Raw genomic sequence first — 144,179 nt, forward strand, 5'->3', positions numbered from 1 at the left:
TCAGATGATTTAAAATCGTTTGATTCGGCTAATTCGACCTAGTAACCGGATCATGGGTTGCACATTTAATACATATAAAACTTTCAGAAGTTATAATTTTGCACTCCAATGTTTAATCAGGAATTTTTTTTATTATTTTGGGTAATCTTTCAAAATCTATGCATCATGCCTCACTATTTTTGGAAAAACCCCATTTAGTCTCAATTTGTAATTTTTAATATTTTTATAAATAAAAAATTTAAAAGCTGAATTAAAAAATATAAATTAGATATAAATAATATATATATGCACTGACATGGCACAGTCTAAACCATTCAACCTGGTTGGTCAAACCGGTGACCCACGACCCAGAGGCAAAACAGTTCTCTTGGTCTGTTTTTAAAACATTGGGTAACACAACCAGCAGTTGAATGTAACAACCAATAGTGTTGGATCATAGAAGACTCTTTTTTCTCTTTTTACAAAATCTCAATCTCTCTTTGAGAAGAATGCAAAAATAAATATATTTACTGTACGTATTTTTTAAATATTGTATTTACACTATGCATATTTGCACTTTATTTGTATTATTCCATTCAAATCCAAAATAAATCAAAATACAAGAGGCTTTATAATCAACAATCATACATAACACGCCCAAGTGTGTTAGGATGGTTTGCATAGAATTTCTGACTAAAGTTGAAAGAATTTCCTTTCGGTAATACATTAGTTCCACCACACTGGATTTCGAGATGCAGATATTCACTAAATACAAGTGCTTTAGGAACTTGGTCGAAGCCAAAGTTTTGTTGGCAACATGAATTTTTAATTTATATTGGCAAATAACAAATCCGAGTTGGACCTAGAGATAGGTAGAGGTGGATTCAAGCCAAGCTGAGCTATTTGGGTTCGGCTCGCCAAGGTAATACAAGGCTCGAGCTCAGTTCGAGCTAGAACCTTAAGTTCGAGTTCACTTGAGAAAAATGTTTTATAAAAATAAAATATATATATTATATTTTTTATTTGATATTTAAAAAAAAAGAATTATAATAATTAGTTATTATTATATATAATAATAATATTATTATTATTATGTGTGTATTTGTTCGAACTGGCTCATGAGCCGAACTTTATTAGGTCGGGCTAAGCTTTTCACAAGCCGAGGTTGAGTAGCTCGTGAAGAGCTCGGCTTGTGGCCACCCCTAGAGATAGGCCATGAAGGTTAATAATAATGACAATAAATAAAAATAAAAACTATCGCCTATTTTAACAACTATGGTTGCGTATGATTTGTTTTTTTCAAAACATTGCATGTGTTTCTGTTTTAGAACACAAAACGATTTAGCTGAGCAAGGTTTAGTTGAGCTAGATGGGTATTTAGCAGGCTATGAAATCAATTATTAGGTTCTACGCTAGTAATAAAATAGATGGTATCTGCATTGGGTCCCATGAATTTATTAATGGCATGGAACTTGGTCATTGGTTCCACAGTTCACTGAACAACCACCTCGTTCAAGTGTTCAACTAGTCCGAATTCGTTTCAGCTACATAAATTATATCCTATCATTTAAATTTTCTTTTAAGGCCCAGTTCGCTTTCCGGTAAGTTACTTACCTGGGTAAATGCAGTTAGTTACCTGGATAAGTTTTTCCTATGAAACACTTACCCGAGTAAGTGCATTTACCCATGTTCTTTTATTTCTCATGTAAATAAGGCAATGACCATTTTTGCAATAAAAAATCCATTAATAAAATGGACATTTTTGTCCCATTCAAGTGTTGGCAACTTTCCCTCTAGGTGGGAAAGTTATTTACCCACCTTGGAGATGGGTATCATTTACCCAGGTAAGTGGTACCTAGGGAAATAAACTTTCCCTAGTCCCTACATAAATTTGAAAAAAGAACATGGGATTCTTGGTCAATGGGAACCAAAATCCCATTGACCAACCAACTTCCCCCTATCAAAATCCTAAAAAAAAAGAATGCCTCTTAAGTGCTATATCATTTGTTAAATCATTTTTAACTACTGCAAGTCATTGTCATTTCTAATTTGAATAGGTTTTCACACCTCTCCCTATTTCTTTCTTTTTTATTTCATACCAAATATAGCATTAAATCACTTATTACCCACAGTTAATAGGACCATTCTATGAGGCTATGTCTGCTTTTTGGTAAGTTACTTATCTAAGTTACCCATGTTCTTTTATTTCCCATGAAAATAATGCGATGACCATTTTAGCCATAAAAATCTATTATTAAAAGGGTATTTTTGTCCTAGAGGCAAAATTCCCCTTAGGCCTCATTCGTTTGTAACAGTGCAGTTTACCTAGGTAAGTGCACTTACCTAGTAAATGTTACCAAAGAAACATTTACATGGGCAAGTGCACTTATCCATGCTCTTTTGATTTTTAGGATTCTCGGGTAAAATGGTCCCATCAGGTTTTGTAAAAATTTCTCCCAGGTGAAATACCTAGGAAAGTAAGTGTACTTAGAAAAGTAAGTTTTATTCAGAAAAGTAATGATCATTTTATTGTAGGGCCCATTGATTCATACAAAAAGAACATAGGAAAATTGGTCAATAGGAAAAAATTACCCACTGACCAACTTTCGCATGCATATTTACCTGCAAACAAATGATGTCTAAATGGGAAAGTTATTTACCCATCTAAGTGATACCTAGAAAAATAAGCTTTCCCTGGTCTTCACTTAAATCTAAAAAAAGATCATGGGTTTCTTGGTCAATAGGAATCAAAATCCCATCGACCAATTTCCTCTCTCAAAATCTTTAAAAAAAAAGAACATCCCTTAAATGGCATGGATGAAAATCAAATAGGCTGTATTTGAATTGAAAGAAAATACAGAGAAAGCAAAAAAAGAGGTAAGGAAACCAAAACACGGCCCTTCTTTAGCCATTAGAATAGCAAATCAGATGGGTCATATTCAGTGTTGGCTGATTTCCTTTCCTTATATGAGTCAATGAGTCTATTGGGCCTTATGCCAATGGCCCATTTAAGAGTCCGATACCATTCTCTAGCCGGCGGGGAATCGCGACTGACCGACCACTACGTGGATATTGTCTCGGCTAGGGATTGTCTTGTTCCTACAACGCCAGCACAAATAGTATTGTTTAGAGCTAGAAATTCTATCGGGCATGAGTTGCCCATCCGGCAGAATTGATTTTTATATTTTGGTATTCATCCGGCAGAATTGATTAGAGTTCACGTCAGTAGTAGGATCTTCTTATAAGCGCTCTTCACATAAAAATATAGAAAATATGGAAGATGTTTCCGATGTATGACTAGACCATATTGTAAGGTCGGTGTGAGAAGACTCTTTACATCGACACTTTATTTGTTTATTGAATTGATTAATCAGGTAATTTGTTTTTATATATTTTTTACATTTTTATTATGTTACAACTTACAATGGATAATAAGGTAAATGAATTTTTCAGAGAAATTTCAATTACCCAAAAAACTGATAATACCAAAATCACTAATCCAATGTCGCCCACCTATTTACCTAAACTGGTAGGGCCCCGTGTCACCGTGTGATGCACGGGAAAATACAGAACACTTGCATCAATACTACCTAGGATTTTTTTTGGCGTTGTAAATATGGATCGATACTTCAAGCTATTTATTTGTGTTTGGATGAAGAACAAATTTACATTGAAAATGGATATAAAATTCCACTCAATAATTGATGTAAATATAATATCGATAAAATCGATGTAAATAGTTACATCAATAATCATACTTTTCACTTTATAATGATTCACAACTTTTAAATCAATCAGTGATGTTGAACTTTATCAATGCATTTTTACATCCATAAATATTTCACGATTAACTTTAGAAATTTTTTCTTATTATTAAGTGTATGATTTATTTTGTGGGCGTTTTATAATAGGTGTTTATCAAAATCGCCAGAATGTCATTACTAAATCAGCAATTTTCCATCATATTTATTCATATGCATTGATATTCTTAAAAGTGGGTTTTGATTTATGTATGCACCAACGGTTTGATAAAAATTCATTTTAACATTTCTCCTAATGATTAAGCATTTATTCACTATTCTGCTGATGTAACTCCTAATGATTAAGCATTTATTCACTATTCTGCTTATGATTATGGGTGAGCAAACGGATTATTCGGTTAGAAACTGAACCGAACAAACCAATATTTTAAATGAAAAAATGAATCGAATCAAAAATATTGAAAAACTAAACCAAACAAACCAATAACTGAAACAAAAAATTTTGGTTATTTTGGTTAAAACCAATTTCCAACACTATATATATATATATATATATATATATATATATATATATATATATATATTAATATATATTGTAGTGTATATTTTAATTTATAATATATATTATATATTATACAATGTATATAATAAATTATATATATTCTAATACATAATAGAATACAATATAATATATTTTATATGTATTATTTGTTAATATATATATATATATATATTATAGATAATAAAGTTCGACTAATTCAGTTTTTTCGATTAACCGGATTTCTAAAACTAAAAACTAAAAAAAAACTGAAATTTTATAAAACAAAAAAAACCAAGCCGATATAACAAAAAATAAAAAAATCCGAAATTGAAATTTTTGGTTTTAACCGAATAATGCTCACCCATACTCGTGACCAAGGATTTAAATATTGATACGATACGCCCGAATAATCGACTTGTATTGCATTGTATGGGCCGATAAGCACTGCATCATTTAGAAGTCACTATAAAAAATTGAAAATGAGGTGACTCAAACTTGGGTCGCCTCATGCACAATAGAATTCGTGGTATTTCCAAACTAGTAAGCCGATTTATGTTTTGTAATATAAAGTAAACTAAAATAAATTTTATTAACTTTTTCTATTCACATGCAATTTAAAAAAACACATGTACTTATATTTAATGGTAACTAAAATAAAAAAAATAATATTTAGAAATAGTATTTTATAAACTATAGAATAAATAATGTATCAAATCCACATTTATATAAAAAGATGAATTTTTATATTAAGAAATTTATACAAATATAATATTAATAATAGAATAATTATTTTAATACTTAAAATGTATAAATTTGCACATGACATTAATCTTACAATTTTTATATACTTTTATTAGTTATTAAATAATATTTTAATTTATATTAACAATATATTTATTATTTACAAAAAATAAAAATATTATATACAAAACATTGAAGAATATAATATTAATTGAACCTATCAAATCCATTAATCTACATTTATTTCAAAAAAAATAAATTTTTATTTCATAAAAATTATATAGATAAAAATATTAATAATCGAATAAATATTTTTGTAATTAAAAATTATGAATTTGTATATGATATGCATCTTATAAATTTTAACAAGTTTGATTTACTTTATGTTAAGATTATATTTTTATAAATTATTAATTGATATTTTAATTTGCACTTAAAAATTTAATATTTAGTTGAATTTTTGTTCTTAATGTTAAAAAATTAAAATAGTAAAATAAAAAATAATTGATATAATAATTAAAATATAATAGATGCATATGTTTAGTGTCTTGGACTCTTAGCTGATGCGTTATAAATAAAATTATGCATTCCGGTTCATTAATCATAATTTATTTCATCATATATATCCTTAATATTTATATATTTATATAGTTATATACTATTTTGTGATATTTTGATTTTTAATTTAGTATAATTAATATATTTATGAAATTTATATATATTTACCTCGCATATCCATGTATTTCGATACCGATACCGACACCGTGACGCCTTAAATTTTAAATGAGAAATGACAGCCAAAGAATGAAGGAATCCCAATCCAATGGTAATGTCGTAAAATCAACAGAATTTACATATATTTTGGTAATTTGCAACCGACCCAAAAAAAATCCATGAAGGCGACTCGTGCAAGGGATTGTGGGAGACTTGGAGCAGCTTCAGCCTTAATAGGGAAGCATACATCCTATTTTTCCAGCTCACCATGACGTGTCAAATTGCAATTGGCCCAAAGTACTTTCTCCTCCGGGGGCATGCATGACCACGATCACCATATTAGAGAGGAATCCACCGAAAGAAAAGGGCTTCATTTTCTGTGTAGAGCCCTTCCTTCTCTATATCTTCTCCCCTCCCTCTGCCCTAGGTTTTCTCCATCCCTCTCGTCTCATCCTCCTCGTCGATCTCCGATCATATCCCCCGAAAATGGTGAGTCAAGTTTTCTATTTTACATTTATCTTATTATCTGTTTCCTCCATTTTTTTTCTCCAGCTCTAGGGTTTATTGTTCTTCTGTACTGATTTGCAAATTTCATTCTTCTTTAGAATATTATCGATTCCACAATATGGTCCATAATCAGTTTGTTTATTGGAACTGATTTCTCCGAAACCAGAGAGATATTGATGGATTTTAATGAGATTCATAATTCGAGTTTATGTTTTCTTCAGCTCACAGAATCGATTATTCCTTTGGGTTGTTCTTAGATCTCTGGATCTCTTTTCGATTCATCTGATAGACTTTATTTTTTTTCCTATGCTGGATTTGATGAATTGAGTTTCATCCGATTCGTGATACGGGCGGGAGATTATCGGGGCCATACATGTTATTAGATCTCGTGGCAGGACAGATGGATTATGCTTATTTTGTCGATCAGGATAGATCTCTATTTATTTAGTTGTAATTCGTAATCGCTGGTTGCTTTTGTGGCCTTAGGATTTTGCACACGCTTATAATCTAGTTAAATGACTTCGGTCTACGGATTTTCTGTTGGATTTCACTTGGTTTGCATTTTTAGTTTGTTTTTGCATTGATCTGGTTTGTTTTAACTCCAGAACAATAAAAGAACTAAAAGATACGGTTTTTTTTATATGGTTGTATGCATTAGAAAACTTTTACGGACCTTTTTAAATTACTTCTGTCTTCAATGAATTTTATTTCCTATAGATCTTGGAATCTTGACTGTTACGAGAGCTGCTTGGTCTTACTAAATTCCATTCAATTGCACAGGCTAACGCAGCTTCGGGAATGGCTGTGCATGATGACTGCAAACTAAAGTTTTTGGAATTGAAGGCCAAAAGAACCTATCGGTTCATAGTTTTCAAGATAGAGGAAAAGCAAAAGCAGGTCGTTGTAGAAAAGCTCGGCGAACCCACTCAAAGCTACGAGGACTTCACTGCAAGTCTTCCTGCTGACGAGTGCCGATATGCAGTTTATGACTTCGACTTTGTGACCGAGGAGAATTGCCAGAAAAGCAGGATTTTCTTTATTGCGTGGTAATCTTCAATGTTACCAACATTTGTTCTTTTTTTTTTATTTGTCTATTTTATTCATTTTAAGTATTTTATTTGATGAAGGTCCCCTGATACGTCAAGGGTGAGAAGTAAGATGATATATGCAAGCTCCAAAGACAGATTCAAGAGGGAGCTGGATGGCATTCAGGTAGAGTTGCAAGCGACTGATCCTACTGAGGTGGGCCTTGATGTCATTAGAAGCCGTGCCAGTTGAACATGCATTGTGTCTCTTGCAGTGGAGGTTTCCTCCATTCATTCTGCTTTACTTTTGTTTATAGTTTGTGAGACGGTGAATTTGGCTAGACATGATATTGTTTTGTTGTCCAAGTTCCACCGTACAATTCATGGCTTCTAGAACAACACCAGTGATTTTGGGTATATCTTGTTACTTGTTATTTGTGGAACCTATGTGGCGTGTCTCCTTGTAGTCTAATATCTACCGACTAATGATATGTAACTGTTTATTGGGGTAGACAAAACCTGTAGTTTGTTTTTACAACTTTGAAATGGATGTTTGGCCTTTACTATCTTTAGTTGGATTGTGGAAAAGGCAAACTTTTATTTGTTTCTGAGTTCTGTTTTCGTTGGCCCCATTTAATGGATAAATTGATTATTGTATTTATCCATTCCTACCGTTGCTTAATTCAAAGTGGATTCTTCTAGAGTTCTCCCTATTTTTTGATTGTAGCGTGAAAGACGATCATTTTAATTTCTAGATTCTGCAAAGAACATTATACTGTGGGTGAAGGGTTAGGCATAACAGTTACGTTATATCTGTTAATGTTCTCTTTAATTTATGCTACAAATTGAACCTGTCATGGTTGTCTTAGGATCATAGACTTGAATCTCAAGCATTGCTTCAAAAGCATTTCTTGATGCTTTGCTTTCATTTCAACTGATCGTCCCTAGATTGAGTAATTTGGGTGATAAAATCGGTTTTTATCATTCTTGGTTAGTGTGGCTAAAGATATAGTTGTTAAATGTATAATGGTAATTGGAACATTAACCTAATATAAATATTGTGTCTCTGGAATTTGCTTGTTAGACCCATTTTACTTTGTCTACCTCTCTGAATTGGCAACGGTAAACATGAATTTGTTCCAACTAGGTTAACTCTGCAAGTTTGTACATGGAAATGGATTGAAGGTTTAATACTTTTTGAGCTTCTTAGTTGATCCGGTGAAAAGCAATTTCAGATTGTCAATAGCTCAATGTTATTTGCCAAATGGATTTTTTGGGACTAGATAATGGGGATTTGTAGATGTCAATCTTTAGTTGTGTAGAGATTTTTGGGAAGTAGGTGCATACATTAAAGAGGTAATAAGGAGACTGGAGAAGAAATTTGTCCAAGTGCTATAATAGTAATTTGTTTAAGGTTAATGCATGATCTTTTGGTGTTGTGTGTTACTGTGTTTACAAGAGACCTTCTAGAGGGTGAAGTCATATTTCGTTGGATCTTCTCAATAGGCTAAGGAGGGTATTCATTCTTTATAGGGGTGCCAATTGGACCGGATTTAGTCCAATCCAATCTGGTCCAGTATGAGTCCATTACATATGGACCACGTTCAATCCAATCTGATGAATACTTTGTACCATTTTGGACTGGTCCAATTCAATGTCTGGACTGTTCTATCTGCTCAAATTGATTTTAATTTACATTGGCTCTAACCCAATCTTGATCCATTGACATCTGTATGCTTATCTTCTATCAACAGTTTAATTTGACCCAATGCAATATAAATCCATTTTGGCTGGACCAGGTCCAATCCAATAAATACTTTGGACCACTAAGTAGTCCAATCCAATGTCTTATTGGTCTGTCCAATCTGTCCAAATTGATTTTGATTTGGATGGGATCCTAATTGTGTGTATTGAGATGGTAGGACTGTGGTGTTTTGATAGTGATACTATTGATTGTGGTATTTGGATCTTATGGATCAAATTTTGTGGTACAATATTTTGTCTAGGTCATTCTTAGGCTTTGTCCATTTTCTGTTAAAAATGGAGGGGGGATAAGTGGGTGGATCCCACGAAATTGCAATAATCCTATGTTTGACAACCACTACAATGGGGCCCATGGACTTTTTGGAGGGTATACTGCCGAAAAATCAAATCACATGGATTCTCGCACCTAACCTGGGTAACGTTTCACCCTACTGAATGCTGTGTTTGTGAGTGTACGTAGGCAACGCTTCCCCAGGAATTACTGCCTTAGGAAAACCGTTGCATGTGCAAAACTAACGAGGCCTTAGTTTTGAGTGATTGACCACATCCTATTTTGATTTCTTCTTGATGGTCTCAGAAATTCTATATTCATTCTATGTAATAGTATTTGGATCTTGTTGTTCACATCTTAATATTGGCCGGTGATTGGCCACATCAAACTAGAATATGAATATCTTGGTTGTGTGAAAACAGTTGGCCCAGAGGTCTCCACAATATGAGTCACAATGGACCAACTGATATTTCTCAGGAATGACATATAGTGGTAGTTCTAAGCAATGTTTTAAAACACGGAGGTTAGATTTGAGGCATTCCACTACTTGGAGGCATAAGGTGTTGTTTAGAACACGAGGCGGAAGCCTCCTGAATATACTTGTTCACGGTCTGGGATTGAGTCACGATTTGCTTCTTTACTAATAGAAAATGTTCAGTCTTGAGCCCTTGGAGGCATAAGGTGTAGTTCAAAACGCAAGAGACAAAAGAGCAGGCTGTGTAGAACCCACTCACAGATCAGGCTGGGCCGGGTTCGGATTGTGTTTTGCCTATTTATTAACAAAAAATGTGTAGGCCCAAGCCTGGCCCTTATATAAAGTCTGAAGCCCGAGTGAGCACAAGGAGGTCTATGTCTCCTTGAGAGGAAGAGGAAGGAGGAGTTCTTGTTTTTCTTACTTCTTTTTGATGTAAAAAAAAAAAGATGTCTTGTATTTAGAAGAATGAGGATGCATAATGCTAGCTGAAGGGGGGTCCTTTTCTTTTATTTTCTTTCCTTTTGTATGAGGCACATGAGGTGTACCAGAGGCACCTCACCTCCCATCCCTTTGAAAACATTGATGCTAAGAAAAAGCCCATCAATATCCTATAATGCAGTAATTTAAAAGGTGTGCCTTGTCCCATGGACACTTTAAGCTTTTGGCTAGATTTGTTTGTTTGATGGATCAATCTACATTCAGCCAAATCCCATCAACTTTAAAATAAGATAGGTGGAGAGGTTTGGGGTATATAAATAGGAGAAAGAGAATCGAATGTCAATCTCTCACTCCTATGACAGTCTGCTCTCCTATTTACTGTTTGGTTGTTTTGGTCTCCTTGAAACCTTTGATCCTTATCTTTATTAGCAATTCAAAATAAGATGCGTTCACAGGGATTGCATGCATATAATTTATACTGAGTTAGCAGCAAAGAACTCTGAAATAGGTTGCAAAAACCACACCAAAAAGGATCTGATTGAGGAGAAACTGGAGAAATAGCAAATGAAGGATTACAACTTCACAGAAAGAATTTGCTGTAAACTTGATTGAACCTAAGGAGTAAGGCCCATAGACTGATAAAAGCATAGGGCACTGCCTTAGGCAAAATCTGAAAACAAAGAAGTGAACCCAATGCTTACCTATCATAGAGATGTTAAGGTTTAACTGCACTTCAATGTTCTTTAAGAGTAAAAAACTTCATAAAGTATCTTCGTAAGTCAAAATAGTCTATAGTTAAAGAGAAGTAGACAGGGTACTAAGAAGCAAGTTAGGTATAGAAACGGGACAGGTCACATGGTTTTATGTTGATTGGTTTCGACTGTTTTGAAGTTCCGGGAAGGAGAACACTGATCAATAAGAAGATGGTGATGTGGGGTAGGAAGTAGATAATCCTAGTGGGATGGGCATGATGGAGAAAGAAGGAAAATTGAGGATCTATATTATGAGAGAAAGAAATTCAAATTTGAATAGATGAGAGAAGGAATGTTGTACTTGGGAAGAGAGAAAGAAGGCTACTCTTACCCACAGGTAACTTTAGAACAAACTTTTCATTCCTCTAATTCAACTCTGAAGTTCTTTTTTTTTATTTATTTATTTGGGTTTCCCTCCACAGATTCAAAAGCAACATTTTAAAGTTAAGATGGCATGGGACTCTTCCTCCTAAAGTAACTATATTAACATTTTAGTAATTCTAGTACAGCTAAACAAATAAAAACATTTCCAAGATTAATCCACAGAAATAGATGACCCAAATCGTGTGGTAGAGTGACACCTTATGACTAAAATGACCACAACTCCCTTGAACACGCCAGTTTACAGTTTACATGATTTTTGTCTTGTTGGATAGATAACTCTATTACTTGTCTGATAACACCATTCAGAAAGACAAATAATGTGATTGTAACTCCCAACTTTTTAAAATAACCATTTAAAATGGCTAACCCGATAACTGAGACACCAAGAAACTAAAAAATAAATTTGAAGACTAGAAAAATAACAATCCCAAATACTAAAATGATATTGCTATTGGATAAGAAATTGGGAGAGGGAGAAAGCTGATATATTTCTCCATGAATTATTTCCTTGCTTCCATGCCTGACTGCCTGTATCAAATGGGATTCCTAGTATGTATGACCTTGAAGCTGAAAGGAATGCCTCTTTTCCTACTCTCCATTTTTGGTGAAAAAACTCGATTAGGTAGAAATAGGTTAACCTGTTTTTTGGTAAAATAGGTGAACCTGTTGTGCAAACTGGATTGCTGATCGAAAACTGCTTTGGTGCGTGCATGCTTTCTGAGGCAAATTGGTGTTTTTTCTTCATGATATGGTCATTGATATCCCTTCTTGAAGCACACTGGCATATCGCTGCCCCTGACCAAGGGTGTTGACTCTTGAACTCCGAAACCCATGTGTCCATCATGTATAGCACCCAACAAAAAAATCCTCTAACATGATGCGAAGGCTTCAAGCGAGAAAATTTTTATTAGTTCTTGATTGGATCTTCACTACCAACAATTTTGGGTTTCAATGTCTTTTTATCCTAAATAAGCTTTATTCTCCAACTTGGTATGTTAGGGTGCTATGTTGGCTTATTTTCCTGTTCAAGCAGTTTCAGTTTCAAGGTGTTGGATTTGGTATTTCTTTTTCCCAACAGGTGCTTCAGGAGAGATTTTCCATTTTCACGTCATAGAAACAGTACCATTAGCCTGGGCCTCGTAAAAAAGGCAAATTCAGTATATTCTTTTCTTGAATCAGTGTGTTGGAGAAAGCTGCAATCTTGACTTTATTCTGTGTTGGGATTTTCACATATTTTTAGCACAGTAATGACAATCTCTTGGTCGGACATGTGATCTTCACACACTTCTCCGTTGGTTTTGTTTCTGCCACATGACATCATGGTTGTTTAGTTTGGATTATTGATTGTGTAGTATTAGGGGTTTTGAACTGTGAATATTGAAGCTGTCCAGTCAAAGATACGGAATTAGAACCATTTTGTTTTTCTTTTTTTTTTGGTAAAAACCATTTTGGTTTAAGCTTCGCGTGGAAGTATCATTAATTTGAAAGTTATTGGAATCGAAACTACAGTAAAATGAAGTTTTCAATAAGAAACTAATTAATGAAGAGCTGCTGTTTGATTTGTACGCATCGGGAGAAAAAAATAATCCATGTTCTTGTCTGGTTTTATGTTGCAAGCTCATTGCAAATGTTCATGTTCAATTGGTATCTACTATGTAGTTGTATTAACCTCAAGTGCGAAATTCTTGTTTGCTAATTCCAAGCAAAACCTTTAGGCCCGTTCTTTGGTAAGATATTTATCCGGGTAAATATAATTAACTGGGTAAGTTTTTTTTGAAAAACACTTATATGGGTAATTGCATACCCATGTTTTTTTATTTCCTAGGTGAATAAGGCAATGACCATTTTAACTATAAAAATTTATTATTAAAAGGGCCATTCTTGCCTCATTCAAGTGTTGGCAACTTTCCCGGTTCACATCTGCACCCTACAACGTCCCACAACGCATCCCTGTATTGGGAACATTTTCTGATGATAGTACCAAAATCGATGATGTCATTATTGAGAGATGTTTCCAATACACAGCGGGGATGTATTGTGGGACGTTGTGGGGCGCAGATTTGAACACCAACTTTCCCTTTATATGGGAAAATTATTTATCCACCTAGGAATCACTTATCTTGGTAAGTTATATTCGGGGAAATAAACTTTCCAAGTCTCCACATAAATATGTGGGGGTGTGGGAATAATTTGTGGGTAGGAGATACGGAGTGATTTTCCCATGGGTTGGCGGTTCAACTACTCGAGTCAATGGGTCATTGGTTGATCTAACAGTTTTTGTCTAATGACCAAATTTGGGGTAAAACAGAACCGAGTGACTCGATGGTGCCCAAGCCAAACGGTCCAAGTTTGAAAACAATATTATTCATGGGATACAATATTATAAAATGGGGTGTCCCCCAACCTTGGTAAAAGTGAGGCTTCATCTCAAATCCCCGAGAGTGCATCTGTGGCAACCTATGTCACCGCGTTATACAGTAATTTAGTTTTTATTACAGTTAATAAAAAATATCATCTTAATCAGATATCAGAGTGTAAAGTTTTACATACATAAATGTGTAATTTGTGATCCGATTGAATTGGACCTGGAATCCTGGTCGGTGATGATTTGAATAATTGACCGCCCGGGTCAATAGCGGATTGAAAACATTGTTTCATGGTGTCTAACCACATACCTTAACAAAAAGGTTAATTTTGTTTCATATTTTTTTGGATTTACCAATACAAATAGTATTTTCGATTTTGCTCTTGCGCTCGTAGAACAGAAACATAGACAGTCACTAATGCGATCAAGGAGTGTAAGGTTTAGAAATGAAATCTCCTACTATAAATCTTTACCTAAAATTTTGGATTTCACACAGGAAAAAAAAATTCGAAAAACAAAAGATGATGCCAAAAATCCATCTTCTTGACATCGTTTCTCCTAATTTGTAGAATACTATTATATTAAAAAAAGTTTGTATAATACTATTATACTAATTCGACCTACTAAATACTGACACGAGAAAAAAAGGGTATTCTCATCTTTCTTTACTGCCGAAGATGACAGATTTTGATTTGTTAAGGCTTTATTACAGTCATTTTTCATTCCTTCTTGGTAGCAACTTTTCTTCTGAGCTTGGAGGCATTCGTGCAGCAACGGCTTAGGATTCGTGGGTTTCTTCTCGTTGTAGCCAAACAGGGGAGGGGAGAGGAGATGAGAAGAAGATGGAGGAGAGAGAGAATGACGGATGACTGGTTCAGTTCTCTTCATTGTCTCTATTTTCGACCGGAGGAAGATAAACAATAACTTGGGGATTCAATTGAAGGTTGTGTGCTGCAGAAACTAAGGAAAGAAGAAGAAGGTGAAGAAGATGACTGAGAGAAGGAAAAGTAGATGGGGCAGAGCTACCACTGTTACTTTGGTTAGGTGGTGCTGCTTCACTCGTTGCCGCTAGAGGGAAAAAGATGTGCAGTGTTTATCATATCGTCAGTTCTATTAGTCGCTGGAAGGCCCAGAATGACTTTTCTAAGTAGTTTTGGGCCTTTTGGCAAAGAAGGGGATGGTAAGATGATGACTATTTTGAATAAATTAACTTCAGAAGTCTGCCTGTTAAATGCATCGTTAACTTTAAATTTTAAACAACTTTTTTGAAGTGACGTGTTCAATTTTCATTGGAAGTCGCTGGTTTATGCAGCTACCACAGCATTTGTGCTCCCCATTACAACAATCAATAAAATTTATAAGGTCGAGTGGGGAATTCTTGATTAAATCTGCATGTAATGAGGCATTTTTAACGCATGGTCATGACTTGAGATCTATGGATGAAACAAATAAAATATGGGGCATGAAAATCCCTCCAAAATACAAGTATTTCTTTTACCTACTTCTCAATAACAAACTTCCCAATAAGAATTTGCTAATTACAAGAGAGATGAATATTAATGGATCTTGTGAGATTTGTGGGGATGAAGAAGACACAGGCCATATCTTTATAAACTGCTTGGTTGCCAAACAAGTTTGGTTGGGTATTAGAAACTCAGTTAAGTTTCCTAGCGACCTGAATGGTTCTGCCCGTGATTAGTGGAACCTTGTTTCTAGCAATGAAGATGGGGGTTCAATTAGTTGCCCTTATAGAAAAGAAAATTCTATGTTGCTTCTCTAAAAACTTTGGAAAATAAAAGAAATGTGGCTCCTCCCATTATTATTAAGAGAATGCAAAATTCCTGAGTTGAGATCCAAGTTAGTGAGGAAAGGGATGTGATTGATTAGAGGAGAAGAAAAATTATTCCTATTAGATGGTCAAGTCTTAGACTAGAGGTCATTAAAGTCAACTTTGATGCCTCTGGTATTAATGGTAGTTGTTCGATAGCTTGTATAGCTAGAGACCATATGGGCTGAATATTGGACTTCAAGGCTTATAAACTAGGCATTCCTACTATCGATCTGGCAGAGGCATGGGCTGCGTGAGAAGCCCACAATATTGCTATTAATTTTCCTAATAGGTTCATTATCATTGAGGGTGCTTCTAAGCTGGTGATCGACTATCTGAAGGGTGCCCGTTCATAATAGTATACAACCACAAGAGATATTTTCTATGTGGGGATGTGATGTCATGTTATAGTGTGGGTAGGAACTCTTGTGGGTGGAAAATCCAAGGTCTTTGTAGTTTGTAATAGGGCCAAGTGGAAAGCTTCCCTAATTAGGCGATATACTCTAGTTTAGCCAATTCAGATTGTTCATCACATTAGAGACCCGATAACTTCCCAAGCCACCCTTATTCCAACATTGCACTGCATTGAATTGGAGTTTTGTTCAATTGATTACTAAACTTTTAACTTTTCTGATTAGGTATGACCCCGTACTAAGTACGGGTCTATGATCTAAATTATTTTAATTTTTTTAAATATTCTATTTTCCCTTTCTTCAAGCCTCAATCCTCTCTCTACCTCAGTAGCATCGAGTTCTTGAGTCCTTTTAATAATAGCCTCCTTTCTGTCTTCAATTCTACCAAACTCTTCTTTGTTTCAAGCTTTGATTCTGGCTTTTAGCTTTTGTAGCTTCTTATAAAATCTATACCCCTTCCATCTAAACACCACCTAATCCTCTTCCCACCATTCTCTCACTTTCTTTTGAACATTTGGATGTAATAGCCACATGTTTTCAAATCTGAAAGGGCAAGGTCCTCCTCCTAGTCTTTCTTGAGATAGTCTATCTAGACATTGATCTGACGTAGGTCTAGGTAGGGCCCTCATCACCAAACCACCCCATACTTCCTCCCAATTTGAAGAGAATAAAATCTATCTAGTTTACAACAAAGTGGTTCTTCTTGAAAATTAGACCAAGTAAAATCAGCTTGCACCAACGACAACTCCCTCAATTCAAAAAAATCCACAAAATAGTTTTCTTCCTCATACTTGAGGTGATCCTATGGTTGGAGTTATTTGTTTCAGTGGCAAACCTGATGACATTAAAATCCCCTCCCAAGCACCACGGACCCTCCCACAATCCCCTTATAGCTGCTAATTTCTCCCAAAGCTCCTCCCTTTCTCTATACGAATTTGGCACATAAACATTTGTTAAAGCCCATTCCAGTCCATCAACTCTTCTTAATTTCACTGTAACCGTATAGTTACCAATTAATTATTCTATACAGTCCAAATCCTCGGTTTTTCAAATTGTCAAAATACCCCCTGAGGCCCCCCAAGACTGTGCAAAAGCCCAACTCAGTCATCTAGCCGACCAAATACTTCTCACCCATATCCTATCCACCTCTGATAGTTTTGACTCTTGAATCAACACAACATCTGGCTTTTCTTTTCTTAGCATTTCCCTTATCACTCTTCTCTTCCTGGAACTCCCCAATCCCCTTACATTTCAACTAATAATCTCATTGAGAAACAAACTTATGAGTAACCATAGACGCCACCTTTTGCTAACCTGACTACCTTCGTTTTCTCTCAGAATACCCCTTATCATAGTCCATTTCACATCTCAATCTCTCCACTTCACTCAATTTCTTCTTCGTCCTGTGTGACTGTAGTGTAAATTGTGGATAGAGAAAATAAATAAAAAATTGGGATTCATAACAGCATGATCTTTCGCTAGATGGTAGTAGGGTACATAGTGTAGCCCATTTAGGAGTCTGGCCAATTCTCAATTTCCTCAATGGGTCCTTCCTCAAACCTTATGAGCTGACCGACTGTCATCAAACATATCGACCTTACATCACCTATGTTACCCACCTTAATTAGCATTATTCTTCATCATCATCATCATCATCATATATATATATATATATATATATATATATATATATATATGGATTTTATCTGATCTTATGTATAACCTAATCATCAAACAGTCAAAAATCACCCCGAGCCCATCTAGAATTTTATTTAGGCTCTTAGAACTTGGGTTCCATGAACAACGAATAAGCTAGATTCCGGAAGGCCGCAATGATAGTTCCTATGGCTCAAGATCCAAGAAAAGTCCTTTTCTTCTAGCTTTAACACAAGTGCCTTAACAATATCATTCTGCACCGTCCTATCCAAATGAACCACACCGGTTTTAAGGAAAAAACAAAGAGAAAGGTTGAAAGAGAAATAAATAAAGAAAAGAGAGTGCATTATAATGATCAGAATCTCAAATATTTGTCATTTTCTGGTTTGGATCAATTGAAAGTTCAGTTCCATCATAGGCTTGTAGCACGTTGCAGATGTAGCGGATTGCCATTGTTGGCAAAATGATGGAGATATCAACTCAAATAATGCATTTTTTTCTAGGTTAACAAACAAACTAACATCAGTGCAGATTCCAATCCCATGGAATTGAGCCAATAGACCTGCTTGCAGATTCTAATCGAACAACCAATAGTGCCTTCATTAATCATTATGCAATTTTTAAGTCGGGGCCACCTGCCTGCATGGTGGTGACACAAATGGGCCAATTGGCTTCCTTCCTTGCCATGACCATGAGGATATGGTAAATTACATGAATATCCCTCCACATTGTCATCTGCGTCTCAAATCTTAACGTTGATTACCAAGAACATGGAGACAAAACTTTGCGAGATATCAAAAAAATCTAGAGCATATCGTAATACTTTTTTACTGCACACATTCGCGACAATTACACAAAAGAAGGTCCCAGTAACAAGGACAAAGCGTGCCAGATTTATTCATTAGAGTTGGTGGTGGTTATCAATGGACTAAAGCAACCACCTGGCACCAACACAGGCGGAGGAAGAAAGTACCATAATGGAGATAAACTGAACATCATCAGTGCTATTCAGATTCAACATCAAATTTGTGCTTTTGCTGGAGCGGTTCAAAAAAATTTATACAGCCACTTTGGGTGGTAGAAATTAAGCTACATGATGACGCTGATTTGTGGCGAGACTCGCTCTTATCATTGGGTCTGATGATGAGCAAAAGTGGCATACCACTCATCTCTTTTTACGTAAATGTCCAGAGTCACTTTGGAACTTGATGACGACGAAGTTGGCCCTCCACTTACATCATGATACGCGGTATCTTAGAACAGTTGGATGATACCCCATCACCACATAGGCGATGATTTGCCTTAGCCAAAATGATAGAATCTCAGTTAGCAACCTACCTCCGCTGACTTGATGACCAACTTCCGCCAACCTAGCGACCTACTTTTGCCAACCTGGCGACCTACCTCTGGTGACCTCATACACAACTCGGGCAACACAACAAAGTGACTAGCAGCACCTTGTCCAAGGCTGGCTTGTAGTACCTCATTGTTACGGGTCCAAGGGATTTCAGCGTGATGAGAGACCTCCTCAAGGACTTACCGACCTGACTTAGGTCCAGGTGGCGACTTGCAAAGCATGCTCGTTGACCTCTTCCTTAAGCAAGTTATTGTTTCCAACTTCTTCGAGATCACGACGCTCGACGTTACACTCGTTTTGTCGCACCGTCCGCATCGAAATTGATTGAACATACTCTATCTCTCTCCTCCAAACATGGTGGACGTGGTTTCCCAGGAATCTCAGACATATTACAAAAAGCTATTGGTTCCTTACGCCTATATAAATGTCTCATTTCCAACCTTAGAAGGTATGCGCAATTTAGTTCTCACAGGTCCCTAGCTCTTTCACTTTTAGCTCAATCAAAAATCTCCAATTCGCTAACTTAAGCATCGGAGTGCCCACCCCGAGTAAAGCAGCCCAGACACTCTTAACACTATCTTTTTGCAGATCGCCCCAATAGATTATATAGCTCGTCATTATTCAACTTAGCATTCGAGTCACCTTCCAACAAGGAATTATCTAGCTTAGCTTTCAAGTCACCTGCTAGCAGGGAGCTGCCAGATCATGCATCATCAGAACCTAGCATGACATCGCATTGGGAAGTGTTCATCAATAGGATGGTTCATGCCACATCAAAGTACTTAAGCTAAGTTTAAGACAGTTCGGGGAGGACCAACCTGCGATGTCAGCCATCATCTCGAAGTATTTATGTAGCCCAAGCATCTGACGAGTCATCCAACCTCATGGAAACCGACTTGCATCGATCACTCGAATTGTACCTTTCAGGCCATTTAATGCCTCCGAGATATTCGAGGGGCACGCTGCCCATGTAGCGGCGATTACATGAATTTCCCCCCCTTCTTGGGGAAATGACGAGTGGTCAACTTAGTGATCGTTCTCGAGTGTTCCCTAGGATCCTGGTGGTTGAGGCTGCTACCTTTGAATATGTTGGGGACGTTTTGGCCACCCCCCGAAGCCCATATAAGGGCAGCTTCTCATCCTCAAATGGGACTCTCTCTAATAGCTCTTTAGCTCTCATTTTGCTCTCCCAGCTCTCCTAGCTCTGCACTGACTTGACAATTGGAGCCTCCTTGCCTGGGTCCACAACCTCAAGCTCTTTGACGTCGTCTCCCTCGTAAGTACATCTCGCGCAACTACGTCTGACTCACTAGTCCAGCATGGGTCCGATCAGATTGAGCAACATTAGGGTTCACCAATCCAACACCAGGTTCTCGACTTCTCATCTTCTGGTTTTGCACAACATGTAGCAAGTTATTAAGGCTCTGTTTGAAAATGGATATAAATACAAATATGTACTATGAAAATATATACAAAATATAAGGTTGTGCACTCTTCATATTTGTATTTGTACTCCTTCCAAACGGAACTTATAGGTTATGCTTTATATCGATTAGAGGGAAATTTCAGTGAAATTAGAAGTTCTAGTGGACTAGAGACCGATTCGAATAGAGTTTATGTGAATAGTAAAGCTTTTAAAGGTAAAGCCCGGATTCGAAGATGGGGATGTAAATTGGCATATTTTTCCCTTCGAGTTTCAAGAGCAATGTTGATTAGGGAAGTCTTGGGTTTACTATAGTAGTGCTTTGGGCTTATGCTTCAACTTTTAGGCCCATTTATTTGTTTTTTTATATGTAGGTTCAAAATAAACAGCACAATCAAAACAAAGTGAGCTTCAACTGATTTTTCTTTATATATAGGATTTGGGTGTTCTATTCGTACGAGTAGATTCCCGAGAGTAACCCATTTTCTATTAATTGCATAAATATATAATAGTTATTATAAATATTGTTAATAACTAGATATTGAACCATTTGAATAGTTTTGACCATTTTTTATTTTTTAATTTTTTTTTGTCAAAATGGTCCGATCGTTTGGTCTTCGAGTCAGTTTTAAAAACCATGATGTTAGGTCATTCGAGTGTGTGACTCATATGACCCGAAAATGGAACCGTTCTGGCCACCGATTTTCGTATCGATGGTCCGACCTCTCAATTTGAACGGATGGCCCATTATGACAACAAAAAATAAAATAAAATGGCCAAAAACCATTGAATGGGTTAATGGGTTGGTGGTTCGACCACTCGGGTCAATGGATCGATGGTTGAATCAACAGTTTTTGGCCAGTGACTGGGATTGGGGTAAAACGGAGCTAGTTGCCTTGACGATTTCCAATTAAAAAATAAAAAAAAAAGGATGGCCCATTCTGACAACAAAAATTATAGGCAAAAAATTGAGTGTGTGAGGTCCATTAAGCAGTGCCATACGTGTTACGTCATTTAAGCGTGTGACTCATACGACCTAAAAATGGAATCTTTCTGGCCACCAGTTTTCAAGTCGACAGTTTGATTGTTCGGTTCGAACGGATGGCCCATTCTAACAACAAAAATAAAAAAAATAAAAAAATGACAAAAAAAAAATTGAACAGGTCAATGGTTCGACCGCTCGGGTAAATGGAATCTACTCATGCAAGTAGATTCCCACGTGAGAGTAGCCCATTTCCAATTAATTATATAGATATTGTTAGATAATTAGATATATATAATTATCTAATTATATAAATATCTAATAGTTAATATATGTTGTTAATCACTAGATATCGGACTGTTCGAACAGTTTTTATTGTTTTTTTTTTATCAGAACAGGCTGACCGTTCGACCTAGTAACCAGACCCTTGACCGGTTTGGTCTCCAGGTCGATTTTAAAAACCATGATGTTATGTCATTCGAGTGTGTGACTCATATGACCCAAAAAATTGAACCGTTATGGCCACTGGTTTTTGGGTCTACGGTTCGACCGTCTGGTTCAAATGGATGGCACGTTCTGACAACAAAAGTTAAAAAAAAACAACCAAAAACCATTGAACAGGCCAATGGATCGATGGTTCGACCACTCGGGTCAATGGGTTGTTGACCGATTGAACGGTTTTTTGCCAAGGACCGGGAATGGGGTAAAACGGAACTGGTTACCTGGACGGTTCCCAATTAAAAAAATAAAAAAAATGAATGTCCCATTCTGACAAAAAAATTACAAGCAAAAAATTGAGTGTGTGAGGTCCATTAAGCAGTACCATGCATGTTATGTCATTCGAGCATGTGACTCATACAACTTGAAAACAAAATCGTTATGGCCATCGGTTTTTGGGTCGGCGGTTCGAAATGGCCCGTTTTGACAACAAAAATAAAAAATATAAAAAATACCAAAAACCATTGAACGGGTCAATGGTTCGTTGACCGATTCAACGATTTCTTTGCTAGGGACAGAGATTACGGAACCGGTTGCCTGGATGTTTCCCAATTAAAAAAAATAAAAAATAGCTAAAAACCATTTTATGGGTCAATGGATCGATGATCCGACTGCTCGGGTCAATGGGTCATTGACTAATTCGACAGTTTTTGGCCAGGAAATGGATCCTCCCAATGATAAATACGAGTGGGAAGGTAATAAGGAGAGCGCATCAAGGAGTGGTAGTGCGACCTTGTACAATAAGCTTGGGGACATGAAGGGGAGCTTGGTTGATATTGTTTATGGTACTAATTGTGGGTTCCAAGCGTTTGGAGAAGTTAGAGCGGAGGTTTTGGAATTGGTTAATCAGTTGGAATCCTTGATTTCGACCCCCTGCTCCCTTGGAGTCTACATCCCTTCTTGGTGGAAACTGGATAACTGTAAGTGAGTTTTATTGGTTTTAATTTATTTTTTTAATTTTCTTGGTGGGAGGCTAAGAAGCTACCTATAGCTGCAGGGTTGTTAACCGAAGTGGCCGGATTGAAGCTTCTTTGATGAGGAACGACTAAGGGTCTTGCGAAAGAATTTCCACCAAAAATTCTCTTGACTCCACAGTTTCTTTCCTGGGTCCTTCAGTTAGGGTTAGTTCTATTTGAAATGGGAGAAGGAGACCTGTTTGAAGATATCACCATGGGAGATGCATCCTGTTCTCTTCAAGTTCTCAAACGAAGGGAGAAGCAACGACCGATGGAGGAAGAAAGTAGCAGCCAATGCTTTCTCACTATTTTAGGGTTTTGGATTGAAAAATGGCGAGGTAATTTTGATATATTGCAAAATGGACCGAATATAATGAAGGGTAAAATAATAAATTAACCATGCCTATTAGTCAACTTACTGTTATCTCATTGACATCGTGAGTTTTGGAGTTTTTGAAAAGCTATGGTGAGTTTAAGAGAATTCATAAAAAGTGATGGTGGATTTTGAATAATTACCCTTAAAAATTATATTTATTTATTGAATAAATCTCTTAAATTACTTTTAAATTTAACAAAATTGACAAACTGTATTGTTTTAAACTACCATTAAGTTTTTTGAAAATTGTCATCATTGTTAAATCCAAACGGAAATATTGATTTTACGTTTTAAACGGAAATATTGATTTTACGTTTTTACCCTTCCGTTAAGTCTCACACAGCGAAGAGAAGAAGGGGGCGGAGGAAGAAATCACCGCCGGTCCACTTCAACGGTAATCGACTGTCGTTGTTTACTTTTTCCTCATAACTTCATGGATTGGGAAATTGGAACTGACGAGGATATACATTTGTTAAACATTGTAGGTGCAGCTTACTTTTGAAGAGCTTAGAACCGGTGTTACCATTGTTAAGCTAACCCAGATGGACTTGCCAGAGGAGGATAGGTTGGGTTGCTGCAGTTTTTTCTCTGTTATTTATATTCTTCAAGTTTTGGGGCATTTTTTAATTGTTTTTCTTTATTGATTATTATTGTTTGCAAGTTACGATGCGGATATGGCAATGCTACAGTTGTTGAAAACTTTATCACATAAATAGGTTGTTTCAGTAGAAAATTTCACAACCATTTATCTTGTTTGAAGCCTTTTTATGATTTTAACATAAAGGCTGTATGGATAGCGGAGCCATTGATTTGGTGGTTCATGTTCGTTGAAATCTTCAATGCCCCTTTAATTCGAACAAAAAAAAAAAAGAATAGTAGAGAGATAAATGGGAGAATAGAACATGGCCAATCGAACATTTTGAAGAAATGTAATCTCCTTCCCTGTCAAGTAGATCTGCCAAGATCCCGGGCTAGTCATCACCACCACTTGGTTCGCCGTCATATCTCTCTGCCAAGACAAATACGACACCACTCCGCCGACTTGGTTTCTCCTGCAACTCCCCTGCCTGCTCCGCCGTCCACTCTTCTCTCCCGTCTTCCGACATCTATGCCTGTGTATGCAGCAACTCCGCTGCCCACTCTTTTCTCCTGTCTTCCAACATTTGCACACCGTGTCTCCTGCAACTCCCCTGTCCGTCCACTCCTCTGCCCACTCCCCTTGCCCTCTTTTTTTTTTTTTGTTGGGTTTGGGTGGAAGCCATGCTGATGGAGCATGAGTTCTTCGAGTTAGGATCAATTCGATGACGACATCTATGCTTATCGAAGATTGCGTAAAGACAATCTGATCTTTCCTGTAAGGTACAAGGTAACCCGGCTCGTCGCCTGCACCGAGCAAAACAACAGCCTATGGGCAAAACAGCAGTGGACGCCGTCATTTTCGGTTACGATGGCGCCGGTGGTAATTCTTTGCTCACTGTCAATAAGATGATGAACAGAGATGAAGATGGAGGAAGGAGAAGCAGAGTAAGAAGTAGAAAGAGAAGAAGAAGAGGGGGAAAGAGAGAGGGAAGAGGAGGGAAAGGGACGTGGAAGAAGATGGAGGGGGTCGATGCCGGTTTTCCGCCGCTATGTCGAGAGTTGGAAGAGGCGATGAACAATGTTTTTCTCTCTCCCTCTTGCCCCTATTTCATCACCGCCACTTCGACTGGCCCTGTTATTCAATAGATCTGGGACTTGTTCTTTGTCGCTGAATGCATTAGAAGCAACCGACCGCGGTAGAAGTAGGTGGCCATTGTGAAGAGATAAGGGTAATTTTGGGATTAAAAAATTTTAAACTTCACATAGTTCCATATGTGTACCGATTTTAATAGAAAAATTTATGAGTAATATAAGACAATGGTTAAACGATAAGGTTACATTTTAAGAGATTTATCTTTATTTTTTTTTCTCTTTCCATCAATGACAAATACAAACTTTATATAATAAATAAACAGAATTTATTGGGGAGAATGATGGTTGAGTCCAAGATTAGAATTTTTAGGCCCAAAGTACAGTTGAGGAAAGTGTCGGGTCAGAATTGATGCCAATTCAGGAGGGGGCATTGATGTATAGAATTAGGGGGGGTTAACATTTTGAATATTTATAGTTCTGCAACAGAATTCAAAAATATGCACTGGGCCTGTCCTTACTTTTGTGAATTTATTAATGAACTACTGAAACACGACAAGAGCTTGTGGTTATACAATTTATAAGAAAATGAGAGTATAGCCTTGATTTTCACTCCCCTTATACAAATCACATTAGGCCTAAAATAATTGTTGCTTGTTCATCACTTGTTTGGACAAAGCATCGACCAAATTGTTAGGTAACTTTGGACCCATTGAATTTCCGACTACATGTCATTTGAAAACCATTTAAAGGCTTAAAGTGTTTGATTTTGTTTCTATAACTCTACAAAGCTGCTTTACTTCCTTTCGCAACATCCGTAGCCCCTTTAATTACCAATTATTCAACACCCATCTGCTTAGCTTATCATACTCTAGTAAGTACGTGAGTCTCCTTCGCTTATTGGACTTTAAAACATTGCACGTATGAGTCCACTCTCATATCTTATCACTCCCCTTACCCTAGAAGGCCTTGGATTACCATTACCACTACCGTAAAAATTCAATTCCAATAATCCATTCTCTAGTGATTTCCACTCCCTCCTTCTATTTTCCTTTTTTGTTGTCGATGCTGTAATTGTTGTCTATTTTTTAAGAATATCATTCATTATAAAATCAAAGAATAAATTTGTTGTTTTCATCTTATGTGCTTATGTTTGAACCTCCAATTCACCCCAAACATCCGATTAGACCCTTATGATCATTCCGAAACACCCAAAAACCTAAAAATCACAACTTTCAGCCCTATAGCCTTCAGATTCATCGTTAAATATACTCGATACCAATATGATGAGTCCAATCGACCCCCGCTTACATATCGACCATTAAATCAGACACCACCATCAGACCTAAGACCTCCCAAAATGCCAATTAGACATGTTCATGGGTCAGGTAGTCCGATGGCCCGGCCCGCACCCCGATCGGGCTTGGTCATGTAATTCGACCCGCGGCCTTGACCTCGAGCCTAACATAGTAAGCTCAACTGTGTTTCAAGCCAGACTTGGGATTTGTCAAAAAAGCCTGGCCCGGTCCAACTCAGCATTATATATTTTATAAAATATATAATATGTATTTTATATATTATATAAAATATATAAATAATATAATATTTATTGAAATATATATTTATAATTTAATATATACATTTTTTATTATTTTCTTTATAATTTCTCTCTCTCTCTCTCTCTCTCTCTCTCTATATATTTATATATATATATATATATTCAGCCACTTTAACGGTATGCGCTAAATTTCGGGCTTGGGCACAAATTATAGGCCCGATGGTCGGGCTGGGCTCGGGTCTTATAAAAATCTATTAATACAGAGTGAAAGATCGGCCTGTCCCGACCCATGAATAGGTCTAATGCCAATCCATAAAATTTCAGATCAAGAATCCTCAATTTACCCCTTCATCAAACAAAGATTCCGTTCCAACCCCTCTCGTTAGCCAAAACACCCAGAACCCAGATTCCTTGATCTTGACACATCCGAACCGATCAAACCACACCATTAAACTTTGGACACATTAGAACACTTGCCCATAAAGTTTCAACCCCAGATTCCCCACATTGCCCTTCCATTAAACCAAGATTCCATTCCAAAACATCTCGTTGACCTATGTTGGCCCTCATCAACCAATCATACATTACCACCAAATCCCAGATACCCCAAAACTACCCACTTGTAAAATTTAAGTCCAAAATACCATCATTTTCCTTTATATCGCTCCAAGATTCCATTTAAAGTTCCCAGATTGATCAGATCCCAAATCTGCCCAATCTGGACTCATTTGGCTCAATCTAACCTCGCCAATCACCTAAGACTACCCAAAAATCCTACATTGTGAATTTTCATCCAAAACAGACATTGTTTTCCCTTCCATCACATAAAGATTTCATTTTGGGGCCCCATATTAACCGAATCAAACCCTTTCCAGATATGCCCGATCTGGGCCCACTTGGGCCAATCCAACCTGACCAATCAAATGGAAATGTCCAAAAAGACTATTCAATCAAATTACAGTAAAAAATTCCCTTATTTATCCTTTTATCTAAAAAGATTCCGTTTCGACTAATTTCCATGCCCTACATAATACATTCGCAAAACCGTTATACCCATTTCAACTTTCCATTTTTTTTACTCGAAACCACTCACCATTCGACCAGAACCCCGGTTCACCCCTGACCCAGTTTAACCCAAATATCCAGTTCAACCTCCATTCGCCCTAATCTACTACAGTTCTCTTCTCTCCCCTATTCGAACACCGAACCACAGCGGCGGTAATCCCCAACCTCCGGCCGTTTTCTCTCCATCTCTCTTCCTTCTTCTTTCCTCTTTCCTTTTCTTTCTTCATTCTTCTTCCTCCTCTTCTCTCTGTTTCGATCACCTCCATAGAGCTCTCTCTCCCTCTCTCCTCCTCTCTCTCTTTCTTCCTTTCCCGAACCAGTTGCAGCGGTAAGCCTTCCCTCCATGGAGCCCTCTCTCAGATTCTACTTATCAATCCATCAGATCTCTCTCTCAGCGGAAAACCTCCCTTTTCTCGGTCATCCTCGCTTGGGCGGAACCACCGCTGCAACTCCTAGCAGCGGCGGTGCCCTCATTTTGAACTCTCTTTCTTTCCCTCTCTCCCTCTTTCCATAACTGTCAAGACTGAAAAATGATCAGATCCACTCTCCATCATTTTTCTCTCTCTCATCTAGATCAAACTAGCATTTGCTCATCTTTCTTGTTGAGACGGCGGCTGCGATCAGAGGTTCCAAAATCGAGTAACAGCGGCGACCTCCGGCCAGATCTCTCTATAACTCTCTCCTCCTTCTCACCGGTTCCCTGTCTTTCGGCTGAAACTGTTGATCACTTTCTACTTTTGGACATCCAGCAGAGGCGGCGGCAACCATCCCATCTACCTTCCGTTTTTACCTCTTCGAGATTCCTGATTGCAAGCACCGAACACCATGTCAGTTTGAAGCAAGAAGGTAAGAAACGACACCCCTGTTCCGGCGATCGAATTCAGGTCAAAATCCAACCAGGTAAACCTGTCATTGCTTCTCCCCTATGCGCGATCTTTCTTCTTATTTTCTGGAATTTATGCTATTGCTGCTATATGGGCCTGAGGAGAGGGAAAGGGGACAGAGCCGCTAATGAGGTGCTACCGAACCGGCTCTTGTAAGCTTCGGACTCTTACTCAAACTCGCCATTGTTTTTCTTCCTGTTGCCATTATTCTGTGGTTTTCTAAATTGTTAGTTGTTTAAATGCTGTTTTTCCTTGGATTTTTGTTCTTTTTCTCTGTCATTTGCTAACACTTGATAAGTTAGATTCTCATGAAACCTTGATTAGGTTAAAACTAATGAAACCTTTCTTCTAATTGTCTGTTATCTCCTATTTTCTCCAGTTTAATTTATTTCAGATTTGTTTTCTGTTTTCTCTAAATGCTTAGTCTGATCCCTTCAGTCCTGTTTTATTGGTTATTTAAATTTAGGCTGAGTGGTTTGTGGTTATCTAATTTAGCCCCCATTAGTGAAGTCATGCTAGAAATAAATATAATTATATAAAAATAATAATAAAATTTCAAGAAAAAATGGAAAGCTAAAAAAATCTATGATAATGAGATTTGGGATCGTTGCATTAGAATACATGAAAAGGGGAAAAAGCTACTAAAAGGGGGAATAGTAATTAAAAAAAAAACTAAAAAATAGGAAGGGGAGAAAAATAAAAAAATACAAAATACAAAAGATTCAAAAAATCAGAAAATGAAAAAGAAGAATAAAAAATAATCCCATAAGATAAACATACAAATAGGATTTTATGCGACAATAACTAAAAAATAAATAATTGGTGAAGACAATAAATGTAATAATAAGTAAAAAACAATATAAAAATAAATAAAATAAGAAAAATAAAAAATATAACGTAAAAAGGGGCAAATTAAAATAAAAAGTAATAATAATAATTATTCAAAATAAAATAAAAGTAAAATAAAAAAATATGGATAAATAAAAATTGGGAAGAGTTTTCTGGCCTTTTCTTGTGATTTGCTTTCCTTAGCCATGTCAATTGTTTTCTTTTTATGATTATGTTTGTTTAAGACCCCATGTCGGCCCCACCTATCCGACCCGGGAGAGGGGTGCCAAATCCCTTCCCACTCTCATCCAAGCCTTACCCAGATTGGTTAGCTGGTGCCACGGGCATTGGAGTCAAAATTAAAATGAAAACATTTCTGAAAATTATTCCTGGGGTCCCATCTCCTCCATTTCTTAAATTGATGGGTGGCGACTCCAAATCCAACACAAGTGGCAAATGAGCGGTTTTTCGACGTTCACAATGCCAACCTAACTATAATATTCGACGCTCACAATGCCAACCTAACTATAATATTTTCCATTAAAACCTCTTTATTTCCTTCTTTTTATTTAAAAATTAGTGCATCTTTTCATTCAATATAGTCCAAGTCGTAGTATCCTTTGCACATCTCCATAGCAATCTTCCACTTTTCATTGATGACTTAAGCATGGAAAAATCAAACAACTTGTCCAAATTAATACGTTGAGACCACTTGCATCCAAAAAGAGCAAGGAACTTTTCCTAAATACACTATACAAATGGATAGGAGATCCTGAAGTTGTAAGCCGTCTCCCCATTTGTTTTTGCACATTAGATGTGAATCAGGAGATTTGTTCCACTTGGGTCTCTTCCTTTGTATTAAATCACAAGTATTAATGTCCCGATGGAAGAGTTCCCAAAGCAAGACAACTAATTTTTGGAGGGATAGGATCACATTGAACTTCCTTCACGAGAAAGGGCATGTGTGAGGGAGTAGAGGGAATTCAAGATTTTAATGGAGGCACAAGAAAACCACTCATAGGACTAGTTGCCTATAAATGACCATCCAATATAATAGGATCAAGAGCAACCCCATCGAACATATGGAACAGGGTAGAAACAATTAGAGTTTCAGAGTTCCTATGATTTTCTTCTTAACCCAAAATTTCAGCCAAAGACCAAAGGAGAAAGGGCATGTGTGAGGGAGTAGAGGGAATTAAAGATTTTAATGGAGGCACAAGAAAACCACTCATAGGACTAGTTGCCTAGAAATGACCATCCAATATAATAGGATCAAGAGCAACCCCATTGAACATATGGAGCAGGGTAGAAACAAGTGGAATTTCAGAGTTCCTATGATTTTCTTCTTAGCTCAAATTTTCATCCAAAGACCAAAGGAGACTATGGGTTAGCATGCTCGGAAGTAATTTTCCTTTAAGAGAGGAAACGATGAAGATGGAATGAAACATATCTTTCAATGGGGACTTCTCAACCCAAGGGTCTTCCCAAAATTTGATTTTGTTAGCCAAGACAAGGTCATACTTGATGTGGTTAATAAACATTGGGAGGATACCATGGATGTCTCTCAAAAGAGAGTGAAGAGTAGTTCTATATGATAGTCCATCATCTCAACCTTCATTTGTGATCTCATTAATACTTATCACAACCCGATGGCATACAGTTATGGAGGCTTCGTGGGATATCGGAAATTGTTGACACATGGTTGTGGTGAGCATTCATTGGCTCTCAAAGAATGGTTTGGATGCTGGAGTTTTGCGTAGAGCTCCCCTTGCTTACTTCTCTTTGAAAGGCAATTCATAGTACTGCTTTGCTATTTCTTAATCGCATCATGTATGATCTCACCTTTGGCAACAGGGTAAAATTTGGAAAGATTTCTAGCTTGGGAATGCCTGTTTAGAGTTGTGTTTCTTTGTATCTATGCCATATCTGATTTTAAAGGGGAAACAATTTCTTAGTTTGTTCTACCGTCTTCCTCCCTTGGGTTTAAATGGAAGTTGGATTTTAGTAGAAATCTAGGAGTCTGAATTTCTTCCTATTTGTAGTCTTTTGAATTTGTTGTTTGGTGTGGTTCTTGATAGCTCAGTTGGGGATAAATGAATTTGGGTTGCTAACTTTTCAGGTTGGTTTTTTCTTGTGGTTCTTCTTTTAATATGTTGGATAGGGTTACTCCCCCATCCAACTCCATTCTTGTGACATGTTGAGAGTTCTGATGTGCACCTATTCCCTTAGATGTTGGTGCTTTTTGTTGGGAACTTTTCAATGGAAGTATCAACCCTTGTGACCATTTGTAAAGATAGGAGACGTATTTGGCCTTAATCTCCAAAGTGGTGCATCATATGCTAATGCAGTGGTGAAAAGCAAATCTATTGCTTTCACACTATGTGCCAAACTAACTATAATGTTTTCCATTAAAAGCTCTTTATTCCTTTCTTTTTATTTAAAAGTTTGTGCATTCATTTCTTCCAATGTAGTCTAAGTCATAGTATCCCTTGCACATCTCCATATCAATCTTCCACTTTTCTTTGATGACTTGAGCATTCAGCCACCAACTTTGTTGTCCAAACTAATAGGTTGAGACCACTTGCATCCAAATAGAGCAAGGAACTTTTTGTGAATACACTAGACAAATGGATGGGAGATCAGGAAGTGGTAAGCCGTCTCCCCATTTATTTTGCACATTAGATGAGAATCAGGAGATTTGTTCCACTTGGGTCTCTTTCTTTGTATTAGATCACAAGTATTAATGTCCCCATGGAAGACTTCCCAAGGGAAGACAACTTATTTTTGGAGGAATAGGATCACATTGAACTTCCTTTGCTAGAAAGGGCATGTGCGAGGGAGTAGAGGGAATTAAAGATTTTAAAGGAGGTGCAAGAAAACCACCCATAGGACTAGTTGCTTAGAAATGACCATCCAATGTAATAGGATCAAGAGCAACCCCATCAAACATATGGAAAAGGCTAGAAACAAGTTGAATTTCAGAGTTCCTAAGATTTTTTTCTTAGCCCAAATTTTCATCCAAAGACCAAAGGAGACTACGGGTTGGCATGCTCAGAAATAATTTTCCTTTAAGAGAGGAAACCGTGAAGATGGAATGAAACATATCTTTCAATGGGGACTTCTCAACCCAAGGGTCTTCCCAAAATTTGATTTTGTTAGCCAAGACAAGGTCATACTTGACATGATTAATAAACATTGGTAGGATACCATGGATGTCTCTCAAAAGAGAGTCAAGAGTAGTTCTATGTGATATTTCATCATCCCAACCTTTATTTGTGAGCACATTAATACTTACCACAACCCGATGGCATACAACTATGGTGGCTTCGTGGGATATCGGAAATCGTTGACACATGGTTGTGGTGAGCATTCATTGGCTCTCAAAGAATGTCTGGGATGCTGGAGTTCTGCGCAGATCTTCCCTTGCTTACTTCTCTTTTGAAGGCAATTCATAGTACTCTTCCCCTATTTGTTGATTGCATCATGTATGATCTCACCTTTGGCAACAAGGTTAAAATTTGGAAAGATTTGTAGCTTGGGAATGCCTGTTGAGAGGTGTGTTTTCTTGTATCTATGCCATATCTAATTTTAAAGGGAAAACAATCTCTTAGTTTGTTCTACCTTTTTCATCCCTTAGCTTTAATTGGAAGTTGGATTTTAGTAGAAATCTAGGAGTCTGAATTTCTTCCTATTTGTAGTCTTTTGAATTTTTTGTTTGGGGTGGTTTTTGATAGCTCAGTTGGGGATGAGGTAGGTTTTTTCTTGTGGTTCCTCTTTTAATATGTTGGATAGGGTTACTCCCGCGTCTAGCTCCATTCTTGTAACATGTTGAGAGCTCTAATGTGTACCTGTTCGAACATATGGAAAATGCTAGAAACAAGTGGAATTTCAGAGTTCCTAAGGTTTTTTTCATAGGCCAAATTTTCAGCCAAAGACCGAAGGAGACATCGGGTTTGAATGCTCAGAAATAAATTTCCTTTAAGAGAGAAAATGGTGAAGATGGAATGAAACATATATTTCAATGGGGACTTCTCAACCCAAGGGCCTTCCCAAAATTTGATTTTGTTGGCCAAGACAAGGTCATACTTGACGTGATTAATAAACATTGGTAGGATAGCATGGATGTTTCTCAAAAGAGAGTCAAGAGTAGTTATATGTGATAGTGCATCATCCCAACTTTTATTTGTGAGCACATTAATATTTACCACAACCCGATGGCATATAGTTTTGGAGGCTTCGTGGGATATCGAAAATCGTTGACACATGGTTGTGGTGAGCATTCATTGGATCTCAAAGAATGGTTGGGATGCTGGAGTTCTGTGCAGATCTACCCTTGCTTATTTCTCTTTGAAAGGCAATTCATAGTACTCTTCCCCTATTTTTTGATCACATCATGAATGATCTCACCTTCGGCAACAAGGTTAAAATTTGGAAAGATTTGTAGCTTGGGAATGCCTGTTCAGAGGTGTGTTTCCTTGTATCTATGCCATAACTAATTTTAAAGGGAAAATAATCTCTGAGTTGGTTCTACCATCTTCATCCCTTGGCTTTAATTGGAAGTTGTATTATAGTAGAAATTTAGGAGTCTGAATTTCTTCCTATTTGTAGTCTTTTGAATTTGTTATTTGGGGTGGTTCTTGATTGCACAATTGGGGATAAATGAATTTTGGTTGCTAACTCTTCAGGTAGGTTCTTTCTTTTGGTTCCTCTTTTAATATGTTGGATAGGGTTAGTCCGCCGTCTAACTCCATTCTTGTGACATGTTGAGAGCTCTAATGTGTATTTGTTCCCTTTGATGTTGGTGCTTTTTGTTGGGAAGTTTTCAATGGAAGTCTTAATATCCTAAGTGGAGCATCATATGCTATTGGAGTGGTGAAGAACAAATCTATTGTTTTCACCCTATGTGCCAAACTAACTATAATGTTTTCCATTAAAACCTCTTTATTTCTTTCTTTTTTTTTTAAGTTTGTGCATTCATTTCTTCCAATGTAGTCTAAGTCATAGTATCCCTTGCATATCTCCATATCAAATTTCCACTTTTCTTTGATGACTTGAGCATGGAACCACCAAACAACTTGTCTAAACTAATAGGTTGAGACCACTTGCATCCAAATAGAGCAAGGAACTTTTCCTAAATACACTAGACAAATTGATAGGTGATCAGGACGTGGTAAGCCGTCTCCCCATTTATTTGGGACATTAGATGCGAATTAGGAGATTTGTTCCACTTGGGTCTCTTCCTTTGTATTAAATCACAAGTGTTAATATCCCTATGGAAGACTTCCCAAGGGAAGACAACTTATTTTTGGAGGAATAGGATCACATTGAACTTCCTTTGCTAGAAAGGGCATGTGCAAGGGAGTAGAGGGAATTAAAGATTTTAAAGGTGCAAGAAAACCACCCATAGGACTAGTGGCTTAGAAATGAGCATCCAATGTAATAGGATCAAGAGCAACTCCATCAAACATATGGAAAAGGCTAGAAACAAGTGGAATTTCAGAGTTCCTAAGGTTTTCTTCATAGCCCAAATTTTCAGCCAAAAACCAAAGGAGACTTCGGGTTGGCATTCTCAAAAAAGATTTTCCTTTAAGAGAGGAAACGGTGAAGATGGAATGAAATCTATCTTTCAATGGGGACTTCTCAACCCAAGGGTCTTCCCAAAATTTGATTTTGTTAGCCAAGACAAGGTCATATTTGACGTGATTAATAAACATTGGTTGGATACCATGTATGTCTCTCAAAAGAGAGTCAAGAGTAGTTCTATGTGATAGTCCATCATCCCAACTTTTATTTGTGAGCACATTAATATTTACCACAACCCGATGGCATACAACTATGGAGGCTTCGTGGGATATTGGAAATCGTTGACACATGGTTGTGGTGAGCGTTCATTGACTCTCAAGGAATGGTTGGGATGCTGGAGTTCTGCACTGATCTACCCTTGCTTACTTCTTTTGAAAGGCAATTCATAGTACTTTTCCCCTATTTCTTGATCGCATCATGTATGATCTCACCTTTGGCAAAAATGTTAAAATTTGGAAAGATTTCTAGCTTGGGAGTGCCTGTTGAGAGGTGTGTTTCCTTGTATCTATGCCAAATCTAATTTTAAAGGGAAAAGAATCTCTGAGTTTGTTCTACCTTCTTCATCCCTTGGCTTTAATTGGAAGTTGTATTATAGTAGAAATCTAGGAGTCTGAACTTTCTCCTATTTGTAGTCTTTTGAATTTGTTGTTTGGGGAGGTTCTTGATGGATTAGTTGGGGATAAATGATTTTGGGTGCCTAACTCTTCCGGTAGGTTTTTTCTTGTGGTTCCTCTTCTAATATGTTGGATAGGGATACTCCCCCGTCTAACTCCATTCTTGGGAAACTCTAATGTGTACTTGTTTCCTTTGATGTTGGTGCTTTTTGTTCGGAAGTTTTCAATGGAAGCCTTAATATCCTTAGTGGAGCATCATATTCTAATGGAGTGGTGAAGAACAAATCTATTATTTTCACCCTATGTGCCAAACTAACTATAATGTTTTCCATTAAAACCTCTTTATTTCTTTCATTTTATTTAAAAGTTCGTGCATTCCTTTCTTCCAATAGTGTCCAACTCGTTGTATCCCTTGAACATCTCCATATCAATCTTCCACATTTCTTTGATGACTTGAGCATGAACCCATCAAACAAGTTGTCCAAACTAATAGGTTGAGACCATTTGCATCTAAATAGAGCGAGGAAATTTTCCTAAATACACTTGACAAATTTAAAGGAGATCCTGAAGTTGTAAGCCGTCTCCCCATTTGTTTTTGTACATTAGATGTGAATCTGGAGATTTGTTCCACTTGGGTCTCTTCATTTGTATTAAATCACAAGTATTAATGTCCCGATGGAAGAGTTCCCAAGGCAGGACAACTATTTTTTGGAGGGATAGGATCACATTGAACTTCCTTCACGAGAAAGGGCATGCGTGAGGGAGTAGAGGGAATTAAAGATTTTAATGGAGGCACAAGAAACCACTCATAGGATTAGTTGCCTAGAAATGACCATCCAATATAATAGGATCAAGAGCAACCCCATCGAACATATGGAACATGGTAGAAACAAGTGGAATTTCAAAGTTCCTATGGTTTTCTTCTTAGCCCAAAATTTCAGCCAAAGACCAAAGGAGACTACGGGTTAGCATGCTTAGAAGTAATTTTCCTTTAAGATAGGAAACGGTGAAGATGGAATGAAACATATCTTTCAATGGGGACTTTCAACCCAAGGGTCTTCCCAAAATTTGATTTTGTTAGCCAAGACAAGGTCATACTTGGTGTGATTAATGAACATTGGGAGGATACCATGGATACCTCTCAAAAGAGAGTCAAGAGTAGTTCTATATGATAGTCCATCATCCCAACCTTTATTTGTGATCCCATTAATTTTTACCACAACCCGATGGCATACAGTTTTGGAGGCTTCGTGGGATATCGGAAATTGTTGACACATGGTTGTGGTGAGCATTCATTGGCTCTCAAAGAATGGTTTGGATGCTAGAGTTTTGCGTAGAGCTCCCCTTGCTTACTTCTCTTTGAAAGGCAATTCATAGCCCCTATTTCTTCATCGCATCATGTATGATCTCACCTTTGGCAAAAAGGTTAAAATTTGGAAAGATTTCTAGCTTGGGAGTGCCTGTTGAGAGGTGTGTTTCCTTGTATCTATGCCATATCTAATTTTAAAGGGAAAACAATCTCTGAGTTTGTTCTACCTTCTTCATCCCTTGGCTTTAATTGGAAGTTGTATTATAGTAGAAATCTAGGAGTTTGAATTTCTTCCTATTTGTAGTCTTTTGAATTTGTTGTTTGGGGAGGTTCTTGATGGATTAGTTGGGGATAAATGATTTTGGGTTGCTAACACTTCCGGTAGGTTTTTTCTTGTGGTTCCTCTTTTATTATGTTGGATATGGTTACTGCCCGTCTAGCTCCATTATTGTGACATGTTGAGAGCTCTAATGTGAACCTGTTTGAACATATGGAAAAGGCTAAAAACAAGTGGAATTTCAGAGTTCTTAAGGTTTTCTTCATAGCCCAAATTTTCAGCCATAGGCCAAAGGAGACTTCGGGTTCGCATGCTCAGAAATAATTTTTCTTTAAGAGAGGAAACGATGAAGATGGAATGAAACATATCTTTCAATGGGGACTTATCAACCCATGGGTCTTCCCAAAATTTGATTTTGTTAGCCAATACAAGGTCATACTTGACATGATTAATAAACTCAAAAGTGAGTCAAGAGTAGTTGTATGTGATAGTCCATCATCCCAACTTTTATTTGTGAGCCCATTAATACTTACCACAACATGATGGCATACTGTTTTGGAGGATTTGTGGGATATCGGAAATCGTTGACACATGGTTGTGCTTAGCATTCATTGGCTCTCAAAGAATGGTTGGGATGCTGGACTTCTCCGCAGATCTACCCTTGCTTAATTTTTTTGGAAGGCAATTCATCGTACTCTTCCCCTATTTCTTGATCGCATCATGAATGATCTCACCAGTGGCAAGAAGGTTAAGATTTGGAAAGATTTCTAGCTTGGGAGTGCCTGTTGAGAGGTTGTTTCCTTGTATCTATGCCATATCTAATTTTAAAGGGAAAACAATCTCTGATTTTGTTCTTCCTTCTTCATCCCTTGGATTTAATTGGAAGTTGGATTTTAGTAGAAATCTTGGAGTCTGAATTTCTTTGTATTTGTAGTCTTTTGAATTTGTTGGTTGTTGTGGGTCTTGATAGCTCAGTTGGGGATACATGAATTTTGGTTGCTAACTCTTCAGGTAGGTTTTTTCTTCTGGTTCCACTTTTAATATGTTGGATAGGGTTACTCCCCCGTCTAACTCCATTCTTGTCACATGTTAAGAGTTCTGATGTGCACCTATTCCCTTAGATGTTGGTGCTTTTTGTTGGGAACTTTTCAATGGAAGTATCAACCCTTGTGCCCATTTTTAAAGATAGGAGACGTAGTTGGCCTTAATCTCCAAAGTGGTGCATCATATGCTAATGGAGTGGTGAAGAGCAAATCTATTGTTTTCACCCTATGTGCCAAACTAACTATATTGTTTTCCGTTAAAACATCTTTGTTTCTTTCTTTGATGACTTGAGCATGGAACCGACAAACAACTTGTCCAAACTAATAGGTTGAGACCACTTGCATCCAAATAGAGCAAGGAACTTTTCCTAAATACACTAGACAAATGGATAGGAGATCAGGAAGTGGTAAGCAGTCTCCCTATTTATTTTGCACATTAGATGCGAATAAGGAGATTTGTTCCACTTGGGTCTCTTCCTTTGTTTTAAATCACACATATTAATGTCCCCATGGAAAACTTCCCAAGGGAAGACAACTTATTTTTGGAGGGATAGGATCACATTGAACTTCCTTTGCTAGAAAGGGCATGTGTGAGGGAGTAGAGGGAATTAAAGATGTTAATGGAGGCGCAAGAAATCCACCCATAGGACTAGTGGCTTAGAAATGAGCATCCAATGTAATAGGATCAAGAGCAACCTCCTCAAACATATGGAAAAGGCAAGAAACAATTGGAATTTCAGAGTTCCCAAGGTTTTCTTCATAGCCAAAATTTTCAGCCAAAGGCCAAAGGATGCTTCGGGTTGGCATGCTCAGAAATAATTTTCCTTTAAGAGAGGAAACGGTGAAGATGGAATGAAATATATCTTTTTATGGGGAATTCTCAACCCAAGGGTCTTCCCAAAATTTGATTTTGTTAGCTAAGACAAGGTCATACTTAACGTGATTAATAAACATTGGTAGGATACCATGGATGTCTCTCAAAAGAGACTCAAGAGTAGTTCTTTGTGATAGTCCATCATCCCAACTTATATTTGTGAGGAAATAATACTTACCACAACCCGATGGCATACAGTTTTGGAGGTTTTGTGGGATATCGGAAATCGTTGACACATGGTTGTGGTGAGCATTCAATGGCTCTCAAATAATGGTTGGGATGCTAGAGTTTTGCGCAGTGCTACCTTTGCTTACTTTTCCTTGGAAGGCAATTCATTGTACTCTTCCCCTGTTTCTTGATCGCATTATGTATGATCTCACCTTTGGCAGCAAGGTTAAAATTTGGAAAGATTTGTAGCTTGGGAATGCCTGTTGAGAGGTGTGTTTTCTTGTATGCATGCCATATCTAATTTTAAAGCGAAAACAATCTCTGAGTTTGTTCTATCATATTCATCGCTTGGCTTTAATTGGAATTTGGATTTTAGTAGAAATCTAGGAGTCTGAATTTCTTCCTATTTGTAGTCTTTTGAATATGTTGTTTGGGGTGGTTCTTGATAGTTCTGTGGGGGATAAATGAATTTGGGTTGCTAACTCTTCAGGTTGGTTTTTTCTTGTGGTTCTTCTTTTAATATGTTGGATAGGGTTACTCCCCCCTCTAACTCCATTCTTGTGACATGTTGAGAGTTCTGATGTGCATCTATTCCCTTAGATGTTGGTGCTTTTTGTTGGGAACTTTGCAATGGAAGTATCAACCCTTGTGACCATTTTTAAAGATAGGAGACGTAGTTGGCCTTAATCTCCAAAGTGGTGCATAATATGCTAATGCAGTGGTGAAGAGGAAATCTATTGTTTTCACCCTATGCGCCAAACTAACTATAATGTTTTCTGTTAAAACATCTTTATTTCTTTCTTTTTATTTAAAAGTTTGTGCATTCATTTCTTCCAATGTAGTCTAAGTCATAGTATCTCTTGCACATCTCCATTATCAATCATCCACTTTTCTTTGATGACTGAGCATTCAACCACCAAACAATTTGTCCAAACTAATAGGTTGAGACCACTTGCATCCAAATAGAGCAAGGAACTTTTCGTAAATACACTAGACAAATGGATAGGAGATCAGGAAGTGGTAAGCCGTCTCCCCATTTATTTTGCATATTAAATGCGAATAAGGAGATTTGTTCCACTTGGGTCTCTTCCTTTGTATTAAATCACAAGTATTATTTCCCCATTGAAGACTTCCCAAGGGAAGACAACTTATTTTTGGAGGGATAGGATCACATTGAACTTCCTATGCTAGAAAGGGCATGTGTGAGGGAGTAGAGGGAATTAAAGATTTTAAAGGAGGCGCAAGAAAACCACCCATAGGTTTAGTGGCTTCGAAATGACCATCCAATCTAATAGGATCGAGAGCAACCCCATCAAACATATGGAAATGGCTAGAAACAAGTGGAATTTCAGAGTTCCTAAGGTTTTATTCATTGCCCAAATTTTCAGCCAAAGACCAAAGGAGACTTCGGGTTGGCATGCTTAGAAATAATTTTCCTTTAATTGAGGAAACAATGAAAGATGGAATGAAATATATCTTTCAATGGGGACTTCTTAACCCAAGGGTCTTCCCAAAATTTGATTTTGTTAGCCAAGACAAGGTCGTAATTGACGTGATTAATAAACATTGGTAGGATACCATGGATGTCTCTCTAAAGAGAGTCAAGAGTAGTTCTATGTGATAGTCCATCATCCCAACTTTTATTTGTGAGCACATTAATACTTACCACAACCTGATGGCGTACAGTTTTGGAGGCTTCGTGTGATATCGGAAATCGTTGACACATGGTTGTGGTGAGCATTCATTGGCTCTCAAAGAATGGTTGGGATGCTGGAGTTCTGCACAGATCTACCCTTGCTTACTTCTGTTTGGAAGGCAATTCATAGTACTCTTCCCCTATTTGTTGGTCGCATCATGTATGATCTCACCTTTGGCAACAAGGTTAAAATTTGGAAAGGTTTCTAGCTTGGGAGTGCTTGTTGAGAGGTGTGTTTCCTTGTATCTATGCCATATCTAATGTTAAAGGGAAAACAATCTCTTAGTTTGTTCTACCTCTTCATCCCGTGGCTTTAATTGGAAGTTGGATTTTAGAAGAAATCTAGGAGTTTGAATTTCTTCCTATTTGTAGTCTTTTGAATTTGTTGTTTGGGGTGGTTCTTGATAGCTCAGTTGGTGATAAATGACTATGTGTTGCTAACTCTTTTAGTAGTTTTTTTCTTGTGGTTCCTCTTTTAATATGTTGGATAGGGTTACTCCCCCGTCTAACTCCATTCTTGTGATATGTTGAGAGTTCTAATGTGCACCCATTCCCTTAGATGTTGGTGCTTTTTGATGGGAATTTTTTAGTGGAAGTATCAACCCTTGTGACCATTTTTAAAGATAGGAGACGTAGTTGGCCTTAATCTCCAAAGTGGTGCATAATATGCTAATGCAGTGGTGAAGAGGAAATCTATTGTTTTCACCCTATGTGCCAAACTAACTATAATGTTTTCCGTTAAAACATCTTTATTTCTTTCTTTTTATTTAAAAGTTTGTGCATTCATTTCTTCCAATGTAGTCTAAGTCATAGTATCCTTTGCACATCTCCAATGTAGTCTAAGTCAAAGTGGTGCATCATATGCTAATGGAGTGGTGAAGAGCAAATCTATTGTTTTCACCCTATGTGCCAAACTAACTAGAATGTTTTCCTTTAAAACCTCTTCATTTCTTTCTTCTTCTTTAATAATTTGTGTTTTCCTTTCTTCCCATATTGTCCAAGTCGTAGTACCCCTTGCACTTTTCTGTATCAATCTTCCTCTTTTCTTTGACGACTTGAGCAGGGAACCATCAAACAACTTTTCCAATTCTAATAAGTAGAGGCCATTGCATCCAAATAGAGCAAGGAACTTTTCCTAAATACACTAGACAATTGGATAGGAGATTTGGTACATTTCTTATATATATTAACCAAGTAGGAAAGAGATTAGGAAGGTGGAATGGAAGATATCTTTCAATGGAGACTTTCATCCCAGGGGTCTTCCGAAAATTTGATTTTATTAGCCCAGACAAGGTCATACTTGATGTGATTAATGAACATTGGGAGGATACTATGGATGTTTCTCAAAAGAGAGTCAAGAGTAGTTTTTTGTGATAGTCAATCGTCCCAACCTTTATTTGTGAGCCCATGAAACCTTACCACAACCCGATGGCATAAGGTTCTGGAGGCCTCGTGGGGTATTGGAAATCTTTGACCCAAAGCTGTGGTGTGCATTCATGGGCTTTCAAGGAATGGTTGGTGATGAAGGAAGATTTGGCCCGACCTCATAGTTACGCAACACGTGGCAAAGGTAACGGTTCGGCACAAAAGCATGCCTAAGGGGAGGAACCAGCGGACCAAACTCCCCTACCAGCATTCTGAACTCCCTACTAGGAGCCCGAACTCTCCCTTAGGCCCCAAGCCACTCAAAGGACAGTAACTTGAACTGGCCTACCTTATAGCAGTTCGGGACACACCTCGCCGAACTTGCCCGCCTTAAAGCAGTTCGGGACACACCTTGCCGAATTGGCCTGCCTTATAGCAGTTCGAGACTCACTTCACCGAACTAGTCTGCACTATAGCAATACAGGACATACCTCCGAACTCAAGACTTCACCTCGCTCACCACTCCAGCACTTCGCCTCCAGGGCGCCAAAATGAACAAACCGTACCATGCCTGACACCGAGGAAGTTCGTACCTAGGGGCGGCGCACTTGACTGACTTGGGATCTGACGCTTGACGGTCGCACTTCAAACGACCACCTTCCACCGCCACCTGACACCGCCATCACCAGCTACAGAGATGACTCTGACAAGGAGCAATGGCGGTTCTGTCCCAGCAGAAAGGACGACACCCGAATTGGCAGACACAGAGGTAATCATACCCGACCTGACAGAGGCCTCGGAGTGAGTACGCGAAGTGGTTATAAAAGGCCCCCTACCCCCAACAACAAGGTATGTGAACTTTGCGCCATCTGGTCTTTACTTTGCCTTTGAGAGAATACTAACTTAAGCTTCGGAGTTATCTCACCGGGTTCCCCCCGGAGTTCCCTCATCTTCTCCATTTCAGGCTCCTCGTCGCTCCAGTCAGAGGCGAAATCGTTGACAGCTAAAACAGGCCGGATTGCGCTCCATCAATTGTGGTGTCGTCTGTGGGAACGCTTCTAAAAGCCTCCCTCTAAATTTCTCTTACCTCTCTTACCTACCTTTCTTTCAAAAACTCCAACACCCATGGCCGCCTCCAACAATGCCGGACGTGGAACAGAAACGGCCACCACCGGAGAGCATCTCCAAGTTCCCGTGGTGTGCATTGGGCAGTCCACCATCCCCCTTTCGGTGGATGGGATCCCCAGTTTGAATGTGTCACAAGCAGTGGCGCCCCTGAACCCTCATTCGTTGAACACCCCTCTTCCACTCCCTATTGAAACAAACTTCGCTGAACCAACTGCTGTCCCACTGGCAACCCGCCAGAACCAGCTGGACGACCTAATGCAATGCATGCGGGCAATGCAAGCCCAAATGCAACAATTCCAGTAGCACCAACTCCAGTAACACCAGGTACTGCACCACCTCTCCCAACACCATTATCAGCAGCAGTTCCCTCAGCTACCCCTAAACTAGCCACTGTTTCCCCCCCGGCACCCTGTTTCGATGCCGGTTAAGGCCACCCCTCAAGGTGGACGACCTCACCGAGGAGAAGCTTCCCAACCCCAGAACCCCCCTAATAGCCAGGCCTCATGCCCAGACCGAAAGCAAAGAAAAATTACCCCCGCCTCGCAGCTCGCTGGTGGGTCAGGAACCTCGCTTTCAAAGTCACCTCGGCGCTCCAAGCCCGAGTTCCCACTCACGGAGAACTGGTTCAACGCCCTAGCAGCAGACCAACATTCCGGGCTCATCGAGCTCGGCAACACGGAGGCCAGTAGCGCCAACACCAGGCCCGCTCAAAGAAGGCGCCAACGAAGTCGCCGAACTGCTACCCGTGTCCTACCCGAGCTCAGAGGCAAGGAAGAGACGAGCTCGAACGAGGTAAAAACTGTCCCAATTCTCTCAGTTCCTTCCCCCCTTTCATCAAAACTTCTAGCAGTCCCCTTGCCCAAATACTTCAAACTTCCATATCTGGACAAGTATGATGGGTCCTTTGACCCCAACGACCACGTCGACGCATTCCAGTCACAAATGCACCTCGCTAGGGCCAGTGAGTTATGCATGTGTGTGGCCTTCACCACCACCTTCAAGGGGTGGCCCGCACCTGGTACCGGAACCTAGCTCCCGGGTCAATAAGAAGCTGGGTCCAGTTCGTGCAGATCTTCACCGCACACTTTGTTACCAGCAAGCGGTGCCCCAGAACCGAGGAAAGTATCTTCGGGGTAATCCAGAGGGAAGGAGAATCCATCCGGAGCTACATCAAGCGGTTCAATGAAGCATGCTTGCAGATACCACGGTTAGACCCCGCCGTACAGCTCGCAACGGCCAAAAGAGGGGTAACGCACAAAGAATTCAAATGGCACATGGTGGCCAGTCAGCTAGCAACCGTGGCCGATTTCCTCAAGATCGCGGATAAGTAAATGAGAACAGAGGAAGAAATCAACCAAAGAACCGAAGGCGGGGTCGAAAAAAGAAAAAGAGAAGGCGAGCTCTCCAACCCAGGCGACAGAAGAAGCCAGGCCTGAGAGGCAAAGCCAAGCCAGCCGTCTCGAGCTCCCTTAGCCGTTCGGACGGATTACACGCCGTTGATCACAAGGCAGACCGAGATCTTGATGACGATCAAGGACGCCCCCTACATAAAGTGGCCACCTCGCCTAAAGAATTATCCAAACGAGAGAAATAAAAATCTATACTGTAGTTTTCATAAAGATCACGGTCATAGTACCGAACAATGTAATAATCTCCGGGACGAGATAGAGAGACTCATCCGTCGCGGATACTTGAGAAATTTTATACATAATGACAATAACAATAAAGCAGGTCGGCAAGGGGAACACGAAAAGGATGCCCCCAAGTCCAGCAGCAGACCGACCGAAGCCTTGCTGCGACCTCCCTTAGAAGAGAGGCCGGTTCGGGGAACCATCCACGTGATAGAGGGCGGTTCGGTGGTAGTAGGTTGCACTTCGGCAGCAGCACGGACGTCAGTTTGCAAGGTGGCCCGGGAGGAGCAAAACCCTCAAAAGAGGCCGAAGACGGAAGAACCAATCTTTTTCACAGAAGACGACGCGCGAGGTGTTCACTATCCCCACGATGACGCACTCGTCATAAAACTAAGGATCAGCGACTACAAAGTCCGGCGCGTACTTGTGGACTCAGGCAGTTTGGCAGACATCCTCTTCAAATCGGCATTCGACCAATTACAGTTGCAGAGAAGCGAGTTGAAGCCCGCGCACACTCCTCTGGTGGGCTTCAGCGGAGAGGAAGTCAGGCCCCTGGGGAAGTCAGCACATGGCCGTGCGTGGTAAGACTCAACCACGATTTCCTGGTGGTCGCGACCCCCTCCCCATACAACGCCATAATAGGGCGGCCAATTACGCATATTCTGTGGGCAGTGGTCTCCACCTACTATCTGGCAATGAAGTTCCCCACGGACTTCAGTGTGGGGGTAGTGCGGGGCGACCAACTTGAGTCCCGCAAATGCTATGTTGCCGCCCTAAAGGGAAAATCCAAGGCAGCCGACGACCTTGAACTGGAGCGGCCTACAGAGTAGGGCGAGGAACGAGCTTTGCCCACTAAGGAAATAGTTGCGGTCCCGACCTCGGCTACAGATCCAGCGCGAGAGCTACAGTTCGGTGCTTCCGTCAAGGAGCCTCTACGAATTGAACTGGTGAGTTTCTTACTTCAAAATTTAGATATTTTTGCATGGTTTGCGACGGATATGCCCGGTATTGACCCTGGCCTTATAACTCACAAACTTAACACTGACCCTGTAGTCAAACCCATTAGACAGAAGAAACGCAACTTAGCCCCAAGGCGCTGTAGGGCGGTCGATGAAGAAGTCGAAAAGCTCCTCGTAGCGGACTTCATAAGGGATGTTAATTACCGAGCTGGGTAGCCAACCCAGTGTTGGTGAAAAAAGCAAACGACAAGTGGTTCATGTGCGTTGACTACACCGACTTGAACCGAGCTTGCCCAAAAGACTGCTTCCCCCTGCCCCAAATTGACCGCCTATTGGACGCGACCTCGGGACATGAGCTGCTAAGCTTCCTGGACGCCTACTCAGGCTACAACCAAATCAAGATGGACTAGTCCGACGAGGAAAAAACCAGCTTCATAACCGAGTTCGGCCTGTACTGTTACAAGGTCATGCCCTTCGGACTAAAGAATGCTGGGGTGACATTCCAAAGACTTGTAAATAAGCTTTTTCGACCCTTAATTGGCACGAAAATAGAATGTTTCGTAGACGACATGGGCGTCAAAACACAATTCTCACAGGAATTAATAAAAGACTTAAATTATGTCTTCCAAATTCTGCGTCAATATAGAATGAGACTGAACCCAAACAAGTGTGTTTTCAGTGTCACCTCGGGTAAGTTCCTAGGGTACATTGTCAATCGGTGCGGTATTGAGGCCAACCCGGACAAAATAAAGGCCATCCTAGATATGAGACTACCCCGAAAAGTAAAAGTGGTTCAGAGGCTAAACGGTCGCATAGCCGCTTTGAGCTGCTTCATGTCCAAATCGGCAGACCGCTGCCCGTCTTTCTTTAAGGCAATCAAAGGCAAAGGGTTCGAATGGACCCGAGATTTCCAGCTTGCGTTCGACGAGCTAAAAACCTACCTTGCCACTGTGCCAACCTTAGCCAGACCCGAGGAGGGCGAGGTCTTAGAACTATACCTCTCGGCGAGCGACGAGGTGGTCAGTTTGGTACTAATAAAGGAAGTAGATCGGGTCCAGCGGCCCGTCTATTATGTTAGTAAAATTCTGCAGGGAGTAGAGACGAGATACACGCAGATAGAAAAAATAGCGTACGCACTGGTGATTTCAGCTCGAAAACTCCCCCCGTACTTCCAAGCTCACACCGTCGTCGTCTTGACTGACAAACCTCTGAGACAAGTCACAGACCGCCATTAAGGCCCAAGCCTTAGCAGATTTTATCACCGAGTGCACATTCAGCCTCGAAGCCCCTAAGCAGGTTGAGCCCGAGATCCCCAGTTCGGGTTAACCCGGAGCTCCCAAGCCAATAGAGTCTGAACCCCGTGAATTAGCAGCCAGTGTGGCATCTCTCCTGGTCAGGCCAAGCGCGAACTGGGATGAGGAGCCCTGGATCCTTCACGTAGATGGCTCCTCAAACTATTTGGGCTGGAATAGTCTTATGCGGCCCGGGTGGCACAAAATTGGAATACACACTACGCTTTGAGTTTGCGGCATTCAAGAACGAGGCAGAGTACAAAGCACTGATAGCGGGGCTGAACCTAGCGCAAAAGGTAAGAGCAAAGCACAGTCATCTGCAGCGATTCCTAGCTCGTGGTCAACCAGGTAACGGACGAGTACGAAGCACGCGAACTGTCCATGATCGCATACTTGGCAAAAGTAAAGCATGCGAGCTCTCAACGGAGACTTCTCAACCCAAGGGTCTTCCTAAAATTTGATTTTGTTAGCCAAGACATGGTCATATTTGATGTGATTAATGAACATTGGGAGGATACCATGGATGTCTCTCAAAAGAGAGTCAAGAGTAATTCTATGTGATAGTCCATCATCCCAACTTTTATTTGTGAGCCCATGAATACTTACCACAACACGATGGCATAAATTTTTGGAGGCTTAATGGGAAATCGAAAATCTTTGGCATAAAGTTTTAGTGAGCATTCATTGGTTCTCATAGAATGGTTGGGATACCGGAGTTTTGCGTAGAGATACCCCTGCTTGTCCTTGGAAGACAATCCATACTATTCTTCCCCTATTTCTTAATCGCATCATGCATTATCTCTTGTCTGGCCACAAGGTTAAATTGTAGGAAGATCTCTAGTTGGGGGATCCCTATTGAAAGGTGTATTTCTTTGTCTCTACCATCTCTAATCTTAAAAAGAAAACAATCTTTGAGTTTGTTCTACCTTCTTCATCCCTTGGTTTTGATTGGAACTTAGATTTTAGTAGAAATCCAAGAGTGAGTTTGAATTTGTTCCTATTTCTAGTCTTTTGAATTTGTTGGATGGGGATGTTCTTAATAACTAAGTTGGTGAGAAACGAATTTGGGTTCCCAATTCTTTAGGTAGGTTTTTCTTGTGGTTCCTCTTTTAATATTGTTGGTTCGACTGTCTTAATATGCATGCTTATCTTTGTTGGGTCTTAGGTCATTAGTTGTTGGGCCTAATCTTATTTAGTGTTTTATTTGTCTAGGTGTCCCATCACTATCTAGGGGCATTCTAGTCTATTTATGTAACATTATGTAATACACTTATTTATAATAGAGTTGGCCGGTTGAGAGATTCATTGCCGCCATTCTCAAATCTTCCTCTCCTTCTTCTTCTCTTCTCCTTCGGCAACTGTATTCCAGCAAACATGGTATCAGAGCTCTAATATTTCACCTGGTTACAGCTGCCGCCTCCTCTTCTAACTCTCCGTCTTTTTCTTTTTCTATCTTGGTTGCTGCAAAGAAACCCTAGGGTTGGTCGTAGAACATAACAGGACCTACATCTAGGGTTTCCCTTGGTTGTAGGGCCCAAGGGGAGTTAGTCCCAGAAGTTGATGCCCTACTAGACTCAGTACAACATTGTAGCCATTCGGCTAAGAGAGATCTGTGTTGAACAGATCTAGGTGGAAGGACTGATTGCGGCAATCCTAGAACTGGTCATAGGGCAGATTATTGTCTGCGACAGTAGTGATTAGAACACAGCAGAAGTCAGCACACCAGATTACAGTTTGCGACAACAGTGATTAGAGCACAGTGCAGCCGTGTGGTGCTCGTGGTTTCAGCTCTGTTACGGGTTCTTAGGGCTGAGTTTGCAGTGCAACAAGTTTCATAAGTCTGAAATAGCTTTCTGTATATTGTGTTTACAGCTTTGATCTTTGCAAGTAGGAGAAGATGTATTCTATATCCGGGGAAGTGTCTTCTAGAGATGTTAGGACTGGTGGGAGGTCTCCTAATCTGGAGAATCCAAATCTGCACAACATGCAGATCACTAATGTGTTGTTGGATGAGTACAACTTCAGAGAATGGTCTGTTTCAGCCATGCTCTTCATCACATCCCGGGAGCTCACTAGTTATTTGGACGGGCTGAAGAAGGAACCTGAAGTGGGTAGTGTGGAATATGCAGTTTGGCGTAAGGAGAATGCTACTGTTATGTCCTGGCTACTTGCTTCAATGACTCCAAGGGTAGCTAGGATTGTTAAACATTTCTCCACTGCTGCCAAGATATGGGAGAAAGTGTCTAAAACTTATGGGTAGAGAAAAAATAATGCCAGAATTTATAGACTGAATCAAAACATTGCTGCCTTGAGGCAAGGGGATATGACTGTTGCAACATATTTTGCTACCTTAGAAGGACTATTGGAGGAGCTAGATCATCACCTTATTCTTGATTGGGAGAATGCCAGAGACAAGGAAAGGCATGACAAACAAACTGAATAGGGCATAGCATTTAAATTTTTGGCTGGCTTAAATCCAATATATGAGAGCATAAGGTCCCAAATTCTGGGAAGGGATGAAATGCTAGACTTACATCATGTCTATTACCTTGTGAGGAATGAAGAGGTTAGAAGAAAAGAGATGCAAGTTGATAAGTGCAGAGGCTGAATATCGAGCTATGGCTCATGGTATTGCTGAACTTTTGTGGCTTAAGATCCTTCTTGGTGAACTTGGAATAAAGATCGAGTACTCTCTCAGGTTGTACTATAACAACAAGGCTGCCATCAACATTGCAAATAACCCAGTACAACATGATAGAACGAAACATATTGAGATAGACCACCACTTTGTCAGAGAAAGAGTAGTCTCAGGAGAACTCAGCATTCCTTATATTCCCTCCGAGATGCAAATCGTAGATGTTTTAACTAAAGGGCTAGCTTCAAAAAAATTCTTGAACTTACTTGGCAAGCTAAACATAATTGATATCCATGCTTAGCTTGAGGGGGAGTGTTGGTTCGGCTGTCTTAATATGTATGCTTATCTTTGTTGGGTCTTAAGTCATTAGTTGTTGGGCCTTAGTTATTGGACCTAATCTTATTCAGTGTTTTATTTGTCTAGGTTTCCTATCACTAATCAGGGGCATTTTAGTCTATTTATGTAATATTATGTAACACTTTTTTATAATAGAGTTGGGCCGGCTGAGAGATTCATTGCCGCTATTCTCAAATCTTCCTCTCCTTCTTCTTCTCTTCTCCTTCGGCAACTGTATTCCAGCAAACAAATTTGTTGGTTAGGATCACTCCCCTCTCTAAGTCCATTCTGTATGCATGTTGACAGTTCTGGTGTGCACCTAACTATAATGTTTTCCATTAAAGCCTCCTTGTTTCTTTCTTTTTCCATAAAAATTTGTGCATTCCTTTCTTCTCATCAAGTACAAGTCATAGTAGCCCCGACACATCTCTATTAATCTCCCTCTTTTCTTTGACGATTTGAGCGTGGAAACATCAAACAACTTGTGCAAACTTTTAGGCAGAGACCACTTGCATCCAAATAGAGTTTGAATTTGTTCCTATTTCTTGTCTTTTGAATTTGTTGGATGGGGTGGTTGTTTATAGCTTAGTTGGGGATAAATGAATTTGGGTTCTTAACTCTTCAGGTAGGTTTTCCTTGTGGTTCCTATTTAAATCTGTTGGTTAGGGTTACTCCCTCCTCTAAGTCTATTCTTGTGACATGTTGAGAGTTCTGGTTTGCATCTATTCCCCCAGAAGAAAAATATCTTCTGGACTATTACTCAAAACTTCAACAAGTAGAATTCCAACTAGTCTGAAACCATAAAAAAACTAAAAATAGAACACTTGAAGTAACATTAAATTTTTGTTGTTCATTTCAATCTATTTTACTTTATTTTACTCAGTGAAGTGTTGGTTTTTAGGTTTCAACTAGTTTGATTAGTTATTTGTGCATTTGGTTTATGGGAATGCTGAATGCTTATTTTAGTTGTTTTGGTTTGGGTCTGTTTGTATATTTGGGTGGCTTTGCTTAAATGCTTTGTCAACACTCTTACATCATAGCCTGCTATTTATTTTAATTGATTTGCATTTTCATTACAATAAATATTTTACCACTTCCATCATGCTGATACAGTTCATATTCCAGAAGTGGTGCTTTCTTTTGAATATCCTCCTAGCCTCCCTTCACCACCACTATCAACATCCTTCTCGCTTCCTATGAACACTTCTGGGACCATGATGTCCCTTGGGTTTTGCTTCCTACAGGTTTGTGTGTCTCTAGTTGTCAATCTATACAAATTTTATCAAATCTTTAGTTATATTTATATAACTTCACATTTTATAGATTATGTGGGTGTATGGCCTAGTATGTGAAAACACTGGTTGAGACGCTTGAGCTATCTTCTGATGGCCATGCCTTTTTCTTGTTGTGCTGTCAGCCCACATGTCTGTGTTATGTCCCAGAAACTTCACACACAATTCTCAGACTCAGCAGAATTTACACAACCCGAACATCAACAAAAGGAACTGGTATTCATTCAGAAGAAAACAAAACATTAACAATTGGTCAGTTCTTCGAGAGACCACCTGCTCTCCCAATCACTCACAGTATTCTTCACTCCACAAAAAACATACCTCTCCCCCAATCCCAAAGCCCCTTCTTATACTCTCCCCCATACCTTTCCCCCCCTTAGCCGACTGTTGACCTTTCCTCTTCCTGGCATACGTAAGGTTAATTGGGGGCTATCAGTATGTGCCTTCATTTAGAGCAATTTATAATTCATTCTTTTATGACATGGAAAACTTGTTTTATCAATACCACTAAAAAGAAAAATTTTGTACTGATGCTTGAACTACAAGAATATCTGCATAAGACACATATAATGTGGCTGTTGTACGGAAATTCCTATCTAGGACTAGACTACTCCAAGCCCAATCCTCTTCAGACTTGAAAAGGCATCAAGGCTATCAATGTTCCTCTACATTGCCTGGTACATTATCAAACAGATGTTTTTTTGATAGGTACGTTGTCAATCATATATTGGTCAACTTCTTCTGTCAGATATCAATTAATGATTTTCTTGTACAATGGTTGTATTAGTAAAACTACTCTCTGCCTTTTCAAATTAATGTGGAAATGTTAAAGATTCAAAATTGGAAATTATAATTTTAATTGTCATTGAAAGACCAAGAGTGCTCGATATGTCAAAGGTGATGAGCAAATGGTGTTGGTGAGAGATGACTATGTGAAGAAATTATTGTTGAAATTTATTAAATGAAGATCTAATTCCTAGGACTAGACCAGAATCTTTGAGTACTTGTAGCAAAGATGAACACAGGAAGGCTTTGGAACCAGGATAATGGCTTGAAATAGGTTATGGAATTATCTCCGGCAGTCAAGTTCACCTCTGTTCTTACGACATTGGTTAGAGATTATAATGTACATGATGGAATAACATGACTAAATCTCTTTAGTGGGTTTTGGCGCTGAGATTTTAGGGAATTGGTTTGTACTACCCTAGTATGGAACTTAGTGGACTAGTTCTGCTATAATAATATTTAAGTTGCTTACACTACAACGAAATTGGTAAGCAGAATTTCTTGAAAATAGTGTAGATACAGTGTTATAGAGAAGGATGTTTATAGCTTGCTATATTCTAGAAGCTGCATACTTCTAATAGTTATAGAGGTGATGAACTGGTCCATTTATACCATTCAAGATAGGGTCCTCTGTGACTACTGTTTCAAGCCAAACAAAATTTTCAATGCAGCCTCTGGTGTTGATAATGTTAGAAGGGGACAGGTTCTGATATCAAGCATTATCCTTCTTAAGATTGCTTTTGACGCTCTGCCTGTAGTTGCAAAGGTATCATTAATATGTATTTTGTACTCATAATGCCTCGAGAATCTAAACTCTCATGAGATGCTAGACTGCTTTGTTGTGAAACATTTCCAAGTCCATCTAAGAAAATGAAAAATATGCTTCTATGGGGAAATGGCTAAGTTACACTTGCTTTTGCTTACATTATTATATGTGTTTATGTGCTATTATGTGTTATCTAGCAAATAGAAACTCGTTAAAGAAGTGTTGTGAGAATATGTATTTGGGCTGTGCTAATATGTGCTATTATGTGCCATTATGTGTTTACTGGCGGTGACCCATGTCATGCATGGACTGCTTTATAAAAATGTATTTTAAAGGGAAAAAATGAAGTAACGGTGATTTTGGTTATTGAGAAGTAAATAAATCAACTGCTTAGTAGGAAAAATAGTAAGAAAAATAATTTTTTCTTTTTTAGTTATTGAGAAGTACATAAATCAACTGCTTAGCATGAGAAGCAACTGATGGTGGCTTAGTTGATAGGTTCTTTGGCTAGTTGTAGCAGAGAACCTGGGATGAAATCCCATTGCCATTAAGATTGGGGGGGTTAAGGATTTGGAGGATGGGCTACCCCCCGTTCTTTAATATGTTTAAACATGAGATCAATAACCAAGTCAAAAAACAAATTTAAAATTGAACTGGCGACAATAACCAAAAGCTCATGTCAAGTGTTTTCTTGCTGCATTTTATTGTTGAACCAAAATAATCAATGAAACAAATCTACATTAAATTAATAAAAAATAGAGAAAAACTATTAACCCATTGAAAAGGGGAGAGAGAGAGAGAGGTGCACGAGGGTTTTAATTTTTTTCTTGTATATTTTTAATGATTTCATTTAATGCACGTGCAAGAAAGTAGAGTATGAGGAGGCGCATGTGAGTTCTGTGCTGAGAGGAACCCTTACCTCCCCCCTTTTTAAGCATTGGCTTAAATATCACTTTGGGATGGGCAGACAGGAAACTGCCGCCAAGTTTCTAGAACTTTATTTGTGTTTCTTTCTTCTCCTCTTGCTCAGAAGTCTTCTTGGTATCAAAGCATTAGAAGACTAAGGCTCGTTTTCTCTTCTCCATTTTTTCTTTCTCATTTGCTTCCCCTCTATTCTTTCTTACGTTGCTGGTTTGTAGAATGGTTTAAGAGGGGTTTCTACCTTGGGAAGAGACCTAGGAGACCCTAATAATTATAACCTATTAGAGTAAGTTGAAGAAGAGCAGTCTATGAACGACTAGAGAGAACTGTGTTTCAGGTATAGTTGCTGGGCAGCAAGGAAGAAGTGACCCAATAAGTTTCTGAACGGTGACAAACCACCCAGAAACCTACGAGATATTGAGAGGATTAAATTAATGATCTAAGTATCTATGAACTAAAAGAATTTACCTCTAATTTAAATTGAGACGACCAATTTACTATAGTTTCTGATGAAGGGTGGTTTGGCGTAACCTAGTAAAAAGGGGACACGTAGAAACAACCTGACCAAGAGATGACAATTCAGCCTGACAAGTTCAGTTAGCAACAATTGAGCTCGCATATTCAATCACCTCGGCTCAAGGCTCACCTTGAAGCAGGGCCACCTCGGCACAAGTCTCACCTCGACATCGAGGCACCTTGGTATTCAAGCCAGTTTGGAACTAAAAAACCGAAGTACCAGTTAGGAGACAATAACTTGAATCGCCATGTAACTGACTCCCGCATAACTAACTCTAGAGGTCTCTCTAACGAATCCCGAATCTCTCGAGATCACGATGAATTAACAGACCCCGACTTTTCCAGAATCACGATAAGGACTTATCCTGACTCCGTCGGAATCAGAAGATGAACAAGATTAGCTCCTTTGGAAGCGGATCGAGCTCCATCTCCACATCCCAGATATCCCAGAACTCTTTCGTGTGCCCCACGATTATTCAACTATATAAAGGCTCCAACCCCGATGGCACAAGGTACGTGTGATTTTTCTATTCTCTAGCTCTCTAGCTCTCTACATTCTCAAAGCTCTTCAACTCGCATTAGATTACTAACTTAAGCATCGAAGCGACCTCGCCGGGTTAGCCACCCCGGGTTCTCTGATCTTGTCTTGCAGATTCATCTAGCTCGCCGTTTGACTAGAAGACAGATCATCCTCCAACAGGGAGCAGTCAAATCGCGCTACATCAATTGGCGCTGTTTGTGAGAAGACGATCAAAAAGCCTTTTTCACAAAATTAACAGCTTTCATCTAAAGTCAATGGCATCTTCCTATCACGTTGGACAGAGCAATGAAATGAATGTCTCTGGGGGCAACCTTAGCTTCCTTCAGTATGCATTGGTCAGTTCACCATACCGCTTACTGCAGCTAGGGTTCCAACACTGATCGTGCCACAAAATGTTACATAGGTGAACGCCTCGCTCCTTCAGTGGTGGGCGCAACCTTCACTGAACCGTTTGTGGTTCCCCCCGGAGTCGAGCAATCCCAGTTCGATGACCTGATACACTGTGTGAGGGCCATCCAGGTCCAGTAGTTCCAGTAATACTAGCAGTATATGTTCTACCAGCACTACTAGTAGTAGTTCCCTTCACTGTCGCAAAGCAAGCAGCCAGCTCCACCCCGACACCCAGCAACTCAGCAGAATCGACATCGCATGCAGAACATCACTCATCTCCCCACTAAGGCGAGGAGACTTCCCAAGTCCCACTTCCTCTTGGGAGCCAAGTCTCACCTCGTGGGAGGAGAGGCAGATAGATCACCCCGCCTGCTTCACAAGGCAACATCAGAAACAGGTCCGGGGACACTCAGCCCAATAGAGCCATTCTTCCTCGGCGTTTGCATCAAGAAGGCGGATCGCTCGCAGGTAACCGGTTCGGGGTTCTAGCCGCGAACTCAAAGCAAGGCCCTTCCATCCACGACAGTCAACCCCAAAATCCAAGGAACCAAGAGCTACCTCGCGGTAGAACAGTACCAGACCATACAGAGGTTAGCAACACCAATGCAGAGCCGATGAAGAAGCAGAAACGAAGGCGTCGCAAGGCACGCCGAACCTCAGTTTAGAACAACAAGCTCGTGAGACCAAACCAACAGGAACAGGTTAAAGGTAAAGAAGAGGCGAGCTTGTAGCTACAAAGACCGCTCCTCTACTCACCTCGAAAAGTATGACGGATCCTTTGATCCTAATGATCATGTGGACTCCTTCCAGACCCAGATGCACTTAGCTGGGGTTGATGAGTCCTGCATGTGCATAGCTTTCTCCACCACATTCAAAGGAGTAGCTCGCACATGGTATCGGAACCTCGCGTCAGGATTAATCAAGAGTTAGGCGCAGTTCGTGGAGTTATTCACCTCGCACTTCATCACCAGCAAGAAGTGTCTACGGTCCCAAAAGAGTCCCCTTAATGTAGTTCAAAGAGAAGGGGAGTCCATAGGAAGCTACATCATGCATTTCAATGACACTTGCTTGTAGATCCCCGACCTAGACCCAATGGTGAGACTCACGATAGCAAAAAAGGGCATAACTCACAGGGAATTCAAATGGCATGTGGTGGCCAATAAACCGAAAGACATCACAAAATTCCTCAAGCTCGTCGACCAGTTCATCGGAACGAGGAAGAGATGAATCAGATGACTGACAATCCAGCAGAGAAGAGAAAAAGAAATGATGACAACATTGGTAATTACAGGAATAAAAGAAGAAAGAGTAAGTCTTCGACCAGGGGAGGAAACAAGTCTGGGAGCCAATCTCCTTCACAATATCGCAAGTCAGGTCAGCGCTCCAAAACCCCACCTGTTGAAAGGACGAACTACACACCCCTCAACGCTAAGCGAGGTGAAATCTTGATGGCTATCAAAGACTCCTCCTTTGTTAAATGGCCTCCTAGGTTGAGGGGGGATCCCGCCACCAGAAACAGGAATGTCTACTATCACTTTCACAAAGACCATGGCCACAGTACAGAGAACTGTAGGAACCTCCACGACAAGATCAAAGAGCTCATATGTCGTGGGTATTTGAAGAATTTCATACAAAGATAAGAAAGAAGCCAAGCAGATCAGCAAACAGACTGACAGAAGACCCAAAGAAGGAATGCTCCCGAGTCCAGCAACAGACAGAATGAGTAGCCGCCACGGCAACTGCCCGAGGAGAGATCAACCCGCGGAGTCATCAATATGATTACTGGCGGGTCCATCATCGCAGGGTGCACTTTGGCAATAGGTCGAACTTCAATCTGTGAACTAGAAAGTGAGGAACAGAACCCGCTAAAGCAACCTCGAATTGAAGAGCCGATTTATTTCACGGTGGATGATACACGCAGGATCCAGTATCCTCACGATGACGCCCTGGTGATAAAGCTAAGACTCAACGACTTCGAAGTCAAGTGCATCCTAGTGGACACAGGTAGCTCGGTCAACATACTGTTCAAAGACGTCTTTGACAAGATGCAGCTCCCGGAAAGTGACCTAAAGCCTATAGATACTCCCTTGGTAGGCTTCAGCGACGAGGAAGTCAAACCCTTACGGCGAGTTTCAGTACCCGTGGAGGTCGACACGTGGTCGAACATAGCGAGGTTCAAGCACACGTTTCTGGTAGTCGCGACCCCATGTCCTTACAATGCCATAGTAGGCCGACCCGTTACACATGTTGTACGCCTACTTACTACCTGGCAATGAAGTTCCCTACGAACTACGGGATAGGGGTTGCGCGAGGCGACTAGCTCGAATCTCGCAAATACTACGTTGCTATCCTCAAGGGGAAAGACAAACTAGCTGCTGACATCGAGCTCGAGCGACCTACGGAGTATGCCGAGGAGCGAGCTACACCAATAGAGGAGACGGTTCACATTTCGGTTTTGACCGATGACCCAGCTAAGACCCTCTAGATCGGCGCTTCGATCGAGGAGCCACTTCGCTCTCAGCTGGTAAGCTTTTTATTTCAAAATTTAGATATATTTGTTTGGTTCGCGGCATAAATGCCTGTAATAGACTCTAAAATTTTAACTCACAAGCTAAACACCGATCCCTTAGTCAGGCCAGTTAGACAGAAAAAGCGCAACCTCGCCCTGGTATGCTGGAGGGTAATCGATGAAGAGGTTGGGAAGCTCTTAGCGGCAGACTTCATCAGGGAAGTTCATTACCCGAGCTGGGTAGGTAACCCAGTTCTGGTAAAAAAGGCCAACGGTAAATGGCGCATGTGCGCCGATTATACCGACTTGAATAGATCGACCGCCTAGTGGACGCGACCTCAGGGCATGAGTTGCTAAGCTTTCTAGATGCATACTCTGGTTACAATCAGATCAGGATGGACCATGTCGATGAAGAAAAGACGACCTTTATAACTGAGCTCAGATTGTACTGCTATAAGGTCCCTTCGGATTAAAAAAATGCCGGGACAACTTTTCAAAGACTTGTAAACAAGATTTTTGAGCCGTTAATCGGCAATAAAGTTGAATGTTATGTAGATGACATGGTCGTTAAGACCTAATTTTCAAAATTTTTATTAAACAATTTACAAAATGTTTTTGAAAGTATAACATGAAATTAAATCCCAACAAGTGTGTCTTTGGGGTCACCTCGGGTAAATTCTTGGGCTACATAGTCAACTGACGTGGCGTCGAAGCCAACTTGGAAAAAATAAAGGCCATCTTAGATATGAGACCACCTCGCAAATTAAAAGGGGTTCAGAGGTTGAATGACCAGATAGTCGCTTTGAGCCGTTTTATGTCTAAGTCGGCAGATCGCTGCTTACCTTTCTTTAAGGCTATAAAGAAGAGTAAAGACTTCGAGTGGACCGCGGAGTGTCAGCTTGCCTTCGACGAGCTAAAAAGATACTTAGCTAGTACCCCAGTTCTGACCCGACCCGAGCAAGGTGTTGTAGGATGTTGAAATCAGGTATCCGAAGATCGAGAAATTGGCGTACGCGCTAGTCATAGCAGCTTGCAAGTTTCGTCCGTACTTCCAAGCCCACACCATCATCGTCCTCACCAACAAGCCTCTGAGACAGATCCTGCTCAAGCCCGAGGTGTCTGGCTAATTGACGAAGTGGGCTATCGAACTTAGTGAGTATGATATCTGGTACGAACCTTGGACGGCAATTTAGCCCAAGCCTTGGCCGATTTCGTGGCAGAATCTACGTTCAGTACCGTAACTCTCGATCTGGCCGAGCTTGAGCATACGGTGGAAGCTTCAACTAGTGCGGCACCAATCTTTGCTACAGCAGGTCCGACGTAGGACGAGAAGTCCTGGATCCTCCACGTTGACGGCTCGTCCAACCAACAAGGAAGCGGTGAAGGAATAATTCTGTACGGTTTAAGCGGGGTAAAGTTGGAATACGCGCTCCGATTCGGGTTCGCAACATCGAACAACGAAGCTGAGTATGAAGCATTGGTCGCCGAGCTCATTCTAGCAAAGGAAGTGAAGGCTAAGCATCTTATATGCAGCGATTCCCAGCTCATGGTCAACCAAGTCAACGGTGAATATGAAGCCCATGACCCCACCATGGCAGCTTATTTGGCCAAAGTTAGGGAGATATTGTGCGGCTTCATCTCCTACTTCTTTGGGTAGATCCCGTGATTCGAGAACAATGAGGCCGACGCCTTGTCACGGTTAGCTAGCACAAGCAGCAACACCATGCGGACCGTGTACATAAAGGACCTATCTCGGCCTATATTCTCGGAGGAGTAGGAGAGGTTGCTCCCGTAGCACAAGCAGAGCCGAGATGGATTGACCCGCTTGTGAGTTAACTACTTCATGGGACCCTCTCTGCGGAACGCAACGCGACCCGAAGTGTAGAGTACCGGTCGGCTAAGTACGTCATCGTAGACGGACAACTATACAGGAGATCTTTCACGCTCCCCTACTTGCGCTGCTTGCGACCCTCAGAGGTCGAGCTCGTTCTCCGCGATACCCATGAAGGCTTGTGCAGCAGACACTTGGGGGGCAGGGCTCTCGCCTAGAAGGCATTGCGACAAGGTTACTATTGGCCCACGATGACAACAGACGCACTTGAGCTCATCAAGAAGTGCGACAAATGTTAGAGGCACGCCAACATCCACCACTGACTTGCTGCCGGCCTCAAATACCTCACCAGCCCATGGCCCTTCGCATAGTGGGGAATCGACATACTTGGCCCATTCCTGCCTGCGAGAACAAAGGAGATTTCTGGTCATAGTAGTGGACTATTTTACGAAGTGGGTGGAAGTGGAACCCCTAACAACGATCACAACCCGCAACATACAAAACTTCTTCTAGAGGAGCATAATTTGTTGCTTCGGGCTACCTCGGGTACTCATCTCCAACAATGAGAATCAATTCAATGATGCCAAGTTTCAGAATTGGTGTGCTGAGATGGGAATTCAGCAAAGTTTCACCTCGGTAGCACACCCCCAGGCAAACGGGCAAGCAAAAGTCACCAACAGAGCCATACTCTATGGAATGAAAGCTCGCTTAGCTCGAGCCAAAGGATTGTGGGCTGACGAACTGCCCAGTGTGCTGTGGGCCTACCGGACCACCATCAAGACTGCCACAGGTGAGACTCCCTTCAACCTCACTTACGGCATAAAAGCGGTGATCCCTGCAGAAATTGAGGTGCATACACTACACTTGGAGGCCTACGACGAAGAGATAAATGATGACGAGCTCTGTACTAACCTAGACCAGGTGGAAGATGTACGAGACCTTGCATACATCTGGACTGCGGCTTACCAACAAAGAGTAGCTCGGTACTATAACGCCTGGGTTAAAAAGCGACACTTCCATGTCGGCGACCTGGTTCTTCGGAATGTTATGGTACCTGAGCCCGGTGTTGGTAAACTCGGACCGAATTGGGAAGGTCTATACCAAGTAAGACGGGTATTCGGGGAACGTACGTATGAGCTCAAGACCTTGAAAGGGAAGCAAGTACCTCGAGCGTGGAACGTTGGGAACCTAAGAAGATACTACTTGTGATTGCCGAATTAGAGAGAGGACTGTGGTCACTCCCAAAAGCCTAAGGACCATGATGTCGAGCTGACATATGACCTCGACACAACAAATAAGTCCAGTCGCCTCTTCAGCATGGGCAGATAAGTCCCAGCCTCCTCTTTAGCATGGGTAGACACGTCCTACTTGCCTCTTCGGCATAGGTAGACAAGTCCTAGTCGCCTCTTCGGCATAGGCAAATCAGCCATCATGCCCAAGGCATAGACAGTTCGGGTATAAACCCTACGATGTCTAGCCCACCTTGCCATTAACAACAGGTTGATCCCACTTGAAGTCAGGCCCGACGACTCAACTCTAAGGGACAACTGACACCTAAGCGAGTAGCCTGTGCGTAGACAGTTGGGTATATACCCTACAATGTCCGCCCACCTCGGCGTACAATATGCGAAGTTACCCCTACTCCTAGTCTAGTTGTTAGCTCGACAGCTCGGGGTAACCTACACTTGGAAAAATTTTATTTTGGTTATCTCTACTTGCAATCCAGCTCGTTAGCTCGACAGTTCAGGGTAACCTACACATTTCTACTCCTACTTGGTTTAGTTCGCCAGTTCAGGAGTTATTTACACTTATAACTTTTTTGCACAAAGATAGTCAAAATGTTTGTATTTCATTTATGTAAAGTTTTTGAATACAAGCCAAAAAAAGAAGAGAAATTTCCACTATGAACCGAGCTCGGAGGCCCGAGGTATATAGTATAGAAATTTCCAGATCTTCAACAACTTTGGTGACCATTTCCTTCATAATCCTCGAGTGGTAATGGCGCTGAGATCGAGCTGAGGGAACTCATGTCGGGTCAACCACCTACTGAGCTTGAAGCCTTTGCGGTAACTCGCGGTTTCCACCTCGATCATCTCTTTCTGGTACTCCTCAGAGGCCTTGTATTCCTCGATGACATGACCTTGGCCTCCTCCACTTTTTGACGGAGTATCTCAGTCTGCACCTTTACGTGAGCCTTGAGGTTCTCCACCTCCCTCTTCAGTGTTGCCTTCTGCGCCGCGAGGTCCTCCTTCTCGGACATCAACAACGTGGTCAACTTCTTTTTAGCCCGTTCATCCTTCTTCAGCTGGTTAACTTCATTGCGGGCCAAGTTTAGATCGGTATGAGCCTCGTAAGAAGAAGACTCAATTGCGAGAGACCGCTTCAAATGCACCTCGAACTAATAAGTCAAGGCGTGAATAGCAGAGTTCACCTGCCAAAAGAAAACAAGCGTTAGCATAAGGTCGAAGAAGTACAAAATCAAAGAAGTCAAATCAGAAAACTTACCACCATGTAGTGGGTAGCCACAGCCGCTCGGGCTCCGAGTTGAGAGACCGGCAGTTCGGCCCAGCCAGCCACCTCCTCGGCGTACACTGTGCTCTTGCTCTTGAGAAGGCAATATTTCAAAGTCAGAATGCTCTGACCTGCTTCATTGCTGCTTGAAGAAGTGGCAGCTGCAGGGGTGGGCTCCAAAGACATCGCCTCCTCGAGCGTGTGGGGCAGGGAGAGCTTCCCAGATTTCTCCTCGACTAGGTCAATCACGAGAGGTTGCTCAGATGACGATGGCTGCTCGGGCTCTAGAACGACAGCCTACGGAGACTCAATGCGAGCTCTTTTCAACGCTCGTTTCTTCTTCCCATTCTTCATACTTTCGAAAAGTTCGGTCGTGGGGATGTGCATGATAGCTGCAACCAAAGCACAGTTAGAAACAATATCAAGATAAAGCAAGGAAATACAACAAATGATGACCTAACAGGACTCAGACTGGCTTGCACGAGCTTATCCTTGGTCACATAGTCCACGAACTTCAAACCGAGCTCCGCCCAAGATCGGAGTGCTTCCCTTGTCTTCAGGTCCAACCTGACACCGGGGTCTTGGATGATCGCCCTCCAGTGGGTTGGGAAAGGCCACCCCTCATTGTTGCGGACCACAAAGTAACGCATTTTCTAGGCCGAGACCTTGTTTGGGAGCTTGTACAAGAGTTTGTAGCTCGGACGTGGGGACAGGTAGTTAATTCGTTTGTGTTCGGGCAGAGCATAGGACGGGTTCCTTTTTATAGAAAGAATGGAGGAGAAGATATCAAGGTCGAGAGGAATGGTTATAGTCGTGGAAAAGGGAGATGGTTTTTACTATATTACGAATGGAGTTCAGGTGCAGTTGGTCAATGGTAATGTTGAAAAGCTTTATGACCTCGACTATTAAGGGGTGAAGTGGAAGATGAAGACCAACTACGAGTTGTTCCTCGAAGATCACGATCTCGTCGTGACCGTGCTCCCAAGGGAAGTTACCTAGAGGAATACTGTAGACTAAGTTGTTCGGAAGCCTATACTGAGCTACTAGGGACAGGAGCCTAAGTCAAGGTACCCACCTCGGCCCCAATGTTGTTTGGCTGTCGACCTCGATGAGAGGTGGAAGGCAGATCACCTGAGGCCTCTCACTCCCCCCGGGGTGATTCCACCTCAAGAGGATCGCAGACCGCATCTTGACCCGAAGTAACTTCTTCAGTAGGGCGATCTACGACCTAAGTCAAGGTACCCACCTCGGCCCCAATGGATCCATCGCTCCCATCTAAGAGATTATCAAAACTGAAACTAGACATATGGAAGACGCAGAATCAAAAGAGAGCTAGGGAAGACCCACGAAAGGAAAGATCGAGGAGAGGAAGACGATCTCAAAAAGACACCAAACTGAAGAGACAGTGAGCTAAAGGACTTGAGTGTGACCTCAGACCAAAGTCTAGCGAATTTGTGGCAAAGCAAATGAGTCACGGGCCCCTATTTATAGCCATTGTGTCTGAGAATCAACGGTTGAGATTGAAGTGATCCGACGACTCCTAGGAAAATAGGTTGCGCGACCCCTGAGGTTGAAATTGGTTTAGCGCGTGTTTTGACGTCCGCGAAGCTTATAGATAGTGTGACGTCTACGCATAGACTAGATGCGATTTGGGTTATTCTTGGTTGAGCCAGGCGGCCGAACAGGTCCGACCAACGATTCGCTCGACAAGCCTCCTAGACCTCGTGCCAAATCCACCTGGACTCGTCATGAACTCCCCGCATCGGGTCAAAACCCCTGGCTTGGGGAGTGGGGGCCAATTGATGAAGGGTGATTTGGCCCGACCTAGTAAAAAGGGGACACGTGGACATGACCTGACCAAGAGATGACAACTCATCCTGACATGTTCAGTTTGCAACAATTGAGCTCGCGTATTCAATCACTTCGGCACAAAGGCTGCCTCAGCTCAAGGCTCACCTCGATATTCAAGCTAGTTCAGAACTAAAAGACCGAAGTACCAGTTCGGAACCAACAACTCGAATCGCCATGTAACTGACTCCCGCGTAACAGACCCTGACTTTTCCGGGATCACGATAAGGACTTATCCTGACTCCGTCGGAATCGGAAGTGGAACGAGATGAGCCTTACCTGTATACTGCTCCTTCGGAAGCGAAGCGAGCTTCATCTCCACATCTCGGATATCCCGAAACTCTTTCGGTGCCCCACGACTACTCAACTATATAAAGGCTCTAACCCCGATGGCACAAGGTACGTGTGATTTTTCTACTCTCTAGCTCTCTACATTCTCAAATCTCTTCAGCTCGCATCAGATTACTAACTTAAGCATCAGAGCGATCTCGCCGGATTAGCCACCCCGGGTTCTCTGATATTGTCTTGCAGATTCATCTAGCTCGTCGTCCGACTGGAAACCAGATCATCCTCCAGCAGGGAGCAATCAGATCGCACTTCCATGTGGAAATCCAACTAGAAATTGTTTATACATTTAAGAGAAAAATCTTGAACCTAAAAACAATACTTCTTACTAGTAGAAGCTAGAAGGCTGAACCAGTATAGAAAACGAGAAGTAGCCTATTCAAATGCTTTAAAAATGAGTCTTATGTAATCGTTGAACTTCTGATGTTAAACAAATGTCGAATAATTAAAAATGTAATGGTAGAGCTTGTTTCAAACCTGTGCTTATAATAACTATTTAGTAAAATAAAACAGATCTTTGCCAAACCAAGCTGAAATTTCTTGGGATCTATAATCCCCATGAAATGGCTTGTTACATTCTTTTCTCAATCCTAATTCACGTATGTAGTGTTTTGTGCGTAGGACGAAGAGGTTTTTACAATTTTACTGGTATAACCAGCATTTACCACCATTGCTGCTTGGACCATCTCCTATCAGCTTGAGGCTTGCCTTTTATTTATTTATTTATTTTTTGTTTCGGTTTTCACTGAAAGAGAAATAGTTGAGGCCCTAAAACCAATGACCAGACTTTCCAAATCAGAACAGCAGCAGTTAAAACTTAAAACACAACAGCTAATTAATTAATTTAATTTTACTTATACGATTATCTAGTTTTTGCTTTAAAAAAAAGGTAGAGCATCTAGAAATCCTCCACGTGGGTTAGTCTGGACTCGCCCTTAATTATCTTATTCTTCATTTCTTGACTCAGTGAGTCTGGACTCTACAGGTGCTTAACGACGAGACGTTCGCAATCCTAGTCCTCATGGCAATCTTCACTACCTTCATAACCACCCCGGTCGTTGTCGCCATCTACAATCCCGCACGCGGCGTCTCTCCCCACACACCGCGCAAGCTTCAACAGGAATCGTCCTCCACTAGCACCAAGATCGAGCTTCGGATCCTCGGATACGTCCACGGACCTGGCTGTTGAAAAAATGGGGTCATTCTAACATTAGAGGAAAAGTTTTGAGGTGCGCTTGAAGACATTGTTTTTAGGATGTTATTTGTCTTCACTTAGTTTTACTGAGTTTGTTGTTAGATTACAGATAAATCCGTTTTTAGGATACAATAGAGTTTTGGGCGAGAATCTGCAACCAATAAAGTTAAAGAATATCCGGAGAAACTTTGTATGAGATTGTAACAGACCGGACTGAGAGAGAGAAAGAGGATTTTGAAAATTTGTGTTTTTAGAATCTGATTCATGCTCCTTAAATAGTTTATGAAGATATATGAAGAAAATGTAGGTTCTAATTTAGAGAATGCATATTGAACAACCACAATTTAAAATATTATGACTGTTTAAAAAGTAGTTAACAGTTAATGACTGTTAAATTTGAATTGTGACTCTTAATCACACCTGATCGAATCGTGATCATTGATCTCATCAACAGTGATCAACGGTCAGCATTACACCAAGACCAAAGATGTCCATGAGCAAAATGCGCCTCTAAAGTGCACGTGCGTTTCGCAGTATCAAACTCCCGTACTCGCCTCTGCTATTTCTAAGGTGTAAATCAGCTCTAAACAAAGTTTATAATTTTCCAAATATGGGACAAGTTCAAAACTGAGTTTTATAAGAAATAAATTAATTTTTTAATTAAGTGTGCAGATACAATTTCTCATGTAATTGATCAATCAAATCCATTGAATTTAATCTTTTATGAGATTAAAATCCAACACTAGCAACATTTCCTCCCTCATCAATCTCATTGAGTCGACTCTGGGCACCAAAAAATCCCTCAAGCTCTATATCATGCACCTCGTCGAGCTCACTGAGCGTTCCTCCTCATTATCATGGCAAGGCGCTTTCGCAAGAACGGTGTCCCGTTCGGCAATCCTCTGCGTAGAGGAGAGTTCCATGATCAAGTGGTAGTCGCGTTCGAGACGTACGCTCAACTCGGACGAGTCAGGGTAAGACCGATTACGGCGATATCGGCCTTGACTACCATGCACGAGGACGTGTACCACGTGGCGGAAGAAAAGAGGGTGAACCTGGTGATATCGGTCTTGACTACCAGTCGCGTTCGAGACGTACGCTCAACTCGGACGAGTCAGGGCAAGACCGATGACGGCGATATCGGCCTTGACTACCATACACGAGTACCACGTGGAAATGGAGAACGTAGGACCCGGTTGGAGAGGCGTGAAGCAGAGGATACCGATGAATGCACCTTGCTCGGTGGCGGTGCTTGTGGACAGTGGTTTCGGTGAACAGAGTGTACGGTACATTGAGAGACAAGACGACGAACATGTCTGCATGCATTTGAAAGATTTGAGCTGTATATATAGGACAATTCAATTATATTATTATTATTATTATTATTATTATTATAAAGAAAAGATAACTGTATATATTATTTTATTTAAAAGGGATAATTTTGTTTTATATAAGGAGATTTTAGCTTTTTGGATTTTGAAAGAAAAAATTGATAAATTTATTTATTGGGATAAGTGATATTCATCTCTAAATGAATAAATAACTTTTTTATTTTGATAAAATTGTCAATACTTAGATAAAATAAAAATACCTTTTTAATAATAGATTTTTATAACTAAATTAATAGATTTAATTGCATAAATATACGCCCTTCTCAAAATCTAAAAAAAAAAACAGTTGCAAAGATTGATTAACTGATGGGAATTGTAAATCTAACTACTTTGTTTTGTTTTGTTTTGATTAAAAACAACGTAACAGGAGTTGGATGAGGCGGCTGAATCGGGGTTCAAGATGAGATGGGATGGATTGGCAGAATATCAAGAGAAGGCGAAAGGAAACTTTGTGGAGGAGGTTCTAAAAATGGGACGAAGCGGAGAGTATGAGAGCTTATTGTAGTAGGGAAGGGTCGTCCCCCTTCGGCTCCAAGTATGATGGCACAGCTGTTGAAATGGGACCAGTTGGTGGCATCTTGGCTTCATCGGAATATGGCGTCAGGGGTGTCAATGGACCGGTTTCGGGGTGGACTCCGTTCGATCGGAAGTGTTATGGATGGATTTGGACGGTCCTAAAATTGATATGGACTCGGATCGGTCCGAAAATGATTCATCCATTCATAGAATGGACAGAAATTGGACAATTGGACAACGCTAAAAGTTTCAGACGAGCCCACTGGTCTATTTATTTTCATTTGAAGTTTGAACATTGAAGGTTTGAAGCGTGGAAACTTTCGAAGGCTAGTTCGGCACCTCTGTCGTTCCATCTCAAAGTCTCATTAGCGGTATTTCGTTTGAAGTTTCGAACGAACTCCTGTCACGGGGGTAATTCTACAGCGGAAGAAACCCGTGCGGCGTCCTAGCCAAGGTAGGCCAGGACAAGCCTTTATAACGCATAGAGGCTAGGAGTTGCCCGATAGGATGGCTCCACCAAAGTCAGTAGCACTGGATCATGACCTCAAGTCCAATGGCCGGGCACTCTCCTGGCTCAGACCGATCCATGGGAGGCGCCGCTTACGTGCTAAAGGGGGACAACCATAATGGAAGGCGACCATGCGCCGATGAGGTGACTTGGCACCGATATGATGGGTCTCCTGTAAGCCGATGATGACAGGCACCTGTGTGCCCTGATGGTAGGCAACCGCTTGGGACGGAACACACCCGTGCGCCAAGGGCAACGGGGTAGCTCACTCAGCTTGGGCAAGGGACTGGCGAGGTGAAAGGACATGCTTGAGCCAGGCCCGCATGCCAAGCCTCCCTTGAGTATCGGTAGCGCAGTGCCGGTCCAACACTGTCCCCATGAGCAAGTGTGCGCCCATGAGGAACCCTGGTAGCCATGCTAGCCGTTAACCAGGGCCACCCCGCAAGGGGATGAAGGTCTAGGAGTGCCAAGGTTAGGCACCCAAGGAGGTCGACCACCCCTCCTCAAAGAGTACGTTAAGCTTTTGGTGGTCTGCCTGAAGATGACATCAGTTCTCCCAAAAATCTTACAGGCGAAAATGATGGTGATGTCCCTAACGTAAGCCTGCCAAGCGTAGGCAAGGCTAAGCCTACTTTGAACCGTAACAGGCTCCCCCACTCAATCCATTGTCGTCATCGACAATGGGTCTTCCTCGTGAATGGGTGTCTGTGTCCCGCGCCATCCACTTCCTTGCCAGTTCCAGGGCTCGTCTGGCTAGCCCGGGTCTTGCCTATATTGGTGTCCATTTATGGGGACAGAACCATTTCACTATGCCGGCCTGCATGGACTTCACCCCCAGTGTCGAGGTTACTCAAACCGCGCAATGGCTATGCCGTTGAACTGTGAAAGAAGGGCCCTCGAAGAAATGTGTGTGGTGCTTCGCGGAGGTCTGCCCCATGTATCATCTTACCTCAAGGCTCAACCGTTTTCTTGGTAGCTTTTCAGTGATGCTACCGAACATGTTGATAGGTCTACTCCTCATGTTGGCGATGACATGGGTACCCTTTCACCATGCTGGCCTGTAGACTTCACCTCGCCGATTCGGGTTACTCAAACCTAGCCATGGCTTATGCTCTCTGGGCCCTCGAAACTACGCTTCGCCTCGCCGACTCGGGCTACATCTTCACTCCGAGGGGGCCCCACTGCTGCTGCCTCAAGGAGACCTGACCGCTTCAAACGCGAGTGTGGCAACTTTTACCCATGAGTTGCCGAACATGCACTCGCCTTGTGATGAGCTTCTGCTGCTGCAAGTGTTCAACCTGGAAACTGAGCATGTCCACCTGAAACTTTGCCGGTGTAGGGCCGCCATGCTCCAACGGCTAGCGTAACCACATTCCTAACAAGGCCCACGCGTCTGCCTCTGCATGAGGACAACAACCAATGCGTCTGCACCCGCAAGGGAAGCTGTTTTAGGGTCATTGGAATGGGAACGCGAACATTGAATGGCCTCTTGATAGGCTTGATAAACAATCTGCTCGGGCAGTGTACTCACAATCCTATCAAGGCTCACACGTCTGCCACCGCATGAGGACAACAACCAAAGCGTCTGCAACCGCAAGGGAAGCTGTTTTAGTGTCATTGGAATGGGGACACGAACAATGAAATGGCCTCTTGCCAGGCCTGATATGAAATCTGCTCGATCCTGGGTGGAGGTGACTAGGGACCACACCCCACAAAATGCTGCTTTTCGAAACGACCGCTTCAACTGGCTCTGGGCTAATCTGCTGAAAACCAACTGCTGTTGCAATTAGCCAACTGGCTCTGATACCAACTGTCACGGGGGTAATTCTACAGCGGAAGAAACCCGTGCGGCATCCTGGCCAAGGCAGGCCAGGACAAGCCTTTATAACGCATAGAGGCTCGGAGTTGCCCGATGGGATGGCTCCACCAAAGTCAGTAGCACTGGATCATGACCTCAAGTCCAATGGCCGGGGCACTCTCCTGGCTCAGACCGATCCATGGGAGGCGCCGCTTACGTGCTAAAGGGGGACAACCATAATGGAAGGCGACCATGCGTCGATGAGGTGACTTGGCACCGATATGATGGGTCTCCTGTAAGCCGATGATGACAGGCACCTGTTTGCCCTGATGGTAGGCAACCGCTTGGGACGGAACACACCCGTGCGCCAAGGGCAACGGAATAGCTCACTCAGCTTGGGCAAGGGTCTGGCGAGGTGAAAGGACATGCTTGAGCCAGGCCCGCATGCCAAGCCTCCCTTGAGTATCGGTAGCGCAGTGCCGGTCCAACACTGTCCCCATGAGCAAGTGTGCACCCATGAGGAACCCTGGTAGCCATGCTAGCTGTTAACCAGGGCCGCCCCGCAAGGGGATGAAGGTCTAGGAGTGCCAAGGTTAGGCACCCAAGGAGGTCGACCACCCCTCCTCAAAGAGTACGTTAAGCTTTTGGTGGTCTGCCTGAAGATGACATCAGTTCTCCCAAAAATCTTACAGGCGAAAATGACGGGCATGTCCCTAACGTAAGCCTGCCAAGCGTAGGCAAGGCTAAGCCTGCTTTGAACCGTAACACTCCGGCGGTATTTCCCCCTCTCCGGCTATCTTCCTCTCGCTTTTAACCTGCACACCTCCCACTTCTCCATCTCTGCACTCCACCATCGCCGTCTCCGCCACAAGTGCCTGACACGCCACCGTTAGGCCGGCCTCCATCTCTCTTCTGACCACCGGCCCTTGTTTCTGAAATCTGGCCTATATCTCTCTTTCAATCATAAGCGTCGATAAACTCATTACCGTAGTAGGTTGATCATCTGACTCTTTCACTCTTCCTGGTTTATGATGATGCTATCACAAACAGGGCACCGATTTGATATCGAGAGAAGAGAAAGTGGCTTTGCTTTGAAGGGACGGACGGCATGTCATACAATTAATTAAGTACATCGGCTCTTAACATGCTACGTGGCAACTGGCGAGTGGCAAGTGATGCCACCGCTACGACTGAGATTTCTCCAAATTTGTAGGGACGGACAGAAGCATATTATCGGGGGAGGGGGCGAAGTTTCTAGCCTTTCAGGGTCCGTACGCGGTAAAGGTATAAATCAGGCCGTGTCGCCTGCGGCTCGATACGGCACACCCACGGTAGATATGTTCATGGGTCGGGCCGGACCGGGTTCAGGTCGGGCTTTCATTCTGTATTAACAGATTTTTTTAAGACTCAAGTCCTATCCGACCATTGGACCTACAATTTGGGCCTAAGCTCGACCCTCATAAAAAGCCCAAAGCCTGGGCCTGGGCCCGAGTGCGAAATTTAGTCCATACTGTTACTATTACTACTACCGAAGCGGCTAAATTGAGAGAGAGAAATTATAAAGAAAATAATAAAAAGTATATATATATATATATATTAATATTAAATTATAAATATATATTTTAATAAATATTATATTATTTATATATTTTATAAAATATATAATACTGAGTCGGGCTGGGCTTTTTTGACAAATCCCAAGCCCGGCCCGAAACACAATCGGGCTTACTGTGTTAGGCACGAGGTTAGACCCGCGGGCCTAATTACATGACCAAGCCCGACCGAGGTGCAGACCGGGCCGGGCTGGGCCATCGAGCTACCCGGCCCATGAACAGGTCTACACATAGGCCGTGTCAGGCTCAGCACGATGGTCCATGTTGTACTAGGCCTGGGGTTTGAAGTCCACGGGGAGGGCGGCATGGCCCGTGATAGTCTACAAGCCAACACAGTACGGCCCGCACTTTGTGGAGGCTGCCTGTGGGCCTTGCCATGCCGGTCCTACACAACCCACTTTATACCTCTAATATGCGGCTTGGAAGGAATGCTGCTTTACCAAAACTCTCGACTAATGAAAAAAACGACACATACGTGTTGAGAGGCTGATGTATGTTGAATGTCGTTATTTCAACGTTGTGGACTCTTACCGACTGTGAATAAGGAAAATATTTTTTAAGTAAAACATTTAATTTGGACCAGATTGAATCCAATCCAAACCATTTTCATTTCAATTGGATTGGACTGGATCCGGTTTGTATGAGGTTTGAACTGAATATGATCCAATCCATTTGTAAATAGACTAATGTTGGATTGGACCGGATTGTACCAAATCCAGTTCAATTGACAGCCCTACATGACGTGGTATCGTCGGTTCTGGTTATCCAACAACACGACCCAATAAATGCAAGCGAAGCTCTTGGATCCAAGGCTGTTGACGGCCAGGACGTGGTTGAGAGACAGAGTACCTCTCCTCCCATCACCACTGCGTCTTCTTTAGTGTAATGGGAAAACGACAAGAGATTAATATTCTCACTAATGATCTTACACGTGTACTTAATTGTAAGATGGTTTAGTTACCAGAAGTAAGCTAAAACACTCCCCATATATATTATATATAATCATAATAATGTGTTTGATCATGTTTTTGTGGTTGAGCTTTATTCTTGTGTCTTTTTCTCGTGGTATTAGCTAGATTTTCGAATGGTGGTGTAGACGTGAATCAAAGCAAGTATTATCATTATAAAGTTGTGGGTATATAGGTTTACTAGGCTAGTCGAACCACGAATCTTCATATCAATGTGGTCGAAGGCCCAAAGTTTTCTTCGGTTCGCCTACATGGGACCGATTCACCTTAAAAATTAATTATTTGCGCCATTGTTGGTAGGGTAGGTCTTTGTAATGCATGGCATCGGATAATCAATCAGATACCGTTTGAATCACTAATTTTTCTCTCCAAAATGAAGAAAAAATAGAAGAATTAACGTTTCGGGTTACAAAAAATAAAAATGTGGTCCCAATTTATAAGACGTGATTGTCACGTGATAATTCCTCTCTTTGGACTTTAATCTTTAGACCCTCTGGCTCACGATCGCCCCGTGTCCTCCTGGCTGTTCCTCTTTCAAAGTAAGCACAGGGAGAAGCTAAGGCGTGTGATTACTTTAAAATGCTTTTTCATTCCATTAATTGGAGGCCTCCGGTTTGGCTTCACGGGAGTTTCTTCTTCTAGGTTTTGACGGCTCTTAGCTTTTATCCATCACTTTATTTATTATTATTTCAATCCATTATTTCCGACAAGAATGGGCCGATTTTTAATGATTTTTTAACACTTCCAATTTTGGAAATCACTGAAATCAACCCATTCACATCTGAGAAATTAGAATCCCATCTAAGTGGTACAAGTCAAATTAGTTATTGACTTGGTCATGTTGTATGTTCGTATTTATCATAATTAATTATTCATTTGAGCTATGCTTAGTTGGTGTTTTGTATGGTTTTAGTTGATTTGGTAAACGATGTTATGTCATCGTTTATTTCATCATCTTGATTTGTATATATAGGCATTACAAAAGTAGGTCTTTAATTTATGCGTGTCATCGTTGGGCAAAACTTCAGTGATTAAGCATTTATTCAGTGCTACGTTAATGTGATGCTAGTTGTCAATAAATTATTTATCAAATATTTTTCTTGATTTTAAAAACAAATCAAATACAATATTTAATTAATTAATAAACAGAAATTATATCAAATACATAAAGTTACTAAAGACAACTGAGTTTCAACAGTTGTCACTATTACACAGTTAAAAATTTTCAACACTGTGATTAAGTTTCAGTTTGGAAGGAGTATAAATGTAAATATATAGAATGTAAAGTTTTATATTTTATATTATTTTGTATGTATTTATATTGTACTCTTTGGAAACTGAGCCACCGTACGAACAAAACAGACGACCATTGGACTGGTTGGGGTGTTGTCATCAGAAAGCCAATATGAAGTTGAGTCGTCAGCTCAGCTGTGCATCTCGGACCGAGTCAAAGTCTTTAATAAAGTAAATGCTAGAGGCTACTCCAGTCTCCTGGTTAGTAGTTCTGACGATCAAGGTAGTAAATAGAGAAGGGATAAAACTGAACCGTCCGAGGCAGTCTCTCGACTCTCTTCCATTATCTGGTTGGTTATGCGTAAGGGTCTCATTTACAAATGTCGTAATTCATCTTCGTCCTTTAAGCATTTTCATTAGGTGGCAATGGTTGACACGTGTCTTCAGTCCAACTCAAGTTCAGTATCTAATAAGCAACATGCCACAACCAAGAGTAATAATCAATTTGGACATGTCTTTTGACTCCTGAATTTGGACTTTGAACGGTATATACATCCACGCTTATTTTATTCTATTTTACTATATATTATTGATTTTGAAGTACTTCCCGTGGAACTCAGTTTCACTTTTATCAAGTTTTTTCTAGAGAAAAAGTAAAGCAATTTAATTGAACTTCCTACTTACATCCATGTCCAAAGAAAAATGAAAGAAAAAGAAGTTGAAAAAGGAGTAAAATCAAGTAGGAACTCATGAATTGGAAGGTTATTTATCAAAGAGTGCTTTTTGGGAAACAGGCTTTTTGAATTTTCTTGTTGGGTTCGGTCGCCTGGGCATGAAGTTTCAATTTCGGTGCGTCTTTTGTCCAGATTCAGAAACCCCCGTGGAAGGAGCTTTTTTATTTTTATTACAGGACGGGCTGGGCCGGATTCGGGCCAGGCATTGTATATATAAAGCCTGAAACTCAGGCCCGAGTTCGAACTCGGCCAGAAATTTAAAAATAGATTTTTTTTTATTCAATAAAAATGTGTTTTATTTATATTAAAAGTAAAAACCTTCAAAGCTTAAAAATAATAAATATCTTACTATTACTTGAAAATAAAAAGTGAAAAACAAAAAATATTGTATATACGAACCAGCCTATTGAGCTACCCGGCTATTGAACAGGTCTAATCGTGAGCAAAATCTGTTATCTACTGAACTTAATTACGCCAAAGAAGGGTGATAGGATTATTTATTTATCTTTTTCAAAATGTAATTTGGAAATAGATCACTCAACTCGAGTTCTCTCAGTAAAAGTCATTCCACTGATCATCGTCATCCATCCATTTGTGAAAACACTTTTTAGAAAAGATGACAGGAAACGTGAACACTTATTTATTGAGGCTATCTTTGATTATTTATTGGAAAAATGCCACTACATTAACACTACTTAGGTGTGGCTGTTTTGTGCATTTAACCCTTGGTTTTAACGTTTATTAAACAGACATTAAAGAAACAAATATACTTAGATTAGATTTATGTGCATGAATCAGTTTGGGAAATTTTCAAATTCTGATTTCTCGACATAATACAAGGTTTACTGAAATACAATGCTGACCTAGCTCACTATAAACTGAGGTGGAAGATACGTTTCTCGATAAAGCATTCATCTAATAAATACTCCTATAAATACCCACATAACCAATCACATACTTAAGTGCCTTCCCTCCTTTTAGTATCAGCAATAAATTTATCTCAATGGCTCAATCTCAATCCCCATGATCTAGGAAAAACTCAATCTCATGGCTTTTAACTCTCGTGTTGGAAACTAATATTTCGTCAAATAAAAAGAGAAATAAAAACATACAACTCGTTTATTCAAGAATCCACATCCATTTGTTGGGATTTGACTGTACTTTCAATTAACTATGGGTGCATGCAAAGTGGAGAAAATAGAGAGTTTTCATGCAGTAGATTGAAGTAAAAATACATAGCAAGAGAAGGGCTGAAATCACTTCATACATATTTTAGTTTCTCTTGGGTAGCACGACGGGCAGACTCGGCCCCCAGATGGGTTTGAACACACATTTGAGCCCGTGGACTTGACCTCAGGCCTAAAAGCCCAAGCCCGCAGACTTCACCGGTGCAATCAGTAAACTCCAGTAGACCTGCATGAGTCCTCTCTCTCTCTCTCTCTCTCTCACGTTCATCTTCTCAGTTCTCACTTCTTCTCTTACAAATTTCAGATGCGAACTCAGTTACCAGTGAGGCGACGAACACAAGCACCAGCGAGGCAGCGAACATAGGCACTTGCGGCAGCGGCGAGTCCTTTCTCTCTCTCTCTCTCGTTCCTCTTCTCACTTCTTCTCTATCAAAATCTCATTTCTTCTATTAGGTCGGGCTTTGGGCTTTTTATTAGGGCCAAGCTCGGGCCCATGTTGTAGGCCCATTGGTTGGGCCGAGCTCGGGCTTGAGCCTAACAAAATCCTGTTTATGAAGAGTAAATGCCCAGCCCAGCCTGGCCCGACCCATGAATAGGTCTACTCCTTGGTTAGAGTTGTACAAGAATGGCTTCTTGAGCAAAGCCAAATAAGAAGCTTCTTCAAATACACTTTTCAACTAACCCAGATTCTACAAAAAGTAGAAAATGGCTCAACTAAAGATACTTTTTACCTACTACATGAAAAGACAAAATAAATATATAAAATATTTTAACTTCTTAGCACATTAGTTGTAACATTCTCCCCCTTAATGTGTTGTTGTTGGACTCCCAATGCTTCTCTTAATTCTTCAAACTTCTTTCTTACCAATGGCTTGGTGAAAATATTAGCCAATTGCTCTTGGGTCCTGCAATATACTAGTTCAATTTCTCTATCTTCAATAGCATCTCGAATGAAGTGATGTTTAAGAGCAATGTGCTTGGTTCTACTATGATAACATGGGTTTTTTGACATAGCAATGGCAGATTTTTTGTCACAATGAAACACTATAACATCCTCTTGCTTCTTATTAACATCTTCCATTATTCTCCTAAGCCAAATTGTTTGAGATGTTGCCATTGATGCTGAAACATACTCTACTTCTGCTGAAGATTGAGCTATTGATTTTTGCTTCTTTGAGCACCTAGAAAATACACCACTACCAAAGGAAAAACAATAACTATATGTGCTCTTTATGTCATCAGCACATCCTCTCCAATCAATGTCACAAAAAGCAATCAGTTTTACTTCATTTCCTCTGTCATATTTGAGTCCATAATCCATAGTGCCTTACACATACCTTAGCACTCTTTTTTCAGCCCCAAAGTGAATGTGACCGGGACTGTTCATAAATCTAGATAGTAAACTTGGAGCAAACATGATGTGCCTTGTAGCAGTAATATAAAACAAGTTTCCAACCAAGCTTCTATACAATGTTTCATTCACCTTCTTACCACCATCTTCTTTCATTAATTTCCTCATTAACAACCAGTAGAGTAGCTACAAGTTTGCATCCAAGCATTCTAAATTTTTTGACAACCTTTTCAGCATACTTGCTTTGACAAATGAATACTCCATCATCACCTTGATAAATTTCAATACCAAGAAAATGATGTAACAGTCCCATGTCGTTCATTTCATATTTTTTCACCATTTCATTTTTGAAATCTTCAATCATTTTCATATTGTTTCCGGTAAAAACCAAGTCATCAACATAAAGAGCAACAATGAAAACATCATCCATACCTTATTTCTTCACATACAAAGTAGGCTCATTTTTGCTTTTCATGAACCTTTTCTTAGCAAAGTATGAATCAATTTGGCTATACCATATAAAGTCTTCTTTAACTTGTACATGTTTTCTTATTTGCCTTGAATCACAAAGCCTTGTGGTTGTTCTACATACACCTCTTCTTTCAATTCTCCATTCAAGAAAGCTTATTTAACATCAAGTTTCCATAACAACCAACCTTTGTGGGCAGCGAGTGCAATGAGAGTTCTAACAATATCCAACCATGCTAACAGAGAAAATGTTTCAAAATAATCAACACTGGGATGTTGTGCATAGTCCTTAGCAACTAGTCTTGCTTTGTTTCTTTGCACAGAACCATCAGAATTGTGCTTCACTTTGTAAATCCATTTAACACCAATCACTTCTTTGTTGTTGGATTTATCAACCAACTCCAAGTTTTATTCTTTTCTATGATTGCAACTTCCTCTTCCATTGCATTTTTCCAAGCTTCTTCCTTAATAGCTTCTTCAAAGCTTTCCAGTTCTATAACACAGAAATTGCACCTTGCATAAACATCACTCAAACTCCTCATTTTTCTTGAAGTTGAACTAGATGAAGATGAGCTTAAACTTGGAGATGATTGATAACATATTCTTCTTCAAATTTTTCTTGCTCCCAATTCCAAACAGCTTTCTCACCAAACAAGACATCTCTACTAATAACCATCTTATTTGTTTTCAAACTGTACAATTATAACCCTTTGACATAGAGTTATAGCTAACAAAAAAAACACTTCTCACTTGTTTCATCAAGCTTTGATTTCTTCTCTTTTGGAACTTAGGCATAGCACACACTACCAAACACTTTTACGTGTCTAACCGATGGTTTCCTTCCACTCCAAACTTCCAATGGAGTCATTCCTTTAATAGCAACAGTGGGACATCAGTTCATCAAATGCACAACTGTGTTTACAGCTTCAGCCCAAAAAAATTTAGGAAATTTCTTCTCATGTAGCATGGATTTTTCCATCTCCATCACAGTTTGGTTCCTCTTTTCCGATACTCCATTTTGTTGAGGCGTATAATAGACTGTAAGTTGCCCTTCCGTGCCTTCATCTTCACAAAATTTATCAAACTCTTTTGAAGTATACTCCTTGCCACGATCACTTCTTAATTTTTTAATATAACAACCACTTTGTTTCTCAACAAGACATTTAAATTTCTTGAAAATAGTAAACACATTAGATTTTTCTCTTATAAAATAAACCCAAGTCATACGAATAAAATCATCAATAAAAATAATTAAATACCTATTTTGGGAATGAGAGGGTGTCATCATGGGTCCACACACATCAGTATGAACTAATTCTAGCAATTTGTTGGCTCTCCATGCAACTCCTTTTGGAAATGGTTGTCGATGATGCTTTCCAAGTGCATAACATTCACAAACTTTATGTTTTTCTTCAATGTTTGGAGGCCCTTGAACCATCTCCTTTTGTGATAACAATTTTAGCCCCTTGAAATTTAGGTGGCCAAATCTTCTATGCCATAGCCAAGATTCATCAATCTCCTTAGCATTCATAGCAACATTTTTTTGTATAGTTAAACACTAATGGAAGTTTCTATTTGTTTTCAATTTCACATTTTTCACCACATGTTTCTCATGGTCATAAATGGTACAACCAAGATCTTCAAAATGGAGTGAATAACCATGCTCTAAAAACTGTCCAACACTGAGAAGATTCTCATTCAACTCAGGTACAAATAACACATCATGTATAAATTTTCTTTCGTTCTTTGTTTCAACACCAATTGCGCATTTACCTTTTACTTCAACAATTTTTCCATTTCACAACTTCACTTTTGAGCTAAATGATGTTTCCATGTCAAAAAAAATATTTGGGTGCCCTGTATGATTGCTACACCCGCTGTCCAAGAACCACACATCGTTGTTTTCCTCCGTGGCACTTTGACATGCATAAAACAAATTTCCTTCATATTCTTTTTCTTCTATAAAATTTGTTTGTTGATTGTTTTTCAATCTACAATCCTTTTGTAAATGCCCAAACTTCTTACAAAAATGACATTGTGGCTTTCCTTTAAACCAACAATCCTTATCAACATGTCTACTTCTTTTACAAATAGAACACCGCTGTGATGACCCTTAATTTAATTATTAGACTTTCTGTCAAAATTACTTTTGCCTTTCCCTCTTTGGTTTCTACCTCTTCCTCTTCCTCTTGCATATCTACCTCCTCTATAGGAGTTTCTTTTTCAATGCTCATGAGTTGAGGATGTTCCATCATGGCTTTTGGAACTGACATTAAGCTTGGATTGGAATGCACTCTCTATTGATTTTTCAGAGTGGCGTGCCAATATTTGCTCATATGATTTTAGTGATGCCATTAACTCTTAAACAATTAATTCAGTGAGATCCTTTGTTTCTTCAATGACAACCATAACAGGATCAAAATTTTCAGGTAAACTAATTAAAATTTTCTCAACAATCCTCCTATCATCAAATTTTTCACCATGCGCTTTCATCTGATTTATCAGTTCTATAAATCTACTAAAATAATCATTTAAACTTTCATTTTCCTTCACTTTCATATTTTCGAAATCTCTTCTAAGAGATTGAAGTTTAATAGCCTTTACCTTTTTGTCTCCATGAAACTTTTGTTGAAATGTTTTTCAGGCTTCTTTTGCCTTTTCAGCACTCATTATCCTTGAAAAATATATTTACTAACTCCTCTCTGTATTATTGAAAGTGCTCATGCATTCTTATTTCTCTTGTCCTTCAGTTCCTTTTGTTGTGTTGTTGTAAGATTTGCTACACTTTCTAGTTCTTCATATCCAAGGACAACAATGTCCCATAAAATAAACAGCATTAGTGTTGGTCATGATTTTCTCTTCACAATCAAATTTTCTTCAAACTTTTCTTGCACCCAAACTTGTTCCAACAAACCTAGCAACTCTTTGTTGAGATTTAACTTAGTTTCATCTAACTATGGGTGCATGCAAAGTGAAGAAAACTGAGAGTTTTCGTGCTTCAGATTGAAGTAAAAATAGAGAGGCAAGAGAAGGACTGAAATCACTTCATACGTATTCTGGTTTGTCCTTGGTTAGAGTCATACAAAAATGACTTATTGAGCAAACCAAATAAAAAGCTTCTTTCAAGTACACTTTTCAATTAACCTAGATTTTACAAAAATTAGAATTTACCTTTTACCTACTATATAAAAAAACAAAATAAATATAAAATATTTTGAACTTTCTATCACTTTTAACACCATTCACTTTCGAAAGTGGTTCGCAGGTTTCACGACATTTAAGTAATTATAACTCGAAACCAGTACACATTATCGTCAATACAAATAAGATGCAACTTTCATGAATTTTGACCAATCAAAACCCACCCAATTTTGATAAATAACCCCTATCTATTAGCTACCACCACCACGGCAGGCGGCAGTCGTCACCGCCACAACCATTACCTTCGTCTTCTTCTATAAAAACCTTATTTTCTTTCTATGATGAAACAATTATCTGCTAAGACAAAATAATCCCTTTCTCAAGACGACGATAGACAGAGAAAGGCGCTGTCCAGGAGGCACGATTCAGTAGTAACAATGGCGGTCAACATTACCGCAATTAAAACATCGTCGGACGGTGCATGGCAAGGCGAAAATCCCTTGAACTACGCCTTCCCTCTCTTGATAGTTCAGACAACCTTAGTCATCGTTATCAGCCGCTGTCTCGCCTTTCTCCTCAAGTCTCTCCGACAACCCAAAGTCATCGCCGAAATAGTCGTACGTGCATCGTCTCCTGGCTTTTCTGTTTTCTCCATTTTTCTTTTTGATATTTATTGTGTTTTGAGTATGCGGTATGCGTGTTGCAGGGTGGGATTATTTTGGGGCCATCAGTTCTCGGCCGAAACAAAACCTACTTGCACCGAATCTTTCCGTCATGGAGCACTCCGATACTCGAATCTGTAGCAAGTATCGGACTTCTGTTCTTTCTATTTCTCGTGGGCCTTGAGCTTGATTTAAACTCCATACGCCGGAGTGGACGAAGAGCTCTAGGCATCGCTGCAGCCGGAATATCCCTCCCTTTCGTCTCTGGTATCGGTGTTGCCTTTGTACTTCGAAAAACAATCGATGGAGCTGATGAAGTCGGATACAGCCAATTCTTCGTCTTCATGGGAGTAGCTCTTTCCATAACGGCCTTCCCCGTCCTCGCTCGTATCCTTGCCGAGCTTAAACTGCTAACAACCCAAGTGGGCGAGACCGCCATGGCCGCAGCAGCGTTTAACGATGTTGCGGCGTGGGTGTTGTTGGCTCTAGCAGTGGCTCTTGCGGGTAATGGTACCGGCGGGGAACACAAGAGTCCGTTGGTGTCCGTGTGGGTGCTTCTGTCTGGTGTGGCGTTTGTTGTATTTATGGTGGTTGTGATTCGGCCGGCGATGAGATGGGTGGCACGGCGGTGTTCTCCGGAGCATGAAGCAGTGGACGAGGCGTATATTTGCTTAACTTTAGCAGGGGTAATGGTGTCCGGGTTTATGACAGACCTTATCGGGATACATTCGATATTCGGGGCGTTTGTTTTCGGATTGATGATACCGAAGGAAGGGGAGTTTGCTGAGAGACTAATAGAGAGGATAGAAGATTTTGTGTCGTGTCTGCTCTTGCCCCTGTACTTCGCATCGAGTGGATTGAAGACGGATGTTGCTACAATACGCGGGGCACAGTCGTGGGGGCTGTTGGCGCTAGTAATTAGCACGGCTTGTGCAGGGAAGATCCTCGGGACGTTCTTGGTGGCGATGTTGAACAAGATGCCGGCGAGGGAGTCGTTGACGCTTGGAGTATTGATGAATACGAAAGGCTTGGTGGAGCTCATCGTTCTCAACATAGGCAAGGAAAAGAAGGTAAGTACCAGGCCCCATCTCATGCATCAGCACTTTTGCTTGGTTTAATTTTCTGCTAATTTAAATTTAACGTTTAACATGGCTTGTTGATGCATGGTGTGGGTCACCTGTGACCTGTCTGTCTGTGTTTCGTCTCATAATCGAGGTTGAAAAGGCCAGAACAGTACATTAATGGAGTTCAACACCGACGGAGAGGTTTATATCATTTTTGTTGTAAATTTAACACTGAAAATATAGACCAGAAGTATAGTTTTACTCTAATCCGTATTTACACCTAAAATAAAGACAGAGTCACAGACAAATACAAACTGGTGATGAAGTTGTATGTCAAAGTCTCACTTACACCACAAACAAAGTCGAACACATGAAAAAGGTCAACATTTTACATCTCATATGGATACTTTGTGTGCCCAAATTAGTGAATCACCTCCCCCCCCCCCAAAAAAAAAAATGAATAGAAAATCAAATCTTTGGATTTGTCGGACAAATTTTTTTGGATTAGTCTCAGTTGTAAGTTTCCAAGAAAAATAAATAACCGGGCCGGGCCCGTTTCCATCGCAAACATCATAATTTGACTCTTTATGAACATTTATTTATGTTTTTCTTTGCATTACAACTGATGGGGGGTTTAAGGGATTTGCTTGCAGTTCTATAGGTAAAGATGTGGGCCTCGAACAAAGACTTTATATGATTGGTCTTCTTTGTAAACTTTTCCTACGTTATCATCATAATCTGACTCTTTTGGATTATTGTCATTTTCCCCTAATTTCCACTTTAGATCTACGTCGTGGTATCACGGAAACAATGCCACTTGTTCCATGTTTTCAATTTTTAATCTTTTTTTTTATGATGATATGGGGTGATGTGGCTTTAATATCTTCCGTGAACTTACCAAAACAACTTCCTTATTTGGAAGGGTTATCTAAATTCCAAACTGACTGTTGAATATTAGGAGTTGAAAATTTCTTATTATTACTCTATATTTTGGGCTTAGTGTTACTTTGGTCCTTTAACTTCAAAATATCATAATTCAATATTTAAACTTTTAAAATATAATAATTAAAGAAGTAAGGATTTTAAATTGTTAATTTTTTATTAATATTTAAATAATTGATAAAAAAATAGATGACACTTGATGAATCAATTAACAGCTAGTTAACGGCAGATAAACATATTAATATTTGAGAACCAAAGTGCAGGATAATAATCGTAAGATTTCGCTATTAGGGGACATGAGTGGTTTGATAGTAATGCACTAATGGTCATTATATTTGTCGGAATCAGACGTTAAATAACTAGAGTCTGACCAAGGTTTCGTGAAATGATTGATCTGATCGAGCAGGTGCTGAACGACGAGACATTTGCCATCTTAGTGCTGATGGCACTCTTGACCACCTTCGTTACCACTCCAATTGTAATGGCCATCTACAAGCCAGCGCGTCGAAGCTCCCTTCGCATACCGCGAAAGCTACAACGTGACTACTCTCCGTCCGGTGCCAGTGCCACCAAAGGAGGCGACGAGCTCCGAATCCTCGCTTGCGTCCACGGACCGGCCAACGTCCCCTCCCTCATCAATCTCATCGAGTCCACTCGGGGTCCCAAGAAATCCCCTCTCAAGCTCTACATCATGCATCTTGTGGAGCTCACCGAGCGCTCCTCCTCCATCGTCTTGGCTCGACGCGCCCGCATGAATGGCCTTCCCTTCGGCGGTGGCCACCATCTCCGCAACAGGGGCGGCGAATTCCACGACCGAGTCGCCGTCGCGTTTGAGGCGTACGGACAACTCGGACGAGTCAAGGTCCGTCCCATGACGGCCATCTCTGCCATGCCCACCATGCACGAGGACGTTTGTAATGTGGCAGAAGACAAGGGGGTGAGCATGATTATCCTGCCTTTCCACAAACACGGGAGAGGTGATGCAGCGATGGACAACGTGGGGTCTGGTTGGAGAGGGGTCAATCAGAGGGTGCTAAGAAACGCACCGTGTTCGGTGGCGGTGCTTGTGGACCGTGGATTAGGTGGCCAGGCTCAGCAGACGCCGGTGCCAAGTGCCACCGTGGCGCAGGGTGTATGCGTGGTGTTCTTTGGTGGGCCTGATGATCGCGAGGCGCTGGAGTTGGGAGGGAGGATGGCGGAGCATCCGGGGGTTAAAGTAACGGTTTTACGACTTATTGAGAATAATGGAGCGGAGAGCAACGGCGTTCTGTTACGACCAACACCGGAGAAAAGTTCAGAGAAGAACTATAGCTTCTCAACTGCTGTTATGGACCGCGAAAGAGAAAAGGAAATGGATGAGAGCGCGGTGGCTCAGTTTCGAAGGAGGTGGGATGGGTTGGCAGAATACACAGAGAGAGTAGCGAGCAACATCGTGGAAGGGGTATTGGCGATAGGGCGGAGCGGAGAGTTCGAGCTGATTGTAGTGGGGAGAGGACGGTTCCCATCAAAAATGGTGGCAGAGCTGGCTGAGAGAACGGCGGATCATGCCGAATTAGGACCAATTGGCGACATTTTGGCTTCACCAGGTCACGGAGTAGTGTCATCGGTGCTTGTGATCCAACAGCACGACGTAGCCCACATGGATGAAGCCCCGGTTTCCAAGATAGCTGACGGTAACGATGCAGTCGGGAGAACATCTACCACCATCACCAATACTTCTCCTGTTTGAAAGGAAATTGCGAGGCGTTGCCGTTATATGTATGTATATGTATAATTATTGGCTGCTTTAATTCTTTCTCTAAAGCCTCTAATTAAAATTCGGTATTTTGTAGCCAAGCCTATGTTTAATGTGTCTTCCCCTGTGATTTGTGGAGGGAAATTTGAAATATATATCTGGTTCTTTCCTTATGAGAAGGTTCAACGGTCCTTCAATTGGTTTACTTTTTTTTTTTTTCCTTTTCATTAGAAGAATATAATCCAAGCAATTGTCTTATGAAAAAATGAGCACATGACTTATGTTATGGCATCATGATGTTTGCACACTCAATTTGTGGTTTCATACTTAGCACCTTCTACCTTTTTTATGATTCTTGGCCATGGTTTTTAAAATCGAACCGGTCAGGGTCCGGTTTTGGGTCAAACAGTTAGATCATTTGAATGAATAGATGGTCCATTCTGACAAAAAATAATTAAATTGTTGGACAATTCAAACGGTTCGACCACCTGGGTCAGCAGTTTACTGACCAACTCAAAAGTTTTTGACGAATTAACCATTCAAGGGTAAACTGGTCACCTAACCAGTTCCTAATTTTTCCAATCCGACCATCAACTGCTCAGATTCGGTTTTAAAAACCATGAATGAAACAGCCCAAAGGTGGCACGTGCTCACAAAATATTGGATGGACAACTTTGGCCATATCACCTTCTACCTTCTAGAATATCTACCCATCATTCTTTCTTAAAAAAAGGGATAAAGCATATTAAGAGGAATCAATTCAACAAAAACCAAACAAAGATAGAGCCAAATAAAAGATAACTATCTACAAAAGTATAGCCAGAAACAAGCGAATATCTAACATAACATAGCAATGCTCCAACTAATACAATCGATACAGTATCGATCTAACGGTCCATTTGGTTTGTAGGATTAGGGGTTTGGAATCAGAATTGGAATGAGCTATTTTGATTCCAACTGTTTGATGAGCAGAGTCAGAATCCCATTTCCATTCCAGCTGAAATGACATTCTCCCATTTGAGTGAATGATCATTCCCTATCCCTCCTTTTGGAATGAAATTCTTTTCTTATTGATTTTAATTTCCATTCCCATTTTTGTCTGAATCAAACAGTGGGAATGGACCATTCTGATTCCAATTATGAACCAAATGGACCCTAAGTCACTCTTCCAAAATCAATTAAGTAACCCCAAACAATGCAAATGATGCAAAAAATGCAACTAAGTTTAGTTGAACAAATGATTTTGCCAGAATATCAACAAAAAAAATCTAGGTTATAGGGGCTCCATTTGGAAAGAATACAAATATAAGGGTCTATTTGATTCAAGGGAATAGGAACCTGGAATCGAATCGGAATGACCCATTCCCATTTCAAGTGTTTGGTTGATCGGAATGGGAATCCCTCATATTGGGGAATGGCCATTCCCGACCCCTCCCCAAGGAATTGTCGTCGAACAGAGGTTCCGAGTAGAACTCCAAGCCATCTTCCATCGCCAAACAGAGAGCTGTACCAGTCTGGAGATGAACATGCAAATGACACTCCTATAAATGCTGAGGCCACAAAGACAAGTGAAGATGCTAAAGCACCAGAGAAAATGGAAGGAACAGGTTCTAGTTCAGAACATAAATCTTCTACCTCTGAATCTGTCAAGAGGAGAGGAGGAGAGCAACTAAACGCACTGCATTTTTTGATTCAGATGATGAAAAGGAGCCCTCTTTTGATGATTTGGTAAAACTTGTTGACGAGAAGGAAGAACAGTTGAAGGTGATTGAGAAAATGCAAAATAAAGTTCCCCGTACTTATGCAGAAATGGAAAATGTAATGGATAAAATAAAACGTGAAGAAGAGAACTCTAAAAAAATTGCTATTCAGGTTGGTGGCTTCTTTTCACCTCTACATGGCCAATGATCTTTCAAACGGCACTATGGATTTCTCTATCAAAATATTTGGCTATGTGCCTATGTCTATGTGGTATATTTAAGCTGTGATGGTGGTCTTTATATGAAATGTACTGCAGAACTTTGCAAAGAGCCTTTTACATGTTGCAGACAACCTTGGAAGGGCTTCCTTAGTCGTCAAAGATAGCTTCTCAAATATTGGTGCATCCAAAGACACTATTGGAGCTGTACCATTTCTGAAAACACTTCTGGAAGGTGTTGAGATGATTGATAAGCAGCTTGTAGAGGTAAGATATTTATTCTGTCAAAATCCATTTCTGCATTTCTTTCCCCCTTTCTCTTCCGGGCCCTTTATCCCCTTATTATCTCAAGTAAACGTGATCCAATTTTGAGTTTGCAAGCTTTGTATGGTGTACTACTAGTTTGGTGGAATCTTAACTAGAAGACCTAGGAGTAGGACAGTTGTCTGGAATAGGCTTCCCCACTGAATGAGGCTTTTAGTCTACCTTGGCAAAACAAGGGGTGAATAGGGACCAATTGCAATGGGGTGTTGAAAGTTAGTAAGGAATGTTATATTTTTCACTGTTACCCACCCAAAGTACAGTGTAGGTATCATATACAACATGAATCAATCACCTTAAGGCATCACAGCATTTTTTATGGTTTAATGGTAATGGTTCGCTGGAGAACAAGACCTTAGATCACCAAATGGACAACATGAATAATTTTGCAGCATTTGAACTATTGCTTTCTCCTTGGTCAATTGTGCTTATGATAACCCGACTCCTCACTTGTCCATAAATAATTCTGCAGCATTTGAACTATTGCTTTCTCTTTGGTCAGTTGTGCTTATGATAACCTGACTCCTCACTTTACTTACCTGACGTGATACGTGGAATATGTAATGAATCCCCAAACTTGTGCCTTTTTTTTGGTTTTTGTTTTCATTGCCAGAGTTTGATGGATTTGGATTTTGTTCTACTTAATGGGACACAAATTAAACATAAATTATTAACTGATGCATTACACTTTTATAATGCCCAAGCAAGAATGCCTCTTAGACCTCATAAAAAGTAGATTTCCTATACATCATTATGCTTTTGCATTTAGTTATTATGTTGCAAGCTGATTTGTTTGCTTTGTTTTATCCTTAATATTTCCCTTTTTGGATATGCATTTATTTGCATTTAGCTAAGTCCTTGTATTCCAAGATTTTGGGGTCAGATGGATGATGGATCTGACTCCTGGGAATATACCTGCACTAGAATCCATGCAACATCTTGCATTATGAATTTATGTTATCTATCATGATAGAACCCAACCATGAGTGGACAGACACAACTGCCGGTAACCTCATACTTATCTCCTCTGTATGGACTGATTCTGTTTAACAATCAAGGTTACTTCATTCATACACATGTATTACTATTAGTCAATTCTTGTCCTAGTAAAGGATTTGGATGTAGCCTGAATTTGTTTACATTGATCCTGTTTTACTGTCATTCATCACAAGTTTTTAAATAATTTTTTCACTACTTTGATCTTGGCATATTTTAGCTTAACATTCTTTTGGAGTGTTTGGTGAAACTCCTAACTGGTACTATTAATACCCTTTGTTGCAATCAATAATTAGTTTTGCCGATATAATTTTCTTGTCTAAAATGTATTCTTTCATTATTTAAACATATTAATGCAATCAATATTTAAATGGATTTGTTTTGCTCATATAAACAACTACAATTTTCAGAATATAAATTTTAAGTCATTAATAGTGTGAAATTTATAAAAAATTAGTTTTTGTTTGGTGTTAATGATTAAAAACTCTGTAGTCAGTGATTGTAATTTGTAGGGACTGGTTTCTCATATTATGTTTTTACTCCTTTTTCTTTTAGGTAAAGGTAGAAATAGATTGTTGCTTTTCTGTTGCCTTCTCCATTCATGTATGTTTTTGGAAGAACTTAAAAAAGATATAATATCTGGTAGGTGTTTCTCATCGTACACTTTTAATATTTTGATATGCAAACGTAAACATGCTGGCATTCTGGATGTTCAATTCTGTGAATGCTATTCCTCTTGAGAATCTCTTATTACAACCATGACCATAACAGAATGAAGCAAACTTTCCCTAAGCCCATAAATTTCTGTGTCATCTGTGGCATCTTGGGCCGTAGTTGAATTATCATACTATAGAGAATGGTGAAGGACCTGGTGTAGCAATTCATGAGGGAACTTCCCTATATTGACCCATATCCTAGAATTGAACTATATGGAACTTCCCTGTATGGACCCATATCCAGAATGGTCAAGGATAGGGACCATAGGACCTTTAGAAGGGCCAATATTATGAAATTTGCAATCCCCTACTCAAAAGGATAGACCCATTATTGAATGAGTCCAACCATGGATATTAGTCAGACCAAATATCAGCTTGAAACAGGTTCAAGTCCCATGTGACTTTAGATGCCCATAGGTACCCAAGTGTCAAATTCTAGGTTTTCTCTGTGGACATAGAAGAACTCAGATTCATGTATGGTTCTGCCCAATGTCACTTCCTATGTACAGGGCAAAATGCTTAAATGCATGAGGTCCATGGGTTTTGGGCCCAACCCACAAAATTATTAGTATCCTTTTACTTTAGTTATATCTAAACATTTGTTGCTAACCTATAGTTTATAACCCCCCCCCCCCCCCCAAGAAAAAAAAAATGTGGACTCTTCATCAACCTGGAAAGTTGGCTGGATGGCAAGTTTGGTGGTTCAATTAAAGGTCCCCCCAGAATAGGAGATTATGTCAACTTCCTTGGCTGTGGGAATTTCAATTAAAGGGACTTTGAAAATGACTTCACAAATGCACTTCTCAACGGGACAACTGAAAAGCATGCAGAAGGAAATAGGAAATCTCCATATGGAAGTGCTATTCTTCTCCAACTAATTATGTTCTCTTAGCTTAACCCACTGTTTGCAGTTATGATCAAGAAACCCCTTGAACAAGATGAGATTCCTGATGTTAACATTAAGGCTCTGCAGGATTCCTTTCTCATTCTTTTGATGGCAGCCTAGATTGTGTCAAGGAGTCTACTATTTGAAGTTTGAATTTCTAATGAGTCTACTATCTATTCTTTTCTACCTAATGCTTCCAAAAGTGTTGCTAAACTCTATATTGTAACTACTATTGATATAAAAATAGATGTGAAAACAAGGTATTTTGGGTCATAGATTTTGTATGAACTGATACAAGTTGATTTTGTTCCATAGGTTACACATTCAACTTGTATGGCTCATGGTTTTCTTGGTTTTCAACCTGAGGGGGACAACAGTGATGAGATATATCATATGTATGCATGGACACAAGCGTATAGTTTTTTCTTTTTTGTTCTTTCATTATGCTGGAAGAGAGGATAAATGAACACCTTTGACACCACTTTACTGTATCGCATGAATTGTGGCAGCAATGCAATGTTATTTTTTCTATGCAACTCTGCATGGATGGGTTTTGGTGAAGGGTCATCCATTTTTCTACAAATTTTGAAGGGTAAACTTTTTGTAGATGGGTTTTGTGAGAAATTGTTGTACATTTTTATGGTGGAGAATGATTTTCTTTTGTGATTTTTGTTTGTTTATGTGTTTTTCTTTTTTTTTTCATATTTTCTCCATATATGCATAGTAGCAGGTGGCCAATGTGTGTATATGTTGAAAATATATAGTGATGTTTTTGAGGTTCTTTTAACAGGGGCAGAATTGAAAACTTTGGCTGATTCTGATTCCAGTTTCTAGTTGAACCAAACAGCAACAATCAGAATCTGATTCCGATTCCTGACTGAACCAAACGGGTGTTAGGAATAAATGATTCCGATTTCGATTCCTGGGGATTCCAATTCCAGTCCTATCTGCAAACCAAACGCACCCTAAATATGTTAAACTCAAATATATATGTTAAAGTAAGGTTCCCCTATCTTTTCTTTCAAACAAAACATAGCTAAAGGGTAAATTATGGAGACCCCCTATACTATGGGGTTAGTAAAACTTGCCCCCTTAAACTTTCATTTGGGACAAAAACCTTATTGGAGTTTCACTCTGTGACAAAAAACTCCATTCATTAGGGTTCCATTAGTTAACTTCCAAAAATGATTCTCATTCAACAATTTAAAGTTTTTTCAGGTTTTCAAACTACCTTTTTCTTATTTATTTGGATGATATTCATCTATTATCAATTTATCATTGCAAAATGTTCAAAGGTTGCATTATTTTAGTGACCTAGTCCCTCTTTTAGTCAATCATTGCAAGAGAGATTTTTCTCATTAAAGGTACAACCAATGAGAGTGAGTTGACAAAAGTATTTTTTGTCAATGAAGGCACAACAATGGAGGTATTTTTGAGTTATATGGTGTTTGGAAGCATAGGCGCTTTTTGGGACCGATTTTTAAGAAAAATAGCCCATGCTTCCAAGACCCGTTTTTTACAAAAAAAAAAAACGCTTCTGCCACATAGGCAGTAAGCAACACTATGTTGTTTGGTAAGGTGATTTTCATCAATGTTTTTCATCTATGTGCTGACAGGTAAGCACCACATAGGATACACAACAATCAACCATTGGGGGAAATGGGTCACCAAATTGGCGCTTCATGCATCTATAGGGGCCCAATTTTCGAGACATGCCCAATTTTTTAATAATCGGCTGAACCAAACAATGAGATACATGGACGTTTGTTAAAACACCTATGTGGATCCAACATGGCACAGTTTTTTTGAAAAACGGTCATGGTTCCAAACATCCCCTTAGTTAGAGTTTAAGAAAAAAGGACAAATAAGAGAAAATAAAGAAATCTAAGGCCATTTTGATAATTTAATGCTTTTCCGTCATCCAATCTTAATGATCAAAGGGGTATTTGGCAATGTTTGAAACCAATGTTGTTTCTCGAGAGGTGTTTTTTCAGAAAATGGTGTTGCATTGATATGTGGCTTCTTCAATAAATATTTTTAGGACGGTTGTTGTTACTGCCACATAAGTGTAACAACAATGTGTTACACCATTCCTTGATGTTTTTAGGACCATTTTCTCAATAAATATTTTTAGGACCGTTATTTCTCGTTTCCAAGGTTTGGTATGAAAAAGTGCATTTTCAAAAAAATATATAACGAAATTTAGACGTAATCTTAAAAAACAGATTTCAAATGTGACATAAATATGATGCCATTTTTTGTGACAAAGTAAAAGTTCAGGAATTTTTGTTGAAAGTCTAGGGGAATAATTGTTACTGGCCCAATAGTATCGGGAGCTTCAAGCACTGAGATTTCTAAAACAATTTTAGTAGTACAGAAAACAAGCAAAAGATGTAGACCTTCCAAGTTGCATCATAAGATCAATCAATTAATTTTTACCATCCAAATCATGTACCAATAAGGGTGAGAGAAAAAATAAATAAAAATTAAATCAATCGAAAAAAAAAACCAAAACTGAATCGAAAAATCGATTAATCAAATTAGTCAGTTTCGATTTTGGTTAATCAATATAAAAAACTTACAATTAACCGAACTGACCAGTATACATATACTTATATATATATATATATATATTTATAATTTTTATTATATATTTTTATAATATATTATATAAATAAAAACCGAAAAAATCAACAAACTAAAAATCGATAATAAGAATTCAGCTAACGAACCGTAAGCACCCCTAATTTCACATATCTACACTAACTAAATGATGTCCCAAATCAACATAAAAATCGAAACCAATGGTGGATTAATTTCACACTTCTAAGTGATGTACGTGTACCAAATCGAATCAACGATCTGCGCATAGATGCCGTTGTTTTTGTTTTGTCAAACATTGTTAACTGTTTTACAGCAATAAAGGGCTGCGTTCAGGTCACGTGCGCTGATCGTGGACATAAACATAAACCCTTATTCTCAAAACCCCTGCCTCTGTGTTGTGCCTGTGCGTGAGATTGCAGAGTCTTCCGCGCGCGAAAGAGAGACGGAAAACGCGAGGGTACTTAGTACTTGCCATTTCCAGAAGCCTAGATCGCGAGCGCTATATTTCTCTTCTATTTATACTCACATTGGAGCTTGTAGTTCATTTCTACTTCCATATTTTTTTGCCATTTACCAGTTCTAGGGTTTTCTCTGTTTATATAATATTATTCTGTCGCTAGAGGAGGTCAGGATGAAGAACCTGAAGCTTTATTCAGAGCTTACATTCGATCTCCAACTGCAGTCGACGGAAGAAGTTCTGTTGTTCTCTGCTTTCGATATTGAACGAAATCGCCTGTTCTTTGCTTCATCAGCAAACGTTATATACACTACTCAGATTCCTATATCTCAGGTCAGTTACCCTTTTATTTCAACTTATTTTCACAAGAGACGGAAAATTATTGCAGTTAGATTAATACTCTTTTTGCTTGAGGCAGCGTTTCTTTCCATGTAGAGGAGGCGCAAAAACAAAGTTTGGGCCATAAAAGGGCCAGAAATACAACGGAAACTTTACACACTGAAAAGTTTTCCGTCCCTTTCATGGCGAAACAAAGAGAACCAATGCACGTTTGAAGTGAAACTGTAACCTATAGAAATTAGCCATGGAGGCGGCATTTGATATAGTTTACTCGTACATTGGTATTCAAATGGAAAGCGAATCATTTTCCTAATTCTACCTGGTGCTTGGTTTGACTTGGAATATAGACCTGAATGGTTGACCCAGGAAAGATAAGAAGGAATGCCATTTTCCTATTACTAATACTCGTTTTCTGGAAAGCGTATATGTTTCAAGGTCAAATTGCGTAATACCCCATAAAATACTGTTTCCAATGGAAACCATTCATTTTTCTCATGTTCAGTGAGTTCGTTAAATTGTAACAATATGTAAAGTGGAAGAAGTGGAGGGAGAACCATCTTGTAAGGATCATTTACAAGTTGCAATGTTAATATTCCTGTCCTGCTGATGTGGCTTCCGATGCTTATCTATTTTCAATGCACTCGTTTTACTTTTTAATAAATACAACTAGCTACATTATATTGGCAGGGAAAACAATGGAGGAAGACCACAATAGCCTTGGAAGATGAACTTGTGGATTTAGAACCTGGGGACTGCACTACCGCTTTAGACTATCTCATGGAGAAGGAAGCACTGATAGTGGGAACTACTGATGGTTATCTATTATTGCACACTGGTGATGGGAAGACAACAGAAGTTGTTGGCAGAGTGGAGGGTGGTGTAAAGAGTATCACTCCTAGTCCAGATGGAGCCCTTCTTGCTGTTATTACTGGCTTTGGGCGGTTACTAGTTATGACTCACGATTGGGAGCTTCTATATGAAACTACGCTTGAGGAGCCTCCTGAAGATATTGACGTAAGTAAGGACTTCTTTCCTGATTCCTAGATATTACCCTTTTAAGAATGCTACATGCAGGAAGAAGCCACACTCCTTGTGCAGTAATGATTGACGTCTTTATGACTCCTAGGGAGTCAGTGAGATATCCTGGGCTAAGGCTTATCAGCACGAAATCACATTATCATCATATTTAGGGAGAATTAGCTTTAAATGCCTCTTTAAGGCTGTTTCCTCATCATTGCCTCAAGAGGTGCCTCATTTTTTAATGTTTCACATTAATTAAAGCACTCTCTAGATGTTTCATTAAAAGATGAAGATATATTTACTCAAACACATTAGAATGATGGTTTCACTGTTTCAGTGCTGTTATTTTATGGCACTCAACTGGGGCAATCAGACGGCCACAAATGGCGCAAGCATAATTGGTCAGTGTTTGAATACACATGATAGAAAAGTTTTCATTGTAGGGCCTCTAGTTAGCCTTGAAGAGGGTGTCCTAGTCTTCTAAAGCCAACACCTAAATGGTGTCTTAATTAATAACAGAAGTTCAAAATTAAGACAGTTCTTGGCCATTATGAAACATGGAAGCTGTATGCAGGAAACAACTTTAAAAGGAGTCCATTTGATGTAATATTCAGTCTAGGAAAGCCTACAGGTTGGTTACTTATGTTTGTCTGGTCACACATGTAAACAACTTTGGGATGGCTTCTTCCTGTCTTGGATATTTTAATAAGTATTTTTTTATTGGATTCTTTTAACAAGTATTTCTTCTTTGTTTATGTAATGGTCTGATCAATCTTTTTACTGGAGTATGATTTTCAGGTGAAGCAACTGGAGATTATACATTTGAAAGTACCCTTTCTTGGCGAGGTGATGGGAAATATCTTGCTACTTCAAGTAAAGAGCACAACTCTTCCTTGCATAGAAAACTTAAAATTTGGGAACGGGATTCTGGGTCACTGCATGCAGCTTCAGAATTAAAGCCTTTCATGGGAGTAGCCTTGGATTGGATGCCAAGTGGCTCCAAAATAGCTGCAGCATATGACAGGAAAGCTGAAAAAAAGTGCCCTCTGGTTGTTTTCTTTGAGAGGAATGGGTTAGAAAGAAGCTCATTTAGCATTGATGAGCCAATGGGTACAATAATTGAAGTCCTGAAGTGGAATTGCACCTCAGATCTTCTTGCAGCCATTGCCAGATGTGAAAGGCATGATGCTGTTAAGATTTGGTCCTTCAGTAACAACCATTGGTACTTGAAACACGAAATAAGATACTCGAAGAAGGATGGAGTGAAATTCATGTGGGATCCAACAAAGGCATTGCGCTTGATTTGTTGTACACTTGGTGGAAAGATCACAACCTACAACTTTGTTTGGGTAACAGCTGTGATGGAGAATTCAACAGCTTTGGTGATAGATAATTCCAACATACTAATATCACCTCTTGCTTTATCTTTAATGCCACCTCCCTTGTATTTATTCAACCTGAAATTCTCTGCTGCTGTTCAAGATATGGCCTTTTTCCCCCAAAACTCCAAAAGCCTTTTGGCTGTGTGCTTATCAAGTGGTAGTTTGTGTATTGTAGAGCTTCCTGCCACTGAAACTTGGGAAGAGTTGGAGGGCAAAGAATTCAACATTGTACATATCTGTTCTGAAGTGGAGTTTGGGTCCTTGAGGCATCTAGCTTGGTTGGATTCACATATTCTTCTTGGCATTTCTTACAATGGTTCTGCTAATACTGATCAATGTTTGGGAACATCGTCCACAGAATACAAGTTTTCTCATCATCACGGGGTGGATCACTTCTATGGGTATACTTTGTTGGAGATTGAGCTGGTGTGCCGTGAGGATCACATCCCCAGATTGGTGACCTCATCAGGTTGGGATGCAAAGATTACCAATCGACTATGTCTTGAAGGACCTGTGATTGGAGTATCTACTAACCCTGTCAAAAGAGGATCAGCCTTTATTCAGTATGATGGAGGAAAACTTATTGAATATACTTCAAAATTGGGAATTTCAAGGGCACGTGCAGAGTTGAACTTCCAGAAAGTAGATAGTGATATTGGATTTTCATCATCCTGCCCTTGGATGAGTGTTGTCTCTATTTCTGAGAAAGGGATGTTAAAGCCCTTGCCTTTCGGGCTTGATGATAATAGCAGGTTACATGCCGATGGGAGGATATTATGTAACAATTGCAGTAGCTTTTCATTTTACTCTAACTCTGCTGATCAAATAATGACACACTTGATTCTCACAACCAAGCAAGACTTGCTATTTATTGTTGATGTTGATGACATTTTATATGGCAATGTGGAAGTTAAATATCAAAGTTTCATTCGGATTAGTAATAAAAACAATGAAGAAAATAAAGACTCCATATTCATATGGGAAAAGGGTGCAAAATTAGTTGGTGTACTTAATGGAGATGAAGCTGCTGTTATTTTACAAACAACTCGGGGGAACCTAGAATGCATCTATCCTAGAAAATTGGTTTTGGCATCTATAGTTAATGCTTTGGTCCAAGGGCGCTTCAGAGATGCACTTTTCATGGTAAGAAGACACCGAATAGATTACAATGTCCTTGTTGACTGCTTTGGTTGGCAAGCCTTTCTTCAATGTGCTATTGAATTTGTCAGGCAAGTTAACAATTTGAGCTATATCACCGACTTTGTCTGTTCCATAAAGAATGAAAATGTTCTGGAGACACTGTACAAGAACACTATATCCCTTCCTTACATGAAAGTCAGTGAAGGTATACAAACAGGAAATTTGAAGGGTTTTGATACAAAGAGCAAGGTCTCTTCTGTGCTGCAGGCAATACGCAAGGCTCTTGAGGAACAGGTATCAGAAAGTCCTGCAAGGGAGCTTTGCATATTAACCACCTTAGCCCGTAGCGAACCTCCAGCACTTGAGGAATCCCTTAAGCGGATAAAAATGATTCGCGAAATAGAACTGTCAGGGGTTAATGACCACAGGAGACATTCTTATCCTTCAACAGAAGAAGCTCTGAAGCATCTCCTCTGGTTATCTGATTCCGATGCTGTTTATGAATCTGCTTTAGGCCTTTATGATCTGAACCTTGCAGCGATTGTGGCACTGAACTCCCAAAGGGATCCAAAAGAGTTTCTTCCTTTCCTGAAGGGACTGGAGAGTATGCCACCTGCTATTTTGCAGTATACAGTTGATATTAGACTGCACAGGTATGAAAGTGCTCTTAAGCATGTTGTATCAGCTGGAGATGCTTATTATGAAGATGCGATGAACCTTATGAGAAATAACCCGGAACTTTTTCCATTGGGTCTTCAACTGTTCACTGATCCTTCAAAGAGGACTGAAATTCTTGAGGCTTGGGGAGACCATCTCCATGGTCAAAAATGCTTTGAGGATGCTGCTACAACTTATTTGTGTTGTTCTTCCTTAGGAAAAGCTCTGAAAGCTTATCGTGCTTGTGGTCATTGGAAAGGGGTGCTCACAGTGGCCGGTTTGCTCAAATTGGGAAAGGAAGAGATTCTGCAACTTGCTAATGAACTCTGTGAAGAACTTCAAGCACTTGGAAAGCCAGCAGAAGCTGCCATAATTGCTCTAGAGTACTGTGGTGATGTCCCTGGAGGAATTGGTTTTCTTGTCAGTGCAAGGGAATGGGAAGAGGCTCTGAGGATTGGTCTTATGCACAAGAGAGAGGACTTGATTTTGGATGTGAAAAATGCAGCTGTAGAATGTTCCGGAGTATTGATAGCTGAATACAAGGAAGGATTGGAGAAGATAGGGAAGTACTTGACACGGTATTTAGCAGTTAGACAAAGAAGATTACTTCTCACAGCAAAGCTTCAATCAGAGGAGAGATCAATAAATGACATTGATGATGAGACTGCTTCAGAAACTAGCAGTACTTTCAGTGGAATGAGTGCTTACACTACTGGGTAAGTTTATCTTTCTTCTTAGTTGGATGACTTTTGCTATACATAAATTTGCTTTTTTTTCTGTTTTTGTTGGTTCCTATATATTCTTTTACCAAATTTTCCTCTTTAGGAGAGATTTTTAGTCTTTTACAGTGGGCTATTGCTGTAAATTCTGCTTCTGCAAATATTTATGAAATCCATTATTGCTTTGTTATAACCCCAAATGTAATAGTGATGTCGATGATGATGTCATCCCACCTTGATAAATTAAGTTGTTTGCCTTCTGAGTTTGAAGCTTGTTCATAAGTTGTGGCCCTTGGAACTTGGTTTATGTTGTTTAATCAAATCATTCTCAAGGCTATCAATATTTCTAGAATCTTGTTGCCTATTTTGCAGATGAATGTGATACTGGTACCTCCTATCTGTCTTAAGCTAAGGACTTTCTTGTGGTAGGTAATTTGCTACGTGAAATTCATGAGATCCCTACAAAAAGGAGGGTTTTATGCCTATCTACCATGTTTGCATGATATAGCTGAACGACATGGAATATATTCTTAATCATGTAATCTATAAAAAAAAAAAAAAAGAAAAATCTTGATCATTTAAAAACTATCTTGAATAGGACTATCAATGTGCTGAATTGAATCAAGTTTTGACCAACTTGGTTTAGGGCTCAGTTTAGTTGACTTTCTGGCCTACTTATGGATGTGAGCAAGTCACATCCTGAAGTTGCAGATATATGAAGCTGCAATTGTAAACATCTGAATCATGCACTGGAGTTTTTTTTTTTCATCTATATCATGTTTCTTTCGTCTTGTCCTTTGAGAACTAGGGATTTTATTGGAATATCAAAATCATAGCATGGCACCTCTTGCACATGTTTAATCAGTTCATTCATGATTAGGAAGTACCACAACCATGGCTGTTCCGTGATAGAAGGTCATGCAAATGAAAACAAATATAGGGTAATGTAGAGCTGGTTGATAGAAGGCAAAATCAATGAGCACAAAATAGGCTATGAATCTAGTGGAAAATCTAGAGAATAGTTGTTGGTTTATAGTAGTTGAGAAACACCATAAAACAATAAAGAGAAAAAGAAATGGCATGTTTCTCCAGCTCCTGGATAATTCTTTATTTACTCGTGTATTTCCTTGCTTCGGGTTCTCTTGACTGTTGTTGCATCTTGAAGCTATTAATTGCAGTGTTTTCCAATTTTTTGCCAAGCATCTACTGACATTTCAGTGCCCTCTATCAGGACAAGAAAAGGCTCTGGAGCTTCTATTTGCTCAAGCTTAGGCAGCAAGACACGAGAAATGAGACGACAGAAGAATAAAGGAGGCAAGATCCGAGCTGGCAGGTAGTTACGACTGTTCAATTATAACTTTTAGGTTTTCCTTCTGCTTCTATCATTTGGAGCATTTTGGTGGTTGTTACTCTTAGATCACATTGCGTTATTGATTAAGCATTTCAGCCCTGGTGAAGAGATGGCTCTAGTGGAACACTTGAAGGGCATGTCTCTAACCTTAGTTGCACAGCATGAGCTTAAATCCCTACTTGGTGCCCTTGTGATGATTGGCAAGGAAGAAACAGCTAGGAAACTGCAACGGGCGGCAGATAATTTTCAAATGTCTCAATTGGCAGCAGTCATTCTTGCTGAAGAAACTACCTGTAGTGATAACATAGACGAGACAGGGCATACCTTGGAGCATTACATACAGAAGGTGAAGAGTGAACTGCCCAAGTCAGAGGCTTTCTCATGGCAGTCTAAGGTTCTACTTCCTCCTTAACAGGTACCTCTTGAGTAATTACAGCGAACTAGTTCGACATAACTAATGTGAGGCTTGTGAGCTTAACTGCTTAAGCACATAAATAAATACACAAGCTATTATTTATCAAAACCGTGCAAGAGAGGACTTCTGTTGGAACCTTTTCTTTTTGAACCAGTGCTGTTAGATTCCATCGGACATGTTTCTTCTATTGGTTCTTCCCTACTTGAACTTGAATACCTTACATTGTCAATATTTTGATAAATCAGGTCTCAAGGTGTTAGTGTCTGTCTGATATTCTTGGCTTGAACTTGAATATCAACATGATGTTTGTTTGTTGGCTGTGGCTGCAGAAGCAGTTATGATTCTTGACGAGGAAATGGAGAAGCAAAGGTGGAACTAAATTGAACTGTAAAATTATCTCCTCTTACTCAAACTATTTCAGTTAAATTTTGTACCAACTGCTTGAATGATAAATTGCTTTTCCGTATGCATGCGACTTTTTTTTTTTCTTTTTTCAACATGACGCATTGTTTTCATGATGATTGTTATTTTCTCAATGGTTGCGAAGAAGGGTACATGCCATTCTCTGCAGCACGAATTGAGTCAAGTTTTGACCATTGTTGATCTTGCTTCAGCGAAACTCCAACCCCCCCGGTCCCCATTTGCCGAAAGCGAATCCTCACAAAACCGTCCTCCCAAGTCCCAGCCATCGAAATATCTCCCATGAATAATAGGGAATGCTCCCAATGCACGCTGCAAAAGGATGTGAGCACAGATAGGGGTGGCAATTTCCAACCCAACCTGTTGAACCCACCCATTTATTAACGGGTTAGGTTGTATCTTTTTATGTTGGGTCAGCAGCGGGTTGTTTCACTAAATAAAATGAGAATTAATAGATTGAGTGGATTGGGTCATAGGTATCCAGCGGGTATCCATTAAGAGATTAAGAATTTTCATTTTTTTATGTTCTTCTTTCCTTCTTTTTCTGTTCACCTCTCCCCTCTCTCTCTCTCTCCTCTTGGAACCCTATTCCATGGTTGAAGATCTCAGCGAGTGATTTTCCAACCCTACCTTCCTCTCTCTCTCTCTCTCTCTCTCTCTCTCTCTCTCCCCCTAAAACCAAACCCTAACTGATACTTAGTAGTGGCGATCCCTCCATACGTGAACCAAAGCTGCTACAATGATGACGTTGAGTTCATTCATTTATTTCTGTTATGCTCTGTTTCACATTTTATAGCTTTCTTCAGTTGCAACAATATGGACAAGGGAGTGCATACTTCGCTGCACTTTATCAAAAGCAAAAGGGGTCCCCAAACAGAGTGTGATGTGCTTCTGACATACGGAAGCTGCTACATTTTAACCAATTAATTTTACAAGGTAGTCATGAACTCACAAAAGTACCTGTAGGGCATCCTTCTATGAATCTGGAGTTATTTCTTCAAGTTCACCGGCAAAATCAAAGGTGGTGTCACGGCATTAGTCGGCGCTAGTAAAAAAAGTCATTTCCAATGGTGCTAATAAAATCCAGATGACCAGAGCCCATCGTTTCTCTATGCATATCTCATAGTCCCTTTCTAAATGTAACAAAAGTTCTACCTTTATATAATTTCTGTTATATTTTAATAATGTTTATACTTTCTTATAATTTTGTTTTTTTTGTAATTTTTATATTTTCTGAAATTTATATACATATTTTTGTAATTTCCTTTTTTTTTTCTTTGTTTTTCTGTAATTTTTGTTATATTTTCTTTTGCAACTTTTGTTATTTGTTGCGTTGAAATGTTTTGCAGTAAATTTTGTTATTTTCCACATTTCTGTATTTTATCTATAATTTTGTTATTTTTTCTTTTTGCAATTTATGTTATTTTAGTGGGTTTCTATATTTTCTGTAATTTTTATTATTTTCTTCATTTTTCATGTTTCTACAATTTATGTTTTCTGGCTTTTCTTTGTTTTTTTGGTAATTTATATTGATTTTCTTCACTTTTTTGTGTTTTTTGTAACTCTGGCTATATTTTTGCAATTTTAATTATCTTCCATATTTATATTCTCCTGATTTTTCGCATGTTCTGTTTTTTAATTTCTGTATTTTCTACAAGTTATGCTTATGTTTAATAAGTAAAAGATTCTTGGGTTGGGTCGGTTGGGTTAGGTTAAGGCGAGTTTGGATTCAACCCAATTCATTGAGTTTTACACAAATGGGTCATTAATGGGTTGGTGGATTAGATGGGTTGGGTTGAAGCTTGACTAATTGCCACCCCTAAGTACAGTGTAAGAACAGTTTTGTTAGAACTAAATCAAAATTTGGGATGGTGTCGACTCTGCACTGCAGTGCCCGCCAATAAAATAATGACAACTGTATCTGGATTCATGTATTGGTTTGGTCCGTGTGGATACTACTAAGAACACATTCCACCCAACCTCTCTCTCCCACACACAAACATTCTCAACCGCTCCAAAGCCTGCTGTTTCCTCCCAAAATCCATTAGCATCTCCTTTGATATAAAGATATATGCCGATGGGAGTGTTTAGAGTTGAGATTTGCTAAGGAAAACGTTAGATGTCAATTATATTAGGAGGCTAATAAGCTCTACTTTGAATTGTCTTTAGACATGAACAAACGCAACGGGAAATTGTGAAGAGCCACCCCAAATCCTATAAACCATTCATTACAAAATTCTAATTAAAATTTTTCTCCTAAGTCACCATTAACCAATGAAAAGAGAGTGTGTGGGAGGGCACTGGAGGAAACTTCCCTTATCATTTTTTCTGTTCTATCGATGTAGCTATCTTCTCTTTAAGATATCAAAAAACAAAGATGTGAAGTTTGCATGCCTACAGAAATGAATACATAACAATTGACATACAATTAACTTTCTAGTAATGGACCAACCAAAAATACAACACATGCTATATCTATTTTTACAAACTACTACATGTAAAGAGTCACTGATTTGTTGTTATTTATTTAATTAAATTATTAATTAATAAGTATAGAAATATATAATTATCCTAAAAATATATTAGATCCAAAAACAAAATATGTATTTTTTTTACCTAAAAAACAAATATGTAGAATTTTTTATATGATATTTAACAGTTAAAATGACACATCAGGATTTAAGTTATAAAACATTAGGCTATGTTTGGTTTGAAGGAAAAGGTAGGGAAAGGAAGGAAAAAATAGAGAGACCTATACAAGATTGTAAAAGTTTCTCTACCTTTCCCTTCTTTTCCCTACTTTTTCCTTCAAACCAAAACAGCCTTAAGGTAAACAAAGTTCTATGTATTAACGTATTGATGACCTTGAGGTACTTTGAACCTTGGCTTAAAATACAACGTGATGCTAATGATATGGACTAGTACCCAAGGAATGAATGGACGCCAACCCCATTCCTTATATCAAGCATATCACGTCCATATTTTAAACCTTGATGTTGATAAAAGAAATAATCCCAACCAGATAAAGCATACTATTGGATTAGTGTCTTTGCTCAATAAATCAAACAAATGCTAAGGTGGAGTTGGGAGTGCTTATTCTAATCTCTCATGAATGTTTGGTGAAAAAACACTTGTCTCTAACAGGGGTAGTATAGATATTTTAAAAATGACATGGTGGGCCAAGATATGCCAGGAAGGAAATAAGCACTCAAAGATAAGCCCAAAATTTGGGCTTCTCAAATAAGCACTTAAAAATAGGCCCAAAATTTGGGCATCTCAAATAAGCACTTATTCGGACTTGTTTCCCAAATACAAATAAGTGCTTATTGGTAGTCTCAGTTCAAAATAAGTACTTCGAATAAGCGTTTATTTTCAAGCACTCCCATAGTGATATGAGACCATCTATATTGTTCAATAAAATAGGAATAGAGGTCTGGAATCAGAATCGGAATGGTCCAGCCATTTGGTTGGGCAGAATGGGCTTCTGATTCCCATTCTTGGTGGAGTAACATTCCCCATTCAGAGGGAATGGCCATTCTAGTCTCCACCCTTGGGAATGAGAGTCTCATACCAGCCAGAAAAAAGTTAAAAAGACAAGATTTAAAAACTCTCCAAATCCTATTTTTCTTTATCAACCCCTATGGGAGTTGTATATATCTGATAGAATCTAATTCCATTGAATCCATTCCCATCTGATCCAAACAAATGGACCCTGAAGTGTGTTTTATATTTAGATTGAGTTAATAACATTATGCCATATATATGCGCTATATATACATGTGAATACTGAGGCATATACTATATAAAAAAAGTAAATTCTAATATAACTAATGATAATCTGTCATCAGTTATTAGGGAATATTAGTCATAAACTGTGAAACTAAATAGTTCCTTAAGATCTTGTTAGATTGTAAGCATCATTTTTGTTTGTACAATATTATTTTCAAGGGACCTGCTCTACTTGAAATTCCCCCCACCCACTTTTGGGTAGAGAACACCTGACCCTAATAAACTGGTTAAAATTGGTTAAAATTGGTTAAAATTGACCCTTTTGGGTGAACAGAACACCATTCTTGAAAGGTGAAATTGAAAGGTGAAAATTTAACTGTTGAATGGTATTGACATCTGAGGCCCATAGGCCAAAATTACTTGTCTCATGTTTGCAGAATCAGGATTCAGGGGGCACATAGTAAATCAATTTGGATCAAGAATGAATACAAAGAGAACCATATAATCATCTGATTTTATTCGATTTAATTGGACGCGTAGAGAAAAGCTCCTCTTCAAAATGAAGTCCGAATCATATGGCTAAAAGGCTTTTGGCTGAGTTTTGGCTTGAACAATGTCGTGGTTGGGTCCGTTGGGACCATGCAATGGTGGGCCACATTTTCAATCACGTCCATGTGGCAAGTTATCACGGCCCTACCCCCCCCCCCCCCAATACAGTTTCTTTATCCCCAGACATAAGGTATTTCTCCCTCCCTCTTATACACAGATATTTTGTATATTAGACTCTAAAGGCTTTTCAACGGTAGGAACAGCATCTCTCTTTATATGTAGTCAGATATCAGACTAATCCAACGGTGATAGAGACACAGCTATTAACCAACCGTACATCGTATTTTTGTACCCTATTTAAATTTCCTAGAAGAAAACGACTGAGTCTGTGACACATCTACGGTTTGACCGAACCAAGAACCACGAATCTCATGACTCATGAGTCTCAACCGGTGGTCTCATCTAGTTCCCATAAACTCAGGGCTCGAACCACACAAGCGGAGCAAGCGACAACAACGGCGGCGAAGATCGGAGGAACGAAGAAATCCATCTTAGACCTTTTGAAGAAACCAGTCGGCAAGCATAACACCTCCCCCGGAAAATCTAGAGGAACCCGAACGGAGCCCTGCTGCGAATCGCACGCCCGAGAGAAAGAAGAAGAAGGAGATATCGCGGACACAAAGGCGACCTCCGGGGAGAAAGAAGCCACCGCAACTGTAACTGTCAAGAGCACAGTCCAAGTGACGGCGTAGAGTAGCAGCGGACGCCGCGCGGCGATCTGCCGGAGGATCGACTGTAGGAGGAAGGGAAGAGTCATGTCTCTCCGATGGGTTTTGCGCTTGCACTTGGTGCCTCTGCTTAGGGTTTTGGTTTTCCCCTTCTATTTATTGGGTTGACAATTGACATATGACGTATATGAGGGGAGAGGTAACGGGAGGGTTGGGAGTACGTGGAGAGGAGCAGAGGAACCTAATCTCAACTACTTGAATGAATTTGGTGATTTGATATTACAGTTGGAGTTGGGCGGTTGGTGATCGAAGACGAAGAAACAGTAGAAGTAGAAGGAGGAACCATTAGTTTAGTTCCACCACCAACTCCTTTCCGGTCTCCTCTCGTCAAATTCAAACACGCATTATTTATTCCATTCTGTTAAATGACAAAAGCGACCCTGCATTTGCGTTTTGAGCATCGCTGCACGCCCGGCTGTATCAAATCACAAACATTTATTTTGTTTTTGGTTTAGGTTGATGAAAAAAAAAAGTAGGGATGGTCAAATTAAAATCATAAAATAAAATAAAGAAGATCATGAATCTTATCAAGTATGATTACATGTTTAGACTTTGAAAACCAGTTCCCTAGCTACTAGAAAAAAAAAAAAAGAAGGAAAATAAAGCCCCTGCATGTAGGGTTTCACAAAGGCATTTTTCCAAGATCTGTTTGTTCACAATGCACCTTCATTTGTAATGGTATAAATGGATGGGAATATTGGGGCAGTACAAAAACAAAATCAGAACAAAAGGCGAAACAAACAAGACGAATAACCTTCACTGAATATTTAAGAAAAATCAACCAAAAATTCCCCTAATTTTGCCTTAGCTACTCTTTATACAGACTTACACGCTTATGCCTCCTAGTAGGGCAGAGCTTGGAGGGACCTAGGGGAGTCATACCCCCCACCCCCTATGGTTTAGAAATTCCCCATTGAAAAATAGCTTTCCATGTAAATTTTCTCTTCTCTCCACTCTCCATCTCAATGGTTGCCCTCCCCCCTATGGGTCTATCCATACTTCATTTATGTTTTGGCCTCCTTTATAACAATTTCCTAGCTCTGCACTTGAAAGAAGTTCATAATCTAATAAAACATTTTTTATTATAATCATACTAAATCTCTTCAAAAAAAGTCTTAATTGAATACAAGTTCAAAAACCACGTTGTAATGCTAACTTGGTAAAAATGAACTAAGATAAAAATCTTGTAATGGCACTAATTTGGTAAAAACAAACTAAGATAGAAATTTTGCAATGATGTTATCTCGTTAATATTTACTATATTGGGTCAGTGCCATCACCTCTGCTTTTAACATGTCTTGTAGTGGTTCCAACTTGCTAAAACTTTTTAACTTACTTTTGTATTGTATCATCCTCCCCCTATAAGCACTAAGATGGGTTTTCGAAAATCAACTTTGTAAATATTTACTTAATTGATGCAAATTTCGTATTGCACCATCATCCCTGAGTTGGAGAGAATTTAACATCGGATTCATGTTACCATTTAAGAGGTCGCCAACATATATTGTTGCACTTCCGTCATACTTCTTTGTTTCTAACCCTTTGATAAATAATTGGTGATGTAAACCAGCAATACAAATTGAAATTTCTTCATTTCATATCTTAAATTTTGAAGTATATTTCTTGCACTTCATAGAACCCAAATCTTCTTTTATTGACCCTTTTGAGCATTGCAACAATGATTGCCAATAAGGATCTTCATAGACATGCATCTATACAATGTGATCATAATCCCCAAGATGATAAGTATAATGAATTTTGGCATATTCCTCCTTAGTAATTGGTTCTTCATCATAGATTGGAGATTTATTCCAATTAACAAATTTCTCTTCAAGAGATATTGTTGAGGAGAATGGCCACACAAGATTTTCGTTACAATCCTCGACAATATTAAAACAATCAATAAAGAAATAAAATTTGATTTATCTTTAGACTTTAAAACTGATAACGCTTCCATGGAACTCCATTCCATGAAATTGATTTAAACTTGAGGTATGTTTCCCCTTCCTTTTGTTCACCACTTGCAACTACAACCAGTTTGGTTGCTTGCCAAGTAGAGAAACATACATGAAACTTTGGGATCTCAATATTGAAACCCGTTTACCACTATTTCTGATCATCACCTATAACTACAGTTGACCTAGATGTTTGCCTTGATGATGAAAAGGAACGAGCGGAAACACTTGCATCGGAGTCGTCCCTTTGCAGCGATTTCAGCACTTGAGCAAGTGCATCAACTTGTCTTCTCACCTCTAACACCTCTTCTTGTGTTTTGTTGTTAGAATTCCTCTTCCATGATTTGAGACACTCCATAATCCAAATAAGAATCAAACATGAGTTTTGATACCAAAGGGCATAGTACATAAACAAAACCACATTCAAAAAAGCTTCAAAGAAAAGAACAAAAGCCGAAATAAACAAAAAGAACAACTCTCCATTGAATATTTATGAGAAAATCAAACAAAAACTCCCCTAGTTTTTCCCTAGCTACTCTATAGACTTACACCCTTATGCTTCCTACATAGAAGTTTTCTAATCTAATAAAACACTCATTATAATCCTATTAAATCTCTTCAAAAAAGAAAGTTCTAATTGATACAAATTCAAAAATTTCACTATAAAGCTAATTTAGTAAAGGCAAACTAAAATAGAAATCCTATGATGACGCTAACCTAGTAAAAAACAAAATAAGATAGAAATTCGAAGATAATACTATTTCAATAAATATTTACTAAGTTGGATTGGTATCGTCACCTCCACTTCTTACATGTCTTGTAGTGGTCCCAACTTACATATAAGTTATTAGCTTTCTTCTATACTATATCATTATGCGTACTAAGAAGGATCTTTTGAAAACCAATTTTATAAATGTTTATTCAGTTTATATGAATCTCGTACTGCATCAAGTACATATGAGAATTTTGCAAATTTTGGTTTGTTTTTACATTTTTCTGCTTTCTTTTTTAGTTTATTTATCTACACTGCAAATAGACATAATAAAGTAAAACATCTAACAAAACTAAACCAGAATTGGACTGTTAACTCATTTAGACTTCCATAGCACCAATACAAATGAAATTGCACTGGAAACAAACAAGGGCAAACGATTTCAAGGAAAGGCCGACACCCAATGGAAATCCTGGTTAGGACAGCATTCTGCGAAACACAGACTTGAACCTGCTTTCTCACGCTTGACAGCCCAAGGTTTTATTGTCACTGCATCAAGCAATGGCCCCTTCCCAGATGACTAGAGGAAAGAATTGCGAACGTGATATTGCACAATGGAGAGGGCAAAAATAGATCCACTTTAAAGGTTTGGACCATACCCATGGACCCCGAGACATAGAGACCAGCATTTGGGTAATTTCCTAGAGAGGGACAAAAAAATGGACACTATAGATCCACAAACACTTGTTGAAGGGAGTCAGATCATAAAAGAACGTCTGGTTACCCAGTACTTTGTGTACTGTTGGTATAGTATAGAGAAGACTTGAAAGGAAAATGAAAGAAACGTGTGATCATGCATCATCTGCAGGACGAGCATATATTACCATTTTAACCTTCATACAAAAATAATATATATATATATTTATATATATATATATATACATGAAAAACAGAAAAGTTCAAAAAAATATTTTCACATATAAAATACATAAAACACAGAAATTTCAAAAAATATAAAAAATTTATAGAAAATGCAAACAAAATTAAAAATTATTTTCAAAATATAGAAACTAAAAAAATTGAAAAACAAAATTAGAAAATAAAAATTATAGAAAAACCACCAAAAATTATAGAAAAACACAGAATTGCAAATAAATAACAAAAAAAAATATAGGAAAATTATAGATTGTAGAAAATACAAAAATGTAAAAAAACAGAAATTATAAAAATATTAGAAATTATAACAAAACACTAAAAATGCAAAAAAAAAAAACATGAAAATTGAAAACTGAAAAAAAGACGATTTTCCTCTAACTCGCCATCCAAGGGTAATTTCGTCATGAAAATTGTTATTTATGCTGATGTGAACACCTCTGTTAAGAAGCATTATCAGCGCACAAACAGAAGGTAAGTTTTGGAAAATAAAAACTTACTAACATGGTGAGTTTAAGAGATGCTAAAAATTCATGGTGAATTTTAGACAATTTCGCTTCCAATATTGATGGTTTTATGTGACACTTGTGCAGCTTCAAAACCTTTATTATGTATGGTTGTATAAATAGTAGGGAGTAGAGAATGCCCACCATAAAAAGGGCAAAAAGAGGCCACAATCCAATGTGATGCCAGCTATACAGGATCCTTGAGAGGGGTGGACTGATACGAACATCACCCTTTGGCATTTTCTTGCACAAATTGGCTGCATTCAGACTCGAATTCAAAACCCCGTGCTTGTTAGCCCAAGATTTTACCATAGCACCAAAAGAATGACCCGTATAGAACCAACCATTCACCATCCTAAACATGCAAGCTAGGAGGTGCCTAATAGTACAGAACATAAAGGGGCTCCCCACTGCAAGAAGGATGACAATTTCACTTGGGAAACTTATGATTCAGAATGACTGGTAGAGAGATCAGAAAAGAGATGTACATCTAGGAATAAACATGCATCTAAAAATTGGAAAAGCCACATTAATTCAAAGCACTCTGCACACCATCTAGTCAAGAATTGCTACACATCTTTCTTCAGTCTTAAAAGTTCAGTTGCATCCAGAGTAGACCAGATCAGGCAGGACTTACTATGTAAAAGCATGAAGAACAAGAAGAATATCGCATCATATATACAAGCTCAACAAGAGGTCCCATGCTTCCTTTAAAGTTTGATAGATTAGTTGCATCACGGAAAATTTTTCAAAGATTCAAAAAAGAACTTGATAATCTATTGAGGGTTAATTTGCAAACAAGGTGAAGAAGCCAGGGTTGGGGTAGCAATAAATAGATCTGACTAACACAGGGAAGGCCTGTGAAAAGGCCATTTGAGACCTACAATAACCTTAAAAAGAAATATGATATTAAATAGACAAATAAGAGAGAGATGCAACTTTTGCAAGAATGGTTGGTTTAAGAAACTCCTTTCTAGTAATTTTCTAAATTTATAACCGGTAGAAGAACAGCTTACTCCTAGCCACAGTTGCTGAAGGTTAGCATCTCCATACATGTCACAATATGTCCTACTACATACGGACAGTTAGACAAAAATTTTCATTAGAATACTTTCTACAGATTGAAATGTCACAATCTCTGTAAGCTTTACAATGGAATTATCAACGCATAGGGGATCCATCAAAGCCTGTTAAAAGATCATCTCCTTGGTTCTCAAAGACGGTCTAAAGTTATTCCCCTCCCAAACAGCTCTGTTTACGACGTTCAGCCAAAACAATTGAAATACAACCAATTTGGAAGTGATTTTCAGATCCAACAACTTCATATAACATCCTAAATTTAAGGTTGAACTATACTAGGAAGCTTTACATTTGAAAGGCACTTTATCACTCACATAAATGGAATGAGACGATAAAGAATTGAACGGAAAACAGAAATATCCAGCACAGAAACTTAATTTGAAGCATCCCCATGCCTAATTCTTTATTATATTCTTTACTTTCTTCAGATTATAGATTCACTGAAATAAACAAAAAGAAATGTCCCCAGGGGCAGAGGTCCAGACTCTTCAAGAACCATGGTTGCTTTTCATCCAGCTCATTCTTTCAATAGGGTGGATTGGTGGAAAACTCCAGAGAAGTTGAAACTTGTTCTACACTTCAAATTTTCATTGAATCTTTTTTTATGTTGAATTTTCATCCAATCTTCTAATGAACTTTTTTAGTTACTAATGGTAAAATTCCCTTTTTCTGATAAATGGTGTAGATTAGTATTGTATTGATAATCTTAGGGTAAAACATTTTATATTTTCATGTGAAACTTCTTTTTCAATCCTCAAACAGGTACATATAATAACACTGGGGGCTGGTCTACAACTTGGTTGTAGTTTTTATTTTATCAAAAATAACTCTTGCAAGCTTTTGAATGTCATTTGGTGTAGATTTACTATCCCAAGACCAAATGTAACTTTGTAATAATGTATACAAACTACAATGTATGTCTAAGGTGTAGGTGTGTGGTTTACTTACTATAATTCTTCCTTTCTCTATCAAATGGTTACTTTTCATTATATCATACTTCTTCAATGTGTTTATCCATGCTTCGTTTCCCATTTATTAATGCATCTATAAACTTTTTGTATAATTCTCATGTTATCCCCTTATATTTTCATGATACTTAGTTTAAAACCTCGAACAAACAGGGATGAGTGCCAAATGGGAACAAGATTTTATGGTAAAATAAGAACGAATTGGAAGTTCATTTCATGGAGAATTTGCTATATAGTTCAATGAAGTTAAGCTGCCTACTCTGGGTAGGAATCCAGAATTGGTGTGGAGGTAAGATACTAAAGGCTCTTTTCACAGCACTGGTTGGTTACCTGCTCTCTCAATTCAGGAGCATTCTTCATTCAAATTGCAGCACAAGGGGAATCTCTTACAATTAAAAATCTCATAAATTGGAAGATATTTTCCAAAATGTTGTATGTCTAAAACAGATGTCAGAATCATTAGCCATCTTTTATTTGCATAGATTCACTATAAGGATGTGATTTTGTTTTATTTGTGTGTTCAATGGGTTGCCCAGAAACTATGTTTTGGCTTGGCAAGTTTAATCATGTTACAGCCTTACAGGAACTAAAGTAGTTTATCGTTATTTCCCATAACTTCAAGCTAAAGAATGCTAGAAATTATAAGTCTCTAGTCTAAAATATTACTGTATCATGCTTAAAAAGCATTCTACCCCAAGCAAAGCCTTTGAATACCCTATCTTCAATAACCAAAGCTCCATGAGAAAGTGGGTATAGAGAAGCAATCATTCCAGCAGTTAACCTACATTGCAATAGAATAAACACGGAGTACCTTAAGATGATAACAGCCCCAACTTGGACTTCATGACAGAAAAAACTTAAATCCTACAAGCCTGGCATATTACAGGATTTACTTCCTAAGGAATATCAAAGCAAAATAACCATGATTTTTTCAAGACTATCATCATCTAACCCTGTCCTATATATATGGCATTGGCTACATGAGTCCTGTTATGCCATTCCATTCTGTTCAATACCACATCTATTTTTTCAAGATTATAACACTGAAAATTGTCAAAATCAGGATAGCATTGCTCGGACCACACAAACCTCAGATTAGACGACAAAGTTACTTAAAGAAAACAAAAACAACAATAGCCGTAGAAGCAGCAAAAGTATTCAAGGAGACCACCCAACATCACGTGAGAAACATTCCAGCACTGGCTGACTGTCCCCCACTAGCCTTATGGTTCTTCATTTTTTTTGGGTGGGTGGGGGGAGCAAAGGTGCAAATGTTTCTGTTTTGACCTTCAAGAACTGCAAGCACCATTGTCGAAACAGGCCTAATCTCAGATAATCTTTGGCCCAATGTTTTTCACTCCAATCGCCACTCAGATTCATAATTGACAAAGAAATATCAAGGAACTTCTAATATACAGGCTCCAAAGATAATTTCCAATGATAAAATATACCATAGACCTAAAAAGTTGGTATATCGCCACCAGAATGTTAGTTGAATGATGGTAATATTAATTCCGCCATGTGGAGGGATCCCTGATTGGGTCAAGTAAGGACCTTCCCCACATGACCTAGCTTAATTCCGCCATGTGGAGGGATCATATGGTTGATCCAAACTGTCCATTGGGTAGGGATTCTATAGAGTGACCACACGTTTAATATCACTATCCACATTAACATGGCAATTCCATCTTGTATAAACACAAGTAAAGGGTAAAGAGAAGAACATGTGGGATCCTTTGGGCGTCAAAACATGCTGCCATCCACATACAGAATTCTTGACTCCTTTTTGAGTTTCCTATATAAAAAAAATAAAAAAACTCAACTAGCAAACATGCTCCCATATGTACCAATTATAAAAGACATCACTGGGTTAAAGATGAATATATTACCACCTCATCGCAAAACATAGTTCAGGGCAATGTTATCAAGGTGCAACAAGTCAACCAACTAACCAATTGAGGGTCACACCAGTTGCATCACTAACTAGTTGGTTGGTACCCAGTAAGACTAAGCATCAACTACGTCAACTAATAACTAGTTATCTTATTAAACAACAACGTTTTTTTTTTTTTTTTTTTTTTGGGGGGGGGGGGGGGGTATTATCACGAATTATTTAAAATAACATTATACATATGGTTACCATTCTAGCATCTTAAACAACATCAATTCCCCAAGAGATTGAAGGATTACTAGATAAATTTGACCAAGGTACAACTTGGGCCAGGCTAAACCGAACCCAGCCTGAATTTGGTTCGATAGTGCAGAAGTTTTGGCTAGACTTGAAAAATATGAACCCAACTTAACTTTGGGCAACCCAAAATAAAAGCAAAAGTTCTCTATAATAACGTAAATATAGAACTCTTAAAACAAATAACTTCGTTCTTGTACCCCTAAGCACGATGAACCATTACAGCCAAAGGCTAGAATCAAGCAGTCAGCATGCACCTTTCTATCTCTGAAGAGAAATGAAATTAGAATGCCTACTAAATGAAAACTTGAAATTTTAATATTTACATATTAGGGACCACTATCTCCTTGGCGTTGGGTCCTCACTGAAATAGTTAAGGTGAACCCAGTAACTGGCAAACACTCCCCAGATTTCTCTATCGAAACGTTGAATGACTCTTTATGTTGTGTAAAACGCAAACTTTGGCATGCTTCATGAATGGGAGTGATATAAGTTCCAAGATGGCCATGAATGAATTTATTGGTGTCAAATGCTTTGAAAATAAAGAATCAGTAGACACTTTAAGCATCTTAATGTCCACCTGCCAACCCAGATAACTGAAGCAGAAAAAGCAAAGATATATAGCATGCGGCACACAACATAGAAGTTGAAACACCAGATAGATAGCATGGCAAGCTACCATTGTGTAAAATATAAAAATTCAAGGAGAGATTCTTAGAAACGGAAACATGAAGTAGCTTTACGTTATCCAGATGATAATATTTCCTTTTTTAGCCCTTTTTGATCAGGAATTCATTTTCTTAGTTAAATGTTAAATCTACTTTTTGGTAAAGACAGTACCTGTAGATTGTAGTTAAGTCTCTTACAAGTGGCAGTAAGCACCCATGAGCACGACATCAAGGAGAAAATAGTGAAGCAGAGATGAAGTAACAAAGCAAAGTAAATCAAGCTCCTGAAGCAGTAAAATCAAACGGCCGGATCAACTACATCATTGCATACGGAGGAAAACTAGGAATGTCAATTACTGGAGTCTGGAGATGGAAACGCACCGTAGCGGGAAATATCAACAGAAAGCAGAACCCGAACTTAACTCCGTAATGGCTTGTAAGAGATTTTCGACTAACGAATTCCCCGCAACGGCAACAACTCACCCCCTATTAAAACTCCCAAAAGTGCAAAACATTTCAGTCCCTCTGGAGAAAAACATGCTGGCCAGATTTTTTTATTTTTTTTTTGAAATCAGGTTCCCCAATTCAAAGATGACTTCAACACTGAAAACAACTTAACTGTCGATTTCAACACCTGAATTTTGCATCAAGGGATCATAGGTGCGCTCCATTTGGCATCTTTCAATCACAAAAGCAGAGTTCAAATTCAATGACGCCGAAAACGTTAGAGCCGAAGGGGAAAAATCAAGGAATACAAGGGGAACCAACAAGACAACGTAATTACAACCACCAAACAGCATTCCTCAAACGCTTGATAGCGAGCTACACCCATGATCCAAGCCGCCCAAACCATATAAAGCGCAAAATAGAAAGAGAATATAGAGAAATTTTAGAAGATAATGTAACAAATTCTACATGGAAACATATCTAAGATACAAAACGTATCTATTACTCAAACAGAGATTAGTATGTTACATCAGAAAGACATAAAATTTAAAAAGATTAAAAAAGGAAGACGACCTTTAACAAGACCACAAACCCTAAACCTAATTTTGATTTTTCCATTCAAATAACCACGCCAATCCACCACCGTTCAAGAGCTGGTAAATTTAGTAACGGCTTTAGTGCCTTCAGATACCGCGTGCTTGGCCAATTCACCGGGAAGAACAAGCCGCACCGAAGTCTGAATCTCCCGAGACGTGATCGTGGGCTTCTTGTTATACCGTGCAAGTCTGGAAGCCTCCTGGGCAAGCTTCTCAAAGATATCATTGATGAAGCTGTTCATGATGCCCATGGCCTTGCTAGAGATCCCGATGTCGGGATGGACCTGCTTCAGAACCTTGAAGATGTAGATCTTGTACGTTTCACTGCTCTTCTTCGTTCTCTTCTTCTTCTTGTCACCAGCAGACGCACCACCCTCCTTCGGCAGCTTCTTCCCGGCCTTCGGCTGCTTTTCAGCCTTTGGTTTTTTCTCAGCCGGTGCTTTCTCGGCCACCTTCTCCTTCTCTTCGGCCGGCTTCTCAGCTGCCGGCTTCTTCTCCGCGGGCTTCTTCTCCGCCTTTGGCGCCATCAGAATTTCTTTATAACACGAACGAAAAAGAAGCAAAGGAAAAACCAGGCCAACTGTGAAAGAACGAAGATTTATGTTCGAGTTTTGATGAGAGTCAAGGAACCACTTTGTAACTTATAGAGGTGGCAGACGGAATTTAATTGGTAAATTGAGAGAGGCACGGATCGATGTCTAGTAGAATCTCAGCCGTTGTTCCTGAGCGAATAATCGACGGTTGAAAAAGATGCGGGAACTTGAATTCTTTCGCTACGTGGCATAATATTATTGGTTTAACTTCTTTAACACGGATCGAGATGGTTTGGCATAAAATTGGGTCTCACACTCACGTGGGTACGTAGGTAGGGGCCATAGAAGAATAGTCTACTGGTACTAGAGGATTGATTGGTCATCTTTTACGGCCGGCATGCAAGGTTTTGCTTTAAGTTTGGGGGAGTTACCCGTTAAAGCCCTGGCTTATGCAAAAGTCAGCTGTCCATTAGTACGGCTTTCCACTTAGAGTTTTGTGTCGTGATTTACAGCCCAGAAAACCTAAATATATTAGAGTTAAATAAATAAAAATTACTTTAATATTATAGCCCCGTTTGGTTCACAGGAATAAGGGTTTGGAAATCGAGTTCCAATCACCCCCCACCCCCACAACGTTCCACGGAACATCTCCGCCATGTATTAGTAGTATATTCCCATGATGACAACATCATTTTTGATATTATCATAGAAGATGTTCTCAATACACGGGGGAATGTGTAGGAGGCAGTCTTGTGGGGGTCTGATTTGATCTCTTGGAAATCATGGATTATTCGAGTCCAACTGTTTGGTTGAGCAGAATTAAAATCTCATTCTTGTTCCTACTAGAATAACAATCCCCTTTTGAGAACTATGGGAATATACCATTTTGACTCCAATTCTAAATGCGAACCAAATGGATACTATATATTATGAAATAAATTACCTTAAAATGAATCGTGTGCGACATGAACCTCAATTAGATTGTTGATGAAATCCAAGGGCTAGTCGGCTAGATTCTGTGTCGTTTGTGTATTTGACTTTATTTTGCATAATATAAGTACACAACTACACATGAAAAATAATTAAGCATAAATTAAAGCGATGTTTGGTAAATCTTTATGCACATTTTAGGTCTCAGCAAGCTTGAAAGATGAAAAGATGCATGCACGAAAAGACCTAAAAAGACTAAACACGTCGAATTTTGGGAAGCTTCAAATAAATTTTTGGCCCTCTACATGATATATAGCTTCCAAATGCATTTTTAAAAATCTAATAGACCAAGCCGCTTACCAAACAGTCTTTGTCTTTAAAGACAATACCCCTAAAGCTCATTATGTCTTTTGATCATCAGTGTTATTGGAATATGTTTCTAAAAAGACTTGCTAAACAACACCTAAAATAGCAAATTTTAAAATTGCAATAACAAATCGATGAAAGAGATTATTTGGTGTAGAGAGTGGATCTTTTGGGTATCAAAAGCAAAGAATTGAGATTCTGTAAATATCCTTTAATTAATTAATTGGATATCACCAAAATTGTTAGGATTTACTTTGATATATCAAAAAAAGAAAAATAATCACATGCTTACTCTAGTTTTTTTGGAACGGGATTTGCTCCTCACATGCACATCCATTGTGCATTGAGAACATCTCCCATGAATAATTACGTATAAGTACGAGAGATGTTCCCAATGAATGATACGATGTGCATGTGAGGCAACCTATGTGAGGAGCAGATCCGGTCTCAGTTTTTTTCAAGGCTAACACTATATATGATGCTGAACAAAATGTATTAATACTCATTGCCCTTTGTAAAACATCTCCTTATGAATAAAAACATGTAAGTACAAAGATGTTCCTTTCATTAAAAAAAAAAGTATAGAGATATTCTTAATATGTGGCATGCAATGTCGTGAGGACCAATTTCCTGAAGAGGAAATCCAAACTCACAATATATATCTATTTTTAGAAAGGCCAATACATCATGCATCTTTTTTTTTACTTTTGGAATTTAGCCATACCCTTGAATCCTCGATAAGGGTCATAATTATTTTCTTTTATTTTTCCTGTTTTGAAATTTTACATTGCGAAAACCTTATTTAGTCCTACGTTATAGTAGAGAAGAAGGAGAAGAAGAAGAAGGGTTCGGCCAGTAAAGGAAAAATCAATCATCTCTCTAGTCGACCCACTTGTATTTATTTCCAATAACATAGTTACAAAAAATACCATATTGTACCTCATAAGTGATGGGACACATAACTTAAACTTAAATAAAACAGACATTTCACTATCAAATAGTTAAACCCAAATAACAAAAATACCCATGTTTTGTGTACTCTAACACTCCCCTTCAAGCTGGGGAGTATATGTCATATAGTCCTAGCTTGCTACAAATATAATCTACTCTGCCCTGAGACAATTCCTTTGTAAAAAGATTTATCCACTGATTTCTTGAGCTCACATGAGATGTGGTTATCACTCCATTTACCACTTTCTTTTCTCACAAAATGACAATCAACCTCAATATGCTTTGTTCTCTCATGGAATACTGGGTTGGAAGATACGTGAACAGCAATTTGGTTATCACAGTATAATCTCATGGGTTTGTCAACCGAAAACCCCATCTCTTGTAACAAGTTCTTCAACCATACTAGTTCACATATGGTATGAGACAAAGCTCAGTACTCAGCTTTTGCACTACTCCTTGTCACCATTGTTTGTTTCTTGCTCTTCCAAGTTATAAGATTGCCACCAAGAAAGGTACAATACCCTGTAGTTGGTATCCTATTTGATATAGAACCAGCCCAATCATCATTTGTATACCTAACAATCCTTAGAACTACTTCCCAGTGAGGAATCCGAGGATGTTGCATAAACAACTCACCATACTCACAGCAAATGATATATCTAGTCAGGAAATAGTCAGATAGTTCAACTTTCCCACCAACCTCCTGTATCTTCCAGGATCATCAAACTCTTCACCTGCATCAACACTCAACTTGACATTAAATTCCTTAGGAGTCTCTGCTGGTTTAGCACCTAACAGTCTTGTTTCTTCAAATAGGTCAAGAACATATTTTCTTTGACACAAGTTAATTCCATGCCTTGACCTTGCAACTTCTATTCCCATAAAGTACTTCAGTTTACCCAAATCATTCGTATTGAAGTGGTCCTATAGGAATTTTTTCAACCTGTCAATTCCATTACCGTCACTCCCAATTATGACAATATCATCCACATACACCACTAGCAAGATTTTTTTCATCTTTTAAGTTATGGTTGAACACAACATGGTCTACCTGACACTGTTTCATCCCAAAGTCTTTCACTACTTCACTTAACCTGCCAAACCATGCGCATGGAGATTGTTTCAATCCATAAATTGCCTTTTTTAGTCTACAAACCTTACCATCCTCCCCCTGAGTAACAAACCCTTGTGGTTGCTCCATATACACTTCCTCAATGAGATCACCATGTAGGAAAGCATTTTTATGTCAAGTTGCACAAGGGGCCAATCATACATAGCAGCTAATGAAATCAACACCCGAATTGAACCAATTTTAGCCACAGGATAAACTGTTTCCTTATAGTCCATACCATATAGCTGAGAATAGCCCTTGGCCACTAACTTGGCCCTCAATCGCTCCACACTGCCATATGGAAGATATTTCACTATGTAGACCCACTTACACCCAACAACATGCTTACCAGGAGGAAGAGCAGTGAGTTCCCACGTGTGATTGTGTTGTAGAGCAAAGAGTTCATCTTCCATGGCTTGCCTCCACCCTAAGGAGGTAAGGCTTCCTAGATAGTCTTGGGAATGGAAACAAATGATAGCAATGATATAAAGTTGCGATTAGAAGCATAAAGGTGAGCAATTGAAACATAATGTAAAATAGGATGAGAAGTACAAGTGTGTTTACCTTTCCGCAAGACAATAGGAAGAACCGAGTCCAAGGGAGAAGAAACAATGATAGGATCTGTTGACGAGGGCTGAATTGGAGGAGGGGTTGATGCTCTTCAGTGAGTATACACTTGTCTAATTTGTGGCCTCTCAGTAGTAACTGACATGGGAGGTAAATCTACAACTGGAATGGGAACCATGGAAAGGGGATCCACAACAGGGACGGGAAGAGAAACTACGGGGGAAGGAGAATAAACCATAGTATTAGAGAAAAAATGAACCGATTCAAAGAATGTGACATCGGAGCACACAAATGACTTATGGAAGTAAGGGTCATAGCATTTATACCCTTTTTGAGTCCTTGAGTAGACAATGAAGATACACTTAATAGCTCGTGCATCTAACTTGTCTAAACCAGGCCCCAAGTTTTGAACAAAATAAGCACATCCAAAGACTCTTGGGGTGAGAGGAAATGAAGACAGGTGGGAAACAACACTGAGAAGGGGGATTGACTTCCAATGATGGTCATGGGCATCTGATTGATGAGAAAACAGGATGTGAGCACAACATCATTCCAAAAATGCTTTGGGACATTCATATTAAGCATCAAAGACTGAGCAGTTTCAAGGAGATGTCAATTTTTCCGTTTAATTACACTGTTTTGTTGTGGGGTGTAGGCACAAGAAGTTTGATGAATTATCCCATGGTGCTCTAAGTATTGCTGAAATGGTATTGAAGTGTAATCTTTGGCATTATCAAAGCGAAGAATTTTAATATGAACATCAAATTAGGTATGTATTTCAATATAATTTTTTTGAAAAATAGAGAACAATTCACTGCGATCTTTCATAAATTAAATCCATGTCATCCTTTAAAAGTCATCAACAAAAATTACAAAATACTTATAGTCATTGTATAACATCACTTTGATCGGACCCCAGACATCAAAATGAATTAAAGAAAAAGGACTCGAGACACGATTATAAACTCTTGGACTAAAAGAGACTCTATGATGTTTCCCAAGCTGACATGACTCACAATCCAAAGATGAAAGATGACTCAATGAAGGAACCAGCAATTTCAAAGCCTTGAGAGAAAGATGACCAAGTCTGTAGTGCCATTGAAGAGAAGTAAGAGACGACTGAAAAAGCTACTGGAGGGCCACCACCATCAAGGTAATACAATCCACCTGCCTCATGCCCTCCACCAATCTTCATCCCCATCTTGAGATCCCGAAACACACAAGAAGAATATTAAAAGATTATGAAATACTTAAGTGATTTAGTTAATCTACTAACAGATATAAGGTTAAAGGGGAACTTGGGGACATAAAACAGATGATAAAGACAATGAGGAGAGATCATTACCAACACTACAGATGGGAGATGTAGAACCATTAGCAAGAGTAACTGTTTGAGATATAGAGGACTGAGAAAGAGAAAAAATACATTAGGAGTCCCAGACATATGGTCCGAGGCTTCAAAGTCAATGATCCAATGTGAAGGCTTGGAAGCCAAGCAAGCCATACCTGAATGGGCAAGGGTAGTTGTGTTTTGCTGAAAAGTTGCTTGAAGGAACTGCTCATATACTGCATGGGGTACACTCACCATCTCCTTCCCAGAAACACTAGTAGATGTGGAGGGGATTGGGTAAGTTTGCAAACTTTCAGTAGCTGTACCACTACCCTTAGCCACAGCATGGTTAGCCCAAGTGTTGGGTGGACCATGTAAATCATAGCAGAAATTAACTGTGTGCCCCTCTAGTGCATAGTCTGTACACTTCGTAGGGGCATTATTTCTTCCTTTACCGCGACCTCCCCCTCTAGTCACCACAAAACCATATCTGTTTGAGAGAGAATAATGCTCTATAGACTCAATAGGTCCTCCTAAGAGTAGACCCCCCTAATATTTGTGCTTGGACAGGCTCATATTCAACCTTCAAACCCACCAGAAACCTTGTCACATCAAGTTGCTCACGCTATTTGTTGCTAAATCTGAACATCCTATGTTAGAGGACGATACACATTGAGCTCATTTTGGATATTCCTTAGACTTGCATAGTATTCCTCAGAGCTTTGACTGCCTTGCTTCAGATTAAAATACTCTTGGTACAACTGATACACCCTAGTTGTATTGTCTTGCCCAGAATACAGTTTCTTAGCATGATCCTAGATTTCTTTAGTTGTATTTAGGAACATAAAGTTCACGCTAATTTTTTGTTCCATTCTATTCCACAGCCATGTCATTATTTGTGCATCTTGTTGTTCCCACTCACTAAACCCTAGAGAATCAAATGAGCGTTTCTCCTCTCTCACATGTTTTACTTTTTATTGGCTTTTAAAAACACCTCCACAGATTTTGCCCACAATACATAATTCTCACCATTCAACTTAATAGATGTCATTTGAACATTTAAGTAATATGGAGAAATCATAATACTTGTTTTATTGTCATTCCCATCTCCAATCGATGTCATCTTAACTAATTCACCTTACCTCACAAAGAAATCATTGTTATATGTAGAGTATTCACATTCAAATATTCAACACAACCTCATGCACTTCCACAAAACTTATCTCACTTTCAGCACCACGAACTTCTTCAAATACACATTACACATCAAATACAAAAACTGAAATTACTTAGTCATTAAATCAAACACCTGTATTGCACACTGCAGAACCACTCACAGACCAAATACAAGGGCTGAAATCACTCAGCCATTAAACTAAACACTTACATTGCACTCTGTAGAACCAACTTGTACCCAGTTGAACACTGTTCACCCGAACCTGCTCACTTCATACCATCGAATAGAGAGCTTCTACCAATCACCACAAACTGGAGGCATGAAGGCATCCTACAGAGAAAAATGACCACTCCTTTTCAACATTTCCCTTAATCTCCCAGTGGTTCTTGAGAAACCTGCAAAACCCTATAGAGGAGGGCGATAAAAAAAACCTAGGTAAACCAGAACAAAAGAGCAAGACGAGTATATCTGAACTCATTACATGCGCTCTGATACCATGCTAAAACCTTATTTAGTCCTAGGTTACAGTAGAGAAGGAGAAGAAGAAGAAGAAGGGTTCGACCAGTAGAGGAAAAACCACTCATCTCTCTAGTCGACTCACTTGTATTTATCTCCAATAATATAGTTACAAGAAAGACCATATTATCCCTCATAAGTGATGGGATACATAACTTAAACTTAAATAAAACAGACATTTCACTCTCAAATAGATAAATCAAAATGACCAAAATACCCCTATTTTGTGTACTCCAACATACATCAACCCACTACTAACTTTCCTCTAAAGTCAATGATAACATGACTCAAATTCGCATCTCGACCGGAAAAATACAACTAACCTACTAAGTGAACCACCCCTCAATCAAATACACCATACATCAAATACTAAGAATTAAGAAAGTATATATGTTAAAATAAGGTTAATGTCACTACATCATTAGGGTTAAAATAAGATTAGTGTCACTATTTCATTAGGCGATATATATTATTAAAGTAGTCCACCATGTAATGAAAGATTATCAAAGCTTTAACACACAAATCAAATGTTATGTCATGATGCAATTACCAACGAGATTTAATATTTTGTCACGATGGACTTTGGTGTTGTAATGGACTTTGCACAAGAGACTTTAGTGCCACAGGGGGACTTTGAAACACATATGGTTATCGTGATCAAACAATGATGTTTATGAGTTTTTTACTCGAGCCGAGCTAGAGCCTTGTACTACCATGGCGAGCCAAGCTTGAGCCTCGTACTATTCGGTTCGGCTCAACTCGAATCCACCCCCAAATTTTAAAGAGCATGATATGATTAACCGAAAAAACAATTCTTCATATGATAAATGACTTTCAAATGAAAATTTTAACTAATCAATCAATCGAAAAAACACAATGCATATTACTTTTCTTGTAAAATGTGAAGTGTGATTAGAAACACAAATACAACAGAGACAATATGTAAAATTCCACATTCAACTTATTCAAAGTAATGGATACTCAAAGATAGAGTTCAATTGGGGCTTTTTTCCAGACTCGAATATGAGATAAAAGTAGCCACCTCCTCATTGGAAATTAATGATCAACATATTTCAAATCTCAAAGACACATACATTGAATATGCAAAAAATGCTAATAAAGGATTCACCTCAAGAAATATCCATCGGTAAAAGGGGGGTTGCCCCGATTTGGATCAATTAAGATGAACCACTCACAAAAAGGATAATTGCTCACCTTTGCACAAAGAAGGTGGGTGTTTATCACAAGTTTCAAGAATTTGCTCAAATTGGATTCAGTGGTCATTTTGTCATTCTCCCAATAATTGGTTACTTCACTGTCTTTAATATATAATTCCCCGATGCATGGTGTTTTTTTAACACTTTTGGACCCTTTTGCCCTTGGTTTTAGAGCACTATGAAAGTTGATTTATTCTCTTCTCTTTCCTCTCTTTTCTTCTTTTTTTTTTTATCAATTCCTTCATCAGTAGACCATTAAAGTTTGTCTAGTGTTATTTACCAATGTACTAGGGATCGAGGACTTCCGACTATGATGAAACATGGCATAGGACAAGGGTTCTTAAACAAATGATAAAAGGCTCATGAAACTTAAACTACAATGGGTATCAGATGCTTAAATCAATTTATAGGGCTTTACTAAAAACCATTCTCTTATACTTTTACTTTCCTTTAATTAAACACTCTCACAGTCATAAATGAAAGAATGTGCTTTTCATGTCTTTAAATACTATGAGTTATGCACCAGGATGATCAAGGATGGCTTTATTGTAGGACTATATGTAAATAGGTAAGGCAAAAATGAAGACGAATGTTACTTCTAGAGAACAATTTATCACTTTGACTACCACGTTTGCCTCAATTTTTCGTGCTTACTCTTCAGTTCACTCTTTGTAGCAATTACCTACCCAGATCTTTCTTTAATACTTCATTTTCATTTTCTTTTTTTTTTCTTTTCAATTTTTCTAACTTGTGCATTTGCCCCAATTTTCATATTCATTTATTTCATTTTGTTTCTTCCCAATTGATTAAAGTTCACATGCAAAATTGGACATCTAACATCAACCTCTTAAAAGGGTTTATTTTAATGAATAGTTACTGCAAAGGTTCAAAGGGATAACTAGTGAATTGATTAATAAAGAGGGTTTGATGAAAATGGATAAAGCAAATGGCCCAAAGAGAGCCTCCCATCATTTATTCATTAAATGCATAACATATAGGGAAGAAATATATGTCAAGCACAACTCCCTTTTAACTAACTAAAGGATATTTATGTCATCTGGCAACTTCCACACTTGGAAATTTTGAAGTTACTCGAATGAGAGTGATCCCCCCCCCCTTTTCTTTTTTTTCTTTTTTCTTTTTCTCATTTTCTCATTTTTTTTATTTTTTTCTAGCCTTTGGAAATAATCATCTTGAAAATTTGCTTAGTTTAACAAAGAAGAAGGTCCAATGAAATCAACTCTAAGAGCTAACTAACGATGTTATCAATGATCGGGACATCTAGGAATAAACGATCAATAATGGCCTCTAGTCATTTCCTATATTCATCAGCAAAGCACTAGGTAAATATGACGCCTGCATTCTATGTTGGCTTAGGAAAAAAATCAAAATGAGTGCCTACTCCATCATAATGACTTCAATCTTATGACTACCCCAGTTTGGGCTATCAATGATGGATTTATTTGTGGATATAGATCCATGGTTGGGAATGGATATTACTATTTTGAACTAATGGGATCCCCCCCTCCTTAGACATTTTTATCAATAGACCTTCAATCAACAACAAATTTTCACAATGTTATGCTCTTGAGGCTTACTCATGCATTCCTCTAAAGGGAAGTGGCAGTTTTATCTCTTTCAAAGTTTGAGGAGTCTCATTCTTATTAAAACTTATTGTTTTATTGGAAGCACAAAAACCAAAACAACAAAATGAAATAATTAAGATAAAATTTTCATTAATTCAAAAGATGAATCTTCCAATGACCATACTCGCTTCCAAACTATAAAAAAGTAAAAGCAAGATGTAAAGGAATAATTGAAGAGCGGTCCTAATATAGAAAAAACAAAGGCGATGAGATTTTCTAGTGAATCAACTTCTTAGGCATCAATGGTGCCATGTTTGGAACTTCCTTGGTGGGATCAAATACACCCCTGCCAATGAGATATTGAATAGCAAACTTCAATGGCCAATAATGATCAGTTGTATGCCCAAGCCCCTTGTGATAAGCACAAAATGCATTTTCATTGTACTTCCTCAACTTTGGTTATGGGGTGGTTTCCATTTCAATGGCCTAAGATATCCCTTTAAAATAAAGAAGGGTAGCAATTGAGAATGAGAGCATGGTAAATGGGTAAGGACCCTTCTTGTAATGGTTGGCCATTTTGAGGCATTTGGGTTGGAGCAAAGGATAATGCATATGATGCTGGCCAGGAAGGTGATGCATAGATTGGAATTATATCAGGTGGGGTTGAAATGACAAGAGGTTTCTTATCAAGTAAACCAGATGAACATCCATGAAATGGTGGTTGGTGGGATGGGAATATTGGTTGAGGTGGTGGTCTAAAGATAATGGGAGCGGGTGCAGATGTCACGAGGGCCGGTAGTGAGAAAGGTGAGTCCAATAAGGGTATATGAAGTGGCTTGCCCTGATTTGAGATAGTAGCCAATCCATATTGGAATCAAAGGCAACCATTCTTTGCTTAAGCTCATCAAACTCTTTGTGGATTACAAATCGATCATTAATAGGAGCAAACATTTTTTTTAACAAAACACTTGACCAAAGAAGTTGAACTTATTATGCAAAATGCAAAATTGATGAAAACCAGAGACAATAATAGATGATTTCATAATGAACCTTTCATTAAGCAAAACTGATCAATTCAAGAATTATGTCACTTCTGCTATTTTCATTAGAGAGCATCGGCAGCATGTCCAAAACCTTCAACTTAACCTCATTCGGATATTTCCTTTCTTACATTCCCCTAAAGAGTATCGGACCTCGAAGAATAGATACCACATGAATTAAATAGTATGAAGGGAAAACATGTGTATATGTGTGTGTGCTATAGGTGGAGTGAATGGAATCCAAGAAAACATGCTTTGACTGACATTTTTGAATTAAGGTATGACCTATTATGAAAGCAACCTAGGGTTGTTTAGCAAGTATGAAGAATTTTAGACCTAAAGGATTAGATTATAAAATTTCAAATGATTATGAAACTTTCATTTTTATTTTATTATATAGTTCGAACCTAAGCGCCACTACTTAGTTTGCCTATGCCTTGTGAGGTATAAAACCGAGCATAGTTCGGGTGGATAAACTGGTAAACAAGGGTATTTTTTACTGGGATTTGGTAGGGTGGGGGTTTTGGATGTTTCGAGTTGATTGGTGACGTCAAATTTGGCTAATAGGTCCCAGATTGAGCATATCTGAAGGGCATTTGATTCAATCAATCCAGAGCCTCAAAACATAATCTTTATATGATAAAAGGGCAAACAAGGGTATTTTGGGCTGAAATTTCATAGGTGGGTATTTTAGGGTATCGGGGACCTAGTGGTAAAGTTTGATTGGTTCAGGAGTGTCGAGATCATGGGAGTTTGGGTTAATGATAGGATCGGAAACAAAATCTTGGTTTGACGAAAGGATAAATGGGGGAATTTGGGGTTGAAACTTTATGAGCAGGTGTCTTGGCATGTTAGTGGCTCAATCATATGCTCTGATTGGCTCGGGTGTGTTAAGGTCAAGGGAATCTGGGTTTCGAGTGTTTAGGCTAATGATAGGTGTCAAAATGAAATTTTATTTGATGGGAGGGTAAACAGAGGAATTTTGAGTTTAAATTTGTTGTGTAGGTATTTTAGGATGTGGGGTCTAATGGTAATGTCTGATATGAGGTTCAAAGTGCAGAGGAGGGTTGATCGGGGCCATTGGATGGAAAATTTAACATTGGGTTTCTTTGGTTGTTGGGTGTTTTGGAGAGATTGGAAGGGTTCTAATTGGTCATTTAAGGTAAATTAAAGGTTTCGGCTGCGGATCAAGCAAAAATTGGGTATTAACAGTGGTGAAGTTATACATCGATGAGGTTTTACACTGTAAACAAACCCAACCTATGGGATTTATGAATAAAATTCCAATGCATCAATAAAATTAAATTCAATTAAGTACAACTGAATGGGATTTTTTGGCATTTAAAAGAAGGAATTTTTGGAATAAAAAAAATACCAATTCCAGTTCCCGCATGTGACAAAAACGCAATCTGAAAGAGTTCATTTTAAATAGTGAAACTATGCTTCTAGAGCGCCCCCACCCCGACCCTTTTATACTGAATCCAACAATTAGAAAGCATGGGTCAAATAGACCCTTTCATTTTTGATAAAAAAAGGACTCTATGGATACCATCACGTGGTCGGTTGCACCACCTTTTCTACACACTTATTTGCATATGATTCTCCTTAAAATCAAGGGTTAAGTACTTTGCAACCCAATGCAGAATTCTGAATGACAGCCCCCTATAGTCTATTTGTAGCCCCCTATAAACCGCATCTCATGAATTTGGCATCAATTCACGGTTAGGATTCATCCCTTGGACGATGGGGCTACAAAATTTTGACCTGAACTGATTAGTCATTCTCCCTAAAATCAATCAATGGCGACCTCTCTCCTTAAAATAAAATAAAAAATTGTATTATACCACCTAAAACATTTTATAGAAGTAGCACTAATACCAAACAGCACCTTATAAGTTCTCTCTTTTTTTTTTTGATAGAACTAGAAGGGGCTACACAGAACGTGGGGTAGCATGTGCCCAAAAATCAACACAGAAAATAGCAGTTAAACCCCTAGGAGTGGAACTATTACAGACTTCATTAGAATGCGCATGATTAGCAAGCCAATCTGCAGCCATATTCCCCTCTCTTAAGACATGACGATAATCCACCATTCTACCAAACCTCTCAAACAACACCTTGCAGCCTTTAGTAATCAACTTCACTCTCCATGGGAACATGACTAAAGCAAAACAACTATGGCATTCAAGTAAAAAATCCCAGAAACACCGATAATGAATATGCTAAAAGTTATTATATTTTGCAAACTTTTATGGAGAGATACATAACAATATACTCATTGACAATGAAAAATATGTCTACATGAGAGGATGCATGGGATACAACAGAAAGACAATAACCCTATAATTCATAAACAAAAACCTTAAGTATGCAAAGCTAATTAGGATAAAGGCCAACTTCAGTTTAGGTTCCACACCACCCACTTCCATGAATATTACTGTGTATGCTCATAGAGGCTAGGACCACAGGTTCCAGGCAGAACAAAGCATTCTCCTGGACTCTGATATCAATAAATGCTTTAGCAAATTTGCTGAATGAAAGGTAGTAGATAGGGAACCATTGTTACAGAAATTTCAAGTCAAACTAACAGTTAGAAAGCATCGCTGTAATACTATACTTGCACTCTTCTGTCTTTTATTTCACAAAAAAAAAAAGGAGTTCACCTTAGACATATGGAACATGCCTTTCTCTCAGAACAGACTTTCCTATCAGAATCACTTTACAGAATGACATAAAGAAAACAAGGTTTTCAAAGAATACATACACACAAACCATTAACTGGTATTCCAGAAATTCTGGGAACCCAGGGTTTTCAAAGGCAATGACCGGTAATTCTCACACTTGCAAACTAAAATAAAACCTGTATTCCTCTTATTCCAACATTGATCGCATTGACCAGTAATCACTCACTATTTTATAAACTAGGAAAATCGGCAAGATCTTAATTAATGACCTAAATCAGCCAGCCAACGTGTCAACAGCAAATAAGAATACATTTTTATTTATATCAAATATAATATAAACAAGAAAACAAGAATTGACTACCTCGCTGATATCATCCACATCTTCAGAATGTTTCTTTGCAAGCTCATAAATTTGTTTATATAATTCAACCCAGGTTGATATTCCTCCATAATATAACAACTGAAAATTTTCCACTATGAGAGAAGACCATGATAGAGCGCCAAGTGTTTATATTGGGAAGGTTTCGACCTGACTGCCTTCCTTTAATATGAGTTCAAATCAGCCCCCCACCCCACCCCCCCAGATTGTTCTCTATAATGTCTCATGATGGAGCGCGATCCGGCTGGTCTTAGCTGTCCGCTGCCTTGCTTTCGAACGGGGTAGCAGGGATCCTGAAACGGGAGAAATGGGAAAGCTCCGGGGGGAACCCGGTGTAGAGGCTCCGAAGCTCAAGTTAGAATCTTTCAAAAGCAAGGTAATACCATATAGCGCAAAGTTTTTGCATACCTCCGTTGTCAAGGGGGCAGGGGGCTCTTATAGTCGCTTCGCGTACTCGTCCCGAGGCCCTTGTTAGATCGGGTATGATTACTCTTGCGCTTGTCAACTCGGCTGTCGTCCCTTCTGCTGAGACAGAACCGTCACTGCCTAACCGTCTAACTGGAGAGGGCGGCGTCAGTGGCGGTGGCAGGTGGCCGTTTAGAGTGCTGCTGCCAAAATGTCAGATCCCAAGTCAGTCAGGCGTGGCGCCCTCGGGCACGGAATTCCCTGGTGCCAGGCATGGTACGACTTGTTTGGCTTTGGTGCCTAGAAGATGCGAAGTGCTGAGCGAGGCGGTCTTGAGCTCGGAGGTATCCCGAACTGCAACAAGGTGGGTCAGTTCGGCGAAGTGTGTCCCGAGCTGTTACAAGGTGGCAGTTCGGCGAAGTCTATCCCGAGCTGTTACAAGGTGGCAGTTCGGCGAAGTCTACCCCGAGCTGTTACAAGGTGGCAGTTCGGCGAAGTCTACCCCAAGCTGTTACAAGGTGGTAGTTCGGCGAAGTCTATCCCGAGCTGTTACAAGGTAGCAGTTCGGCGAAGTCTACCCCGAGCTGTTACAAGGTGGTAGTTCGGCGAAGTCTATCCCGAGCTGTTACAAGGCGGTTTAGTTCGGCGAAGTGTGCCCTTGTTCCCGCCTAGGCTTGACACCTTTTGCCGAGCTGTCGTTTTTGCCACGTGTCTCATAATAAAGAGGTCGGGCCAAATTTTCCTTCATCAATTGCCCCCCACTCCTTGCGCCGAGGGCCTTGCCATGGTGCGGGGAGTTTTCACGAGGTGGTTGTAGATTTGTCCCGTCCTTCAAACCTTCACTGTATGAGACGCTTTTGCTAGGGTTTTTTCGGTTTTCGAGAAGGCTGGAAACGTGCCTTACTCAAGAACGCTGGTGGTTGTGACCGTGCGTTTTAAATTTCAAAGCAACTCGCGCCGCTGGGACGTGACAACGGGTCATTTCAAAAAGGCACGCCACTGCTGTACGTACACTGTTGACTGTCAGGGAGACGTGCGGCGCGTCAGATTCAAAAAGACGCGTGTCGAAGCGACGTCGGTTTCAAAAAGACGTGCTGACGTTTCACTTTTTTTGGAAAGACGTGCGCCAATCACGTCTCGACTTTAAGGGTTGCAAGGTTGGTAAGAACGTGGGCCGTCGGATCGTCTTCAGTCTGCACGGTCGATTCTTGGTTACTGTAGCTATAAATAGTGGGGGACCCTGGTTGGTTTGTCACTTCTGCGGTTGTCTATCGAGTTCGCGTCCAACCTTTCAACTCGCGTCCGAGTCTCTTCCAGCTCGCGTCAAGGCTGGTTATACAGTCTTCACGATTCTTTAGCTTGTTCTTCAAACTTTCCGGTGAGTACTTTCTTGAATCTATCTTTTCCCCAATGTCTAGCTTTGATAGCTCAGACGATTCTTCGAGTAGGACCGACGTAGGTTCCACCAACCGAGCCGTGTCCCCAGACTGCCTCAATGACCCCGAGGTGGAGCTTGAAGACTATGAACTAGTGGGCCGAGTTGCTTCGGGCAGTTTGGCGTCTACCTCCCGCCGAGGTCGAATGCTAGACAGGTTTGGTCCTTCGACCATGACGCCTGAGGGGCTTCAATCCATACTTTTGTCCTACAATCTTCCTGAGGGTACACATATTTCATTCCTTCGGGTAGCTTTCCTTGGGAACACGGTCCCGACGAGATCGTGATTTTTCGAGAGCAGCTCGCCGCAGGGTTGCGACTTCCTTTCCAACCCCTCCTCGTCGAAGTCATAAATCACTTCGGTGTCACCATTGGCCAGCGTCATCCGAACTCTATTCGGAACCTGGTGGGGACGATATCCCTTTTTTGCGAGCAGAATTTCCCCTTGGACTTAGAGATATTCTCTTCTATCTTGATGCTCAAGAGACAGGCGGGTCCTCTTCCTGGGGGGAGACGGGCGTATTACTTTACTCCTCGCCAGGGTTTTAAGCTTCTGCACGCTCCCTAACAAGGTCCCGGCGTGGAAGCGGGACTACTTCAGCGTGCGAAGTGCACAAGGATGGCCCTTTCAGACCGGGTGGGGTGAGGCTGCTCCCGACTCGGGCGTAACTCTAGATAAAGAGACGGTGAAGGGTCTCCGGCAGTGGGCACAGCAAGGCTTAAAATGCCACCACTACTTAACGGAGGCTAAGCTTTTTGCAGCCGGCCTGAGTTCGGGTAGGTTTCTGGCTATGCGGTTTCTTGCTTACTCTGTTCCTTCATTTTTTCTGATGTCGAACTCGTTCTGCAGGTGTGATGGATGCGGAGAGAACTCGCGGCGGGCGTTTGTTCCAAGGTATGAAGAGGAGGAAGCGGGTCGCCAAGCGAACTCATAACGAGCTGCCCCTGGATGAGGAGCCCCAAGCCCCAGACCATACAACAGAGGATCTGCCCGGGAAGCCCGAAGTGACTCCACCGGTGCACGAGACTGCCGAGGCGCCTTTCGCTGAAACCACTCATACGGGCGCTCCTGCGTACTCAAGTGCTCCTCACTCCGGGTCTGCTCATACGCGGGTTGGGCCCTCAGGCTCGGGAGCTCAAGGGGAGTTTAGGAGCGTGTTGATGCCGAACTACGCTCTTCAAAAGAGTAGGGATGCTACTTTCCCCGAGGAGGTCGCGGCGTGGACCGATCTTCCCTTGAATCAGGTCGCTTGCCGCGCCGTAACACATGCCATGGTGGTAAGTGAGATTCCGTCTTCCTTTTTTATTCTGTTGCTTCTGCTGTTATTTGCTCACTTGTTTCTTTTGGTAGGTGAATTCTTCAATTCATGCCTTGGCTGCCCAAGTGGAGAGGAGCTCGCGACAGGCGCGAGCTGCTGAGGCTGCTGCTCATGCTGCTGAAGAAGCCTTCCGTGCTGCAGAGGCAAAAACCCGGGCTGCTGAGGCAGCTGCTTACGCTGCTGAAAAGGCTGCTCGCATCGCGATGGCCAGACAGGCGAGGTCTCAGCGTGACGCCGAGGCCATGGGGGTCGTTGTCAAGCACATGGCGGACTTGAAGTTGGATTTGCAGCATCAAGTCGAGTATCTTCAGGAGGACATTAGGGAGAGAACACAGATTTTCTCCCAAGGCATTGAAGAGGCGGTTCAAGTTGAGCCGGTGGATGATCCGGAATACATACCCCGACCTCAATGTAAGTGCCATAACCACTTCGCGCATAACTCAGGAGATGGCCAATGCTGCCGATGGCGAGCCGGACTTTGAAGGAGAGGCGGGGCCTTCGGGTGTTGTTGAAGTGCCTTTCGATGGCGAAGAAGTGGCTCCGGGCATGTAATTTTTTTTTTGCCGATGTACTGTTTCTTGCAATGGAGTCTTTTCCCTTGCTCATCTTCCCCGAGCTGTTTTTTTGCCGAGTTGATAATGTGCTGAAGTTCCTCGGCTTGCCTTGTGGCATGGCCTGATTTCGTCCACTTTGCTAGGTGGTTTATAGGTAATATCGCCTCAAGTTCACGATGTTCCACGTTCAGGGTACTCGTTTGCCTTCCAAGGTTTCGAGTTCATATGCGCCCCCGAGCGCTGTTTTTACTTTATAGGGACCTTCCCAATTAGGTCCAAGCTTGCCGACATCGGGTTCGGGCACCATAATTTTCCGGAGGACCAGGTCGCCGACTCGGAAGCTTCGTCGCTTTACTCTGCTATTGTAGTAGCAAGCTACCTGCTGCTTGTATGTTGCTGTTCGGATGTGCGCGAGGTCCCTTACCTCGTCCAGTATGTCGAGGTTGGTGCATAACTCGTCTCCGTTCGTCCGATTGTCGTATGTTTCTAATCGCAACGTTGGTATTTCGATTTCCGTCGGGATCATCGCTTCAGTGCCGTAGGTGAGGTTGAAGGGGGTTTCTCCCGTGGCTGCTTTTTCGGTCGTTCGGTGAGCCCATAAGACACTTGGTAGCTCTTCGGCCCACAATCCCTTAGCTCGATCTAGACGTGCTTTCAGTCCGCGCAGGATGGCTCTATTCATTACTTCCGTCTGACCGTTTGCCTGTGGGTGCGCGACTGACGTGAAATTTTTCCGAATCCCCATGTCCTGGCGCCACTCTTGGAACTTAATATCCTCGAACTGTTTGCCGTTGTCGGAAATTTGAACCCGAGGTAATCCAAACCGACATACTATGTTCTTCCAAAAGAAGTTCTGTATGTTTCGGGCCGTAACAGTTGCCAGAGGTTCGACTTCTATCCACTTCGTAAAATAATCTACCGCAACAACTAAGAATTTTCTCCCGCCTGTTGCTGGTGGGAATGGCCCAAAGAGGTCAATGCCCCATTGTGCAAAGGGCCACGGGCTGGCGAGGTATTTGAGGTCGGAGGCAGGTTGATGGTGGATGTTAGCGTGCTTCTGACACTTGTCGCATTTTCTGACGAGCTCGACAGCTTCTGCCTTCATCGTTGGCCAGTAGTATCCTTGTCGAAGTGCCTTTTGGGTGAGTGCTTTGCCCCCCAAGTGTCCGCCGTACAGGCCTTCATGAGTGTCGCGGAGTACAAACTCGGCTTCGGTAGGTCGCAGGCACCGCAAATAGGGGAGCGTGTACGACCGTCGGTATAACCGTTCGTCTATTATGACATATTTGGCCGCCTGGCGCTGCACCCTTTTGGCGGCATTGCGTTCTACAGGGAGGGTTCCATCTATCAGGAAGCTCGCGAGTGGATCGATCCAGCTCGGCTCTACTTCTAAGATGGGAGCGACCTCCTCTGTCCCCCCGAGAATACTAGGCCGAGGTAAGTCCTCTAGGTACACAGTTATCATATTGTTGTGACTCGTGCTGGCTAACCGGGACAGGGCATCGGCCTCAGTGTTTTCGGACCTCGGGATTTGCCTGATGATGTGTGACCGGAAGTTGAGCAGGGCTTCTTTTACTTTGGCCAAATATGCGATCATGGAGAGGTCGCGTGCTTCGTACTCGCCAGTAACTTGGTTTACCACGAGCTGAGAATCGCTGCAGATGACCAAGTGTTTTGCCTTAACCTTTCGCGCTAGGTCCAGCCCGGCAATTAGCGCTTCGTACTCTGCCTCGTTGTTGGATGCCGCGAACTCAAAGCGTAGCGCGTACTCTACTTTTGTGCCGCTCGGGCCACACAAGACTATTCCAGCTCCGTTGCCCTACCGGTTCGAGGAACCATCCACGTGAAGGATCCAGGGCTCCTCATCCCAATTCACTCTTCGCCTGATCAGGAGAGATGCCACACTGGATGCTACTTCACGGAGTTCGAACTCTACGGGTTCAAGAGCTCCTGGTTCACCGCAAATGGGTACCTCGGGCTCGACCTATGGGGCTTCGTGGCTGAAAGTGCACTCGGCGATAAAATCTGCCAAAGCTTGGGCCTTGATAGCAGTTCTCGGTTTGTACTGGAGATCGTACTCGCTGAGTTCAATGGCCCATTTCGTCAGTCGACCGGAGACTTCGGGTTTGAGTAAAACTTGTCTGAGAGGTTTGTCAGTTAGGATGATGACTATATGAGCCTGGAAGTACGGGCGGAGTTTCCGAGCTGCTATTACTAGGGCGTATGCTAGTTTTGAAGCGTTTTCCCACAGACGGCGCCAATTGATGGAGCGCGATCCGGCTGGTCTTAGCTGTCCGCTGCCTTGCTTTCGAACGGGGAAGCAGGGATCCTGAAACGGGAGAGATGGGAAAGCTCCGGGTGGAACCTGGTGTAGAGGCTCCGAAGCTCAAGTTAGAATCTTTCAAAAGCAAGGTAATACCATATAGCGCAAAGTTTTTGCATACCTCCGTTGTCGGGGGGGCAGGGGGCTCTTATAGTCGCTTCGCGTACTCATCCCGAGGCCCTTGTCAGATCGGGTATGATTACTCTTGCGCTTGTCAACTCGGCTGTCGTCCCTTTTGCTGAGACAGAACCGTCACTGCCTAACCGTCTAACTGGAGAGGGCGGCGTCAGTGGCGGTGGCAGGTGGCCGTTTAGAGTGCTGCTGCCAAAACGTCAGATCCCAAGTCAGTCAGGCGTGGCGCCCTCGGGCACGGAATTCCCTGGTGCTAGGCATGGTACGACTTGTTTGGCTTTGGTGCCTAGAAGATGCGAAGTGCTGAGCGAGGCGGTCTTGAGCTCGGAGGTATCCCGAACTGCAACAAGGTGGGTCAGTTCGGCGAAGTGTGTCCTGAGCTGTTACAAGGTGGCAGTTCGGCGAAGTCTACCCCGAGCTGTTACAGGGTGGTAGTTCGGCGAAGTCTACCCCGAGCTGTTACAAGGTGGTAGTTTGGCGAAGTCTATCCCAAGCTGTTACATGGTGGTAGTTCGGCGAAGTCTACCCCGAGCTGTTACAAGGTGGTAGTTCGGCGAAGTCTATCCTTAGCTGTTACAAGGCGGTTTAGTTCGGCGAAGTCTACCCCGAGCTGTTACAAGGTGGTAGTTCGGCGAAGTCTATCCTTAGCTGTTACAAGGCGGTTTAGTTCGGCGAAGTGTGCCCTTGTTCCCGCCTAGGCTTGACACCTTTTGCCGAGCTGTCGTTTTTGCCACGTACCTCATAATAAAGAGGTCGGGCCAAATTTTCCTTCATCATCTCACAATACATTTCCGTGTACTACACATTAAAATGAGGCCACTCCCACAGTACACATCATCTCTATACCCCATATTTTATCAGAATTTTGCCTCTGTTGTAATTACTTAGATTTTTAATATTTTATTTCAAATTAGCCATGTAGAGGCCAGGTTTAATTTGAAGAAATATGCAGTAACCTAAGCAACCTGTTTAGCAGAAACACCTCCTATCATAAGAATATTATGCATGAAAATGCAATGAATTGGTTAGAAATTGGAATTGTTCTCTCCTGCAGCCTAACTGGAGAAGGTTTTGGTTAGTAGCATGCATACTATATGGCTTTTACCAACATTGAAAATATACAAAGTAAAGGTATGAAAATTGAAATCATTATAAAAGAATTAAGGCTATGTTTGGTTTGAAGGAAAATGTAGGAAAAAACAGGGAAACCAATACAAGGTTTATAAAGGTTTCTCTACATTTTTCTTCCTTTCCTTACATTTTCCTTCAAACCAAACATAGCCTAAAGGACCAGAGTGAAAATGTCACAATTCCATATAAACATTTGAAAATTGAAATGATATGTTTGTAATAAGAACTTGAATATATGTTATAGAATAAAAAATTATTCAAGGACCTCACTTATCGGTACGAGTTTCTCTTGTGATTTCCCTTTTGTTTATAATTTTTTATTTTATCTTAAAAAAAAAAAGAAAAGAAAAGGATTTTTAGGTTATATGGTCCCTTGAGTTGGTATCGAAGTCTATTTAACCAAATAGCCTAATATTCGATCCCGTTGCCCCATTAAAGTTAATTAAATAATAAGTATGAAACGAAGTTTAAATGGGCCTATGCTAGTCTATGCTTATATATATATATATATGAATTGCGCAAGATATGGCCTTCTTTATTCCTCTTCTCCGGGGAGCTATGGTCTATATTTAAGTTTGAGTAAAGACGTATAAGGAGTTAAAGTGGCCTAGTCCGCTGTTGTGTAAAAAGGCCCATATTTCTTCTTAAAAAATTATAAAGGAGAAGCACCAAAATCAGCACGATACTCCTGCTTTCGTGGTTAAAATTTGTTATCACCTTCCAATTGCATGGGGTTTCTTACTAACACCTCCCTTGAGCTTTGCACATTTACTGGTACCACCTTGCCTTTTACCAAATACCAGCACTACTGCTTATTCTGCATGCCTTCTCTCCAGCTTTCCTCCCTCAAATCAAGAGTCTATGGTGGAAAGAATTCAGGGTCCACTTGGTTCACACTTCACAGTTGAAATCAGAATCAAAATTTGTTGGACTTGGAATCGGAGTGGTCTATTTCCATAATCTGCTTGATTCAAACAAGAATCAAAATGGAAATTAGAATCGATTGCAGTGGAATGAAAGTTCAGTCCCTCAAATGGGAGAATATTATTCTACTAGAAATGGGATGTCTGAATGACTCATTTAGATTTTAATTTTAGACCCCTATTCCTATGAACCAAACAGGCCTTCAAAATCAATTATCTGTCCCCCTCTAACCAGTCCGGATCTAAGTAGGCACAAGCACGTTCAATGAGCTGAGTATGAGTGTGGGAGAATCATAGACTGATCAATGTAACTAGGGGTGCTCACAGTTCGGGTAACCAAATTATGGGCCTTTTTTATGAATCGAACCGGTAGTACTAGTTTTTAGAAAACTGGTAACCGAAAATGAACTAAAACCAATCGATTAAGTAGTTGACCGGTTCAATTTGTCGGTTGTTTAGTTTTTGACTTTATAATATTATTATAAAAATTTATATAAATATATATGATATTATATTTTAAATAATATATAATATATTATAAATATGTATTTATTAATTTATAATATATATAATATACATAAATATATAAAAAATATTTAGAAAAACATGTATACCGACCGATTCGGTTAACCGCCGGTTTTTTAAATTGGTTAATCGAAACCAAACCGATACCTTTGATTTTTTAAAAACACCGAATCGAAACTGAACAGACTGGTTCAATTAAACAATTTTCGGTTCGATTTTGATCGATTTTATTTTCTCACCCCTAAATGTGAGTGGACAGGACGAATAACTAAATAGCTAAATAGCTATATATATTGAAGTACAAATATGGAGTGACTCAGACTCACCTTCTTCTCCTTGCCAATGTTCAGAACGATAAGCTCCACCAATCCTTTAGTGCTTGCTCATCAACACCCCGAGCGTCAACGACTCCCTCACTGGTATGCGATTCAACATTGCAACAAAAAACGTGCCCGCAATCTTCCCGGCGCAGGCTATGCTAATAACGAGCGCCAACAGACCCCACGACTCTCCGCCTCGTATTTTTACGACGTCCGTCTTCAATCCACTCGACGCAAAGCAGAGCGGCAGCAACAAACTCGACACGAAGTCTTCTATCCTATCTATCAATCTTCTTGCAAATTCTCCTTCGTTCGGTATTGTTAACCCGAAAACGAACGCACCGAATATCGCATGTATCCCGATGAAGTCTGTCATGAACCCCGACACCATTACCCCCGCCAAGGTTAAGCAGATGTATGCCTCGTCCACCGCTGCGTGATCCGGCGAGCACAGCCGCGCCACTCTGTGCATCACGGGCCGAACCACAACCATCATGAAGGCAACAAATGCAAGGCCAGAAACCAGAACCCATATGAACACTAAGGAACTCTTGTTCTCGCCAGCCGTGGTGCCATTACCGGCGACAGCAATGGCCAGAGCCAACAGCACCCACGCCGCAATATTATTAAAGGCAGCGGCTGCCATGGCTGTCTCGCCCACTTGGGTCGTCAGTAACTTAAGCTCGGCTAAGATGCGGGGGAGGACGGGGAAAGCCGTTACGGAAAGAGCTACTCCAGTGAAAAGGAGAAATTGGCCGTAGCCGACTTTGCTTTCACCGTCCACTGTTTTTCGAAGGACAAAAGCCACCCCGGCACCGCAAAGGAAAAGGAGGGAAAATCCAGTGGCGTGAGTGCTCTTCGCCCACTCCGGCTAGACCTGTTCATGGGCCGGGTAGCCCGATGGCCCAGCCCGCACCCCGGTCGGGCTTGGTCATGTAGGGCTCGGAATTTGTCAAAAAAACCCGACCCCACTCAGCATTCTATATTTTTTAAAATATATAATATGTATTTTATATATTATATAAAATATATAAATAATATAGTATCTATTAAAATATATATTTATAATTTAATATATACGTTTTTTATTCTTTTCTTTATAATCTCTCTCTCTATTCAGCCGCTAACTGTATGGGCTAAATTTCAGACTCGGGCCCAAGCCCGGGCTTCAGGCTTTTTATGAGGGTCGAGCTCGGGCCCAAGTTGTAGGCCCGATGGTCGGGCCGGGCTCAGGCCTTAGAAAATTCTGTTAATACAGAGTGAAAGCCCGGCCTGGCCCATGAACAGGTCTAATTCCGGCATATCGAGCTTAAATCAAGTTCGAGGCCCACGAGAAATAAAAAGAATAAGAGCGCGATACTCGCCACTGATTCGAGTATCAAAGAGCTCCATGACGGGAAAACTCGGTGCAAGTAGTCTTTGTTTCGTCCAAGAGTCGATGGTCCCATAAGAATTCCGCCCTATATAACAGATTGGATTGAGTAGGCACAAGAAAGTAAGCACCGCACTAGATAAATAAATATTTTGACAAATGTTAAAAGTGGGTATTAACTTTTTTCAAGGGTAGGCGGGGGTATTCTAAGGGACAGGTGTCAAAATAATTTTTAAGGGCCCGTTCATTTGCTCTGAAATCTGACAAGGTGTCAAAATATTTTCTAAGGTCATGTTCATTTGCTCTGAAGTCTGTCATCTAAACGTGCAATAATTACATTAAGAAGTATATTAGTATTGGTGAACTTTTCTTTCCTCTGAACTCTAAATGTAGAGAATGTTGTTCTGAATTATGAAGATTATCAAATATCCATTTTGACCCCATATATGAGACTTTTGTTTGTCTTTTTGGGGTATCATTGGAAAACAAAAAGTTGTATGATTGCACTTTAAGAGATAAGAGATAAGAGGAAATGAACAATCATTTTTCTCTTAAAGTTAAAAGATTTCTCTTAAGAGATAAGAGTTAAGAGGAAACAAACAAGCCCTAAGTCTTGTTTAAATGCCTATGTCATCCGAACTGGTTGGAAATAATGACTATCATTTTCTAGGAAAAATGAATGATGATTATCTATTCTTTTTAATTTGCTCAGTCAGTCCATATATTTTGATAAAAAATTATATCTTCTTGCCACTAAAATGAAAGCCTTGATTCCTACACTAGAATTGAGTTGTCAGTATGGAATTTCTCACAATAAAAAAAGAATGTGATTCTTAGAAAAAGTCTTGGAATATTCAAGATTTTAGGTCTCGCAGTCCCAGTACCACCCACAAATAGAGTCAATATATAATGTGGTAAAATATTGGAAAAAAAAACATGCTTCTCTTTTGGGGTGCAAATGGGTCGGATCTGATCCGATTCTATTTGGTCGAATTCTGATCACTCCTATCCAATATATATATATATATATATATATCATAAACATATGAATGTTTGAAACAAATTCTATTTAGTTGAAAGCTTTAGTTGTTCAACAATGTGGAACCAATTATGAGGTTCCACACCAGTAATAAATTCATGGGCCCCACTGCCCATGTATTTATAGTTGATAAGGGCAATTTTTGGGTTTTATTATCAATAAAAATATTTTTTTAACATAATTTCTAGAATAGAGTAACTTTTTTTAAAAAAATATCATAAAAAGGTAGAAATAATGTTCATCTCCTTCCTCTTCCGACCACTGAATCCACCTTCGGTTTCTATCTTTATCTTTCCTCCTCCTCTTCCCTCCACAAAGCAAAATAAATTTTGTAAATTCCAAGTATCGATCTTCTTTTAATAAAAAACAAAAAATTTGGAATGGGAAGCAAATCTCCATTACCCATGGATTAGGCATGAATCTTTTTCAAGTGATAGCAATGCGTGGAATTTGTCTTACAAGTTTCCCTAATTTCACTGATTATTTGGGTTGTGTTTGGTTATAGAAAATAAGAGAGAAATAGAAGGTTGATGGTGTTCTCAACTCTCAAAATTCAATAATCTACTACTAAATTTATGAAATAGAGGCTCCTACCCATCCTCATCGACTCCCAAAACCCATAACTCTCAGAATGGTGGTGAATATTGTGAATCGTTTGATGAGTACTACAGGCAGTAGGGTATTAGACACCGGAAGACGCCCCCTAAGACTCTTCAACTTAATGGCCTGGCAGAGAGAATGAACAGGACATTGATAAAGAGAGTTAGATGTTTGCTTTCAGAAGCAAAGTTGCTTTGATCTTTTTGGGGTGAGGCTTTATGTATTGTTGCGCATGTTATTAATTTATCTCTTGTTGTTGCTTTGCAGGCTGATGTTCCTAACAATGTGTGATACGGAAAAGATGTGTCCTATGACCACTTACGTGTCTTTGGCTGCAAAGCATTTGTGCATGTGCCAAAAGATGAAAGGTCCAAGTTAGATGTCAAGACAAGACAATGTATCTCCATTGGCTATGATCATGATGAATTTAACTATAGATTGTACGATCCAGTTGAAAATAAGCTTGTAAGAAGTCATGATGTTATTTTTATGAAGGATCAGACCATTGAGGATATTGATAAGGCCGAGAAATCAGTCTTCGAGTACTGATGGGTTAGTTGATCTTAATCCAGTTCTTGAGACACATATGCGCAGTGTAGTTGAGTTCGGTAATTGTGATGATGGTCAAAATCATATTCATGATGATTTGGTTGAGGATAATGATGATGATGTTGCTGATGATATTGATGCTTTTGCTAATGGCGCTATTGGTGAACCTGTTGCCCCACTTAGAAGGTCTTCTAGACAACATATTCCCTATACTCGCTATTCGTTTAATGAATGTATGCTTCTCACTGATGGGGGAGAACCTGAATGCTACAAAGTGGCTATAGAGTTTGAGTACAAGAAAGAATGGGTTGCCGCTATGAATGATGAGATGAAATATCTAGTTGAGAACCATACTTTTGAGCTGGTCAAGTTGCCTAAGGACAGGAAAGCTTTGCAAAACTGATAGGTTTACAAGTTAAAGACTGAGGATAATACTTATAATCCACGATACAAAGCTAGATTAGTTGTCAAAGGCTACCGTCAGAAAAAGGGAATTGACTTTGAGGAGATTTTCTCGCATCTTGTCAAAATGTCTTCTATCCGAGTTGTTCTTGGTTTGGCAGCCAGTCATGATTTAGAGGTTGAGCAGATGGATGTAAAAACTGATTTCCTTTAATGGTGATTTGGAGGAAGAAATCTACATGAAGCAACCAGAAGGTTTCGTGGTGAAGGGTAAAGAAGACTATGTCTGCAGATTGAAGAAAAGTCTATATGGGTTGAAACAAGCCCCGAGGCAATGGTACAAGAAGTTTGAGATTGTTATAATCTAGTAGGGATTCAAGAAGACTACCTCTGACCATTGTGTTTTTGTGCAGAAGTTTTATGATAACGACTTCATCATTTTATTGCTCTATGTTGATGAAATGTTGATTGTTGGTCATAATTGTTCTAGAATTGACAAGTTGAAAAATGAGCTTAGTAAGTCTTTTGCAATGAAAGACTTGGGGCCAGCAAGGCATATACTTGGCATGCAGATTACTCGTGATATAAATGCTAAGAAGTTGTGGTTATCTCAAGAGAAGTATATTGAGAAAATACTTCAGCGGTTTCACATGGATAAAGATAAAGTGGTAAGTACACCTCTTGCTTTACACTTTAAGCTTAGCACTAGACAAGTTCCTTTTAATGATAAAGAAAAAGAAGACATGCAATGTATTCCTTATGCATCTGCAGTAGGAAATTTAATGTATGCAATGGTTTGCACAAGGCTTGATATAGCTCATGCAGTTGGTGTTGTTAGTCGTTTTCTATCAAATCCAGGTAAAGAGCATTGGACTGCTGTGAAGTGGATATTGAGATATCTCCAGGGTACTTCTAGTTTAAAACTCTGCTTTAGAATTGGGAAACCTACTCTTTGCAATTATACAAATTCAGACATGGATAGGGATGCCAATTCTAAAAAGTCTACCTCTGGCTATTTGATTACTTTTGCAGGGGGAGCTATGGCCTGACAGTCTAGGTGGCAAAAGTATGTTGCACTGTCTACGACTGAGGCTGGGTTTATTGCTATTACTGAAGTATGTAAAGAGTTGCTTTGGATGAAAAAGTTTGTGCATGAACTTGGTTTCACTCAACAGAGGTATGTCTTATATTGTGATAGTCAGAGTGCTATCCATATTGGCAAGAATCCTACTTTTCACGGTAGATCTAAACATATTGATGTGCGGTATCATTAGATACTAGATGTTCTGGACTCTAAGTTGATAGAACTTGAAAAGATTTATATAGATGATAATAGTTCAGACATGTTGACAAAGACTCTACCGAGAGGAAAGTTTGAAGCTTGTCGTTTGATTGCCGGTTTGGCATTTGCCTCCACTTGAG

The 144,179-nt window shown here is 39.9% G+C and overlaps 6 protein-coding genes, 3 long non-coding RNA genes and 1 pseudogene across 12 annotated transcripts; 6 read left to right on the forward strand and 4 right to left on the reverse strand.

Moving 5' to 3' along the window:
• The first annotated feature begins 6,101 nt into the window (after positions 1–6,101).
• On the forward strand, positions 6,102–7,840 carry LOC148870186 (actin-depolymerizing factor 2-like). Its single transcript, XM_088969850.1, has 3 exons — positions 6,102–6,225; positions 7,024–7,289; positions 7,371–7,840. Exons 1-3 carry the CDS (start codon positions 6,223–6,225, stop codon positions 7,519–7,521), a joined length of 420 nt encoding a protein of 139 aa, XP_088825976.1. The 5' UTR covers positions 6,102–6,222; the 3' UTR covers positions 7,522–7,840.
• Positions 7,841–22,583: 14,743 nt separating this feature from the next.
• Positions 22,584–23,948, forward strand: LOC148870187 (uncharacterized). 2 transcript variants are annotated; one of them, XR_016107666.1, is made up of 4 exons: positions 22,584–22,794; positions 22,872–23,168; positions 23,540–23,600; positions 23,692–23,948. It is a non-coding gene; the product is annotated as an uncharacterized LOC148870187 (long non-coding RNA). The 2 variants fall into 2 exon arrangements; XR_016107667.1 differs by having other exon boundaries at positions 22,602–22,794; positions 22,866–23,168.
• Positions 23,949–27,594: 3,646 nt separating this feature from the next.
• Positions 27,595–65,931, forward strand: LOC148870188 (uncharacterized). Its single transcript, XR_016107238.1, has 3 exons — positions 27,595–28,533; positions 65,361–65,604; positions 65,680–65,931. It is a non-coding gene; the product is annotated as an uncharacterized LOC148870188 (long non-coding RNA).
• Positions 65,932–80,741: 14,810 nt separating this feature from the next.
• Positions 80,742–85,054, forward strand: CHX20 (cation/H+ exchanger 20). The gene is made up of 3 exons (XM_088968360.1): positions 80,742–81,095; positions 81,185–82,210; positions 83,553–85,054. The coding sequence occupies exons 1-3, from the start codon at positions 80,916–80,918 to the stop codon at positions 84,873–84,875; spliced, it is 2,529 nt and encodes an 842-aa protein (XP_088824486.1). The 5' UTR covers positions 80,742–80,915; the 3' UTR covers positions 84,876–85,054.
• A 1,166-nt stretch (positions 85,055–86,220) lies between these two features.
• On the forward strand, positions 86,221–90,384 carry LOC148870190 (grpE protein homolog 1, mitochondrial-like). Its single transcript, XM_088973398.1, has 4 exons — positions 86,221–86,488; positions 86,578–86,753; positions 86,899–87,066; positions 90,034–90,384. Exons 1-4 carry the CDS (start codon positions 86,236–86,238, stop codon positions 90,178–90,180), a joined length of 744 nt encoding a protein of 247 aa, XP_088829524.1. The 5' UTR covers positions 86,221–86,235; the 3' UTR covers positions 90,181–90,384.
• A 2,324-nt stretch (positions 90,385–92,708) lies between these two features.
• Positions 92,709–100,268, forward strand: ABO1 (IKI3 family protein). 3 transcript variants are annotated; one of them, XR_016108172.1, is made up of 6 exons: positions 92,709–93,112; positions 93,806–94,136; positions 94,937–98,033; positions 99,268–99,369; positions 99,476–99,802; positions 100,132–100,268. XR_016108172.1 is itself a non-coding variant. In XM_088973742.1 (6 exons), exons 1-5 carry the CDS (start codon positions 92,954–92,956, stop codon positions 99,797–99,799), a joined length of 4,005 nt encoding a protein of 1,334 aa, XP_088829868.1. In that variant the 5' UTR covers positions 92,709–92,953; the 3' UTR covers positions 99,800–99,802; positions 100,132–100,268. The 3 variants fall into 3 exon arrangements, 2 of the variants coding, with proteins under 2 accessions (XP_088829868.1, XP_088829869.1); XM_088973742.1 differs by having other exon boundaries at positions 99,484–99,802; XM_088973743.1 differs by having other exon boundaries at positions 92,728–93,112; positions 93,198–94,136; positions 99,484–99,802.
• Positions 100,269–104,433: 4,165 nt separating this feature from the next.
• Positions 104,434–105,677, reverse strand: LOC148870192 (uncharacterized). The gene has a single exon (XM_088973020.1). The coding sequence runs from the start codon at positions 105,315–105,317 to the stop codon at positions 104,946–104,948; it is 372 nt and encodes a 123-aa protein (XP_088829146.1). The 5' UTR covers positions 105,318–105,677; the 3' UTR covers positions 104,434–104,945.
• A 1,354-nt stretch (positions 105,678–107,031) lies between these two features.
• On the reverse strand, positions 107,032–114,981 carry LOC148870193 (uncharacterized). The gene is made up of 3 exons (XR_016107239.1): positions 114,680–114,981; positions 114,471–114,582; positions 107,032–107,595 (listed from the first exon to the last, which is right to left on the reverse strand). It is a non-coding gene; the product is annotated as an uncharacterized LOC148870193 (long non-coding RNA).
• Positions 114,982–115,185: 204 nt separating this feature from the next.
• Positions 115,186–115,957, reverse strand: LOC148870194 (histone H2B.9-like). The gene has a single exon (XM_088969851.1). The coding sequence runs from the start codon at positions 115,866–115,868 to the stop codon at positions 115,392–115,394; it is 477 nt and encodes a 158-aa protein (XP_088825977.1). The 5' UTR covers positions 115,869–115,957; the 3' UTR covers positions 115,186–115,391.
• Positions 115,958–128,596: 12,639 nt separating this feature from the next.
• On the reverse strand, positions 128,597–140,485 carry LOC148870195 (cation/H(+) antiporter 20-like; annotated as a pseudogene).
• Positions 140,486–144,179: the final 3,694 nt, after the last annotated feature.

Source organism: Nelumbo lutea, chromosome 2 (genome assembly GCF_056320005.1).
Source record: "Nelumbo lutea isolate HS-2025 chromosome 2, American lotus-T2T, whole genome shotgun sequence".
Lineage (NCBI taxonomy): Eukaryota > Viridiplantae > Streptophyta > Magnoliopsida > Proteales > Nelumbonaceae > Nelumbo > Nelumbo lutea.

What these genes read in the sequence shown, in the direction of transcription:
- LOC148870186 (XM_088969850.1), top strand. An exon ending in AGGATTTTCTTTATTGCGTG is followed by an intron (nt 7,290 to 7,370) that starts GTAATCTTCAAT and finishes TATTTGATGAAG; the next exon opens with GTCCCCTGATACGTCAAGGG.
- LOC148870192 (XM_088973020.1), bottom strand. Translation starts at nt 105,317, where the DNA reads ATGACTCTTCCCTTCCTCCTACAGTCGATCCTCCGGCAGATCGCCGCG.
- ABO1 (XM_088973742.1), top strand. Translation starts at nt 92,954, where the DNA reads ATGAAGAACCTGAAGCTTTATTCAGAGCTTACATTCGATCTCCAACTG. An exon ending in CTCAGATTCCTATATCTCAG is followed by an intron (nt 93,113 to 93,805) that starts GTCAGTTACCCT and finishes TTATATTGGCAG; the next exon opens with GGAAAACAATGGAGGAAGAC. An exon ending in ATGAGTGCTTACACTACTGG is followed by an intron (nt 98,034 to 99,267) that starts GTAAGTTTATCT and finishes GCCCTCTATCAG; the next exon opens with GACAAGAAAAGGCTCTGGAG.
- CHX20 (XM_088968360.1), top strand. Translation starts at nt 80,916, where the DNA reads ATGGCGGTCAACATTACCGCAATTAAAACATCGTCGGACGGTGCATGG. An exon ending in AAGTCATCGCCGAAATAGTC is followed by an intron (nt 81,096 to 81,184) that starts GTACGTGCATCG and finishes TGCGTGTTGCAG; the next exon opens with GGTGGGATTATTTTGGGGCC. An exon ending in ACATAGGCAAGGAAAAGAAG is followed by an intron (nt 82,211 to 83,552) that starts GTAAGTACCAGG and finishes CTGATCGAGCAG; the next exon opens with GTGCTGAACGACGAGACATT.
- LOC148870190 (XM_088973398.1), top strand. Translation starts at nt 86,236, where the DNA reads ATGACCCATTCCCATTTCAAGTGTTTGGTTGATCGGAATGGGAATCCC. An exon ending in CTAAAAAAATTGCTATTCAG is followed by an intron (nt 86,754 to 86,898) that starts GTTGGTGGCTTC and finishes AATGTACTGCAG; the next exon opens with AACTTTGCAAAGAGCCTTTT. An exon ending in TTGATAAGCAGCTTGTAGAG is followed by an intron (nt 87,067 to 90,033) that starts GTAAGATATTTA and finishes TTTGTTCCATAG; the next exon opens with GTTACACATTCAACTTGTAT.
- LOC148870194 (XM_088969851.1), bottom strand. Translation starts at nt 115,868, where the DNA reads ATGGCGCCAAAGGCGGAGAAGAAGCCCGCGGAGAAGAAGCCGGCAGCT.